Here is a 122,987-nt window from a genome sequence, read left to right as displayed (position 1 = left end):
AACATGTAGGTACTTGTTATGGTGAGAGTAGCCTTTTGCTCTTCATATCTAAAACGGTGGTGTAGTTGGATGCTTTCAATTTGAAGGGTGAAGCCCACTTGGATACCTGTTACTTTCATTTTTAGGTATGACATACAGTTATTAGTGCTATATAGTTACAGGCCAAATTATCCTTCAAACATCTGAGATGATCATTTGAGCCTTGTGGCTGAGATGAAAGATGATGCTCTGCAGTCTCACCAGCCTTTGGTTCACAACCTTGGTCTGCATGGTCTGCACAATATTCATGTCGTTAACATGTCTCAGAAGAGGCCCGAATAGGGAACAAGATTGGTAAAGTCATGAAACTCCACGTGCTAACAATTGGGCTGATGGCAATGATTTTGTGGCTTAAATTAGAAATCGGGCATACGTATATGGAATTTCTTCCATTATGTATTAATGATGATTTAAAGAGGATCAACGGTGACTTTCCTAAAAAGGTTTCCCTCAGGTGCCCTGCCAAGCACAGTCAACTTTACATGTGAAGATATAATTTAGCTACATTTTACTGCACAAACAATTACATACACTGTGTTTTCTCTGTGGATGTGTAAACATGCGTATCTTCCAGGAATGAGAAATACATGTTGCAGGATGACACCGGGAACCTGGAAAAAGGCATGTCAGATCCTGCTTTCAGTAGGAAGTTGCAGGGCTATATGTTTCTGTTAGCATATATGAGATGTACCACCCATTGGAAGGGTGCTATTTCATTCATTAACAGAAGGTGCGAACATGGAATGTAGTATTCTCTAAAGGGAATACCATCCTCTGAATTCATATTAGCTGAGGCTTAAATATATGGTTTTATATATGACATTAAAGTAAATATGCAGGGTGAGGCAAAAGTCTGTCTACCGTATATAATAAGTAGATTCCAGAAATGTCTCATACATAAACTTTACAGCCAAAGTGTGAAATGTGAAATGACCCCCCATGTCCTTTTAGACGTGCATCAACTTGTCTAATCTTGTTTTCAAAGACATCAGCCAATTCAGTCAGAGCGATGTTCCCAATGCAATTTGTGATGATTTGAGATCTTCTTTGTGGACTGAGAATAGATGTGTGTTTAAAAAGAGTATGAGAAATGTATTTTCTATTTAGGTCCAGGAATAATACTTGTCTACAGTAGGTAGTAAATACATCTAAGTAAATAGTATCAGTATTAATCACAGATATAATAAGCACATTCATATTATAAGTTTATAAGGCAGAAAGTGTAACTACTTTAAAAAAAGAAAAAAAAAGAGAAAAATGTTTCTGACAACCGTATGCTGATGAAATGAACTCATATGTTATACAGACTTATACTAGCAATGTCTAAACTTAGTGATATGCCGCAAAACAATTCAAACCTTTGATGGCAGCAACCATTCACTAATTAAATGAGCATTGATCTTTGGAAAATGCATTTGGGTTGCACTGATGTGGCAGCGCTTGTATACACAGCGATTTGGGGTTTTGCGGCCATGTTTGGCTTGCGTATTTCTCTGTATCTGTATGGATTATTGGCCCAATCTTTCTTGATTGCTGAGCAGATCCCAGCTGCTTGGCTATCACACACATACCACTCAGCAATAAGGAAAAAGAGAGGACATTTACACAGACCCTGACGGATTAATGTGTGTCTGACATCTACGAACGAACACGTCAAGAACATCTCCCATTTTAAAGGGACACGTGACAGTGATGTCACTCCACATGACAAAACACGAACCCACTTGCTTTTCTGTCTGTTCACTGATAAGAAGAAGCCGAAGATAAAAAGGGACATAGTTTGGCCTGAACCTTCTGTCTTCAATGATAACGTGCCTGTCACTGACTTACATTTTGTATTTCCTCATTTAGGTCACAGATTATAAATTACTGTTGCCATATTGCTTTATTTCACCTCCAGGAAAAGATGGATCTACTCTAAATTAAAGTATAATACACAACAGCCTTCATATTTAATTTCAAGCACATGATATTAACTTTTGTGTCTCAGATGGAAGATGTCATGTCTATAATCAGTTGTATAAAATTCTCAATAGTCCTGTAGATACACACTTATCTCAGATGAGAAACAAGATTATCAAACGTCTATTGTGGTATGGATTTTCATTTAATACAGCTGGTCTGTACGTTTAAATTATAAAAAATACTAAATCTCCTAGCTCAGCTATAAGGCCAGGATTACATAACTATTTATTATATAACTGATCCTTAAGAAATCCAACATGAAATGTGATGTTACAAGCAGACTGACAGTGTCTAAGTGGTTGGTAAATATTGTTTCTTCACTGTTCCTGTTTGACCCTTTCTGGAATGTTTAAATAAGAAAGCCTAAGATCTCTAGAGTGGTTTTACACTTTTATTTATTAAATATTCTAGACATTCATTTATTTGTGTGTATATAAATAAATAAATACATACATACATAAATATAATACATACAAATAAATAAACAACCAAATATATACTTCAGATTTATTTGACAAAAACCTTTTGACCGACCTGTTAATTGCAATGTACAAACCTGTACCCTATTTTATTAAGTAGTAACTAAAACTAACTTTACTAACTCATTTACTAAAAAGCTGCCTATCTGCTAATCAGAATGCGATTTGGTACAATTTGTACAGTTTGTAATTTGCGATTTGCAGAAGGTCACAGTTTGATTTGGTCGGGCCGTAGTCCTCGCAACTGCTCACTTAAATGTTTTACAAGAAGCAACAGAAAGCGGATTGGTTTGCATAAACTTTAGATTGCTTTAGCCATCTGTTTTCATGCATTCAATAACTTGTTATTTAATGAGACACATATAAGATACACAGTTTTAATACTTGTTGCTTAAGGCAGAGAGAGTGTGTAGAGTTTAGCGTTTTAAGAAGCAAGCCAAATCCAGGCAACCTTGGGTCCTTCCAAGTTACTCCCTGCAGAGGCCTGCAATTCCTTTGATTGGGGTTTCCCTGATAAACAGGCTGTAGTTGCATAAACACAACTGTTAACACTAGTTAAGGCAGCCAGCTTATTGAAGACTTTTACATGTGGGCTGCAGTATGGGATCTGGATTTGATCATATAAGTGAGGAAGCAGAAACAGGGAGGTGTTTGTGTAATGCAGGACAGGCTGCTGTTGTGCCTAGATTTTCTTCTCCGTGAGTTATTCTTTTAACTTCTATTTGGAAGACAAGACAACAACAGTTCATGTTTTTATGAACCCATTCATTAATGCTAAAGTCTTAAGTCTCAGTCTTTAGCTTGTATATTAAAACACTGAAAGTAACTGTTCAAGATGAACTGAAGAACACTTTATTAATCACGACAAACTCCAACGCTGCATAGTTATGAACCTTTAAAAAACAAACGCTAATTCAATAATTTGTAAAAGAGTGGTACATTAATCTACAATCATGTTTAATCTTGAACATTGTACATGATGCTCAACTCAGATGATGATGGATAGTTAACGTCCAGAAATGTAAATAAAGGTAAATGAAAACAAATCAATTAGATAATCACCCTGCGTAACCATTTTCTCTTTACCTGCAGGTATCACAGCCTCTCTCTGTTGTGTAGAATGATAAGAGTGTTTATTCATACTTGCATGAGCTTCTGGTACATCTTGCAATTCATGATTATGTTGTACTTACTGTGTGTGACTATACTGTGTATAGTCCTTATGCTCTTGGGCGTTTACTTGTTCATTGTGTCTCCAGGCATTTTCTGAAATGGCAAAAGTGGTCCGTGGATTCCTACAGTTTTAGAGTTAGTTAATCAGTTATACTGGATAAAAATGTTGTGTAATATACCATCAATTGTTTCATGCTGCACTGAAACTAAATTCTATAATTTGGAAAGCATTAAAAGTGTTTATTAATTCTCAGGTAATTGTACACCATTGCTGGAAGGTATATAGAGGTTGGCACTATTTGTTCTATGTAGAATGGCACTTGGAGGAACAAATGGAGGCAAATCCCCTATGTTTGAATTCTTTAGCCTGTATTCTTGGCGCTATTCCAGTCACATTCAATGGGACGCACAGGATAAAATATGACTGGATGACATATTATTATGTAAAAATTAAGAAAAATAAAATGTAATATAATAACAAAATTAGGAGGTATGAGATCTAGCCAAGTTAAGATTTCTGGATTTATAGTCCAATTTTAACCCAATAACCTTATCAGCATCTGCATCCTATAGAAACAGAATGAAGAAAATCTAATAAAAGGAAAATTGACTAATCCTGGCTGGTGGACCATGAGAGATAATTGCTTTAACTGCAGGCAAACATATGTGTGGTGTGTGTGTGTGTGTGTGTGTGTGTTTCAAAATGTGACCCACTTATTTTAACAAGGCTTAATGGAATTAAATATGCTACATTGCCCCCTAGTGTTATCACTGTGTATTTGCCAAGTTTCCCATAGTTTTTATTAAATCTTTTGTTGAGAGATGTGTGAATTTAAAACCAGTAAGAAGATCTTCAGCTTATGATTAGGCACTAGGGCACACTTGATTGTCTGTATGACTGATGAAACATTATAATTTGACTTCTCATATTGATTTTAGACATAAACAACATTGAATGGCCATAACTAGTCCTTACAATATTATTCTGCATTTTGTACATTGATCTCAGTCTTTACTCAGTACACTGCTCTCTAACTGTTGGAGTATTTACAATACATTAATTAATTTTAATATTTATTTTATTTACTTAGGACAGACTAAGACTAAGCATCTGTCTACATTAGCAGTTGACTAACGTTGAGTCTCTTAATAATACTGTAATACTAGCATAACAAAGTTAACATTATCATATATATATATAATAGTTATATTTTCCATAGAAATATAGAAATGAATGTATAAAAAACCTGTTCCTCTTCAACCAAATACTAAAACATAGACACAGTTATACTACAAAATCTTTGGTTAAAGTATTTTGATAGACTATATTAATGGTGAAAAGTTTGTGTTACTTGCCAGCAAATGTTTAACCTTGTTGAATTTTGGTCTAATTAACCAGTTAGCCAGCAGAGTTTTACCAGAGTGAATACACCAAGGATTTACTTTTTAATCAATTATTAAATTAGAAGTCTAGAACATAATGTAAAAGACCACTTCTAACAACAAAATAAACTACATTATCTTAATACTAGTACGTTTTTCATTGACAATTATATTTTCATTAAATACTGTTTATATGTGTTCAAGATTTATGTATTGCTTTATTTATTAGCAGACAATTATGTGTTCAGATATTGTCTTTATGTGCTATGGGGATTTACAACATACAGCGAGTTTCTATGTTGTGGAAGAGCAGTGAAAATGTGTCAGGCTCAGGAATGATGCCAACAGCAGTCAACGAAGCCAGTGCCAGTTTTAGGGGGGCTTCTGTTTTCCTGTAAAACGTTTGAGCCAATTTCACAACTTCTGCAAATCTGTATTTAAGATATGAAAGTGCATCGATAACCATACCCTAAAGTTTTCTCAAAATGGAATTGAAGAGCAACACTTATATACACAACTTTTGCATACCCTGTAATCTGCTACCTGCACCTCCAACTACTGTCATATATAAGGTAAAGATTCAGTTAATCTGTGCCTGGGCAAAAGATCAATTATTGTCTATTATAGCCTCACACCATTCAGAATGCAATAGCGTAAAGATGTTTTCTTGTTTTATATTTTCCATAGAAATTAATGTATAAAAAATCTGTTCCTCTTTAACCAAATACTAAAATGTAGACACAGCACTTCTAAATTAGAGAACATGTTGTATGTTCTTTTTCTTTTTCCTCACAACCTTTTTTTACATTCATTTCCGTCACTAAAAAGCCACAGTTTTCAAATGGACAGAAACTCTAATGGCTTAAAATAATACAACCAAGGCAACATTTGTCAAAACTATTTAATTATGTGAGATATAATTCATAAAAGAAATATTTGGGTTTGTATTCTGGACAGAATAATTGTATAATGGACTGTATATCAATACAAATAAATTCTTAGATAACATATTGTATCCACGTCAAAAGCTAGTTTATTAGTAAAATGGCATATATACATATAAAAGGTTAAAATGGTTTACATACACAAACACAAAACTAAGCATTCATTTAAATGCCCTGAAAAGGTCATGCTGAATGTAAAAGATATATATCCCAATCAAAACCTGTCATTCAACAGTGCATGTAAGTCAACAATCTATTAGAAGGAAATCCCACATTTTCACAGTGTTTTGCATTTGAATGATAGTTAAAGATACACTGTGCAATAACAGTAACATAAACATCAACAATTGTAAAGATAAGAATAACAAAAGCTAACACAATAAAAATTAACTTCTGCATAACTTCTCTCTGATGTCATGCAGACATAGTTAAAGACGCCCTGTATAATCACTCACACTGTGAGTGTGGAGTTAAAGCAACTGTTATTCTGTGAATAAAATTCTCTGTAGGATTTTAATTAACATTGATAAATGTTTAAATTCTGAGATAACTTTATAAATACATTTAACATTTATCACATTCCTTGTCTTGGTTATGAACATACAGCCATGCTATTTTATCTTATTTTACACAATCTTTTTCTCTTCTCATCAAATATATCTGGCAGTATATGCTGAATGCTACATGAGGAAGATCTGTAAAATAAAATTCTAATGCTGAAGGATGAATGATGTTGAAATTGTAAGACATTTATCATAAGCTGTTTGATTTATGGTGAATGATGAAAGAAAATAAGCTGCAGATGTTTTTTTCCATGTGTTATGCATTTGTTTGCAGACTGTAGTGATACAGATCAACTCTCTGAAATGAGTGCAACAAGTAAATTATAAATCATGTTTTATTTATGTTTTCATTCTGTGGACTAAAAGGTTGATGAGTAAAGCTTTCTTAACCCAAGCTTTTTCTAAATTGTGACCAATAGGGTATTATGACTGTCAAATGTAAATTGCAATTTAATTATGTGGTCATGTTGTTTTTTCTTTTCCACTGGAAAAAATACATTAATTGTTCTTAATAAAGCCAAGTATATGGTATACTTTTATTATTATGAATATTATTACTATTATTATTTCAATGACAAAACACAGCCATGAAAAGTACAAAACAGAATAAATAATGTACAACAGTTATAAAAAGGAAGTTACGGTCTCTGAAATAGCTTGGTATAAAGATTATTGACTTTAAAAATAATTTTAACTGCGAAGAAAATGTATGTATTTAAAAAAAAAACATTTACATATATAAACATAAATTTCCAATAATATAAAGAGCAACCTTCAGATATTATGTGATTTTGTTCTGATTAGCCCATTTCGTCTTTCATCATCATCAAAGGTATTTGCAACTTTTGCTAATAAAATTACATTTTCGAAGGATTTTAAATGAGACAGTAAGAAATAAGCCAGATGGAGTCATAAGCCAAAATATACTTGTACCAACCAACAAGTACTGTATCCTTAAATATATCACTGTTTTAAATCATTTTAAATGACGGCATGCATTACATTACTCACTCATATAAACTCTTTAGATCAATAAATGTTCAAAGCTTCCCCGGCAAGCTTATTTTTTTTTCTATATGGAAAATACAGATAAATAATACAGGCCACTTATTTTCCACTTGACATTCTGTCTGAAAAGACTGGCAGCAGGAAGATAAGTCTTGGGATCAGGACTAACACATGCCACTGCTGACAAGCATTATTTTAAGTAATCAGAAACTTAAAGTAGTGAAATGCTTTTATCCATTCTATATTAAGTGCAATACACTCATAGCATGTCATAAGCCAAAGTATTCTGCAATTATTTTGTCACTAGAATGTTTTGATAAATCTCAGATGATTTTTGCTTCATGTTTATATCAGTTAAAAGTTATATATATATATATATATATATATATATAAACATTCAGGTTAAGTAAATGGACTGAGGGTTCAATGATGTCTTTAATATATATTAAAATATGAGTATATAAGTATGTATACTTCCTCTACTCCTGTGTTATACCAATGAAAGATTGTATTTGGAAACCTTAAAACATCAAAACATACTTTCATAAACAAAAAGACAAATGACTTTATTTAGGCATCTCTTAAGAAAATAAATGTGACCGCATATGAAAAGAAAAAATATAAACAAGACGTACTGTTTTTGTTCAGCTGCGCAATTACCTGGGAAAGTGGGTTCTAAAAACTGCAGTGCTTGTTGAAAATACAAGCAATCTGACTTTCATTTCCCCCCCAAGAAAATAAAATGCTGACTTGGTTCATTAGCTTACTGAAAATAGTTACCTTATGTTTTCTCAGCTGCTGAAAGGGTTGACATAAAATAGCTGCATCAATCTAACAAGGAGCACCTTCATAGCAGAGAAAGCCCAGTTTGGTCACTAGTTTCTGAGCCCGTTCATTAGATATGACACAATACAATGAATACAGTATGGCAGGCTGAAGACCCATTTTAAGATTGTTCTTCAATTGGATAAAGAAAAGGGTGAGACACTTTCAGTTTTGATGTTAATTCAAAAAAGACAGGGGAAGATATTTTAAAATAAGGAACCCGGGTTTGTTTCTGTATTGAACCCTTGTCATTTAGAACCGAAAATGAAATCTAACTAGTGAGACGCATCAGTACTTTTATCTCTGTCTGCCAGCTGAACTGTAATTAACCGATCCACCAGTTGTTGTAGTAATGTAATGGATTTCAACATTGTCAATGAAAGCTTATCTATTGTGAAAGGGCACTCTCAAGAGAGCAGCTTGGAACCATTATATGAAAGGCATAAGATAAAAATAGGCAAAAATGGTCAGATGGCTATCAGCAGAATTGGTAGTTATTAGTTTTCATCAGTGGCTGGACATCCTCTCCCTGGTCACATGACTCTTCTTGGCATTTAGGGGCATCGCAGGTTTCCGCCTCTTCTTCCATTCCACTGTACCCCACGTTTTTATAAATCTGCCAACACAACACATGCAATGTTCACGCTGATGTTGTTTGTGTGCTTTAACCATGCTTAATACGCCCTAAGCCATGGACCCCCAGAGATTAATTTTCTCCTACATGCCATCCATAGGAGTTTTTTGTTTTACTCTCCTCTGTGCCTAAATGGTTTATTTATTTAAATGTTCATTTACTTTATTTTAGATCATGTAAACTGTTTTAAGGTCTATATTTCATTTAATTTATTGTATTATTTATGTATTATTTTATTTTGCTGTACATTTGTTGTATGTTTACCAGTCTGTAAAGTGCTCTGTGGCTACCCTGCGAAGGGCGATATACAAATAAAAATTGATTGATTGATTGATTGATAATAACACAATACTGTAGAAGCAATACGAAAATTCATGTCAACACAACAGGAAGAAGATACATTTAGACACAAGTAACGGAACAGATCACTGCCCTATTCAGTTATCGTATGTACCCTCTTGGAACACATCAGCTATTTCTATATCTGTAGCGAACACACCCTTCTTCTTGTAGAGAAGTTGTAGTGTATGAACTTCTGCTAAAGCAGTGCCCACTTTCACAAGGGTTCAAACTCAGGCTTGCATACATCCTCTTACCTGCTCTGTTTGCTCACCCAGTAGTCTCTGAATGAGTTGGCCTATTTTATCGAAAGTTGGCCGCTCGGTTGGTTCCAAATTCCAACACATCTTCATGATTGTGTACCTAAGAAAAAAAAAAGACATTTTTTTGAAATGAAAACAAGTACCCTGCTAATGTTTGTACCACTTCCATCAATACATTATTTGTTGTTTTTGAAAAATAAATAAAAACTCTGACCAGCCTACAAATAGTGCCGAGCTTTATATAGGGTATGACATTCCAATGGTAGATTCTCAGAAGTAGTTTATTAGAGCTAGCCAGTTCCGGGATCATGTGGCCAACATGCATAACTAACGGCTGGCCACTGTGTTTTAATATATAAAGGAGGAACCCACCAAGACTAAAGAGGCTGCAAATTTCTGGAACAATTACTCAGAGGGAAAATGAAAAGCTTAGAACTGCTCAGTGTATAAAAGGGTTGTTTCCCCCCATTTGGTTTAACGCTTCTTGTAACAGACTGATATATTCCACCCAGTGTGATTAATAATAAAGAATCCAAATAATTAATCCAAACGTGTAATGCAGCCAAACTCACTCATAATACAGCATAAGACTTACATTTCAGGGAGGGCATAATCTGGTCTGGACATCTGGTAGCCATCTTTGATCATTTTGTAGAATTTGGTGTCAACTAGCATGCTGGGGTACGGGCTCTTGCCTACAAAATACAATATTTTTCACAATTAAGATCATATATCTTACATTTTTCCAATAGTCTTAATCTACACAATAATTTCAAAAAGCAAGGAATGAAGAATTGGATGTTGTTATATCGTTTGTGTGTTTGTGTGTGTGTGGCTGTTGATGCATTGTGTTACACCAAACTTTGCTGATTTGGGTCTAGACAAATTAGAACTTTAACCTAAACTTAAACCCTTTTGCGTTGTGATTTTTAAGTAGAGGAAAGTGCTATCTGACAATACATTAAGACAGGATACAGGTTTGCAGTTTTGATTTGTGCTAGCCCGTGGTTGCTAGTAATTGCAGAGTGTGTGTATATATATATATATATATCTTAACAAATCCCATTTACCCAAGGAGAATATTTCCCATAGGAGAATGCCGTAGGACCAGACATCACTCTGCACAGTGTAGACACAGTCAAATATGCTCTCGGGGGCCATCCACTTCACTGGGAGGCGGGCCTGTCCAAATCATAACTTCGAATATCAACGCCTACACCACTGCATATGGTTGTCCTATATTTAAATCTGCCAGTTTGTTTTAAAATACAGTGACAAAGAGCTGAATTAATATGTGGCAGTACTTCTTTCACACTAGCATAGTCACTGAAATATTTATAATCAGAAAATGTTTAGAAGCAGGTCAGCAAGCCCTACTGTTGTTCAGAATATGTGAGTAAACAAAAATAATTACTGTACTGTAACTATTTCAGCTCCCAAAATTGTCACCCTAAGATAAAAACATGCTGAGGTCACATGTAATTATGCTCCTTAGTGTCCAATTAGATTTCATTAGACAATATTTAACAGTGCAACCACCAAGTTCTGTAAACATGCTACAAGGGCATCATGTGAGAGATTGAATGACAGGAGAAGTTAAAGTCTCAGGACAGCTGTGGCAATAGCCTGACTGCATAGTTCATGCCTGACATTCCCACTTATAAGTAAATATGTTGTTTTTCTTTCTGTGTACTGTTTACTTACATTTCCCTTCACTACATAGTTGGAGTCATTCATGATGTCTCTGGCCAGGCCAAAGTCACAGATCTTAGCCACACGCCCATCCGTCAACAGCACATTCCTCGCAGCGACATCCCTGTGAATGCACTGCAAAAGCACATAAAGAAAGAAGAAAAAAAGCATAGCAGCTTTAATATTATCCAGCTTTATCAAACTGCATATTACCTAACATTAAAAATATGTAACTTCTTTGAGTAACACACAATTAATCAGTTTGTTTAAGTCAGTCCAGCCCCTAGGTTATTAACTCTATTCACATTAATTTCCTTTTGAACTGTATTCATACGAGCAGTGACTGAAATACACAATGAAAAATAAAGGCCTGAGATTACATTTTTGGCAGCAAGGAAAGAAAGCCCTTGAGCAACTTGGTAGGAGAATTTAAGCAAGTCATCCATATCCAGTGGCCAGGTATCTCCTTCGGGTTCATCACAAGTGGAACCTGATATCAGGATAAAAAAAGACTGATTTAGTTTATTTCATTTTTTTTAAGTAAATAATAATCTATGCATAAAAATGTCCTATGTGGGAAATTTGCATGCCTGGTGTACAAATATTTAGTGTAGAGATGTCCTAGATGTCCTAAACTAACTCAATTATTTAGTCTATAGTGTTTTGGAAATGCATTTATTGGGAGGTTCAGAATGTTCCACTATATTCGATCAGTTCTCTGTGTAGCATACCTTGACAATATATATATACAGCTCAGGAAAAAATTAAGAGACCACTGCAATTTGTTTTTAAAATCATCATCTCTACATGTATGGCAGCCATTCCATTCCAGTGTCTGTTGAATTCCAACACAAGCACACCTCATTCTACTGAATGAGCTACTGATTAGGTGATCACCTGAACCAAATCTTAATTAACGAGGAAAAGTATAAAAACCACTGCTGTGGTCATCACTATCCTCTTGCAATAGGAGCAGCTAGATGGCAAAAACAGTGCTAGTAGTACCTCAAAAGTAATTGGAATCAAAAAATAACTATTGACCATGCCAAAAGAGTTGAAACAGAAAGTTTTGTGTGAGGAAAAGAAGGGTTCAATTCTCGCTTTACTGGCAGAGGAATACAGTGAGCTTCGGGTTGCTTCCATCCTTAAAATTTCAAAGATGGCAGTTCATAAGAACAAGCTCAAGCAGCAGACATTGGGGACAACAAAGCTACAGACCGGCAGAGGGAGAAAACAACTCTCCACTGACCAGGATGACCGCCAACTCATTCGAATGTCACTCAACAACCATAGGATGACATCATGTGACCTACAAAAAGAATGGCAAACGCCAGCTGGGGTGAAGTTCACGGCGAGGGTGGTTCAAAACAGGCTCCTAGGGGCAGGGCTGAAGTCGTGCAAAGCTAGAAAAAAGCCCTTCATCAATGAGAAGCAAAGAAGAGCCAGGTTGAGATTTGCAAAAGACCATCAGGATTAGACCGTAGAGGACTGGAGTAAGGTCATCTTCTCTGATGAGTCCAATTTTCAGCTTTGGTGGAGGATCGGTGATGATCTGGGGGTGCTTCAGCAAGGCTAAAATCGTGCAAATGTGTCTTTGTGAAGGACACATGAATCAAGCCACGTACAAGGTTGTCCTGGAAGAAAACTTGCTTCCTTCTGTTCTGACAATGTTCCCTAACTCTGAGGATTGGTTTTTCCAGCAGGACAATGCTCCATTTTCAATCAAGGTGTGGATGGAGGACCACCAGATAAAGACCCTGTCATGGCCAGCCCTATCTCCACACCTGAACCCCACTGAAAATCTCTGGAACGTGATCAAGAGGAAGATGGATGGTCACAAGCCATCAAACAAAGCTGAGCTGCTTGAATTTTTGCTCCAGGAGTGGCATAAAGCCACCCAACATCAATGTGACAGACTGGTGGAGAGCATGAACTCTGAACTCTTCCTAAGTTAAAACATTAGTATTTTGTTGTTTACAAAAGAATGTGAACTTATTTTCTTTGCATTATTCAAGGTTTGACAACACTGCATATTTTTTGTTAAATTGACCAATTGTCATTTTCTGCAAATAAATGCTCTAAATGACAATATTTTTATTTGGAATTTGGGAGAAATGTTCTCTGTAGTTTATAATATAATAATATATGTAGTTTATAATATATATAAATATGTGTGTGTGACTATTGAGCACATAATTGAGTTGTACAAATTGTACAAATACAATTGTTACCACTGTAGTGTATACTTCTGGTACTTTTTATTTTAGTTATACTTGCACAGATGTACCTTTGGGTGAATGTGTTGGTAGGGGTCCAGGTTTCATCTCCAAGTAACCATCGGAACAGGAGCTTGAAATGCCACTGTCACTGAATTCAGAGAAGACACATCAAACAAAAAGGTTCAAATTTGCAGATTCTGTTCTTGGATATAAAGAGTCTGATGGCAATCCTTCATGTCTTGCTGAAATTACTAACAGTAAAAAAATATCCACAATACTTTCATACTTCAGGTCAGCTAACTAAATAACAAATGTAGCCATGGCATCTACTATACAAATAAAAATATGTACCTTCTTATGTATTTCTTCTCAATACTCAAGTTCTTGTAGTCACCGGCCTCCTCTAGTATGTTGGGGACACTCACAGAAGTCAGAAAACATTCAGCCTTGTTTCTGAGGAAGTTCAGCAGGTCTCCATAGCTGCAGTACTCAGTGATAACAAGGACTGGGCCTGAACCAGAACACAGCATAACAGTGAAACAGTGTCCACTTACAGTCCCAAGAAAAGCGAGTGATGGAGATGTCAAATATCTCTGTCTTTCTATATATGGAGTATATATTGCAAAGGTGGCCACAGTTATTCTCCCTTCCCCATCTACTTCCTCCCTGTCCTGAAAGGTCCACCCAAAACCATGTGGAGAGAATGGCAGAAGGTCAACGCCCTACAGTGGCCCCAGAAGAGCTTCCACAAGATTGTTTCAACTGACAAATCTTGAAATTGGAACTAGTCCTCCACTCACCCCAGCATATGTATTGAATCTAGCATATTGATTATCGAGAATTGAAATCATAATTTGTGATTGGCAGGCCAGTCAGTTTAAATGGATGTTTTTAAAATCAATTTCAAGACATGGGCTGGTTGTCAAACTCTGAGTATGTTAAAAGATGCTGCATACAATAAGCATACCTGAAGTCACACTTACCTCCATGAGTACAGGCACCTAAAAGATTGACAATATTCTTGTGGTGTCCAAGGTGACTCAGGATCTTCAGTTCAGACATCAGGGCCTCCCTCTCGTCAGAATGGGCACTTGCTATAAAGGATATATCAACAGATTTAGTTTTCTCTCAAAATGGAGCAAAGCAACATTCAGTGCTGAAACATTTTAATTCCCTGATATGGGTCTACCGGGATAAATCTCTCCATGACTTCATGTTCCTATACACTGCTGAATTGTTTGTTGATTTTGTTGAACAGTATGCCCTTAAAATACTGACCACAGCAGACCAGGAATGAGACTAAACAACAAAATGAAACCACAGTGACGCAGGCAGAGAAAAGAAACGTACGTTTCAGCATTTTGACAGCCACACGAACAACATTGTCCTCATTGCCCAGACCGTAAGCTGTGGCTTCAACGACCTTCCCAAACGCACCAGCCCCAAGGATCTTCCCTGAAAGGATCCATACAGATAGGAGGAAAAAAGTTGCAATAAATAAATACATTGTTGTGAAAAAGACATGAAAGTGCAAGGGAAATTATTGAATGCTACAAAATGACTTATAAATGACTATACATTTTATCTATACATTTACTTGCTAAATCTACATGCTCAGATAAAAATGTAAATTCTAGTGTTGGCAATAATTTACACAATATGTAGATAGAATAGTAAATGTAGGACTTCATACCTAGACGCAGTTTGTCTCTGGGGAACTCCCATTTCTCATTGTATGGTAGCTGGGTTGGATCAATGAAGGTGTAGTTGTTCCCATCACATGTCTCAATGATCTTCCAACGGATTTCATACCTTGGTTTCTGAAATCAGAAAAGTGTTTTGTATAAAATGTGCAAGTCTTGGAGTTTATTGTAACATTATAATTGAATTACCGACTAGTAGAACTCAAGAATGACCTCTTCAGTAAAGTTTTAGACATCATAGCAAAGAAATAACTCCTTATAATTATATATACATCATCTTTTTGACAAGATTCACATAAAACAGATAATAAATATTTTCAAAACACATCATACCTGCTTGTACTTGTACAACAGGATCACCAGAAGCACCAGGAAAAGGCCAGCCACACACAATGATCCCACAAGAGTCTTTGTGAAGAAAGGTGTATCTGTAAAATAATACGCCATAGGTTTCTTTGAAGACACAACCACACAAATATAATTTGTTTCCTTGCTAGAAATTTGATCTGCTCCACAATCGTGCCTCTAGTACACTTGGGCTCCTTACCAGGGTATCCTACTACACATTAGTCTGAGTCACAGGAATATTTCCACTGACAAGTGCAGGCAAATAATGTGCCCTCTAACTAAATCATTTATGTTTTCTACAAGGATAGTATTTAAAAAGCACCCATGCACATTACAGCAAAGTGACATAACGTATGCATATAAAAATAAAAATAAAAATAAAAATTGTATACCAATTGATCTGAAGTTGGGTACCCACTGTACTGAGTGAAAAGCCTAATCCACACTTTGGTATGCAGAGACTCTTACGTAAAACATCGGTCTGCAGTGAAACCCGATCCTCCCCTGCGATGTTAAAAGCCACACACTCCACGGTCATCCTCTCAGAGAAGGGGCCCACGTTCACTGTGCTCAGCACTTCAACATCTCCATAGGGCTCTTGGTTTGAAACAGTTGTGTCTGCTTGGAGATGCTCCAAAGTAGCAGTGTCATTCTCTTTGCACCTATAAGTGACAATTTAGGTTAAGAAACATTGTATTACAGTATAGCGGTATAACTGAGCATCTCTCAAGGAGTAGCACTGCTTCTAGACTTACGTGGATTTCATTCCTAAGCACTGGTGCCACTGGATGTTGGGAGCTGGGTACCCAAATGCCCTGCAGCTCAGGTTGTTGGTGTTGTGCCACTTCACCTCAGCCGTCGGCTTCTCTGCCACAGGAAAGAGACAGACTAAGTTAAAAGGTGGAAGAATAATTCATATTTCCCAGTTACAGAGCATTTCTACCATCTATCATGAACATATACACCGATCAGCCATAACATTATGAGCACTGACAGGTGAAGTGAATAACACTGATAATCTCGTTATCATGGCACCTGTCAGTGGGTGGGATATATTAGGCAGCAAGTGAACATTTTGTCCTCAAAGTTGATGTGTTAGAAGTAGGAAAAATGGGCGACTTTGACAAGGGCCAAATTGTGATGGCTAGACGACTGGGTCAGAGCATCTCCAAAACTGCAGCTCTTGTGGGGTGTTCCCGGTCTGCAGTGGTCAGTACCTATCAAAAGTGGTCCAAGGAAGGAGGCTCATTGATGCACGTGGGGAGCGAAGGCTGGCCCGTGTGGTCCGATCCAACAGACGAGCTACTGTAGCTCAAATTGCTGAAAAAGTGAATGCTGGTTCTGATAGAAAGGAGTCAGAACACACAGTGCATCGCAGTTTGTTGCGTATGGGGCTGCGTAGCCGCAGACCAGTCAGGGTGCCCATGCTGATCCCTGTCCACTGCCGAAAGCACCTACAATGGGCACGTGAGCATCAGAACTGGACCACGGAGCAATGGACAAACAAACAAGTCTGATCCATGGAGGCCCCACCTCGCAACTTACAGGACTTAAAGGATCTGCTGCTAACGTCTTGGTGCCAGATACCACAGCACACCTTCAGAGGTCTAGTGGAGTCCATGCCTCGACGGGTCAGGGCTGTTTTGGGACCTACACAATATTAGGCAGGTGGTCATAATGTTATGGCTGATCGGTGTATATTGTGGTTGTTTTGTTTGCATGTTTAGGATCCCACATGGTTTTGATGGAGGGAGTTGGGGTTAGAGATGTATTCTGCTGCAAGGAAATACTGACTTACGGTGAAAGTGAATATGAAACGTAACAGAAGCATTTTCTTTTGTGTTCTTGGCAAAGAAGATGTACTGTCCTCTCTCTTCAGCTTTCATTCTCCTCAATAACAAAATGGCCTCGTATCTGCGGGGAAAAAATGCCACAAGCTCAGCGTTACAAACATTTGGGTTGAGGTGCTTTTTTGAACTATGGTAAAAGGACATATACTAGTTCCCAAAACAAGACACTAAGCTGCTACTTCTCCGAATAACGATTTCATCATAACCTTTGTTGACACCGAGCTACTGGTTAGTTGTTTTGACTAAAGATCAGCAGTTTCAGAAAGCACTGTCTTCCTTATTTCATGCAAAATCAGACAAGGACAACAAACAACCCGACATTGTCCTTAATAACATACATAATAACAATAACTTAAATAGAAACAATTCTATTTATAACAAAGACAAGCAAACAACTGGATGTGAAAACTAAAATAATGTATATTTGTACGACATCTGAAGTCTGAAGTGAAGTTTTGCTCCCAGGTAATTAGAAAACAGAAGTACTCTCACACACATCTCCAGTACCTGTTGTTGAATTTGTGAAACACTTGTTTGTGAGCAGAATTATTATGTGACCTGGGTGTGACCCATCCTTTCTGCAAAATGACAGGGTAGGCCTCAATTAAAACCTTCAGCTCCAAGTCTTGTCCTTCTTGAACTTCAAGGACAGTGTCCATTGGGGTTGACAACCTGAGGTAGGCTTTATCTGGAAGGTAATTGGAAATCACAAAACTTTAGATAATATGTCTAAGGTTCATTGCCTAAAGAAATTAACATTGACATTGGGACTAGCATGCGTTTTTGTAGCAGCTTACCTACAACTTGCAGGTATGTGGTTGAACTGTTTGTACCAGCTTCATTTGCTCCTACGCAAGTTATATTCCCTGTGTCTGACATGCTCACCGCAGGAATTTTCAAAATACTCCTTATAGCCAGTTTACTTCCCTCATAACCAATCTCTTCCGACGCTTGTAACCTCTGAGAATTTAACAGAACAAACAGAACCATTTGCTATTTTCAACTTTCAAAGATATTTGAAAGATACTGAAAATCATATGAAGCCATTTGGAGACAGTAACCTCGAGGTATAGGTTTTACTCACCTCCCTTGTAGAGTGCTTCCAGGTCACATTATAATTAAAATTTGGGTTGTTCGTAGTACAACTGATTTCAAGTGTCTCACCAACAATGCGCACATATTCGTCTGTGTCCAGGTACACATAAGGTGGAGAACGCAACTCTGGAAACAAGCACAACAAAAACCGATTGTCCTCTTCTATCTTTGCTCATGTGTAGCACAAAAAAATAACAGGGTTCCCCCCAAAAAACAAGGCAGGACAAAAAATGACTTACTTTGCACGACATTGATGCTGAAAGCTATAGAGAATTTGAATTCTCCATCCTTTTTGGCCCGGCAAACGTAGTCAGCATTAAAGCGGGGTTGCAGGTTTCGAATGGTTATTCCTCTCTTTGGATCAACAGTGTAGTTCATCCCACGAGGGACAGAGCTACCATTTTCCATTCTGAGTGAGAAGTCAGTGGCACTCGGATCGGTCAGCAGACAGGGCAAGGTAATATCCTCTCCTTCCTTCCGCAAGAAATGGTACCCATACTTTTCATCTAAGAATAGCTTTACTGGATCTGCAAGAAAGACATTTTCCACAAAATATATTTTTATTGATGTAAGTAAAGCAGCAAATGTGTTAAACATTTTCTGCTTATTGTAAAAAATAAAAATAAAACATTATTCCTAGTTTCACCTATATTTATTTTCCCATAACATTAAAAATGTTGAGATCTTAACAGCAAATCCATGGAGCTTCACTTACTATCTAAACAGGTTACTTGTTTTTGAAAAGTAAATACATTATGTTACCATCTAAAATTCAAGATGATGCCAACTTCCGCAGGGCAGGGATCGAAATTTCTTAGAGGGGCTTTGGAAAGAAATAGGTATTTGTCTGTGAAGCAATTAGCCAGCATCTTCATTGCCGTCATCTACAGAAACTTTTTACCTTTTTTTTTTTTTTGCAAAACAGAATTTGTTGATACAGCATATAGAAAACACTATACACACAACCTGTCTTAACAATTTAAAAATATACAAGAAATGAAACCATACCTTTGACATAAACATGTATTGAGGAAAACAGGTTTTGCTGGTCCTTATATATACATTTGTAGGTGCCTGTAAAATCCACTGTAGCTTTTGCCTTGAATACACTGGTGGTTCCACTAGTTTTTATAAGCTTCTTATGTTTTGCAAATGCTGCAATCCAGTTCACAGGTTTTTCACCAGAACAGTGAAGATGTAGGATTGCCCCAGAGTTAATGATAATTTCTGTCTGGTTTGGCTGAATTAATGGTGGTTCCAAACCTGCAAATTTGAAACAAAAAAACTTAAGGATGGCAAGTTATAGCCAATCAAATATGAATATCCGCATTCTGATGAAATTGTAAATAAATATATTTATTTTGGGGTTGTCAAGTGAGAAATTGACTTTGCATTAGTAAAATCCACACACACAAGACACAAGACAGGTTATGATCTGTGAAGGTTTCAAGGTATTTCTGAAAACAACAGGATCAAAACAAAAACATGTCAGATCAACGCTACTTAAGAATATTGTTTAAAATTGAAACAGGAATTTGTAATACAATGTGAATGTGGTAGATATTCACCACAGCTTCTGGTTGCATTCTTGGTTTATTATATCTGGAAATTGTACAGCTCATTTATATACATTATATTTAATGTTTGACATGGAAAAAAGTAATTACTGGTAAGCCTTCTCATACCAAAACAGGTAGTAAAAGTGTGAAAATGTTAATTAATGTAGATCAAATGTTTTTATAGATCATTTACATAGAACTTGAATAATGGACTACAGAACCTCAATAAAGACTCCAAAACGATATATATATATATATATATATATGTTTTTCCTACTTTTTTATTACTTGATTTTAAGCAAGTATATGCTTACATGAACAAAGTTACAAATGAGTCACATATCACATACTAAACAGAAATCATGCCTTAAGAGATTAAAATATCCAAACAAAATGTTAAAGAAATAATAATAACTGTTGTTAGGATTGACTATTTATCTGCCCACGTTTAATTTTGTAAGTAGCAAAAGAACGACAGCAATATAATTTTTCCATTCAGATTAACAAATGAGAAATTAATCTCAAATATCAAAGCAACGCTAAATACTGTGCACGCATTTCTGCACTGTGTGAAGAAGGGAACCTGGCGTGGTTTATTTAGCAGGAAGGGATTTCCTCCATCGTGCATTCTCACTAGACTCCAGATGAGAGGTGAGATTGTGCAGGATGGGAAAGAATCGAACAGTAAATTCTCTGAACTGTAATCCGATCTCCAACACCTGCTGCACTAGAGCCTGATGATTTTCTACCAAAAGACTCTGGTGCCTTGCTAGGTTCTCCAGGACTGCCACATTCTGCGCTTGTTGGTCCTTCATAGCTCGCAGGATCTTTATAATTTCACCTTGCCCACTGGTAACCTCCCTTTGCTCGTTAACCAGCTGAACCAGATCTCTTTCGATATTATCTGTACTGCAACAAACAGTTGGTACAATTGAAGTGGAAGATCCATTGGGTCGCTCTGAATCCTTTTCTTCATCTCCAAGCTTTGTAGCAGTGGTTGGAGATAGCTGATCCTCTGGTGTGTTGGATACATTCTCATTTGTATAGGCTCCATCAGCTAAAACAGTAGGCACATATAATTTTTTTAAAGATTGGGTTTGTTTATTATCTCACTCACGCACACTATTGTTCAACAGTGTGTTAAATGGATAGTACAGACCAAACACTGTTTAGTGAGAAAGCTCTGGAGACATCATATTGGGCTCAACACATTATATCAATACTGTATCTGCCACAAAGGTTTTTGAATGCTTATTCATCTGTTTGGTCTGTTTCTTTGTGGTTAACCAAATTTTCACTTGAAGTGAGAAGTTATTCCCACTTGGGACAGTCAATAAACAAGCTAGAACTTCTGCTTCTTTCCTCTGGAAATGAGAGGTGTTAGTGTGGTATGAATACAAGGTGTGGATCTGTAAAGAAAGGATAATTTGTTTAGTGCATGTTGTATAAGTATTGCATGTACACAATTAATTAATACATTTTCACATTTGATTGTTTACATCATCTATCGAAAATTCCACTGAGGTTTCAAGAGCTCTTTACATCTCTTGTCTACCTGCTGTTATAGCAGTAAACAGCCATATTTAAGTCACATATAAGGTATTTTTCAGACATATAAATTGTAAATTGTAAACATGTAAAGTGCCTGCTTTGTAAATAAAAACATGTTTGCAATCATTCCCATGTGTTCAACCGAAAAAACTATTTGACAGAAACAAAATAAATGATCAGAAACAAAAAACAATCTTTAAATATAATTTTCCAAATGCAAGCTGATATTGTTTGTTTGATTCATAGACATACCATTTCAAAAATATCTTCATATTACATAAATGAAAGCATCTGACAGTGTTTAACTATTCATACGTACCCATCCTGATGCTTGTTTCCAGGTGTAGGCCTAATTACTGTCTTAGTATTTCAACTTTCTCTCCAGAATCTTCCTATTTTGTTCTTTGGGTGCAGGGGTATGTACAGTGGGGACTCTGAATCTGCATGAAAGAAAACAAAGCTGAAATATCCACCATTTCATAAAACTGTATTGGGAAAAAGCTTAATTAAAACGACAACATGAAGTAGTAAACAGTAATCATACCTTAAACAAAAAGTTTAAAGGAATGTAAGGTTGACAACAACAACAACAATATTAATAATTATTAACTTACTCTGGATGGTAAAGATGGATTTTTTCTTCGTCAATTCCATTTTTCAGGTGTCATGTACATATACAGTGTGATGTGGAGCTGCCGAAGTCCATATCACCTTGTCTTCATGGTCACGGGGCTTGCAGGTCTTTTGTCTCTGTGTGCACTGAATTCCTTCATTGACAGTTTTATTTTTTATGATTTAAGATATCAATAAAGCATACTACTTTAAAGCTTTCCTAGATATGTCATAACCAGGTTCACAAAAAGTTATTGGACAATTCATAGTGAAACATAAATATCTGCAAGCGACATATTTATAAATTTGATTAAATACGAATGAATACAGCAGCTTTTTGCTTGGATTGGATTGACTCCAATGTGTTCAGGTGCTTTGTACAATGCTCTTAAACCCAAGGAAAACTTACCGGGGGAACAAACGAAACCTAAGCTGTTTTCTACAACTGGTCACTGAACCTTATTGGGTCACTAAGAAGTTTAATTTGCCATCCTTAGTTCTTCAGACCCTTTCTGGTCTTCATATTCTGTGCTTGGGAGAAAAGGGGAAATGAAAGCCTTCTAGCCAGTATGTTCTGGAAGAACAGAACAGGATCCTTGTATAGAAATGTAAAAACTGAATATCAGGAAACACATTGCACAGTCACAGCTAATTTCAGATCCAAGAAGGGGTTTTGTATTTCCCATTCCCCCTCTCACTTCTGCTTTATGTTCTTGTAGGGGGTTAAGAATAAGAATGGACTGAATTGCTCATGATGTCTAGACCTTGACTGTAACAGGGTATGCATTTGTTCCACGGGCCCAAATTAGTGCGATAATTCTAGTTTGTATCTGCGAACCAAGTAAAAGATAAGATTCATTTCAGGAAAATATGCTTGCATGTGTGGTTCAGATTGTCATTGTGCTGGAAAGTCAGTTAGGGACCAAGCTTGAGTTTCTTGACAGAAGGTGCGCCACTTTGTTGCTTAAAATGTCCTGGTATAATTTGAAATCCATTTGACGCTCTGAAGGGAATCTGGATTAAAGGACAACGATCCGACTCAAATGTTTTTGTTTTGTCTCATAACATAATATAGTTACCATTGCCTTATGTGTAGTTCACATGCATGTTAGTGATTTCAAGCCTCTTTGTTTATGCACAGAACAACTGTACATTTATGCTACTTCATACTTTCCGAGACTAAAGCCCAAGGAAATTTAGCTTCAAAGATTCAAATGACCATTTTGTTGAAAGCATTTTAACAGCAGTGACACTGATTATAAAAAACACAATTATGTATACAAATACAAATATGTCAATCAAACGAATATTGAAAAACAATAACCCACTCTGGATTTGTTTTTGACTCTGAACATTGAACACTGCGTAGATCATTTCAAATCTGTCTCTCCTATCACATGACCACAATGATCGCAGTCACTGTTAAACGACTCATCTGACTGGTCTCATGTACCCTCATTAAGAGGTTAGCAAGTCACATGAAGACACTTACACAAAATGGAAAAGATGTATCTATTATTTAAATTACTTTGTTAGGTTTAGCGTTGCAGTTGTCTCAAAGGCTAACATTTGGAAATGCAACGGTTGACTCTTCCAGACAAAGTAGAGAAATAACATAATTATGGAAGCATTGCAATACTTAGCATCTGCAATCAGTCCAGATTAAAAATGACAAACTGTAAGCTATGACTTCTGATTCCTGGTTTCACATATAATATTGATTTGAAGGTAAATTCAAGAATAATTATTGACGGATGAGAAGGAAGCTCTTCCAATTTAGCCTATTATGTTGTAGGAACATTTTGTAGCCAACATTGTGCTGATTAAAGCAGATGTGTGCAAATTTGGACTATTATAGTGTTTTTAAGGGCATTGTATTGCAGAAGTGAGATATGCACTGATGTGCAAAATTTATATTTTACATCCAGTAGACCAAACCAAACATGCCAAGTAAGACTGGCATTATAATTTAAGATAACCTTTTGGTAAATATTGCAATACTGATATCTGTCCCTTACAGCTGGATCAACAAGCTCCCAACAATCACTTATCTTCTAGTATATATGGTACTTAATGGGAGCACATTTGTGAATATCTTATCAAAAAGTAAACAATTAAAGTAAACTTTGTAGAGTTTCTTTCACAGATATTGACATTTCCACACAGGTGTACATGTGAGAACTGCATATCTGGTTGTAATTTTGTTTTTGTCTTGAATGTTTTTGAGAAGAACATTCTTCATGTTTTGTATTGTCAAACATCTCTTGTCTATGTGTGAAATCAACTGTGATAGACTCAATTTTGTACAACTCTATGATAGCATAGATCTAAATTTCAATGAAAACAAGGGATATATTGAAAAACTGAACTCATGATGTAGTAAAAGTACAAGCAGATAATTGTTGCCTTTAAGTCAAACTGAAATAGTATTTTGTGCTACAGGACACATTAAAACTTTGCATGCTTTACTACCATCTAGTTGATTTTGTTCCAGTGCTGCACTAGAAATTGAATAGAAAGTTCTCTTCAAAGAGCCAGGCCAGTTCAGTTACACATCAGTAAAAGTGTGTGGGTTTCGTAATTTGTAAGGATCGTAATTCTCTTGGGTAATTTTTCATTAGGAACATAATTCTGAACGGGTATAAATCCACTTTTTTTACATTTGTTCAAACTGTATAAAATGTTATACTTATTGTCTTGAATTATGTTAATCATTTTGAGGCCATTATTGTTGATACTCTCATTTATATAGAACAATCTAGCCAATTATTGCATTTTCTGAATAACTGTCCTTGAATTGAAGAACATGTTTAAACTTTTCTCTAATAAAACAGTTTTCACATTAACACTCCTCCAAACACTTTTAAACCTAAGCTACTGCACATGAAAGCCCATAAAACAACTCTAACTTGTATTGTACCTCTGACTCACACAACTTAAACCAATAAAGTCTTAGGGCCAAATGACTACCATTGGTTTATTTAGACTGTTACCTGGGAGAAACAGCCTGCAAACCACAGAACTGAAGCCTTTTTGTGTGTATTATGTAGCAAAACCTGAATTGTTACTCATATGTTACAATATTCAATACAGTGTTAATGGAAAATCACAAGCCACTGGGCATATTGCAATTACTAACCTCATAGAGTTTAAAATCGGCAATAGTTGAATTTAATTTGTTCAATTGTTTCTACTGGCTAGTAGTTGTTTTATCACATAAAGAAAACACTGACTCCTATCTGTCAAACTCAATATTGTACTACAAGTGTCTGTGACAGCAATCTTTACACACAAAGCACACACATACATTTTGTAATGAATTGTATTAACAATACAGATGTGGTTTAAACAGAATTTTGTTAATCACCTGGGATTAGGAATTAATGAAAAATTAAGGGACAATATATATTTTTTCTAGATAACAAATTAAACAATATAACTTTGTTAATGATCAGTTTTGGTGTTTCTGAGCTGGCAGTTTTTCTGCTGCAGTGTTAATCATATTTAAAAGATGAATGGGACAGATGAAGACATATTAGACATTCAATTGAAAAACAACTGGTGGATACGTCCTTTAGGCAGGTTTACAAAATCAGCATTAAAGGACTGATTGTCTGGCTGCTGATATGCAACAGGGTGTTCATTTACCCAAATAACTTTGAATAATGCCATACAAAAAAACTTCTGTCAATTGGAGATGGAATGTAATTTTATGTTTTTTTCTTTTCTTCTAATTTAATATTATATCATGGCAATCAAAAGAAACAAGATTTCCAGAAAACATACAACACACCCAGGTTAACACAAAATCACGTGTAAACCCCTTTTTTATATGTCACCCACTATTCTTAATTTGTTCCTAACCAACTTGCAACTTGTATCTTCCCAACAACAGTTTGGTAGCAGTAGCAAGGTAGCAAGACAAGATCATAGACAAAGATCACTCCAGAGCAGAAGGAGTATAAATCACCACAAGTGTTTGGATAGAGGGAGCTTACCAGTAATGTAAGAAGAGACGTTGCGGAATAGTCAGACACAGTGGAATAGAGTGATTGACCGGACAAAAAATGAACCACACTCATTAGATAAAGTCAAATTAACTCCAGACTTCCAAGCAATTCCTGAATATGAACGCTTGATTATGTTTTGCTTTCAGAATGAATGATTGATTTCCTTACCTTGGGCTGCACAAAGCAGGACCCCAAAGATCAGAACCAGACACAGCATCCTGTCCCCAAAGTTGAGCTCAAGTTGTAACAATCGGGCTCCTCAGTCTCACACACCTCTTCTCTTCAGGCGCATGAAGGAAACTAATGACTCAGTTTTCAGTTGTCAGCTTCTTGCCATCAGAACTTCTTCTTTCTTGTTTAGGCCACAAGGATGAAGAAATCAGCACAAAAATTTGGATTTCCTAAAAAAAGAGAGAGAGAGAGAGACAACAAGGAAAGTCTGTTTTACAAATGATCTAACAGCAACAAGCAGACAATGAAAATAAGAAGATGTGTAGTTTAAACATTGAGCATTGAAAGATAAGGTGGAAGGTCAAGTTACGCTTCGTTCACTTATATACATTTTAAGGTTATTGGGAAACAAAATGGTTGTACTCTGATGTGTCACTTAATGCTTTACATTAAATCATTACAGTACACATTTTAATAATTGTATTCTCTAGATTCTTTCATGTTTCTTCAGCATAGACCAAATCAAAACTCGGACCTACTCACAAAGTACAAACTTGTACCCTTGCATGTCGTAGTAAGAAAAATGTAAAGGTTTGTATTTTGCAATGCGTGGGTAGGTTGAAGTTTTGATTTGGTCTAGCGCTTAGTCTTGTTTCTTGTTCATCTTTCTCATCAGGGAAACAGACGGATCATTATATTTCTGTTTTTCTGAAGGGTGAATGAAGGTGACTCATTGGCATCTGGATTTTAAAATAGAGATAATATTTTTTTTAAAGAAAAGCATAAAGAATACATATGATAAGAAAAGAACTAAAGAAACTGTTTCTACAATGATTCACGCACACGTATATACGTCAGTTTATGCCTGTATTGTCTGTATTGTATGTTTTCAAAATTTAGAAAGAATATTTCATGCCAATTTTATATACATACAGTGAGGGAAAAAAGTATTTGATCCCCTGCTGATTTTGTACGTTTTCCCACTGACAAAGAAATGATCAGCCTATCATTTTAATGGTAGGTGTATTTTAACAGTGAGAGACAGAATAACAACAAAAAAATCCAGAAAAACGCATTTCAAAAAAGTTATACATTGATTTGCATGTTAATAAGGGAAATAAGTATTTGACCCCTTCGACTTAGTACTTGGTGGCAAAACCCTTGTTGGCAATCACAGAGGTCAGACGTTTCTTGGAGTTGGCCACCAGGTTTGCACACATCTCAGGAGGGATTTTGTCCCACTCCTCTTTGCAGATCCTCTCCAAGTCATTAAGGTTTCAAGGCTGACGTTTGGCAACTCGAACCTTCAGCTCCCTCCACAGATTTTCTATGGGATTAAGGTCTGGAGACTGGCTAGGCCACTCCAGGACCTTAATGTGCTTCTTCTTGAGCCACTCCTTTGTTGCCTTGGCTGTGTGTTTTGGGTCATTGTCATGCTGGAATACCCATCCACGACCCATTTTCAATGCCCTGGCTGCGGGAAGGAGGTTCTCACCCAAGATTTGACGGCACATGGCCCCGTCCATCGTCCCTTTGATGCGCTGCAGTTGTCCTGTCCCCTTAGCAGAAAAACACCCCCAAAGCATAATGATTCCACCTCCCATTCCAGCCTTGTGTAGGTCTACAATCTTGTCCCTGACATCCTTGGACAGCTCTTTGGTCTTGGCCATGGTGGAGAGTTTGGAATCTGATTGATTGATTGCTTCTGTGGACAGGTGTCTTTCATACAGGTAACGAGTTGAGATTAGGAGCTTAATAAGAGTTTGTTTGTAGAACATGCTCAACACTCTGAAGAGGCAAGAGAATTGATCGTTGGTCACTCTAGGTCAGGGATGGCGAACCTTTTTTGGCTGGAGTGCCCAAAAGTCTGGTTTGTATACTTTGCTAAGTGCCAATGGGTGCCAATGACATACAAGTACAAATATATATATATATATATATATATATATATATATATATATATATATATATAGTTGTAATTAAGTTATTAAGCAAACCGCTGTACAGAAAAATCTAAAAACCATGGAATGATAGAACAACCCCACCCCACCACCACCTTGAACCTCCCCCCATGTCCCTCTGTAGTCTGGAGAGCAAGTGCAGCTGCAGTCTACTAATGGGAGTCTGCTGCAGAGTATGAAGCTGAATGAAGAGAGGCACATATTCTTCCCAAAAATATTATAAATATGCAGGTTCCATTTTTGCTCACAGATTATTGTGAATTTACAAATACAGAAAAGCAATAGTAATAGCACTTCACTAGCTCGATGTCCCTTTTTATTTTGGACAATGAGGATCTTTAATCCTCATTCAAATGCAATCAATCAATCTCAATTGTATATAGTGGAACACCATGCCAAAGCATGTCACAGCATTAAAGAATAAAGAATAAGCGCATTATACAGTTAATACATCATTCACATGTTGCAGTATTGCTGCAGTGCACTCAAATGCATGAATCACGCATTAAGTTTGAGGATTATAATGCTGAAGTTATAATACTTAAAGTCTACCCCCAAAACAAGTCCCACAGACTGTCCCATTGCCGTGCTGTTACACACAAGAAGTAGTTAGTAACCCTTAATATTGTTCTGTGTTTTGTTTGCACTTACACTCAGTCATTACCAACGCACCTTCGTTTTCAACGTATATATACTTAATATCTACTGCTTTTACATTTTGCAAAGTAACTAAAACTGGTATATTAATAAACGTTGTGTGGCACTTATGTTTTAAGACAGAAGTAGTGCGGTGGTATCAATATACCGTGAGTATGAGTATTCTACAAAACCAAGCCATAATGTATTTATTTGTGATAATGTACAGCTTTCTTTTGCCAACTTCATGAAGTTTTTAAATTGCCGGAGTGTGAAATATGAATGTGTGGCCTTTTCTCCATGTGATAAGGGAGATAACGGTAAACAAAATGCTTTCGTCCACTGCTGACACAATGAATCACAACAGGACAGACTCACAGTTTCTGCCTCTTCCTGCTGCTCGCACAGCGCCGCCCCGCAGCACAAACAACATCAGCACTACCATCTGCTCCGGGAAGTGCACACGTCTCTGCGCAGCTCCAGCAATGCGAGCGCAGGATCCTGCAGTCCTGCGCAGAACAGCGAAAATCTGCGCACAAGAGCCCGACCTAAACCAGCAATATGCCCGCAATAACGTGAGCGCTGCCAATTACTTGGGGCGGTGCCGTCACTGCCAAATATACTGACTGGTTTTCTAAAGTGCCACTCAGTTTAGGCAATTCATGGGCGGGCTGGCAATAAACTAAAAAAAGAAAACAAAACATAAACGCATGCCCACCTTTACGGCTGTGCGTGCCACTCTGGGCACGGTGCCCAGGGTCGCATCCCTGCTCTGGGTCATTGCATATCTTGGCTTTATCCACTCCCGTGTCACTGGCTGTGTGTTGTGGTCTTTGTACTGCTGAAAGGTTCATCTCCATCACAGTCGTAGGTCATTTGCAGAATGGAGCAGGTTTTCCTCATGGATTTGCCTGTATTTCGCTCCATGCATTTTAGCTTCTACCTTAACAAGTTTCCCAGTCTCTGCTGCTGAAAAGCCTCCCCATATCATGATGCAGCTGCTGTAGGTCTCTAGCGCTTTTCCACCGACAAAGAGCCGGTGCTCGGCCTGGGAAGCAGCTGATGTTTTTGGGAACCGGCCCGCTTTTCCACCGGCTTCGGAACCGAACGCTGACGTCACTGGTGTGGGCGTTCCCAAGCGCGGAGTAGAAGAGAAACCCAGCAGTAATGATCAGCACCGAGGACTTTATACCCTATTATACATCACAATCAAACTCACTCAGCCTCACACACAGCAGTAATGATCAGCACCGAGGACTTTATACCCTATTATACATCACAATCAAACTCACTCAGCCTCACACACAGCAGTAATGATCAGCACCGAGGACTGCGACTTTATACCCTATTATACATCACAACCAAACTCAATAAAGCGTCACACACAGCAGTAATGATCAGCACCGAGGACTGCGACTTTATACCCTATTATACATCACAACCAAACTCAATAAAGCGTCACACACAGCAGTAATGATCAGCACCGAGGACTTTATACCCTATTATACATCCCAATCAAACTCAATAAAGCGTCACACACAGCAGTAATGATCAGCACCGAGGACTGCGACTTTATACCCTATTATACATCACAACCAAACTCACTCAGCGTCACACACAGCACAGATACACTGTAAAAACCAAACAAAAAACACGAAATCACATGTAGACAAGCAGAAACGAAAATACAACTATACGAATATGCCTTTTATTTGTATTGATTTTTATTGATGCATTAAGGGATTTACACCGATTCGCTAATTCAGACACTTTTACTGTATTGAATAAAATACATGCATTCGTCACCGCGCACACAGTTTATTATGAATATACTTTGTAACAGTGGATACATTTTCATTCATTTTGTGGCGTATTTTTACTTTTATTCTTGTTTAAACACAATGACTATAGGCTAGCCTATTGATTATGGATGCGGCTGTTTTGGGGGTATTCGCGGCGCAGTCGTGGCAGATCAATAACCTGTCGGAGATCTCAGGTGATGTTAATGGTTTGATGGGAAATTGTGCTGATTGATGAAGTCTGGGATGATGGTCCCACATCACTGTTGCATTGTCGCTGTTGTCAGACACGCAGCGATGCGCTTATGTGTTGAAAGTCGTCCTGGATAAGAGCGTCTGCTAACAAATACACAATAATAATAATAATAATAATAATAATAATAATAATAATAATAATAATAATAATAATCCATTGTCAGCACTGCTGGCGTGTGAGCGCAAAGCGCACTGTGTATTTGATCTTACTGTACAATATGTGTGTTTTGTGTAATTGGCCTCTGTGCTAAGAAAATGAATTTATTCATACATTATGAATCTTGCGCAAACCAACCCAGGACACGTGACTCGTAGGGGCGCTGGATTCGGAGTCGCACCGGAGCAGTTAATGACCAGGTCATTAACAAACAACATTTCTGTCCAATCTATATCGTCGCATTAACTCCCATCATCATAATATCGCTGTAACACGTCTTTCCTTCCACGGTCGTCTCTCATTGCTGCCATTTGCCAACTCCTAACTAGTTATTGACCTGTTGAGACATACTGTTACTGTAGTGTCTCTGACAGAGCGCTGTTGCTGCTGATTTCGCTCATTTGTAATAAACTCTCCTCGCTGCTCTCGTCTCTGCCGGCATTTTAAACATGGCGGCTGCGCTCGGCCAATCACTTTCTGTGGAGACGACTTAACCCCGCCCCCGGCCCTGACGTCACTGGGTCTTAGGTTCCAGACCAGCATGTTTTTGGTGCCAGAAAAAGCGGCTCCGCGGCACCGAGCCGGGTCTCATGGGGGGAAAAGAAAAAACTGGGTCCAAATTAGGCACCGGCTCCTTGTCGGTGGAAAAGCGCCACCAGAGTTGCCATTGTCCTCTTGGTGCTTCTCTGAGCAATGTCCTTCTTACCCAGCTGCTCAGTTCGGGATTCTGCAGATTCTGGGTGATGCCATATTCTTTCTACTCCTTATTGATCGACTTGACTCGACTTGACTGCTGCAATTCAGTGCCATCAAAATCTTTTTAACCCCCTCTCCTGATCTGTGCCTTTCCACAACATTATCCCAGAGTTGTTTTGAAAGCTCCTTGGTTTTCATGATAGTATCTTTGCTTTAATTGCACTACCCAACTGTGGGACAGAGACAGGTGTATTTAATCTGAAATCACGTCAACCACTTTTATTGCGCACATATCCACTCCATTCAATTGATGAGGGGTGAATTCTGAAGGCAATTGGTTGAACATGAGCTTACTTAAGAGTGTCATAGCAAATGAGATAAAAATATTTCTCTAATGAAGACTTTTCAGATGTATTTATATTCCTACAAATCCCATGGAAATGCATTATAATTTCAGGCTGTAATACAACAAAATATGAAGAAAATCATATATGAGAGAGTGATGATATAGATATGGAGATATATATATATATATATATATATATATATATATATATATATATATATATATATATATATATATAATTCTAAAGGATTACATTAGTTATGCGAAAGATAGTTTTCAAACACAAACCCAAAACATAGTGACCTCAAAGTACTTTAATGAGGGGAAAATGGGGCAGGTACATTTCTGTTGAATCCCAAGTTGTTTTTTAAGCCTAGTCAATACTGGGGTTAAATCCATTTTTAGGATTTACCTGTACATGAACACAATCCCAATCAAAAATGGTTAAAAGAACTGGCAGTTGCTGGAAGTGTACTCTATAATACTCTATATAGAGTGATGAACTGCATTTCTTCCCCTGTGTGTCTGTGTAAACAAGGTCACTGTCTGGCGGCCTTGCTGTGCTAACGCTACTGTGCCATAGTGCAACCCTGATACCCAGAGGAACAGAGTCTGATAAGAAGCAGTTTTCTCCAGCAATTTGGGCTTGATACATCCTACAAACCCGCTTATATTAAACATTACGTATGCTTTAATTTTCCCCGGTTTAACCATATATGGGTTTTCCTAACGAGTTGTCAGGCAGAAACCGAATGTGGGTCCTGTTATCTTTCTCTCCTGTCTGGTCTGCAGAAAAGTGCCTGTAGTTTCTAACTTCTCTAAAACTGTTCTTGAGATCGCCTCTTGAACCTCTTCCTTGCAGCTGCATGTATTAAAAAGCTTTGGTTAGAAACATATCTCTCTCTCCGGATTTCTTCGACTCTTCATAGAGCTATGCATTATTGTATATGTATAAGTAATGGACAAATTGGCATGTTTAATTACTTCAAAATCAGTTTTACAAGTGCTAGATGGCTAATATGCATGCATGTAGATGTAGTTGTATAGTAGAGTTCTTTATTATTAATTTGAAAAACAGGAGAGTTAGTTCAGTTTTAAGCAGACAAATAGTCACTTATTGCAATTACTTTAAAAAACAGATCTTGAGTTAACAGCACAATTTGTACAGCATTGGTCTGCAGTTTTAAGTGTTTTTACAAGAAAACATTTTGCCCTTTGATGCCATTAGTCACAGTTAAAGGAGGTTCACATCACTGAAGCAATGGTTATGGCTGGGTGTGATCTATGCCTTGAGTTTTTATAAATGTATTACATACTGGAAAAATGTGAAGTTTCAATTTTATAGAAGGTATAGAAATAAGACTTTAGAAATCAGTTTTCACATAAGCAGTAAAAAGTCTGCATATTTATTTGGTAACCATTACATTATTATTACTTTTTTTTGTATTTATATACAAATGTTCTAAAAATATTTAGTAACACATGTAATACGTTTTTTTTTTTGCCTTCATTTTTAGTGTCAAATAAAAGGAGAAATATTGATGAAACATCTTGATCAAATTCTTAGATCGTGACAAATCTGATATATGTACAGAATATGTGTACTGCATCGCAATATGCATATATAAAGATCCTAGTTTCCTTCCCTGTAAAATATCTCCTTAATAATAAATAAAGGCCTACCTTTAAGCAACCAACTCACATTCACAATGAGAGCAGCATCAAAGAGGCAGTGAGAAGATTCAAATGTCCACAGAATTTCTGAAGCACCTCTTTTCTCTTCACTTAGGATCTCTGTATGTCCCCAGGAAGAGCAAAACGTTAATGTTTCTCACTGGTCTGGTGTTTAAACATTTTAACAACACATGTTGCAAAACAACATTCAAGTGGAGCAAATACATTTACACAGTTCAACCTCCATGGTCTGTGAATGCGTATGACCGATTAAAGGGTAAAATGTGTTAAGCTTCTTGAATGAATTCATTGATGCTCCACTCAAAAAAGGGCCTGTTGGGAAACCTCATGATGGGCACGGTTTTTGAACATCTTTGTGTGTGTTGTTTGTGTGAAAATGCCTTGTATTCATTAGGAAGATGAGCAAGACGTTTGTACTTTATGGTGTTCTGAATCACCCCCCCCCCCCACTGAGATAGCAAGATAACACTGATTCAAAGTCGATAAAGGTTAGCATCAACAGCGATCATTTTCAAGAGAAAATAATATTTTAACTGTTTAAGCAATAACTAATTGAACAACAACAAAAGTAAATTCTTGCCTCATGTTAATTTACCTTTTATAATTCTGTAGCATATTGTAGCTGCTTCACTTGATGTTAATAATTTCTTTAAACCATCATGTCTTTCATGTCCACCACTTCTGCTGGTTAACACGAGCAGGTAGTGATACTTGGTGAACCACAAATATACCATAAACCAGATACAGTACACAGATGGAGAAATATGGGATAAAAAATTACACGTCTTTTTGCTATAAATGTCTGCCTACGAATCTAAAATGCTTCAGTTTCTCAGAAGCTCATCTCTTCATTCTCCGACTCAACCACAGAATAATTCTCTCATAAGAATGTGTCTTATATTTTTAAATTAAATGTATTCATCATAATATTAGGTATTGCATAATGAGTGCAGATTCAGCAGGAAAATAATTAATAATTACAGCATCTATAGATCTTAGAAGACAGTCAATGATTGATTGGCATATTATCCATCAAACCAATTATTTTGTGTTCTGTAAGATCCAAACTTATATGTTTATTATTAACCTACAATTATTTCTAAGAAATTACATATTAGAACCAAGATAAAATACAAGAACTGTATAATGCACGAAAGAGACATCCACATCAAACTGGTTTAGATCCAAGAACATGATCTACAGCATGAAATGTGTAAAACTGATTACATGGATCTGAGTCTAGTTTTAAGCTAACACTGTTTGCCTTGATTTTGTGTGGAATCAAAAGTTTTTCAGGGCAAATGCTCCCACATTGGCCTATTTTACAACATAGTGCATCCCTCACGGTTATAAAAGAAATGTAGCCTCATGTACAGAAGGAACGTATTATTCTTGTGAACAACATCTTGCAAAGAACCAAAAGAGAAAAGTATTCCTATGGTCAATTTGATATGACTGATCAAAGACAATTTAGTACTTTTGCGGTGTGTTTAAAATATAATGTATTTTGCATTGTTAAGTAAATCTCTAATCAGTAAAAACCTATTAATCTTGATTTTTATAGAAAATGAACAATTTACATGAGGATCCTAATCAATTTATAGAAAAATGTTTTCTTGTTGCTTTATTGGAGAGCTGCTGCACTAGATGGTAGATTTTGTTACATTTTTGGTATAATCAGAGTCAGCTAATGGTGGCAAACTCTTTGCCAGAGAAAACAGCCACCAGGGTAGTATGGGACATTGTACCATACATGTGGGAGGTCTTTGAATTTATGTCGAAGATGCCGATAGGTCCCTGTGTGGGATGCCATAGTGAAGCCATGCCCCTTCCCGTGTTCATCCATGCATTGCTCCCAGGTCACTTCTTCTTTTGCTTTCTAAACCTTCAAGGCTATCATACGGTTTCTAGGAATACTGAACCTAACTGTGCTGCATTTTAATTAACACATTCATTTATTTTACTTTTTGAAAACAGCATATATATGACATTTGAATGCAGCTAAATACAATGTTCAGTTACATTAACATAATATTGTATATAATTGTACTGTTGCAATCAGGGACGTGTATCAATATTATTTTGTGTGAAGGGAGAAGCTTGGCAGCAAAAGTAGAGGTATGACTATGTATAAGTGTTTCAAATGTAGACAAAGAGAAGAGGTACAACCATCCCTGCTGTCAGTGATGTTATTTCAGTTTTCAACTCCTATCCTGCAAAATGACGTCCACTGGAATTCAGGAAGGTGTAAACATGAAAGCAAAACTGAATGGTTGAGAGCCAGGCCTTTAAACTCACATAGTATACATACAGAAGAAGGCAGCCAATATGTATTTGTGTTCTGTATAAGTACACTCTATATTCTTCTGTTTGTTTTCAAAATATATAAAACTTAAATCTGATTTAAGGCAACGGTTCTCATTGAAAACAAATGACATCAGTGTTTATTTTTGACATTACTTGACCTTTGAGCTGTAGTCCCTTGAGGCGAGCGCTAGACTGCATAAACACTTCCTTTGTCCCCCGATTTGCATTTATTGACAGAGCCGACTGCCATGCATCAGTTTCCAGCACTCAAGAAAGAATGGAGAAATAAGACTTAAGTATTAATAACAACAAAGCATTTTTGGAGGCTATTCTGTATACTTAGATTAGATAAATGTGTTATATATATATATATATATATATATATATATATATATATATATATATTTTTTTTTTTTAATAAGGAGGGCAATAACCAAGGCTAAATGCATACTGCACCAAACTTTGTCTGTCAGTCTTGCAGTGTTACTTTGCAAATCAAAAAAGGCTTAAGCTGTTTCCGTATTGCAATTTTAATTTTAAGTCGGATTATCTTTGTCTATCTTCATCTTTCTTTCTTTTCATATGTTTGAGAAATAGATAATGCATCTACCACTGAGGGTGGCCCCTGAAGTGTGAACACCCAACAATGTCGGCCACCAGTTGCCACTTGTAACATCCACAGCCTGATTATTCCCTGTTTCGCCACCAGAGGTTACCAGAGCCCTAGATCCCATTCCAGGACCCCAATCAGTCAATCATCATCCCTGATTCATTTCCACCTGTCTCCTGTTCCCCATTTCATCATCCCTTGTATATATACTCCATTGCTCCATTCACTCAATGTGAAGTCTTGTTTGCCAAGGAACAGTCTTTCTTGTTCCCAGTGTTCCAGTGTTTGGACCCCAGCCTTCTCTTCGTTTTCATCTCCGGATCTTCCCAGTTTGCCTTGTTCACCAGATCGATCGACCCTTTGCCAGTGACCCCAGCTATACCTTTGCCTAGCCCTCTTGTTACTGTAAGCTGGATTCCAGTTTCAAGCTGTTTAGAGTCTTTGACCGCTATTGGATCCTACACTCCTCTATCCTCCCCGTTACGAGTCCTGACACCACTGATGCATACATTGCATATATACTTGAATCAGTTTCTGTGAATGAAAAACTCGTTAGAGTTTTGGACAACACTTGCAAACTCTTATGTTCTTTGAACGATATCTATTTGCTGGTTGTGAATGTGAAGAGGCTCATACTTACTGCACAATGACAATGAAAACATTTATACATCTGCCACAGTTCCTATCTGTTATCAAAATGAGATTAAAGTGATATCAAATAGGGAAAAAAAACAAACAGAGAATAATAATACTAATATATATTTTTATTTGTTATAAAGTATGCCCTGAACAGGAATATACAAACTTTTATAGCTCAGTACAATGCAAAATATAAGAATACACACACTAAACATACATCTTTGGTACCACAGCCTGTATGAACATGGTTTTTATATGGAGTATCTGGTTTTTTACATCAGTTTAAATGAAAAAACAAACAAACATTAAAAGTACCTGGAGAAGACAATCATTGTTTAAAAAAAGTGAAACATTTTAAGAAAATGGCTCAGATGGATTTTAGTCTAATTAATGATTTTGAAGTCATAAACAAGGACTTCAGAGCCTTTAATCTCACTTTAATCCCAGTTCTCACTTCCCACTTAAAAAAGCAGATAAGGTTAATTGTAAAATCAAGAAACAACACAGTGTAACAGAGACAAAAACACTCTCCTTTTTTAATGTATAGGTGTACTTCTTACATGAGTGCAAAAGAGAGATCAAAATTATCCCAGAAAAAATGAAAACATTTTAAGGAATATTGTTTTATTATGGACTTTCAAGAGATTTTGGTGGTTTGTGGTATGCGACTTTGGAGAAAAGGTTTGGAGAAGTTACATTTACAGACAGATATTCGTAATACACTGGTGTTCAGAGAGTAAACGGGGAAAGAAGGAGACGCCTCAGTTCCTCTTGAATTTTTAAAATAGTGTCCAATCAATTTGAGTTGCTGTTCTAGACTCTATGATTAATATTTTGAGTCACAGACCACATTTGTTTTGCGTAGTTAGTTGGTTCTGCATAAAGACATGTATTGTTCACATTTTCTCCAGCTATTTAAAAATATTTCCTGAAAAATATTCCTTGAGCCATTCCTGACAGAAGTGAAGTGTACATTGGCTGATCAATGTCCCAGTTAATCAAAGAAGAAAATAAAAATGTACCACCCCCCTTCCAAAAAATAAAATACAAAACAATCATAGTTAAGCAAATATATACCTATAATTCTCAGTTATACTGCTATTATTTGAAACTGTAAGCAGAGCCAGACATAACCTGATTCTAAATTCTCATCAATCTGTGGAAGACTTTCACAATTATGGGTTTATTAAATGGAATGTGTGCATATTGAATGCAGAGCTGAGAAATGATTACAACAACAATTAGTCATTAACATAACAACTGGTCATCAGTTTGTCGATACATTCCATAATAATTTAACATTTTACAGTCTAAAATATCAACAACTCAGTACAATCCTTGACGAAATGCACATGGTATAAAGGTTCCCTGAAAAACTGTGAAATTGAAAAGAAAATTAATTCTATATATGTCTCAAATATATGTTAGTTTAAACAGAAATAGCCTGTTGAGCCAATAGATCTCTATAAAGCCTTCTTCAATATATTTGGAAAAACAATTATGGCATTTATAATTTTGTTTGGAAATTGATTTCATAGCGATCATCTTGTGAGGGTCATGATGTACTGGTTACGGTTGAGTTGAGATGAGAAATCCGCAGCCTCTTTAAACAGCGAGTAAAAAAAAAACAATGCATGCAGATTATCACCTGTAGTCGTGTATTTTATATTATGTTGTACCTTGGAAGACGAGTTGAGAACAACAAAAAAGACTCAACAAAGGCTTAAACGTGGACACAATGTATAATGTAGAAGTTTGAAGTGATTTCAGATTAATCACTTTTTAAGTACCTATCTTAAATCCATTATAAAAACACACATACTCATTGCAAAATATTGTGTGTGTATGTATACACACAGACATCAAATATAGTTTAAACACTGATGAAGATTTGATCATGAAGTTTTTCTTTCCACAAGAATCCTCTGGCAAGAATTTTTAAAGTGCAAATTTGCTACAAAGAGTTTGTTTCTTTTTAGTAGTATTTCATATTTAGGTTTTTTCTTCATATTAGACTTCAGTGTGCATATTATGCAGTTGTTCAAATTCTGAATTCTAGAACCTTTATTTTTTGTTCTTTTCATGTAACTTGACAATAAAAAAAATGTCCCTTTTATAGAAAAAGGTAAATGTAAGTTTTAAAAGTTAATATAACATGTATATATGTAAAATCTATGCAATTGACTAATATTTAGCTTTATCTTATGCTAGTTATGTTACTATGTTTATGACCTAAAAATATGATAGTAATGTAAGATTGTTGGGTAGTGACACAGCAATGCAGTAGGATAATTGTTTGCAAAATACATATTCATTGATGAAACTATGTTAGTGTAAGCCCATTTATACTAGACAAAAACAATAATAATAAAAATAAAATCTGTCAATGCTACTACAAATAATGTGTTGTACCTCACAGTACCTTGGTGATGTTACTAGAAAGAGAAAATCATGTCCATGTCATTGCATATTGTCATTTTGACAGGGATTGCATAAAGCATCAGAAAATCTACAACAAATACAAATTAAAAACGTAATAAAAATATCTCATACCCTTAGGTTTGTAGTTTTTGTAATATATATTATGGTAGACATGTTTAATTATATAGATGCAATAAGCAGTTGGTTTGCAGTGCTAATGATCGGCTGAATAGTTACTGCTGGATAATCTAGTAAATGAATATTAACAATATGTATCTGATGAGTTTTTAGCCGTAGCTGTACGTAGTGGCCTGTCCTTATACACTTGAATTATTTTTATCTGAAATATTGTTGAACAGGTTAAGCAGGCAAAATAAAACTGCAAATACATTCATACTTCATCCATTTTTCCAAAAGCATATTTTTTTTCAAATATTTTCAAAGATGAAACATTAACAGGCAGAAAAATACAATGAAAATAAATGATATTTTCATATAAAATAGCATACATGGTCGGTTTTAGAGGTAAAAATGAGATCAGCTTCTGTAACTGTCTTTTGATGTTTGAAAAGTGCAATGTAGTAGGTGATGAGATCTGACACCAGGTATACCGCCTTGTATCTAACTGTTGGAAGTTATTTCACACTTATTTCTAAAAAAGTTTTCATGTTACAGGAAACTGTCTTCTACCTCGGGCTCTGTCTTTTCCTCTTCTTGGGATGAACTTGTGTTTGTTTTCTCGGGGTCTGTGACTGATGTCTCAGCAGAGACAGAAACTGCATCCATCTCTTTTGGGTCCTGAGAGCTATCCATGGAGAAAAAAGGATTACATTTTAACTTACAATGGAATCAGTGAAATCGGTACACATCTATTGCACATCCTCAGGCAAACAAAGACTACACTTTTTCCATCTTTCATGACAATGCTTGCACTTAGGCCTAGAATAATTCTGTGTGTCCTGCTGGGAGCCTTCTCTGAGACCATAGAAGTAGAAGATACTTATCTAATTCAAATGATTTTACTTGTGATCAAATCTTTATGAATTGAAACCAAATAAAAGTAAAATAATAAACCCATCTGCCTGATCACTAAAGCAGTGCTACATACACAAGAACAAAGATTAATTCATTAAATGAATAAGGAACCGTTTGGGCAACATTGGGCAAAATAGGATGTCCCCGTGAGTCACATTTTTTGCTGATAGTGGCATTTTTCTTGTGGTTGCTTCATCATCCCAAACTTATTTCAAAAGGTTTGCTTCCCCCCTAAAGAGAGCGAGGAAAAACTACAGACTGTAAATTCAACTATTTTTGATTAATGTATTACCTCGTGGTATTTCTGGCCTCAGTGTCTCCGTTTTCTTCCAAATCTTCCTCTGGTTTGGGGTCGGGAATGGGGATGATGTATTCATTATCGGAGGCTGGGGCTTCTTGTCCTACAGCATCCTGCCTCGCCTCCAGATCGGAGTGCAACAGAGAGACCGGACTCCCAGAGATTCGAGGTTTTGTGCGCACAACCGCAGGGTGGTCACTCTTGAAGAAGCTTTCATTCACCTGGATGTATTTCTGAATTGCAAATGATAACAAGTTAGAACAGACATTCAATAGGGAGAAAATAAATAAATACAACTTCAATTAGACAAAATACCTTTTTGTAGCTGTCAGTCAACATGTTCCCCAAGGTATGAACCAAATATGAGAACTCAGGTCTCGTCTCATATTTTTCATCCCAGCATTTTTGCATAACCTCATAGCTGTAAGAAAGTATAGCTGTTGTTTTTTTTCTGTTATTTTATTATGTTGTAAAAATAAATAAGAAAGAAGAATCAAAATGGGACAGAGAAATGGGATACGGTGAAAAGAAGAAAACATCCGCAGGGAGAGACTCACATTTCATCGGCTGCATGAGTAGGTTTTGACATTCTGTAGCCCCGCTTCAGGGCATTGTAGAAAAGATCATTCATGGGAAGATCAGGATATGGCGTTCCTCCTAGAAGTAGACAGAGCACAGATCAATACGGCTAACTCTAAGTTATGATTGTTAGAAAGTCTTCGCAATAGTTTTTGATATCTTTTGGAGAAGATCTAAACTTGAAAGGCACTTTATATTGTGATAAGCTTGAAGGTAGCTTTTATTTTCAGAAAAGCCTGAATATTGTTAAATAATTGTGAAAGAATCAGTGTATGGCTTCACTATACTACAAAATAAAGTGTTACCTCCAATTAGACAAAGTTTGAGACTAAATTAAATCTGGCCCTTACAAGAAAAGGGAAAGACAACAGAAACTGGAATAGTGAAATTGGCATTTGAGAGCTTACAAAACAAGCATTTTGGGGTGTATAGAATAACATAATGACACTGAGTGATCTTGAAATATACTGTACCTTAATAAAAAATAATCTGATAATGTAATGTAAAATAAATGCAATATAAATGCAACTAAATGCAAAATAGTAATTATCATAATAGAATTTGAAATGTAGTTTGTAATGATATTGTGTATTGCTTTTCGTTTATAGTGTATTTTTAATTTATATTTTGCAATGTGATATTCTATAATACAAGGTGTGTATTGCCAAACAAACAAACAAAAATCTATATGTTGAAGGGATCTAGAACATGTTAAAGCTGGGTTAATGCCTTCTGACATTATGTGTTAAAAGAGTTCTACAATAAGAAGTTCCTGTTTCGAGTTGCGTAGGAAACAAGGAAAAAGTATAAATCCATGTTTGAACTGTGGCACATACATGATAAGTATTGTGCTCTATGTCTTATATCAGCTGAAACATGCATTTAACAAATAATAATAATAATAATAATAATAATATTAAGACAGTCAAACTTGTATTTACTGTTTATTTACTGAAGAGAAGATCATAGCTGAGTCTCTATCAGTTAGACACTTCTGATTGGCTCTTCAATGACAATGAGGAAATACCCTGAATTGAAACCAGACAGCTCCCTGGAGACGGAAGCTTAGATGATACATTACATTTGGCACTGGGCAGCTTCCCTCTACAGTGACATGATGTGTTTAAAAATCAATAAATAACAAAATAATAATAATAAACACATTTTTATTTACCAAGTATAATTACACAAATTGTGTTATGAAGAGAGGGGTAAAATACTGAATTATACACCAGGCTGTATAATGTATCCATCAATATACAGATGAATTAATTACAAATAAGTCAAACAAATAAACTTTTGTTTCTTGTAAAGGAATGGACTGCTATTTGATTAAATTCCATTAGTCTTGTGATGTATAAAACCTCAAAATACCTAGCTCTAGTTTACTTCGCCTTTATTATTGTTATTTATTATATACAGAGAGTTTGAACAGAAAGTTTATTGAAAAGTTAGTGGGCTGCTCAATGTCTTTATGGGATGGACTTGAAACTGCCCAGAATCCCAAGCACAAAAATAGTGTATGATGCATGCTGATAAAAGGAAGTCTGTTTAACTTGAGACCAGAAGAAATTCAATATTTGCCAAAAGACAACAAATAACAATTACACTAAGAAAAAGCTTTGTTTTTTCTGTAGACAACATTAAGGACTAATACTATTGTGGTAATCATCTTAGCAAATGTCAAACTAAGAATAATAAAATGAAGATTAGATCATGAATTATATCTTTTTTTGACATTGTAATTTAAATATTAAAGGTGGTTTTGTACAACCTTGTGTAAAGCATTTTTAGGTGATTATTGTAATATATTTGATTATTGTATTTTGTGCAATAAGAACATGTCTTTAAGGACTAATCTATATATTTTACACAGTCTGCATTAACTAAGGAAAAAATAAATAAATAATGATATGTTTGTCCCTTACAAAGATTTACCACCTCAACATTTTTATAGTGCATACATGATGTGCACAAAACAAAAAGAGATAATATGGTTGACATTTTTATGACCCTTCAGCATCAGATCCTAAGTAATACGTTTATTATATTAGATTATAAGGAAGTGACAGATTTACTGACATTTGAAAAAGGAGATGTATACCCCCTAGAGGTAATGATGTAATGTTGTAGCCTTGCATTAGGTGTTAATTTGTTTTCGGTGTGTCTGCCTTTAAAATTGCAATCAACTGTCACCAAATGTTTAATGTGAAAAAAGACCATCGCTATACTACAATCTGCAATGGACAAGGAGGGAATGAATAATCACTGGCTACTGAATACCTAAAGTGCAACAACCAGTACTTGCCTAAAGTGAAGATCTCCCACAGCAATATACCATAAGACCAGACATCACTCAGGGTGGTGTAGAGGTTGTGAAAGATGCTCTCCGGTGCCATCCATTTCAAGGGCAGGAACGTCTACAGGGTTATAATGTCAACTGGTTAAGATGCCTAGGGGTTTCAATTCCCTTCCCATCTTGTTCAAGTGTCATGTGAAAAATATCCCAGAAAACTCAGGTTATGAAGAATTTATAAATAGACTGCACTCCTTCCTCTAAAGATTTTCCCATATTTGTAATAACTAGTTCAGTTTATTCTGTTAGCCTCAAGCTACTGATTGATATTTTTGTTCTCTTGTTTACTTCAGCCACAATAAATACAGTGATGTTGAAGCATGCACAAATTATGACTTTCTAAAAACCTCAGAGACATTACAAACTTTATTTTAACACTCCCATTAGGAATCTGGAATGATCTGCTGAATGGAGCAACTATTAAAATACAGCACAACAGTGGCCAAATGCCAGCCTTTAATCCAAATCAGAATTGCACTCAATTTAAATTTTGTCTTTGTTTCCTAACTTAAACAATTTCAAAGATACAGCCCACCTGAAGAAATCACAAAATGGATACTGTACAGTCACATTTAAATATTTAACACTAGCTTCTTTTCAAGGCTTAACCTCCCATTGATACAATCCATATATATCGCTGGAAGTATTTGATCTGTGTCTTGAACATTAACTTACGCTGCCTTTGGAGATGTAGTTGGAATCATGCATGATGTCTCTTGCCAGTCCAAAGTCACAGATCTTCACTAGTTTCCCTTCACAAATTAAGACATTTCTTGCTGCCAGGTCACGATGGACACACTGATTGAAATAATAAATAAATATGTTCAATCAGGCATTCAATAATTGGGAAAAACAATCAACATCTATATAAATGATCTACCCTGAGAACACTTAACAAAACAACTAAATTTGTTTATGAATTGTTGATACATTATTTAATTAAATTATACCATGTGCGGATGTTGTTATCTATGTACTGATTAATAAAGATGTATATACGTATAGATGTATTTCATTGTTGGACAGTTTAGAGAATATGTGATGAAACTGCTCAAGTTCGGCCGCTAACTCTCTTGTCTGGTATGACACCTACATTTTTGGATGCCAGAAACTCCATCCCCTTGGCCACCTGATAGCTGATCCCCACCAGGTCTGTGTAGCTCAGAAGGGGGGAGTCGTTGATCACCAGAGTGGTGTCTGTTCTCTCAGGACCTGAAGCCAGAAACAGAATTGGTAATCAGACACGGAAGCTGAATCACACGAACGCTGTTCTAAAGTCACGCATCTTTCTCCTGTAATCTTTGCACTTGCATGTCAAGTCAAGGAACAGACGTAGCTTCCCCTTTTGTTTTGTCATTCTACTCTAAATGTTGAAATCCGTTAAAGTCTGTAAAGAATGTGTCTGTGTATCTTTGCAGCCCTCCTGTCAAAGGTCAGCATCAAACCGTTTATATATAACACTGAAATTGTAGCAATATTATGTCTAGAAGTCGAAATAAATACATAGGAAGACAATTTGGGTAAAAAGCATAAACACCAGCACATCTCTGAAAGTTATTTATTTTTAATTCGATTTGCAATTGTGGTCATGTACTGATTAGGCTAAAGTCACTGTTTGCTTCTTCTTGTACTTCTTGCTGGAGGAGAACCTATAGAGTAAATACATATGCCGAACAATATCTGTTGTAAAACACACACAAAAAATAATCTTTGGCAATGTAATTTTGTTAAACACGGATATATGAAGGTGGCCACACTCCTGTAGTCCCATGGTCAATGTACCTTGTCCTTGGTAGTTGTCTTCCTGGTAAGGCGTTTCATATACGGATGGCTCAATATCTGCATACTTGATGTTATCAGTCAGTTCCAGCATGGGGACGTACTCCACCGTATCATCCTTGCTCATATCCATGTACCCCCCATCACTATCACAGGTCAGAGTCACGTAGCTGGGAAAAAGGTATAAAGGCAAAGCATCTTTCAATTCATAGTCCAATCAATACTGTTAATACATTCCGCTTCAAATTCAATAATATATTTATATGAGAATCCTGTGTGCATATATACCTTTTCCCTTCTCCTTCAGATGTATTACTTGACCACATCTCAGCATCTCTCCTGGTTTTGTCTGCATAGTACTGCAGGAAGGTGTGCTTATTTCTGTGGAGGTAGTCAACCAAGTCTCCATACCGACAATACTCTGTTATGAGATAGATAGGACCTGCACAAAACATTTTCAAAGTTATTAGTAGCAGATCAGAAACCTTTCAGGTGAATCCTAGGAAAACAATTGATTTAATTTATCAGAGTCAGCCAAAGATGTAATTATTTAGTGAGCAACAGAGATAAAATACATGTTTAAAGGACAGGGCTTCCTTTCAAAGGTTTACGTGCTCCAAACCTAAACTAATTTACATGTTTTAGATGTATAAATATACTCTACACCAGATGCAATCCTGAAATCCTACCTCGTTTTGTGCAGGCCCCCAGCAGATTGACAATGTTCAGATGAGGTCCCAAATGACTCATGATCTTCAGCTCTGACATCAGTGCTTGAGTCTCACTTCTCCTTGCTGTTGCTGTATTTTAGAAAGTTCAAATAACTTCAGCAATTTAGGAATACATCAGTGATATTAATGAATACTGCTACAATAAATACATTTTAGATTTCCACATACACTTCAGCATTTTCACAGCTACTTTTGTTGTGGATTGGGAATGGGCAAGACCATACGCTGTTGCCTCCACAACCCGACCAAATGCACCAGAACCCAGTGTCCGACCTGAAACACAAACATATTAAGAAGACAGATTTTATCATTTTTTTCATGATCAAATTACAAAATGATAAACTGCTGCAATACATATGTACAAACTGTACATTTAAATCTGCTTTAACTGAAGGAGATTAATGCAACAGTTCAGTGAAACTTTGTACACAACAGAAACAGAACATTTTGATTGCAGATGAGATGTTAAAATGACAGCTGACCCGGAAGTCCTGCCTTGCTGTTGACCTTTGAACTGGAAGTCCCACCTTCCCCCGGTTGTCCTTTGACCCTCCCCGCCCGCCATGTTTGTTGTAGGTTTTTGTATTTGTCAGGATGTTCTACTATCTTGGCATAAAGCACTGCCATCTTGACAACAAGCCCACCATGTTGGTTGTAGTTTTTAGAGGGTGAACTGTGCAGGTGTTTGTAGTTTAGTTAGGGGTGAATTTATTTTATGATCATAATTAGGATGAATTGGTGTTAGCAGAAGAACAATTAACAATTAACAAATAAAATAAAGAAAGACAATACAAAAATAAATGTTTTATGATCAAGATTAGGATGGTTTGGTGTTTGCAGAAGAAAAAATTATTAAATAAATTAAAAAAAACAAATCTTATATATACATTATTACCTGGGGTGGGATTCGAGCCCACACGGACTTCTATCTATTATTAGATCTTGATTACAAGCCTTAACCGCTCGGACACCCAGGTCAGCATTATGTCTTAACTTTATCTTATGAAATACTCACGATAATACATTTATTATACTTGTCAAGACACCGGTAGTTTTGAGTTCATACATTTAGAGTCGATGCTCTTGAGAAGTGCAGAAGCAAAGGGTGCTCATGTAAACAGAGAGCGTGTTTTACAATGGTTATCGGACAAAACTTACATTTTGAGTGAAACACCATTTTTGGTTATCATATCAATACAATGTATTCCTTATTTCTATGTTTTGTGAGTTTCATGGAGAAAAAGGTCTTTTCCAGTACTCTGTTGCGAGAATTGGGTATAACTCTGACTTGAACGTTTCCCCCAGAGTTCAGTGTGAATCCCAGGCTCGACTGCAGCTTCCCTTCTGTATCCCGTTCTGTGCGCGCATGCGTGCTGCGGCTCTGCGAAATCTCGCGTGGTTTGCAGTTACAATGTCGTGTCAAAGACGGATTTTGGCGGTTTTATCAAAGGGGTCATGTAGGTATAATCACAGTTACAATAGTATTATTTTTGACAAAGATGACAAAGCGTGGGGGAGGAATGAGAGAGTCTGCCGCTATGAGTAGTTGGAATGAGTTGGAGAAGGGTTGAGGGGAAAAACAGAAGGAGAGATACAGTTAATGAGTAGAAAAAACACGGAGGACATTATACAGCCCCTGTATTACTTCTTCCATTTAGTATTACTTTTTTTTTCCAACTGCATTCATAGCGAAAGCAACGTGTAGTAAGTAAGTAGTGGGTGCCAACGGAAACAGACTGAACCCGCATGCGTACGCTGTGTGTGAAGGCCGGGTCTGAACTGATGGATATGGAGGGACGTGAGTTGAACTGGGAGGCGAGTTCAGCAGTGACCGAGGAGGATGTCTATATGTAACGGTATGTGGGAATTGTAACTGAATAGATGAATACAGAATAAAAAAACAATAAATCATGTGCTGTAACTACCGGGCGAGTGTAATCGAGAGGATATGTCAATGCACATCGCCCATTGTTCCGCGCATGCGTGGGCTCGAATCCCCGACTCCGCTGGTGGATCGCTGTTTTTGCTCGAACATATTTTTTGTATTGACTTTATTGAATTGATGTTTACCTATATTAATTTTATAAGTTACGTCTGCTTCTGCTCCTTGCAAAGCAGGCTTTTTCGTCTAAAAACATGCTGTTTTTTTCCCGGCAGCCATTGTGGATCTGGTCTCCGCTACGTCCAACATCCGGTAATGAGTTATTAATCAAATAAAAGCATATACATGAATATGAGATAACACTATAGCAGAATAAAATACTTTGATTTGTGTTTTTTTATGCCATGACTATAATCTTGCGATTCATATTTTTGATCGAAGACTGTTGAGACGCAACCTGTGATATCGGAGGTCAGGGGTCAAGGGGCGGGGCCGAGGTGTTTCTGCAGGAGAGAGGCTGAGAACTGGCGACAGTGCCGCTGTCTGGAGGCAACAAAGATCGAGTAGGATCTCTGTCATACAGGACATTCATACTATTAATAATAGCAGACCGGAACATTAAGTTCATTTCGTACATTGTATTAAAATGTAAGTGTTTTGTGTCAGAGGTCTTGGGGAGTCCCTGAGCTGAATTGGGGTTGGGGGGCAAGAACAAGCAGGAACTAAAGAGCGCGGCAGTACAGCTGGCAGAGCATCACCAGGGAAGAAACCCAGCATCTGCTGATGTCTATGGGTTCCAGACTTCAGGCAGTCATTGACTGCAAAGGATTTGCCACCAAGTATTGAAACTCACAATTTAATTAATGATTTTGTCAGTTTGTCCAAATACTTGTGAGCCCCTAAAATTGGGGGCAACATGTATAAAAATTGGAGTAATTCCTATACTGTTCACCTAATTTAAATTAAAAATTGAAGATGAAAGTCTACACTTTGAGCACATCTTCATTGTTTCCTTTCAAATCCATTGTGGTGGAGTACAGAGCCAAAATGATGACAATTGTGTCACTGTCCAAATATTTATGGACCTAACTGTATATTTATATCATGAGATACAATTTATTCTTAAATATGATATATTATATATATAAGTCTGCATTTGAGCATTCACAATTTTAACAAGAATAATAAGTACAGGGCTGGTAACATTATACATAATTCTATACATTTCACTATCTCTAAGAAAAGAGTTGTACTTGTCTTTAGTGTCTATTAATAAATGCAACATAACGATATATATATATCAATCAATTTGACATGACATACACCTTATACTACTGCTTAATTAAATATTAAGACACCCATATTCTGACCGTTTTCTACGGCATGCAATTGATTGTATTAATACAAATTTGCTGATGCTGATATTTGCTGATATTAAAGTTTTTTATCTTTTCTATCTTGATGCACTTTTATCACAGTTTCAGTATCATGGGAAAAATATGACATATTATTCAAATGTAATTATTTATTTAGAGTGATGTTTTAAAATATTGAGGTCCAGGATATTTTATATCAATACTGCATTAAATTAAATCCATCAGTACAAAACTGAAATGTATTATTTCATAGCATTGAAATATGGCTCCTCTTCTTACCTAAAACAAGGGAGTCTCGAGGGACCTCCCAGGCAGCATCATAAGGCAGGTGCATGGGGTCAACATAGATGTACTCGTGCCCATCTGAGCTGACGGACTCGATCACCTTCCAGCGGATTTCATAGCGTGGTTTCTAAAGCATTGAGATCATTACAATGAATAACATGGACTGTGCAGGTGTGAACAATCCGAAAAAGTCATACACTGTCAATTTTATATTATTATGGGTTATTAGTGTGACTTGGTTAGTCTCTGTATTTTTGTTTAAAGGAAGAACCGCCAAAATATTAAGAGAATTTCTAAATGTGTATATATATAATGCATATGCATATATATAGACATATAGTTAATGTTTAAAAGTATCTGTCTATCTACCTATCTATATATACACACATCTATATGCCAGAAAAATAATTGGACTATACTGCAAGCCTGTTCTTACCTTAACCCAGAGCGATATCAAAATAATGATGCAAATCAGAAATGCGACCACAAGGGGCAGTACTGCTGCTAAAATTGTGACCTGGGATTTGAGCGCTGCAAGAAAATAAAACACGCATTCTCAACTAACAAGCATCAGAGCAACAAAGTTTTACAGCATCTGAAAAGCTAATACAGATCAGAATTAAAAGCTATTGTTTGGCTTCACAGTGAATCTTGGTTAGAATGAAAATAAGATAATAAGATGTTGAATTGTTTTTGTTTTATGTGTTTTTACTCTGGAGGCTATTCTCTGCTTATGTCAATCAAGACTTTTAAATAGCCTGTATTATAATTATTATTTGACAAAACCAACATCTTAATTTTCAACATAAACTACATTCCCCAACTATGATACAGTGGTGTCTGGGATTATTACAGACTGATTTGCTAAATGAGACTCCAGACTCCAGATTACATTTATTTGTCATAATGCAGAGTAGTGTCATGTACTTTGTTGGGTGAAGTGTAACAATTTTAGAGCTATGTAGTCACCATGAGTAGCTAGTTGTGAAACCAATCTGATGTCACGCGCTTGCCACCCAAAGTCATTCCTGGCCTGGCAGCGAACTGAAATGATCTTCTCCAGCTTCTGAAAGATGACCATGCTCCTGACGAGGTAAACTCCACGAGTCTCATTGTAGCTGTCGTTGGTCTGTATGCTGATATTATTTGGGTCCTTAGATAAAGGTCTCCACCCTGCAGTTTTATTGTAACATCTGAGAAAATTCAGGAAACAAAATAAACCAAAATTATTATTATTGTGGCACCTTTATTCATGACTTAACAATAACAAGTATTATTGTCATAAAGGCACCAATATAATAATAATATTAATCTACACTGGAGTTCTGGGAATTATTTAGTATGTAAAGCTGCTACTACCCTCTGGTGGTGAGAGCAATTAAAACAATGAAAACACATACTTATGTTTTGTCAGGTCTGTATGTATTATCCATGCATCTATTATCTATGTCTGTCTGAATACACAGTAGTTAGTGTTCAGCCCCCTTGGACTTGACCCCAACCCAGTTTTTACTTTGTGAAACTGTTGGCTTACTTGTTTGTATCATCACAGCTGTACCACTGAATTGTGGGGGGAGGCACACCGTCAGCCACGCACACCACTGCATGTCCTTTCTCTTTTAGCTGGTCGTCGGAGAGTTCCACTATCTGAGGGGGCACTGTAGCAATAAATACACACTCTCAGAGGTGCATCAGCCATTTTGTTTATACGGGTAACTAATGGAGAAACCACACCTATTCTTGCTAAATATATCTTTCAGAAGTTGTTTCATATGTGACAGAGTTTCGAGGTTGATCACCCAAGGGCAACCTATTTACTGTAAAAATAAACCAACCAACAAAAAACATGTTGGACCATTGCATACCTCATTTATGTCAAATAAATTGTCATCAAAGTATGATTAAACGTTGTCTTGTACAGTGATCATATGGGTTTCTCACCGTTGTATAGTACACTTTCTGGCTTACAGTGTTAAGAAACTGGTATTGATGCACTTTATTAGGCCAAATACGAAATATACTTCTGTATATATTATTTTGAAATATTACGTAAACATACATAGAGCTAGCAACAGGGATATGTGCTCAGAGGCACAGGGTCTGTTCTCTTTGGATACAATGCTACTGTTACATGCATCAGCTGAAATCTCACCATTCACATTAAATTCAAAGGACAATTCCTTGGCATCGTCTTCATTAGCAACTTGAATTGTGTAAAGGCCTTGTTGCTCCATTCTAATTCGTACCAAAGTCAAAGTACTGAGGTAGCTGAAAGACAGAAGATTATGTTGAATTAACATACACAGAGGAACATGTTTACACTCAATATGGTTGTTTTCAAAGCCTTCTGTTTTATTTGATTCTTTTCAATTTACAGCATGCTGTCCAGCATTAAGAAAATATGTAAACTAATAGCATGTTTCCTTTGTTAGAAGATATTTAAAGCAGTTGCTGACAAAAGTGTTCAGAAAATAGACCATTACCTTTCACTGTTTTAAGAGGAGATAGAAAGTAATTCACTGCTATGGTCTCAAATCGATTTAATACCTGATTTCGTCCGTCCTTGTCGTTTCAATAAACACCCCCTCTGGGTCCGCTGCGAGGGTGACATTGTCCTTCAGCCACCGTATCTGAGGTCTGGGGTAAGCTTCAATTTGCGCAGTCAGCTCAAAGGTTTCGTGGAGTTTACTAGACAAGGTGCTTTTGAAGGAAGAATTCAGCTTCACAAAACCCACCTCTGTGGAAAGCAATGTAGAGATGGATTTTACGACACTGCCAGTCTGTCAGAATGTGTACCCTTGGCTGTTTACATTCACAACATTTCTGCATGCCAAAAAGGTGTGCAAATATATACAAGGTTTTCCATTTAAGCCTGCTACCCATCTCCACTGAAATGTGGACTTCTCGTTTACATTGCTGGTGGTTAAAATCAACACAGATGCCAGATGTGCTTGGATGTACTAAAGTGAAGCCTTTGTACATTTTGGTGCTGAATTGTACTAGTACAACACATTTCTAGACCTAAATGCATAATTATTGTTGACAAGTGTTGATGTAATGTATTCTCCAGGATACATCTACTTTTTCATTAAAAGTAAAATATATAGTGGCTTTATTAACTGGGTGATTATATATACAGTGAGGGAAAAAAGTATTTGATCCCCTGCTGATTTTGTACGTTTGCCCACTGACAAAGAAATGATCAGTCTATAATTTTAATGGTAGGTGTATTTTAACATTGTGACACAGAATAACAACAAAAAAATCCAGAAAAATGCATTTCAAAAAAGTTATAAATTGATTTGCATGTTAATGAGGGAAATAAGTATTTGATCCCCTATTAATCAGCAAGATTTCTGGCTCCCAGGTGTCTTTTACACAGGTAATGAGCTGAGATTAGGAGGGCTCTCTTAAAGGGAGAGCTCCTAATCTCAGCTCGTTACCTGTATAAAAGACACCTGTCCACAGAAGCAATCAATCAATCAGATTCCAAACTCTACACCATGGCCAAGAACAAAGATCTGTCCAAGGATGTCAGGGACAAGATTGTAGACCTACACAAGGCTGGAATGGGCTACAAGACCATCGCCAAGCAGCTTGGTGAGAAGGTGACAACAGTTGGTGCGATTATTCGCAAATGGAAGAAACACAAAATAACTCAGTCTCCCTCGGTCTGGGGCTCCATGCAAGATCTCACCTCGTGGAGTTTCAATGATCATGAGAACGGTGAGGAATCAGCCCAGAACTACACGGGTGGATCTTGTTAATGATCTGTTAGGCAGCTGGGACCATAGTCACCAAGAAAACAATTGGCAACACACTACGCCGTGAAGGACTGAAATCCTGCAGTGCCCGCAAGGTCCCCCTGCTCAAGAAAGCACATGTACAGGCCCGTCTGAAGTTTGCCAATGAACATCTGAATGATTCAGAGGAGAATTGGATGAAAGTGTTGTGGTCAGATGAGACCAAAATCAAGCTCTTTGGCATCAACTCAACTCGCCGTGTTTGGAGGAGGAGGAATGACCCCAAGAACACCATCCCCACCGTCAAACATGGAGGTGGAAACATTATGCTTTGGGGGTGTTTTTCTGCTAAGGGGACAGGACAACTGCACTGCATCAAAGGGACGATGGACAGGGTCATGTACCATCAAATCTTGGGTGAGAACCTCCTTCCCTCAGCCAGGGCATTGAAAATGGGTCGTGGATGGGTATTCCAGCATGACAATGACCCAAAACACACAGCCAAGGCAACAAAGGAGTGGCTCAAGAAGAAGCACATTAAGGTCCTGGAGTGGCCTAGCCAGTCTCCAGACCTTAATCCCATAGAAAATCTGTGGAGGGAGCTGAAGGTTCGAGTTGCCAAACGTCAGCCTCGAAACCTTAATGACTTGGAGAGGATCTGCAAAGAGGAGTGGGGCAAAATCCCTCCTGAGATGTGTGCAAACCTGGTGGCCAACTACAAGAAACGTCTGACCTCTGTGATTGCTAACAAGGGTTTTGCCACCAAGTACTAAGTCGAAGGGGTCAAATACTTATTTCCCTCATTAACATGCAAATCAATTTATAACTTTTTTGAAATGCGTTTTTCTGGATTGTTTTGTTGTTATTCTGTCTCTCACTGTTAAAATACACCTACCATTAAAATTATAGACTGATCATTTCTTTGTCAGTGGGCAAACGTACAAAATCAGCAGGGGATCAAATACTTTTTTCCCTCACTGTATATATAATCACCCAGTTCAAGCATTTCTTTCAAATTTGCAAAACTATCTAGGCAGTAATATAATGTATTTAATTATTATTGTTGTTTTTGCCAAATACATTTTATTGCTACTTTTATTGATCCTGTGAGACATGGAATCGCAGAAAATTCAGAAAACAAAAACTGAATGTCGGCTGTATCTTTAATTCATATTTGTATCATTTGTCTGAACGTCATGTTAAAGTACACACTGGTTGAACTTCAGTTCCTGAAAAATGTAATTGTATTTTTGGAAAAACCTACCAACCACTGTAATTGTGATGTTATCTACAGCGTTGTTTTCCTCTATATGTTCAACGACACGGCAGACATACTGGCCTGCGTCTTCAAGGGTGACACTAGTAATGTTCAGGATGGATCGCATTTCCAACTTCTCTTCAGAACTGATATCTGTTATTGGTTCTAGTATTTTACCCACCTAGAGACAGGAAGTCAACAAAGCTTAATTGATAGCACTTTCTCTGACATTTGAATTTTTGAATCCCCTACCGACATTACATACATACATACATGAAACTAAAAAATCCTAACCAAATGTATCATAACATTTCTGAAAATCTATACTTGACTCAATAAAGCTGGGATCAAATCAAAACTTGGGTGGGTGGGTCAAAGTTTAGATTGAATCCAGCCCAGATTCATAACGTATACATACAGACGGGTGACAAATTAAAGGAAAAACCAACATAAAGTGTCTCAGTAAGGTGTTGGGCACCATGAGCCCCCAGAATAGCTTTCATGCTCTCGGCACAGATTCTACGAGTCTCTGAACTCTACTGGAGAGATGGAACCCATTAGTTCCTTCCATAGGTGTTCAATTGGATTGAGATCTTGTGACTGTGAAGGCCATAGCATATGATTCACATCATTTTCATACTCGTCATACCATTCAGTGAGCCCTCGTGCCCTGTGGATGGGGCATTGTCATCCTGGAAGAGACCACGCCCATCAGGATAGAAATGTGTCACCACAGGATAAAGGTGATCACTCAGAATAACTTTGTCATGATTTGCAGTGACCCTTCCCTCTAAGGGGACAAGTGGACCCAAACCATGCCAGGAAAATGCCCCCCCACAGCATAACAGAGCCTCCGGACCCCCTCACTGTAGGGGTCATGCAGTCAGGCATGTACTGTTCTCTTGGTGTTACCACACATGCACTCGCCCACTTGTTGATGATATGGTGAAGGATGACTTATCTGACCATAACACTTTTTTCCACATCTCTGTAGACCAGTGACGATGGTGCCCCAATAATGACCCCCTCTTTCAAAGTCACTTAGATCCTTTCATCTTGCCATCTTGTTACAAAATCAAGGTCAACTGGGCCTGCTGAGTTGTTCATTGATTAATTGAATCATGCAGTACACCTGTTTGGAGGCATCTGCATTCGTGATGGTCCTGCACTCATTTATTCAGGTTTTTCCTTTAATTTGTCCCTGGTCTGTATTTGTTAATTCAATATTTATAGATTTACTTTGGAAACTATGAAAATGCCTGGGTTAAATTGATTAAATTGCCTCTAACTCTAAACTGCAGTTATTAATTAGATGTTTAACATGACCATGTGTATTAATTAGATTTATATACCAAAAATAAATAGATTAGAATGATAAGTAAATAAAACGCAAAAGGAAACCTGATGTTGTACTTACATCTTTGCTTGGGTATTCCCATGTGAAATAAGCTAGCTCCACTCCATTGACTGTACAGTTCACAATGAGAGGGTCACCTTGTTTTAAGAACATCCTTGAGGCATTGACTTGGACAGTAAACTCTCCTGGTACTACTGCATATGAAAAAGACAAACAGCACAGTATAATACCTTCTTAAATGCCTGTTTGAAACATAACTTTGAACAGCAATCATATCCAAACTGCGAATAAAATATGCATCGTAGTAAATGTTTCTTTTTACAATTTATCCCTGTATGAGAACCTTATTATTTAAAGAGGCCGAAAAAGCATATACAAGAAAACAACATATTTTCTCCTTTTTATTTTATTATTGTTGATAAGTGTTGATGTAATGTTTTCTCCAGGATACTTCTACTTTTTCATTAAAAGTAAAATATATAGTGGCTTTATTAGCAAAATAAACTCAATTATAATGATAAAAAACAGGGTTTACCTTGAAGGTTATAAACATAAAATGAGTGTGATTCCCTTTCCTCGCCATTCAGAGTTCCCTTGCAAAGGTATGTCGCATCCTGCAAATCCCCTCTAAAGCCTTCCTGTGGACTGTATTTTCCACTGACAGGAATGTCAGTTGACTTCTCATATAAGGTGACATTAATCTGAGGGTTGGTAACCAAACATGGAATTACACCTTCCTTCCGTGTCTTCATCACTAATGTTTCACTCTGGAGAAACCACACATCTGGATCTGGGGAGAAGAACAGACTTGCAATTCAGGTGAATTACACAAGTTTAATTGAATCTCGAAATTAGTAATAAACCTATTTTAGGTTACTATTGAGCAGAAAGTATGAAAATAATAATACAAAATGCATCCCTTCTGTATATCAAAGGTGTATATATAGAATTAAGAACTGTAATGCCATTATTCAATATATTACTATACTGACCTTCATATGTGATCACTGTTCACACTATAAATGTTTCTAGCAGATGTATGCAATGAACCTTGTTATATATACATGAGCCACCATGAATGGTGATGTCACTTCCCTAGATTTGGCAGAGAGGGGTCTTTTGGGGTAGAGGGTTTGTCATTTGTTTGAGCCTATCCGATTGGGTGCTTGGAGATGTACGTCAAATCCAATTTGTGTCTGGCTTTTCCTCAAACAAAGAACTTGTCAAGAATGAAAACATAATCATAATGGTATCTAACCTGGAACAAAAATGTAGATACTTTTCTCTATGTTTTCTATGCCTTCTTCAAAGCATGTGTATGATCCCGTGTGTCTCCACGACATGTTTCTCAGAATGAGGGTACTGGAAGAATTGTCATTGTGCACTTGAACATCCTTTATATCTTCGTAATCCCATACAGGACTCAACCCAGAACACGTGAGGGAGGTGCTGGAGTTTGGCTGCAGTACGATCTCTGAGTTGTTGGGGGAAATGTGAAGTCCGAAGCTTCCTGGACACAGCTGTAGGAGTGCTTACAAAGCAAATTCACAGTCTGTTACAACACATCTCCCACAAAGGTAGACGAGTGATGACAAATACATACATGCATGCAATTTCTAATGTTGATTGATAACTGTGTATATATATATATATATATATATATATATATATATATATATATATATATATATATATATATATACATACATTTAACAAAATGAAGGCACTTTAATGTTTCCAGCAGGGTCATCCAAATAATGCATCACATTGGTACCACCCAGCAGGGGGCACTATAATCATGTGTTCCAGTAGGGTTAACACCATGGAATTGCAGAGCTATCTACTATATTGTCCACATTTTACACATTGTGTTTTACGGGTTTTTTTTTTTGGTTGAAAGATTGGGATTTGACCAATACTCTTTTCACCAAAATAAAAATTAAATGAAAAAACTTAGTGGGAATATTTAAATCTTCACATATTTATTCATTTTTTTCCAATAAAATGTGTGTTTTCATTTCTAGTTTTACCTGCAAGGACAGCTGCCACCACAGGGAGGTTAATGTCAATGCCCCAGCTATTCTTCATTGTAAAACTTGAATTCTGAAACCAACAATAACAACAAAAAAAGATTGTGAAGTACTGATCGAACATACTTGAAAATTTACACACAAAGTATTTGATAAGCTTTTCGAAAAGGTTGTGTTGGCTTGGAGATGCATTCAAGAAATACACTTTCAATGAAGGGTACATTGTGAGAGTTGAGCCTTTTTTTACACAAGACAAATCAAACTATCTTCTAAGTTCTTCTGAAGTGAATCATTCCTAAGGGGCACAAGAATGTGCAGCAGTCCTGTCTATTGTAAATGGCTCCCTTTTAACCTTTCACAGCGCCACCACAAAGACCGGCGTATTGTGAGTTCCAGCTGTTTTACTATGTAGGAGACAGGAAGTTGCAGGGATGGGTCTGGAGGCCTATGGAGAGAAGTGTGCAAACTTGGCAAAAACAGTTTGACACACAACATGGAGCTCCTTTATCTCCTGCTCAAAGCAGCCGAAACTTGCAGTTTTTTTTTTTTTTTTTTTAAGCTAATGTGTTCACTGGAAGACTTTACAGAAGACAGTGTTTGGCACTTTTGCTACATTTATTTTAATCAGGTGTTCTAATTAATTAATTAGTTAATTAGGTGTATAAAATGGTCTCTTTTAAAATGGAAATGAATAATTCTAGGGTGGATTATGGACAAAACTGTTTGAAAAAGCAAGTGATATACAGTCAGGGAAAAAAGTATTTGATCCCCTGTTGATTTTGTACATTTGCCCACTGACAAACAAATGATCAGTCTATAATTTTAATGGTAGGTGTATTTTAACAGTGAGACACAGAATAACAACAACAAAAATCCAGAAAAACGCATTTCAAAAAAGTTATAAATTGATTTGCATGTTAATGAGGGAAATAAGTATTTGATCCCCTATCAATCAGCAAGATTTCTGGCTCCCAGGTGTCTTTTATACAGGTAACGAGCTGAGATTAGGAGGGCTCTCTTAAAGGGAGTGCTCCTAATCTCAGCTCATTACCTGTATAAAAGACACCTGTCCACAGAAGCCATCAATCAATCAGATTCCAAACTCTCCAGCATGGCCAAGACCAAAGAGCTGTCCAAGGATGTCAGGGACAAGATTGTAGACCTACACAAGGCTGGAATGGGCTACAAGACCATCGCCAAGCAGCTTGGTGAGAAGGTGACAACAGTTGGTGCGATTATTCGCAAATGGAAGAAACACAAAATAACTGTCAGTCTCCCTCGGTCTGGGGCTCCATGCAAGATCTCACCGCGTGGAGTTTCAATGATCATGGTCAATGGTGAGGAATCAGCCCTGAACTACACGGGAGGATCTTGTTAATGATCTCAAGGCAGCTGGGACCATAGTCACGAAGAAAACAATTGGTAACACACTACGCCGTGAAGGACTGAAATCCTGCAGCGCCCGCAAGGTCCCCCTGCTCAAGAAAGCACATGTACAGGCCCGTCTGAAGTTTGCCAATGAACATCTGAATGATTCAGAGGAGAACTGGGTGAAAGTGTTGTGGTGAGATGAGACCAAAATCGAGCTCTTTGGCATTAACTCAACTCGCCGTGTTTGGAGGAGGAGGAATGACCCCAAGAACACCATCCCCACCGTCAAACATGGAGGTGGAAACATTATGCTTTGGGAGTGTTTTTCTGCTAAGGGGACAGGACAACTGCACCGCATCAAAGGGACGATGGACAAGGCCATGTACCGTCAAATCTTGAGTGAGAACCTCCTTCCCTCAGCCAGGGCATTGAAAATGGGTCGTGGATGGGTATTCCAGCATGACAATGACCTAAAACACACAGCCAAGGAAACAAAGGAGTGGCTCAAGAAGAAGCACATTAAGGTCCTGGAGTGGCCTAGCCAGTCTCCAGACCTTAATCCCATAGAAAATCTGTGGAGGGAGCTGAAGGTTCGAGTTGCCAAACGTCAGCCTCGAAACCTTAATGACTTGGAGAGGATCTGCAAAGAGGAGTGGGACAAAATCCCTCCTGAGATGTGTGCGAACCTGGTGGCCAACTACAAGAAACGTCTGACCTCTGTGATTGCCAACAAGGGTTTTGCCACCAAGTACTAAGTCGAAGGGGTCAAATACTTATTTCCCTCATTAACATGCAAATCAATTTATAACTTTTTTGAACTGCGTTTTTCTGGATTGTTTTGCTGTTATTCTGTCTCTCACTGTTAAAATACACCTACCATTAAAATTATAGACTGATCATTTCTTTGTCAGTGGGCAAACGTACAAAATCAGCAGGGGATCAAATACTTTTTTCCCTCACTGTAGATAGACTATGCTCGTTTTAACTTATTTTATTATAAAGTAGGCCTTCAGTTAGGATCTGTTATACAGTTTTGTATAATAATAAGTACATATGCAAGTTAGACGGTAAGTAAATAAATATATAAATGAAACCAAAACCGAAAAATTGAAAGAATCTTCATTGAAGGTTTTTCTGTTATTTTCCTATCATATATCACTATGGATACAGCAATAAAGAAAGAAAAACACTTTTTTTATATATAAACACAGTAAATAACACCCCAGAGCCATCTCATTAATGTACTTCAGAGAGCTTGTGAACTCATCATTGACTTAGAAGTCTGTTTTCTGTTTGACAAGTCTAGTGGCATTTGTGCCAACAGGGGGGGAATTCTGCAAAAGTGCTTTGGCTGGTGGTATTGGCACTGAACTAAGCAATTAAAAGTAAAAATAACACAGGGATTTGATAGACATTTACATTAACGCAACAAGAAAACTTGACCCACCATTGTCTAAATCAATTCAATCTGAATGCTAACCTCAAACGCACACATCAATCTGCTCTCCAGATGGTCTAAGGAACATTATTTTTCAATTTAAACTTAATTCACATTTTCTTAATTAAGAATCAAACATGTATTGGGAACCTGTATAACAAAAATCTGTATGATGTATTTATAACTTTCATATTTGTTTTCTAGATGTTTCTTCTTAGTTTGAATGCATTTATGTTGAGAATACTATATTATGTATATGAAGACCTAATATTTTAAACCTGTAGTTTCAGTGTAAGCTGAAAGCATGTTTTATGTCATGTCACTATCTTTATCATCAGTGATCATATTGCACCATATTGTTTGGCTGTCTGTTTAGTATTTTTGTAACTGTAAGGTTACTTTCAGGTCAAACTCACAATTGTAATATCTTTCTCCACACTTAAAGAGACAATAACATTAAAGACACAATCTCCATTGTTCATAGTTTATTGCGGTCTTGTTCATGAAAGCCCTTAAGGCAGTCTGAGCGCCTACAGGACGTATACGTTTCTAGAAATGGCTTAAAGTTCTCTCATCTGGCAGTTGCTGATGCATGCTGAGTAACATGATGCTTGAACTGTACTGAGGTTATGTCAAACCCTGCCGAATGTTTCTTGAAGCTTTATGATCACCATTAATATACTTACATTGCCTATACATGCTACAAGGTTACAATCTCATGACACTGTTGCCTTACAAGGGCATCCTCCCACAGTCATATACAAACAGATTGGCCTTGGGGACACTATCCTAGGGGTCTCTCTGGTTGAAGGCAACATTGTTTGGCTTCTGTGGGTATAGGGACTTTGACAGGAAATGTGTCCGTGAATAAGCGCTGCATCATGTAATATGCGACCAGATGGGAATCTCCAGAAGGGGGTGGCTGGGGTCTGGAAGTGATTAAAGACAAACTGGAGGACTGGAATCAGTGAGAGGGTGGGAAAAGAGGAGAGCGGAAGCAGGCAACTGTGGGAGGAGAGTATTCCTCAGAGACGATAAAGCAATGGAAAATCACGTTAATCAACATGGTGGGGGTGGAGGGCTCACACTTGTATAGATCATTGAAGCCGTCTTTGTGTATAAAATGTCAAAGGTGTAGGTCACAAGAAGGAAGAAGCTAATTGTTGGGGTGCTGTTCAAGCTTTAGCAACTGAATATTGTTTTTTTTGTGGTTGTGGGTACAAAGGCAAGATACACTTTGAAATACGTAAGGAATGCTTGTAAGTGCTGTCCTTGATAAAGGCTCCATGTCTATATGGACACAAGACAAAATACAAAATCAACACCGAAAGCATGGATTGTTGAACAAATTGGATCCTTCAATGTAACCTCTTCGAACTAGGTCACTGTAACCTCGAAATAGGTCACTTGCAAAATGTAAAGATGTATGCCCTGCCAAAGACTGCCAAACTAGTCCCCAGATAATGAACTCCCACTCCTGCAGATGGACTGTTCCTTCTACAACAAATAACAAATATATAAACCTATCTGATAGCATTCCCCATTAAAATGATTCATGTAAGGATATTCTCTTTACACACCACCCACTCACTGTGGTTCAGCTTCCCACAATTAATATAAACAGCATGTGGGAACGGTGCTGGAAAAAAGGGGAAGAACATTGTCTTTTTGGCCAAATATTTATGCCGTACCCCTTGCAAATATATTATTTAACTTTCATACATTTTATGGTTTTTGTGGGTGAGTACTGCATCTACAAATTATAGATAGAAAATATATAAGACACACTAAAATGTCAATTATTAATTATTTTTTGTGCATTTTGTGTAATTCTCATAAATGATTACAGTGGTCAGTTTTCAAAGAATTTACTAATTTTGTTCATGAGAGTCGTGTCCAGGGGCATCATGGAAACCATAGTTTATAGTCCTGAGCAACATAGTCTCATAGTCCTGAGCAACATACGCCGGATCCGTCCCTACCTCACCGACTACTCGACTCAGCTGCTCGTCCAGTCACTGGTCCTCTCCCGCCTGGACTACTGCAACTCCCTCCTGGCCGGCCTGCCTGCATCCACTACCCGCCACTCCAGCTCTTCCAGAACTCTGCGGCTCGTCTGGTATTCTCTCTGCCCCGATTCGCACACGCTACTCCACTGCTCCGGTCCCTCCACTGGCTCCCGATACCGGCACGCATTCAGTTCAAGACACTGACCCTCACCTACCGCTGTCTTGACCACACTGCACCAAGCTACCTTCAGACACTTGTCTCTCCATACATCCCCTCCAGACCACTGCGCTCCTCCAGTGCCAGAAGACTAACTCTACCTCCTCTCCACTCTCCTTCCTCCAGAGCCGCTCCTTCTCATCCCTGGACTCTAAATGGTGGAACGACCTGCCCACTGAAGTCAAAACAGCAGAGTCCTTGACCTCATTCCAGCGCTTACTCAAGACACATCTTTTCCAACAGTACTTGTAATATTAGTCCTTTTATCCCTGCTAGATAGCACTTCACAGTTTTATTATGCTCCTTGTGCTTTTGTTTTCCTCCTTGCTCCCTTTACCGTAGCCCTTGACTATGACCCTACATCTTGTCAGTACTTAGCTTTCACCTTCCAGGATGTAGGACCTCACTTACTGTACTTGTGTAAATTGTAAATTGGAATTTGTAAATTGTATTTTGTATTACTATGTTTTAGTTAAATTGAATTTGTAATGATTGATGCCTTGTACTTAACTGTATTTTTGCACTTTGTTTTGCACTTATGCCAAGAAATAAAAAAATATATAATAATAATAGTTTACCATAACAGAAATCATAATTTATGTGCTGGAAACCTGCCATCAATCTGCGACTGTTCATCGTATGTGTGCTAATGGTTTGGGTGTGGCAGAAAAGAAGAACAAAAGATATTTTAGGATCGCGACACGACCAAATTATAATGTCGAAAAAACCCAAGAACAATCTGGTACATTAAAGCGTAATAATGAAAATAAAAAACTGAAGACGAGAAACAAGCTCAAGAGAAAGATATTGTAATACTATTTGGTTAGTTGTGCGTTATTCCCTCATCAGTTCAATTACAGGTAAGCAGATAAAAGGTCTAGATTTGATTTCAGTTGTGGCATTTGCATTTGGAATCAGTTGCTGTTACCCTCAATATGAAGTCCAAAGAGCTGCCACTGCGAGTGAAGCAAGCCATCATTAAGCTGAGAAATCAAAACAAACCAATCCGAGAGATCGCAAAAACATTATGTGTGGCCAAATCAACTATTTGGTACATTCTTGAAAACAAAGAACACACTGGTGAGCTCAGGAACACCAGAAGGCCTGGAAGACCATGGAAAACAACTGTGGTGGATGACAGAAGAATTATTTCCCTGGTGAAGAAAAAACCCTTCACAACAGTTGGCCAGATCAAGAACACCCTCCAGGAGGTAGGCGTATCTGTGTCAAAGTCAACAATCAAGAGAAGACTTCACCAGAGTAAATCCAGAGGGTTTACCACAAGATGTAAACCATTGGTAAGCCCCAAAAACAGGAAGACCAGATTAGAGTTTTCTAAAGAACCCTGTACAGTTCTGGAAGAAAGATCAACTTGTACCAGCATGATGGGAAGAGGAGAGTATGGAGAAGGGAAGGAACTGCTCATGATCCGAAGCATACCACCTCATCTGTGAAGCATGTTATGGCATGGGCATGTATGGTTACTCAGGGAACTGGCTCCCTTGTATTTATTGATGATGTGACTGCTGACAAAAGCAGCAGGATGAATTCTGAAGTGTTCAGGGCTATATTATCTGATCAGATTCAGCAAAATGCTTCAAAACTCATTGGACGGCGCTTCACAGTGCAGATGGACAATGACCCGAAGCATACTGCGAAAGCAACCCAATACTTTTTTAAGGCGAAGAAGTGGAATGTTCTGCAGTGGCCAAGTCAATCACCTGACCTGAATTCAATTGAGCAGCATTTCACCTGCTGAAGGTAAAACTGAAGGCAAAACGCCCCAAGAACAAGCAGGAACTAAAGACAGCTGCAGTGCAGGCCTGGCAGAGCATCACCAGGGAAGAAACCCAGCATCTGGAGATGTCTATGGGTTCCAGACTTTAGGCAGTCATTGACTGCAAAGGATTTGCAACCATGTATTGAAACTCACAATTTAATTCATGATTATGTCAGTTTGTCTAAATACTTTTGAGCCCCTAAAACTGGGGGGACCACATATAAAAATGGGTGAAATTCCTATACCATTCACTGATGGTTTCCTTTTAAATCCATTCTGGTGGTGTACAGAGCCAAAATGATGACAATTGTGTCACTGAGCAAATATATATGGACCTAACTGTAAATCTATGTTATAACACAGCTACTAGTTCTGCAGCAACAATGATCAAGTTAGCGAATTAGCTAATAAGTTAAAATCAGCTAATGGAATTTGGCAATTGTAGTTTGGTCTAGATAGAGTTATTAAAACCTTCAAAGTGAGTAATAAATATCAGTCAGGAACGTTGTTGACTGACAGACTTCAGACTACACATGAAGTGGTTGCTGCTGACTGTGATTAAGTCTGGAGCAAAAATGTGTAAACCACTAAATGTATGTCATTGTAAAAAATTGGATTGGAGAAATGCAGGTGTACTTGATTATTTCACAAAATAATTAATTTAGGCTAATGAACAGGTAGATTATTACTGTAATGTGAGAACTACAAGTAGCCGGTGCGGTTGGAGCTCCCCACTTGGAATTCCATCCGCGCCGCACAAGCCACGCCACAGCAGCTCCATCCAGTATTAATCCCACTACGGCAAAAGATTTGGGCAGGGGCTCTGCACTGACTACATAGGCACACCCATTGCTATATTTTACATTATCATAGTGAACCTGTAGGATGTCCAGCATGTTTAATGAGTCCAGAAGTAGTCTACTGCTGAAGATCCTGTAAAGGAATACATTTGCCTAATTCGATCATTTATTGTACTTGTTGGTACACTTTATTTGTTATTGTTTACTTTTTCTGCAATATCTAAAATATTTAAAAATACAGCAAAGAAAGAAGAAGTGTTCAAGAATGTACAAGTATTGCTTTAAGAGAAAGTGGAAGACCGAAAAAAATGTGTGTTGGGTATTTAATAGGAGAGGTTAGAGTCTTCATGCCAAGCAGAAGGGAATTAAATTGAAAAGAGGCCTGTCAGGGGAAAATCTTTGCCAGAGGTTTAGACTAAGTGAAAGAAAGAGACTGAGCTAGACTAGGAAACTTGATGAAGAATCATGGGTTCAAGCCAATGAAATGGTCAACATTGTATAATTTCTTGTTGTTTTTTAAAGAGAAAAATAAAGAAATAGTGGAGAGGGCCAAATGAAACAGCCCTTCCTTGTAATTCAAGCTGACACCTCTTACAAACTGTAAAAGCACCATATGAACTCGAACATACAAATTGACAATAACAAAACTAAACGGACCATTTATTGGATTTTGGTGAAATACGGTGGGCAGGTTTTAAATTAGAGTTTGAAATTTGATCAATTTGAACTACAGTTAGACCAAGTAATGAGTGCAAAAATGTCCATGGAGACTGAAGTCCCTTTGAAATCAAAATAAATCATCTGGAAATTAGGCTTGAGTGGGAAACTTTTCACTTAAGCAATTGGTTAACAGAATTACAGTGTTTGAGAAATGTGGGAACTCTTTTTCCTCTTGTCACTGTAACATAAAATGTTGGCAATTGGCAGATTGTCAGAAAGTCTCCGGAGGAAGGATAATAAATGTAATTCAATCTGGTTTATTCCTTTGGAGACTAAACAAAAATACATCCAGTGGCTCTTTGGTCAGAATTTAGACACAAACAACCTAGAGCACAGTGGCCCCAAGCAGTGATAAGCTAAAATTACATGCATGCGTCAGAAGTCTTTAATAATTCTTTGTAATCCACCCAGTGATTCATCAGGTGCTGTATTCAAATAATCTATAAATGGTCAGATAAAATGCCTAACTGGTAATTAGTAAATCCACCACAGTCTGTCTATATGACAAAGCTATTTTGTGGTGTGCTGGGTAAGAATTACTGCCTGAACTTCACCATAGTGCTGCCTTATATTCAGGGAATGAATGCTGGTTTGCCTGGGGTCTCAGTTGTGAAGCTTAGATCTTCATATTCAGATGTCATGAAAAATGTCTGTGTTGTCATTCCCATCCCATCTGATATTATCATAGTTTACAGCCATTCCGGTACACTGTGATCAGGCACCAATTGTACAGCTTGATAAGCCTTTATGATTTAAATGGTTTCCTCTCTTTCAAGGCTGACGAGAGTCTTATTAACTACATCTATAAGCTATAACTTGCTTTTCTACTTCTCAGAAGTTTGTACACCAAAATGTATCAAACATGCTGAGATACATTTTATGCTCAGAATCAGCAAGAAATTGTAAATGTCTCTGTATATTTGTAATAGGGCACAGCAATAGGAAAGGTAAATATTGGTTTATTCTGAATATCCAACCTCTTGAGCCTGCCTGGGGAGGAAGTTGCCTTTGAAGCCTAACTGAACCTCCCTATCTTCCCTTTCCCCGAGGCTATCCTACTCAGCCAACGCATTTTAATATCAAACGCGGCCGAATCACAATGATAAAATCTCTTTGAGCATTAACAGTTTTCGTGGAAGCTTTGGAAATGCAGCTGTTTAAATCTGGCAGTAAGGTCACTGTGACGTGAAAAGCCATTTTCCCATCAGATTTGGCACTGACTGTTTTTTTTTTTTTATGTATCCGATGAGATGCTATCAATTTAAAAAAACAAAACAAATAAAAAGCAAAGGAACAGCAATGCAACCCCTCCATGAACCCAGCCAGGGAGCAGTAATTTCCTGTATTGGATGCACAGAGCCCATGTGTGGGAGTGAAAGAATGACACACAAGATATTACCCATAGAACACAAAATAACAAGCTTCTCTGTGCCTGAAGAACATAATGTATACTTGCTTATATTTATTTTTATCTAAGTGATTCAAACAATCTGATTCATTGTTAAATGTACACCAATTCATCCGGTCTTCTTCACAGATATGTTGTGGGAACCGGCTCACCCTTGAGTTGTATTTATATTTGAATGTTTATATTAAGACGCAACTGGACAGAATGTCAACTCAAAGAAAAAAAAAGATACTGTGATATGAACCGGGGGGTTTAATAAAATTAAACATCTGCTTGGACAGCTTATCCCTTTTACACGATCACTATTCACAGCTAGTGTGCAGTAGCCCTGAGCCATTCACAAATAATGAAAGAATTTGTCTTGGATCTGTCTTTAAGATCGGGATTTTGGAGTAGTCTGTGGGAACAGTGAACAGATGCCTTAGAGTAAAAATAAACAGTTTTTTTTTATATCTTTCCGGAACGATGGATTTATTTCCCCAAGAGACCCTCACTGGTCAGTCCCTATTGCATTCCTACTAGAGGCAAGACTTCAGTCCATTACAAATGTCATTTGTATTCACAATGCCTGCACAGCTGTTCAGAATACTTTTATTTTACAAAGTCTTGAATTTGACTGACTTCAGTAATAGGCTAAAGCAGATTATAATAATCATAATAATTACAGATTAAATTAAATATTAAATTGAGTGATGACACTCAATTTACAGAATTCCTATGGTTCTAATAATCAACCTGAATGGATCCTTGATTTTTCTCACATATGGTTGTAACATTTTAAAATCATGTAAATGAAAACAAATTACAAAATACATTTTCAAAAATGTTTTATTTTCCAGGGTGAACCCTGTGCCAAATAAAAGTACTGTGGCCAAACTGTGGAGTTTTATTTGACTGACAACCCAAAGAATACAAAACAATTACTTTAGAATTCCCAAAGAGACTAGCAAATTTCAGATTGCAATCCTCCCAATGACAGCAAGTATACATCCTTCAAACTGAGCACCACCATTCTGGTATCAACCGCTGATTAGATTAGGGGTCTAGATCTTATAAAGGGTTCTGCCTGGACTACATCAAGAATAACTGGGTGGTATAAACCAGTGCTATAGTGGAGACTGAAGTAGTGGGTATACTGTAATATACAGTTGCTGGCCACAAGGGTGGAGTTTGCTGGGTCATTTTTCCAAAAAAATGACCATTTGCCTTTTGTACCTTGTGAACATTTTTTAAATCAGTTTGTATTTTGGGAAATAAACCTTTTGTATTATAAACAGCATTTTAAGTTAACTGAAACCACTTTTTCCAAGCTTAACAGCAGAAAACCTGTAAATTAAAAGCCATAAATTCCTGTTTAAATTATATTTAGTGTCAACTCTGCGTTAACCGGTAACAGGGTTGACTTACATAACAAAGTTTGGCCTTTATTTCCCATGTGGTAAAGCACATGGCTGCACATGGTGCGCTTCTGGTGAAGGCTTTTTTGGAGTTTATTCAACTAATTATACATTTATGGATATATATTTGCTTTCTTCTTACCTTTGCATAACATACTTAACATTTATAAAGTATCTTATGAACCCAAACAATTTAGCTTAAAAAAAAAAAAAAGACACCTACCTGAAGTTGTCTTCCTCCTTTAATATTATGTCACATGCTGAAGATCATCAAATTAATTATTCTGCAGAGGGGTTTATCTCAGGTAACAGGTTTGACAGTGGATTCAGGGACAGTACTAAATAGTTACATTTATATTAATATGCATTTATTCTACAGATTTATAGTTGAAAAACAATACACTAAGTTGTATTTTGTAATAAATACATTAGGTTTTAGTGAGTTATACTCTTAAAGGACTTAGTAAAAAGATGAATAGGAACATTGCAGAATACTGATTTGTCCTTTCATTTTCAATTTTTTTACTTTAAATTATATGTTTTTACAAGTTATTCTGAATAGGAATTACTTAAACCTTTATGATAAATTAATTATTTTGAAAATAATCAGTTATCGTATCCAAAATATGGCACAGGGACACAAAGGGCACCCTATTGGAAGAATGGCCCTGTAGGTGATTCATTGACCGAGTGGCAGACGAACAGCAGACTTATTATTAGTTATAGGAAGGTATACACAAAGTCTTTGTGGGTATACCCAAGTTGTGTGGGCCTGCGTATGCCCTGGACTACACCACTGATATAACCTGTCCTCCAGTTCAATTTCAATTCTAAATCACTGTGCCACAAAAAGTAATTAGTCAGGACTCCAAGATTGCTACATGTGTACAGGGATGAACCCACCTCAGTGCGTATAATATCTATTGTATAAGTACTGGTTTAAAACAATGCTTCAGTGTATAACTACAACTGAGATGACAGCAAGTTAGTGGATTTAAGCCTTGCATCAGACAAGTGTGACAAACATGTTATTCTTATTGCCCTAATTCCAGCATTGATGTGGTTCGCTTACTGGAACATGCAGTTTCATTAGTTACATGTTTGCATGTGGTAAATGTTTACTGTTACTTGGATGCAGTTCAGTACTGTTGATGTAGGAAATGTCTCGAACTTGTATAGGAAGTTGTGGGTTATGGTTGGTTCATATTTAAATAAGGCTGCCATACAGGGAGAAAGCAGAAAGAAAACACAGATGTGGGCCATGTATAACATCCCATTGTTTATCAATTTAGCTACCTATGTGCACTACAATCTGTTCATTTTAAATGTAAATATATTAAAATAAAATTATTGCTTTTGTTTTAATCAAACCTGGCAGTTAGTCCTTTAATAGTAGTGTATATAATAATGTGTTGTTAGGTAGCTTGTATTCCATTCACAATACATATTCATAAAAACTTTCCTTTTCTTATCACAACAAAAAATATTTTTTTTCTCACTTCTTAATAAAATTAAACCCTCATATTACTCCTGAAGTCACAGCAGGACATAGACTTTCTTTATGCATTACTGTGTAAAGGCTTAAATCAGCTGTCTTAGAAGGAAATTGTCATTAAAATCTTATTGGAACTCTCTGACAGCTTTGGCAATGTTAAAGCAGGTACCGTGGCAGAGACACACGCTGCCCTTTAAACTATTCCCATCTGGCAGAAAATGCCTTTCCCTTTAAATTCTGCAGGGAATAACATCCTCAGCCCTGGACAGCAGACTCCCACAAAATGCGACAGCTGAATTCAATTATAGCCATGCGCTCTAAATTCCTCTTCTTTTCCATATCACCGTCCAAGTCTAGAGCCTAAAAAAATATGTTTTTCTTTTATTGGATTCGTTACAAATAAAATGAATTTGGGATTGGTCAATGGAACTTCAATCAAAGCATATAAATAAAAACACAATAGGGTACAGGTTTGTGATTAGTGAGAAGTCAATGTTTTAATTTGGTATAAGCCTAACTATATTTGCCAATTAGGGTATTGTATCTTCATTCACAGCAAAACCCTAAAACAGACATATTAGGGACAGATAAGAATCGAAGACTGAGGAAACACAGATCCCTGGTGGAAACAGAACAGGACTGTTGAGTCACAAAATCAACATATTTTTACAGAGCGCCTGCAGTGGATAATTTCCTATTTGCAATCCGTTATCAATTGAGGAAACTTTACCACAACAGCTCTCAATACACATAGTTAACTTGAAAAGTCAATATCAAAATGGACAGGCCCTCTTTAACCTGCCACTTTCAAGAGACAGATAAACTGTCTGACTTCTTCAGAGTCCCTGATTGCTCTGTGAAAAAGGGAAAACTTTTTTTTATATATATATATATATATATATATATATATATATATATATATATATATATATATATATATATATATATATAGATATATAAAACATTTCATTTTCAGACAAATTTATTGTTTGACTGATAATAAAAAAAAATACTAGAGTTCATAACAGATACAATATTTAAGGTTACTTCTAGTCTTGGGCAACAATATTCTTCTCATACAAAAATACTGAAATAATGCAAGAGGTTTCATGGGTTTGAAAGTCTGCCTGAGCAAGCAAAACAAATAAATCTCACCCTCATATTGAAACTCCTCCAACTCTCTTGTAGACAACACACTAGTACCTGCTTCATAGACCCTTATATAACATTTAAATTAAAGGTTCTCTGTGTTGCCTAAGGCCATTGGCAGCCTCATTATTATTTAAATTGATGTATCACATTGATGTAGGGTGACCAAAAAACTATTAAAAACACAGCTATGAAGAATTACAATTCACAGGGGCAGAAACTTTGAATTACTTTGAATATAAGTTGTCGATGTCAACTGCTGAAATGCACTGCGAGTGATAACCATTGACCTAAACTTCATTCTAACCAATACAAATGAACTCTGTCAGCCTCAGAAGTTATTAGTAGTTCACAGCTGAAAGATCTAACTTCAACATCTGTTTTAACTAAAGCGTAAGAAAAACAAGGAATGCCTACTTTATTATTATTATTGTTATATTGCACAGTTTCCCATGACCTTTCGGAGAAAAAAAAATGCAAACAAAACAATGTAAATGGTATACCCATCACACAAAGATTACAACTTACAGTATACAAACTGTGGTGACTACATAATCTGCCAAATTAATTCTGCGATTTCCCTCATGCCCTCTGCAGCAAGGCAGTGGTTCTTATCAAAGTCTTATCTTGTAATTGTTTTGAAGGCATTCCACAATTTTATGCCAAAAATCTGACAATTACAATTCTTAAGTCCTCAAACCCATTTGCAAAGGGGAGTGTCAAGGTAATCTAGAAATGTTTCTTTACAGCCTGCCTGCCTTCCTACATAATACATTGCACCCAAACCTTAGCATATGTTAGGTTTCGGTAACTCTATCTACATGGATTTTATGTTTGATTGTTTGTTTACCATTGTGTTACCGAATCTATTCACAGTCCATATGCAAAGCCAGTACAAGCATGAAGACACAGAGTTCCCAGATTCCACAGCCAGAGGAACAACTTGTCAAACATGGTCTAATTGTGTGAAAGTAAACAGAAAGTAAACTTCCACAGCCTGAAGAGAAAACAGACCAGTGCATATAGCAGCTTTAAAGTCAAGCACTAATGTAGCATGAGAAAGAACTCGAAGAAGCACAGCAGGTTTGTAACATTAATAGTACATTTCTAAACTCTAAATACTTATATTAATCTATTAGTCAACCATTTTTTATATACAGGTCTACATGCATGATATACATACATTTGTTGATACGAGATATATTTGTTTCCTGATCCTATATTATGCTTGTATTTCAAATATGCCATTTATAGAAATGATAAGACCATTCCCCTTGTGCTGTTTTTATAAGGATCTAAAACATATTCAATTGCATATATTCATATAAGTACCAAATCTAATAATGCATGCATGTACACTTGTTTGAGATCATGTGGAAATATGAACTAAACAAGATGATATATCTGTATAACATTCCAAACACTACTAGATGCCAAAAACATTGAACAAAATCAATTTCTGAGCTCATGATAATATTCCAGAATTTAAATCCTGCCAACACAAGAAGTGCTAGCTGTCAGAAAAAAGTGACACAACCCACCAAGTCTTTACACAATTATGCCTGAGCGACAAACTCATTTCTTGAGCTCTTGACATTCCCTTGCACTGACAATAAGGCATTCAAGCACTTTAAGAGAACTTAAATAAAACACAAATGTCCCCCACACAGAGAAACAGACTTACCTTCAATGTCTACTTTGTCAACAGTCCCTTTTTTGAGGGGCTAAAACATTGTCCAAGGGTGCTTTCTGTCCAGGTCTTGAACTGCTTTCCAGCTGCCTTGTGTGAGTAACAGTTTCCAATTAGCTCTCTTTGTAGAACTCTGGTAGATGCCTCAAATCTGCAGGGATGATTGTTGTAATCTGTTTAGCCCCTTGAGCCCATGAAAGAGGAGCCGGGACTTTGTTTATTTATTCAAATGAAAGGACAGGGGCAGCCAGAGATAAAGCAGTAAAAGCTTCTTATTTCTAAAAAGATAAAGAGAATCCTGCTGCAGCAGCTTTCCAAGTTCAAAACATTAGACCAAATGATCAATGAAGATATATGTATACTTCTGCTTTTTAGTAGTAGTATACATATGTCACTACTACTTTCTATGAGTCATATTGTCAGAGATGTCAGTCAGTCAGCAGTGAAAGTCCCTTTTAAGATATAATTCCCTCTTTGTTAAATCAGTTCTCTTTCTCGCAAAGTCGTGGAAACAAGCACCAAATAAAAAACAAAATGTTCTGAGAGAATGCTTTGGTAAGCTTCAATGCCTCAAGTCCCAGAAAAAACAGCCTTCGAAAATGATTGAAATCTCTCCTCAGAAGTCAGTGAAAACGAACAGTCTCTGCATTTCCAAGGAACAGAAGAGGAAAAACAAAAAAACCTTAAAAACAAGAGCTTGATTCCTCTGTTTAAAACAGGAAAAAGTTAGGCTTTAATTCAAAAGGACTGCGAAAGGGTACGTTCCTCTCCCGCTCTCAGCACGAGAGTGGCTGGGTCTGTTTTCAATCTTGGCTTTTTTCCTTATTTTTTTTTTTCCCAGGATATGAGTGGATGGCTAGAAAATTCATAACCCACGCCAGCAGCTGACTAAGGGCTTTCTTTTTATTAAAGAGGATTTTTTTGGGGGAGGGGGAGTGAAGGGGGGCTAAATTGGACTGTGCAAACTCACTCCTGTAATTGTTATAGCGGATTGAAACGCCTTGTGGAACTAATTAGAAAGCTGCTGTGAACAAAGTTATTAGATTGAAGAGGACAGTGCAGTGTGTGTTTGAGGGCCAGCTGGGGTGGCCATCCTTTCCAGCTCTTTACATTGTAATTTTGAAGGCTGTTATATAGGTTGATTAAATTACAACTCTGTTCTGTCTTTTCATTTAACATTCTGTTAATATGATATTTACATGCACAAAGATTAGATAGATAGATAGATAGATAGATAGATAGATAGATAGATAGATAGATAGAATCTGATAAAGTTTGTTGGCTTTTATTCTCAAAGATGGAAATTGACAGCTGTATTTTTTTTCTGACAGCTTGGTATTTCAAATCTCTTTCCAAAGAGATGGGATTTCAGACAAGCTGTGGACAAATTGGGGAATTCAGACAAACTGGAAATTAAGGCAGACCTTTTTACACTCAGAATAAATTCATTAGAGAGTTTGAACCTTTGAGATCTAGCTAGGCAGAAATAGTACTTTTTTATGTTGCTTTTAATTATATTTAATGATAAATAAACCAACAACAACAGTAACAATAGCTTAACTAAATTAAAGTAATTGTCTCAGAGAAGAGTTTAAAACAGATACTTTACTGGTGAAGGCTTGATTGCTGCAATGAATAAACAGTTCTAAAAAGTATTTTTCTTTCCATGCCCAACTTAATGAGCATGCATTTCAGTTGATTGTCAGTGTTTCCTTTTATGTTTCATAAGTATTATTTAAACGTGGTAATGCAAGTCTGGAGTTATATCTCTCAAGTTGTATAACTTCTCGGGATGCTGCCCAAACAGATGACTTAAACTCATATTTTTTTTTAGATTAGATTAATAAAATGTGGTTCACCGCAAGAGGAAATTAGGCAGACCAAAGTTGTCTGTGGCTTTGATTTTGGTCCAGATGTCTGTCTAGTTTTTAAAGCTATTTTTGAACATAGTTATAGCCTGGATGACCAAGGTCAATTACATCTTCTTATCATCAGGTGTGTCTATTCAAAAATAAATGCAAATTAGCCACCACAACCCCAGTGCAATGCTCAGACATGGCTGATCGACGCATTCCCACAGTCATTTCAACCCACTGAAGTGTCTAATCATGTCAAGGGCAACTCTTCCATTCAAACTGGGAACACTATTTAACAGTAGAAAATATATTTCTAAACACGAACATGAAACTTAGTGAGACAAGATGGATTAAGCACAAAACCTCTGTGGAAGATAGGAATTGCAAAAACCTATTGGTAATGATCTCCTATACTTATGGACAAAACAAACATCAATTTAATAATACAGATTATATTACATGAATAAAATGTCTCCTGAAAATGGTTAAAAAAGCTATTACTGAAACCAAAACTAGGATCAACAGATCAAATATTCTATATTTATTTTTCTAATTCAACACCTTGAATTTAATTGCTGTATGACCGAATGTTACAGTTACATTTTTTGTGTGAAGTGAAGAATGAAAACCTTAGATTCTGTGAAATAAAACCAAATCACATTAAGTCTTTTTATTTCCAGATTCGACCAAATATGTAAAAAATTAAAAAATTAAAATCAAAGAAGACACTTTTTTTGGTTTAATAATATACTGTACAGAACACACACACATATAATTCATTCATTCATTTAAAAATCCCGTATCCTGTGGTCAATGATTTATTTATTTATTTATTTATTTATTTATGACAAAAGAACATTGTGTTCTGAAGAAAAAATGCAGGCATTTGTACCATGAGCAAGACTTATCTTAGAAGAAAAATAAACATTTAACTTCCTTTGGGAGATATTAACTATAGTTTTTCTTTCACAGCTAAATTAAACTATGTTGAGAAATCTAATAAAATGATATTCCGCAATTTTTTCTTGGAGTTAATCATGAGAGGAAATGTGAAACATTGTGAGACTGCGACATGAATAAAGAGCCAAAATCATATGTGCGTTCATTGCGAAGTTAAATATTTTTATTCAATATGGTGGTTATCTTGAAAACCAGTATAAATTGCACTTGAGAGTCAGATTAATTAACAGAAAACTATTGCTATTAGTTTCCTATAAGGTATCATAGTTTATGTAAATTATAAATAAAGCACTGAGAAATGAGTGGGACATATATCAGTTGATGCCATATATCATTACTATCACAGCTAAACAAGAATCACATTTGCAGTTTTCCTTCTTATGCAATTCAAATTTATGTTAAATAACATAAAAAAATAGCAATTCTAAGATAGATATCCTGAATTTATACTTTGTAGTTTTCTCCAATCATTCACCATCCCCTAACCTTTCTGTGTTCTATTTAAACTGTAACTGATTTCCCTATAATAACCAGTTTAATTCTGCACTTTCATAATGTGGAAATCTTTTTAAATGTATCAGTCTTGAATGGATATATTTTTTTAACAGTCAATCCGGCAACAGATAACAGCCTAACTATTACTTTTATGAATCCTGTTGTTTAAGAACAACAATTAATACATTTTAGAATTTCTCAGCATCCCTTCCTCTTAGTCACTGGTGACCAGCTGCATATGTGTCAACATGTGGTTGTACTTAAGCTCATGTTCTTACGGAAATGGGACAACATTCTGAGCACGCAGCTAAGAACAGTCAGACAGAGGCTCTTTCAAAGCGAAACACCCTCTGAGTAACTTAGCGTCTCTCTTAGCTGGTTACCATGGCGAACACCCACATATCTGGATAGAATGAAATGTGAGCTCACCTGTTTGCTGCACAGTATTTAATATTGCTCAGATGGCAGGTTAATAATTAATGAAATATGTAATTATTTATGTATTATATAATTTGAAGAACTCACAATTTGAAGAAAACTGGACTTAAGATCAACATGGGCTGATGGTGATGGTGGTATATATATATATATATATATATATATATATATATATATATATGAAAAAATTCTGTAAAGTAAGAATGCTTTCAAAAATAGACATGTTAATAATTATATTTATCAATTAACTAAATGCAAAGTGAGTGAACAGAAGAAAAATCTATATCAAATCCATATTTGGTGTGACAACCCTTTGCCTTCAAAACAGGAACTCAGCAGGTAGGTTGGCCTAAACATCTTGGGGAACTAACCACAGTTCTTCTGTGGATTTAGGCACCTCAGTTGCTTCTCTCTCTTCATGGAATCCCACACAGACTGGATGATGTTGAGATCAGGGCTCTGTGGGGGCCATACCATCACTTCCAGGACTCCTTGTTCTTCTTTACGCTGAAGATAGTTCTTAATGACTTTCGCTGTATGTTTGGGGTCGTTGTCATGCTGCAGAATAAATTTGGGGCCAAGCAGATGCCTCCCTGATGGTATTGCATGATGGATAAGTATTTGCCTGTACTTCTCAGCATTGAGGAGACCATTCATTCTGACCAAATCCCCAACTCCATTTGCAGAAATGCAGCCCCAAACTTGTAAGGAACCTCCACCCTGCTTCACTGTTGCCTGCAGACTCTCATTCATGTACTGCTCTCCAGCCCTTCGGTGAACAAATTGCCTTCTGCTACAGCCAAATATTTCACATTTTGACTCATCAGTCCACAGCACCTGCTGCCATTTTTGTTCACCCCAGTTCCTGTGTTTTCATGCATAGTTGAGTCGCTTGGCCTTGTTGCCACATCGGAGGTATGGCTTTTTGGCCACAAGTCTTCCATGAAGGCCACTTCTGACCAGACTTCTCCGGACAGTAGATGGTTGTACCAGGGTCCCACTGTTTTCTGCCAATTCTGAGCTGATGGCACTGCTGGATATCTTCTGATTGCGAAGGGAAGTAAGCATGATGTGTCTTTCATCTGCTGCAGTAAGTTTCCTTGGACAACCACTGCGTCTACGGTGCTCAACGTTGCCCGTTTCTTTGTGCTTCTTCAAAAGAGCTTGGACGGCACATCTGGAAACCCCTGTCTGTCTTGAAATGTCTGCCTGGGAGAGACCTTGCTGATGCAGTATAACTGCCTTGTGTCTTGTTGCTGTACTCAGTCTTGCCATGGTGTCTGACTTTTGAGAGTAAACTGTCTTCAGCAGCCTCACCTTGTTAGCTGAGTTTGGCTGTTCCTCAGCCAGTTTTATTCCTCCTACACAGCTGTTTCTGTTTCAGTTAATGATTGTGTTTCAACCTACATATTGAATTGATGATCATTAGCACTTGTTTGGTATAATTGTTTAATCATACACCTGACTATATGCCTACAAAATCCCTGACTTTGTGCAAGTGTACCTAGAAGAACTGATGCTGTTTTGAAGGCAAAGGGTGATCACACCAAATATGGATTTGATGTCGATTTTTCTTCTGTTCATGCACTTTGCATTTAGTTAATTGATAAATATAATCTATTAACATGTTTATTTTTGAAAGCATTCTTACTTTACAGCATTTTTTCACACCTGCCTAAAACTTTTGCACAGTACTGTATATACATATATGATTACAATTGTTTTAAGCTGAAGTCCAGAGCAGATCAATTCAAGCTGATGTTTAAAACTTTCTGCCTTCTCGTCACTGGCTGAACAAAAAAAGACTCATTAAAACTGCAGAGTGAAATCGACTGAGTTTTTGTCTTAACAAATTCATCTTGAATTATATAACAAACAGCAGATAGAACACATTTAAAAGAATGTTAACATTTACAGTATTTATTTCTAATAATAATATTCATAGGAATTCAATCTAAAAGGACAATCCACATCCATTTTTACAACACAGTCCCTGGCAACATAATGATATATTTGAAGGATGTGGTCATATTCGTTGGAGAGGAAGATACATTTTACAAGGCACACATTAAGAATTGAGAGATCCTCCATTTATTGTACATGTGCCAGGCCAAAGCTACCACAAGCTATAAGTAAAAAAAAAAGAAAAACATTGTTTGATTTATATAGTGATTTCAATTGTTTTATTTTATTTTTAGTATGACTCGTGTGTGTATTTTGGTTTTATTTTGCTAAGAGACTGTAACCTTGCATGCAGATTAATCACATAGAATGCATTTGGCTAGAAATCCAAATAGAACAAGTCATTGTGTAATGCAAGCATTGGGCAATATTGTGGGAGAGAAATTGCATTCTTCAGTTGTTGTTTGGTGGTGATTCAGAGGCACATTAGAGAACACATTCAATTCATACATTAATACATTAGTATAGAGAGGTTAAACTATGCAATAATGAATGACATGCATGAGCATACCAATGAAGGGTTTTCTTTAGTTTTTGTCCTTTCTCAAAAATGCATGCTGAGATTAATTCTGATATCAAGCACTAATCACTCGTTGTGCATGCCAGAATTTGAGAGAAGGAAGTGGAGAAAGATTAAAGACTGCAATCCCAGGGAAGTGATCAAACCAAAAGTGTCAGATTCTATCAATTCTGTAAACTGGATACAAGAAGAGATTTTATAAGACGAGGTCAGCCATAACATTATGACCACTGACAGGTGAAGTGAATAACACTGATAATCTCGTCAATAGGTGGGATATATTAGGCAGCAAGTGAACATTTTGTCCTCAAAGTTGATGTGGGCAAGCGTAAGGATCTGAGCGACTTTGACAAGGGCCAAATTGTGATGGCTAGACGACTGGGTCAGAGCATCTCCAAAACTGCAGCTCTTGTGGGGTGTTCCCGGTCTGCAGTGGTCAGTACCTATCAAAAGTGGTCCAAGGAAGGAAAAGCGGTGAACCGGCAACAGGGTCATGGGCAGCCAAGGCTCATTGATGCACGTGGGGAGTGAAGGCTGGCCCGTGTGGTCCGATCCAACAGACGAGCTACTGTAGCTCAAGTTGCTGAAAAAGTGAATGCTGGTTCTGATAGAAAGGTGTCAGAACACACAGTGCATCGTAGTTTGTTGCATATGGGGCTGCGTAGCCGCAGACCAGTCAGGGTGCCCATACTGACCCCTGTCCACTGCCAAAAGCGCCTACAATGGGCACGTGAGCATCAGAACTGGACCACGGAGCAATGGAAGAAGGTGGCCTGGTCTGATGAATCACCAGTTCAAGGTGTTGACTTGGCCTCCAAATTCCCCAGATCTCAATTCAATCGAGCATCTGTGGGATGTGCTGGACAAACAAGTCAGGTCCATGGAGGCCCCACCTCGCAGCTTACAGGACTTAAAGGATCTGCTGCTAACGTCTTGGTGCCAGATCCCACAGCACACCTTCAGAGGTCTAGTGGAGTCCATGCTTCGACGGGTCAGGGCTGTTGTGGTGGCAAAAGGGGGACCTATACAATATTAGGCAGGTGGTCATAATGTTATGGCTGATTGGTGTATATTGCACCAGAATGCTGGTCCTTCAAACATCCCCCCAAAATGATTTTAAACTTAGAAACATTTCCATTGAAATCATGATGAATTATACATTAAATTAACACACCAGCAGCAGACATGTTATCAACTCTCCTTTTCATTCCTGTAACATGACTATCATATCAATACATCGGTTCTGGAAGCTTTTTGAGAAAAAAAAATGACTTTGAGGGATGCAGCAGTAAAATGTTTGCACTACATATTAAAAAGGCTTCTCCACCTCATGCTATTTCTGCGTAAATAATGTTTCCCAGCTACTCTTGTATGTTCCTTTGTGTTAATTAGATAGAGCCTTTTAGAGCACCATTTTTTCATCAGCTGACTGCTTCTCAAATGGTGTTGTGTTTACCAGATGTTCAAGCTTACAGTAAGTGGAACAGGAACAAACCATAAGTCATTAGACTGTCTATCGACCTCACTTACTCACAATGTTTTATGGGGGGCAGTGGCCTAACAAAGTGAGATAAATATTTTAACGCTCATTTTATAATAAGACAAACACATTACCATGGGATTTTCCATTACTGGCCCCCAAAACAATGACTGGTCACCTTAGTTAATTCTGTGGATTTTTCACTTATTTAAATGATTTCACGTTTTGTACACATTTTAGCCTCTTGATCCATATCACAATCACCTTATTACCAATGCATATATTTTTGATGTATGTTTATATCGATTAACACATTTTTACACCAGAGTATAGTGGGATTGTTTTAGAAATGAATGTCATATTAATTTTAAAAGTCTTTATCAAGCTAGGTACACTTATATAGGATCACAATAAAGAACAGAGTAACTGTCTACATAGTAATAAATGCCACACTTTCCCACCAGGGGGCACTGGGTTACTGTCACTTGATTTCAGGTTGGGATTGGTACAGGTAACTGAAATCGTGGATATTATTGTATTACCTATTAAAACTAATCTAACCATCTCTCACAAACTAAATATAAATACACAACAATAGCAACAGCAACAACGGTTATCCTTACTTAGATGAGGCTTCAGTCTCAAAAGGTTTATTTAAGATTAAATCCTGGATAAATATGTAAAGTTTGCAAACATATGTACTTACTTTATGTATGTATGTATGTATGTATTTATTTGTTTATGTATGTGTTTCTTTATTTTATTTATGTATTAATTAATTTATTTTTTAAATAGCATTTTGAGACTTGGCACTAATCTGTTCATGTCATACTGTTATACAGTGTACGCCATACAGTTATAGCTGATAGATGGAAAGCAACTGAAGCCACCAATCATACAAATGCACAATATACTTGTACACTAGGCAAAGATATGAACTTTACCTTCAGATGAGTGTATCCACCTGCTGTCAATCAATGTATTTGCATATTAATAGATAGATAGATTCACCTGATGCTCAGCTCCCCTGGTACAGTTGCATCTTTTACAATACTCTTGCCTCCATGCTGTCAAGCACTATCCAGGAAGTAGCACCTTGTAGTGAAGTGAAGCCTAACACAGACCTGGAGATCTTTGAACTGCATTTCCTATATATGTGTTACAAAACTGACAATGTGTATATATGTATGTATGTATGTATGTATGTATGTATGTATGTATGTATGTATGTATGTATGTATGTATGTATGTATGTATGTATGTATGTATATATGCATGTGTATTTTCAGTTTAAAAAATAAATTTCTAGCTGATAGCATTGGTTCCAATGAGCAATGCCTATAAACACAATCTTGCTTTCTTGCTATATATCTGCATATGTCCTTACTTTACCCCTCCTTAGGAGCCAGACCTGGATCTGGAGACTGGGGAAGCTACCCTATCATCAATAGGACATTCCTCAGGGGGTGCCAATTATCAGAATATCTTTATTGGCCTATTGTGCCTGACTGTAAGGCTGTACCCCCATGTTCTCACAACAAAGGCAGGACTCTGAAAGGGCTGGAGGAAGACACAATCACAGGGACTTCCTTCACTGCTGAGGTGGGTGTTCACGCAGACGTGTGAAAGCCCTCCATGTCGGCCCTGAAGGTCACAGGCAGGTAATGGAAGTGTGGGGGAAGTGTGGGAGATTCCACTATTCTAATATCCTCTCACTCATATCGCGGTCGTTTGACTAGACTGTAACACTTCACTGCTCTTACGTACTTTCATTTTGAATCAAAATGTGCACTTCCATACATTCCATACATTTAACAGACAAACCAACAAACTACATTTGGAAAGACATGCTTTGATATAACTTTATAAGTAACTATAGACACTTTCCATTAAAAAAAAAACATTGTTCAAGGGATGTAATATAAATATTGGTTTTGATCTCAGTGAGAATAGAGGAGTTTGGACAAAAATTATTAAAGTCAGAATGCTGGGTGTGAACAGAAGAAGGTTTTTATTCTTAATTTAAAACCATTTCCATTTTTATCTTCATCACAGGTAAATTATATATATATATATATATATATATATATATATATATATATATATATATATATATATATACATACACACACATGTTTTGTACATATTTATTTTATTAAGGTATGTTTCTATAACGTCTTATTTATATAATCTTTCTGTATAATTTGAATGTATTAATTTATTTTATTAAATATTTTAATTTAAATTATTATTATATATTTAGTTTGAAATACTCAAGCAAGTTTCACCAAAGTATTCACAATTCTTCAGACTTTTTAATACATTGCCCCAAAAGCCTGAACAAAGCTAGATATATGTGTAGGTTATGCTTTATAGGCACTATATAATCAACACATTTGCAATATATTGTCAAATGAAGTTTAAAAATCATAAAGACAATTTGTTTACACTTCATTAAGATTTTGACTATTTGGAAGATTTTGTGTTGTTGATGTTTGTTAGTTTTCAATAAGTAAAAAATAAATTTTCGCTCTTGTGCATACTCAACCACAGAAGTGTGTGAATGTCTCCTGTCTTTGTTTCTAATTCTAAGATGATAAAATAACAGAATAAACCTTCTTCTTCTTCTTAGTAATAATAATATTATTAATGATAGTATAGGAAATAATAGGAATACTCTAAATACAAAATGTGATGAGTTGTATGCATTTGTTCAACACGTGTTTACCATTGGATAATAATAGTAATATAATAATAATAATAATAATAATAATAATAATAATAATAATAATAATAATAATAATAGATACAATTGTATGTGAGTGTTAACATTGATTATAGTTTATGTGCCGTATAAACTTACTTTGAAATCTGGTATTTAGTAATTTTCTAAAGTAGTTAATTGTATTTTTAAATAGTTGCTAAATCGGAATTGAAATCCATTGAAATGCATTGCCCGTCATACATTATAAATCGAATTAACCTTACCTTTTTATAGTCTATGTGGATTGTATTATTGTAGTTTATTGCCGGTGTGATAAAGATTGTTTTTGTGCACACCTTATTGTATTATGTATTATTATTATTATTATTATTATTATTATTATTATTATTATTATTATTATTATTATTATTATTAAAAGCTGCAGACAGTCGAAACACACACACACACACACACACACACACATACATACATACATATATACATATATAAATACATTCATATGAACCTTAATTTACGATGATTGTACATCTTCCTGTATACATTGTAAAGATTTTTTTTTTTTTCAATTTGATTAATATAATCGCAGTCATATTGAAAGAAAATAAGAAATAACCCCCCCAAAACAAATGCTTTGTGAAATATATATATATTTGAAAAACTAGTTCACAGCTTGTCTTTTCTTTGACATGTATTTTCTGAAATATTTATTAAACATACATCTAATAGGTCATAAATGATGAACAGTAAAATGTTCCTCATAACTGCTTTTAACAGGAAAAATATAAAGGTTATGCACGTTGTAGTTAGGGAGCAGACAACACAACATATGACAATGAATGTATCTGCGAATATATACATTTGAACGTTTAATTAATAATAATAATAACAATAATAATAATAATAATAATAATAATAATAATAATTATTATTATTATTATTATTATTATTATTATTATTATTATTATTATTATTATTATTATTATTATATATCCAGTTGCAGAGTGCAACATGCAATACTAATAAATGTACACTGGTATAAATAATAGGAAGGAAATCGCATGTTATGGAAACCGAATAATTTCAATATTCATCGTGCGAAAAGGACAGTAAGTCTTGTATAATTTTACTGTTTTGGAAAGTGTATTTTCCCTTTGTTTTCCTGCCACTCCTTTCTATATAAAACTCGAAATACAGAGAGAAGTGTGAGGAGGTGGGCAGAGATGAAACTGCGTCTCTATCTCCTAAGGGATCTGTTTGAAATGCCCATTCAAGGTATCCTTCAATACAGAATTGGAGACATCCCGTCTCTCTGACCTTTTGAGAGGTCGTGCTTACAATTATACATATTATAATGTATTTAATTATTTAATGAAACACAGTAACCACCTATTGTTATATTATTATTATTATTATTATTATTATTATTATTATTATATTATTATATATTACACCTATAACTAAGCAATATATTAAAGATGGCACCAGCAGTATTAGGTAGTAGAGGCTAGTACATTGTGTAATAATGTAATGTATCTTTTATGATGCCTTGAAACTGCATATAGGAACTGGTGGTTGATCTTAAAAGTTTTCCCTTGCATTGCATTATGATATATGTAAGATTCCCGGATACATGTTTGCTGCGAATCCCTTTTCCCGTGGACGGTGCCAAACAATACAAGACAATAGTCTGACAGGTTCAGCATCTACAACATCAGCATATACTTTGATTTAAGTACACCTGTGCGATTTGTAACATTTGTATTCAAGCCATTGGCCTGCTTTGATGCCGGCACTTGGTCGTCTTTGAAATGCAGGCCCGTCTTTCAATGCAAATGGCTCAGATGAGAGAGAAATGAGGGAGGGAGATGAGGACCATAAAAGTTGACGTCAGGCTGGGTGTCTTTAAACGGGCAGGGGACGCTGGCAAACAAGAAGTTAAAGTACACAGGTAGATCATACAGGAAGGAGAGGAGGTTTGGTTAAAGAAAAACCAGGGCCAACTTGGAAGACGGGGAGTTGTTTTTTGGTCCCACATTATGCGCAAACCTCCCTGGGAAAGATGTACGTGAGCTATCTTTTGGATAAGGACACCAGCATGTACGCCAATTCTGGGAGACACCCCAGTCTCAATTTAAACCCCCAGAATTACGTGCCGGCCCCCCCTCAGTACTCGGATTTTGGCTACCACCACGTCCCAGGAATAAACAACGACCCTCACCATGGCCAGACCACGGGCACCTGGAGCCCCGCGTACGCACCTGCCAGGGAAGACTGGCCCACCTATGGACCCGGGACAGGGCCCTCCACCTCCAACCCGGGACAGCTTAGCTTCAGTCCCCCCGACTTTAACCCCGTTCAGCCACCGGGCTCGGGGCTCTTGCCTCCCCCTATGACTTCAGCCGGCCAGCTCTCTCCCACGTCGCAAAGGAGGAACCCCTATGAGTGGATGAGACGCAGTGCGCCGCCAACAGCTTTAGGTAATTTTTGTAATTCTTGTTTTTTCTTCTGATGGGTGTATTGGGAGAAAGTCTAGCTTTCATTATTTCCTACCAAGGAGCAAAAACTAACAAGAACTAACTAACAAAAACTTCCTAAGCATGTGTGTTCCAATGTTTTTTTGTACCACAAAATTATATGTAGCCTATTATACATGCATCGTATTTGGTTTATTGTATTATATTCTTGAATTTAATATAATTTATTATATTTTCAAATTATAATTGTATTGTTATTTTATTGAATGTTATTGTACATATAATGAGAAACTATGATTATGATTATTATTATTATTATTATTATTATTATTATTATTATTATTATTATTATTATTATTATTATTAATAATAATAATAATAATAATCGCCTTCTAATCTCCAATAACACTTTTTATTCTATTAAGGCAATATTATACTTGCTACTTACACGAAACATTGAAATATTAAACCAAAGATGCAATGGATCAAGTATCCAATTAGTTTATGTAGGGACAATTAACTTAAATAATTTTGCAATAGTAATTGTACAATCTTAGAACTGTTAAATGAATGTATAATAATAGCACATGCAATAGATAGGGTGAAAGGGTACCCTGTGTAATAGCAATGAGCTGGACACAAGTCAGATATGCACCTGTTGGCCTTGACTGGAGAACAGATTTGAGTTTATCTCAGGAAATCTTTTTGGGGGGGTTGAAATAGACAAATACATTTAAATCATATACGTTAGACCAAAGACGGTCATTCAGGACTTTTTCAGACGTTTTCCTGTACTGTCATTGAATGAGAGTTCCTGATATTGGTCACCCTTAGCACTTTATATGAATAACTTTGTCTAGGAGCGTTTATTAATCAGTCAATTGTAGACCTATCTATCAAGGTATACATTTAACGAATCTGCATCCAAAGTTTTTGTTGTTGTTCCATTTCAACCTGTTTTTTTAATGGATATTAACTTATATAAAATGATTATTAATACGTCTAACCAGACCACAATAATTAGTTAATCATGCTTATTAGCAGCTGTTAGTAGTGGCCGTTAGCAGTAATATAATCAGTAGCTTCCGAATACGTGTATTATAATTGATTGATTGATTGATTGATTGATTGAACAGGATTCCATTATTGCTACGGGAGAATCGCGGCGACGCAACAGTTGATCACCTTTTAGTTCAATCATTTTAAAGCTTGTAACTATTGCAGCCAACTTGTGAATCTCGACATGTTCAATCTTAAATAAACCATGACATTAACCACCCCCCACCCATCAATTTTATGGGTACTATACAGCCTATGTAATGGATTTACAAGGTGGACAGGTGAAATCATTTTATAGCTTAAATGGCGCTTTCATTTACTTCTACCAGTTATAGAAATACCACATAAGCATGTGGAAGGAGTTTTTTTTTTTAAAATTATTACAGCCTACTTGAAGAGATAATAATAATAATAAGAATAATAATAATAATAATAAGAATAATAATAATAATATTATTATTATTATTATTATTATTATTATTATTATTATTATTATTATTATTATTATTTATTATTATTATTATAATTATTATTATTAACAATAGGGTTCCAGCTTGGCCCCCTAATAATAATACTAATGTATCCTTCTAAAGTGTTATCGATATCACACATGAATATACAGCTAATCGTCTTTAAATGGCAGGGCTTTTATTATTATTATTATTATTATTATTATTATTATTATTATTATTATTATTATTATTATTATTATTATGTGTACTACTAGTAGTAGCAGAAACGGAGATGTCTTTTCCACATGAGAAGTGAACATTATGTTTTGGCAGTTCAAAGACGCAATGCATGCCAAAGAGACTCGATTCAATGAAGTGGAAGTTGTCACTCTCCCTTACACCCCCACCCTGGGTAAAAAAAAGAAAGAAATCTACAAGTTTGAAGATATTGTAATGCAAATGCACAGACCTTTGTGTGGTTAGTGGTGACTCTGGGGGCTCCAGTGGGGTCAATTGTCTCTTTTGTTGTATTTCTTTGTTCCTCGCATGTCACAAGGCGGAGATCGCTGCCACATCCCCGGCTTTGATGTCGACCTGCAGTCTGCAAGCTTTAAGGATTTCTTTCTCTTTTAGTGATGTATTTATTTATTTATGTTTTTATTTATTACAGTTATATATAGCTGACAAACGTATTTCTATGATTTGTCAATTAATTTATTAATGTGTTTATACATGCAACATTTACTTTGCTTTTAATGGGATCCGATTAGGGATAATATATTTGAACAAATAAAGTTTACAAACCGTCTTAATTTGGTTTAGATAATTGATTTACATTAATTTGGTTAACGTTTACGTTAACGAAAATTATGATCCATAGACAAGCAATGGAGCGATTTGTCGCTTATGCAAAAATAATGAATGTAGCAATGGATACCTTTAGAAAAGTACCTTGAAATAGTTTGATTTACGGCCATATCATTTAGTCTCATTTCATTCATTGGAATTTTCCGATTTGGGGTTAAATATCGTAGCCCATACTATAACAATATCAAAGTCATTCATTCATAATTTAATATATAATAATAGAACTATGCAAGAAACATGCACGTATAATTTATCGACAGAATAATGGCACTTAAGGTACCTTAATTAGGCACTCCAGACCCAATAATATAATAAAACCATAAACTATTACAGTTGCAGACTAATATATTATAAAGCTGAGCATAATTACTTACAGTATGGGTTTAATGCTCTCATATTCCATACATATACTCTGCACAGTCTATATTATGGGTTTATGAATTGAAATAAGTTAATTGCACTGTGTGATTTTCATGAGCAGAGACTATTTAATGTATGTGTATGTGGCCTCTATACCCACTTAATTTGAGGGCACACATTTTGGCCTGTTGGATTTGCAGCACCCCCCAATCTGAACCAAGGGACTGTACATAAAATATGTAAATCAGAACTGTCGTTATATATGGTGAGGTAGCTTGAATAAGAGAGGAAGAGAGTGAAAGTGGTTCACTTTGAGCAATGAGAGATACTGATATATAGGAGGTTATACATGTCTTTTAAATCAATCAATCAATCAATCATGATTATTGTTATTATAATTAATAACACTATTATTAATAATAATGAATACAATACAATACACAAATGCAACAGGAGAATACAGGAAGACATACACAAATATAATTCAGATTTAAGTGTAAGACTGAAGAAATATGATTAGATAGTTAGATAAAGTTCTCTCTCAGACTTCAGTCAAAGTTTCCAAAGGATTGCAATAATAAGACTATTATGATCATTAGACAATGTACATTGTTACTTATGGGTTACCTAAGGGACAAAAGCTGTGTGGTTAGTCTTTTGTTAACCAATTATAATCTTCTTGGAATTTCAATTTATGGGGCAACATTTTAGCCTCTTATGTAATTTTGTATCAAACAGAAATGTGCAGTGCGCTTTATCCTTCAAGATGGTAGACTCACTAATAATAATTTTGTATTTTGAAATCAGTGATGAATTTCAAAATGTTCTGTCAATTGCAAAGTCTGTCTGAGTTCAAACAAATTACATATATAATGCTCTCCTCCAGCTCTCGCCCTTTTCTTTAATCATTTAGTATTTAACACTATGTTTGAAAATCTTATAATTTTATATGTGTTATAATGTTACAAAGTGTTCATAGTCGCTAATGCACCTCTGGTTTTCACTGAGTGGGGGTTAATGACTAGGAAGAAGGTCATGGACATTTATTACAATGTTTGATAATGGTGTTGTATAAACTTTGAGGGATGTAAATATATTAAGATCAGTAATATATCTTAATTACCCTGTTAACAGGTCCCTCAAGGGAGACTGATTTTAGCCCAAATTTCCAGACCAAGTGTGAGCGGTTATCTCGTTGTCCCAGACAGAGGATTTTACGGTCTGCGTTACAGATTAACTTCGAGAAGAGCTGCACCACTTTATCGTATTGACTGCGACCCATTCTTTCTTATGAACTTCCCATTAGCAGCTACCACAAAACAATTTATCTGTGTTTCTTATGACATTGCAGATAGAAAACTGGGTTATAACTCATTCGGTGTTGAATTTCTGTCGTCCTTACGTTTTTAATGTTACATATTCTCTGAAAAATGAAGACTTTTAAACAGGAACATTTATCTTTCATGCCTTCCTCATTTAAAGACATCTACGTAATCTGTATATAAGTACATGTGATGGAAAGGCTTTTATAGAAATAATTATGACACAAAATAAATACAAAAAAGTAGAAGGGATTGCCAACAGAGAAAAGAGGGATGGCTGGACATTGTAATGTGTACATTTGAACAGAACAATTGTTATAATCAGTAATAATTGTAATATAATGCTAATATATTATGTATGGCTCTGATTTCCATACATAACAGCTTCAGATTTTAATTGTTAGATGTTTCTATATCCCTTACATTCTTCTGACTGTATCCAACTTGTTCTCGACAATCTCCAAATAATCCTAACTAATAACTACTGAAAAATGCTTAAACCAGTAAAATGTTTATACTTGTAAAGTTTACACATTGTGATTCACACTTTTACACTTCTACAGTTTTACCTAAGTATGAGTAGTTTGCTTTCCTTAAAAAATGAACACAGGCTGCATACATATAATATAGATGGCCATTAATTGTAACTGTGTTCTCCAGAGGTGAAGCCATTAAATTAAGTGTTTCATATCTAAGTTCACTAAACTTAATTGTGTGACTGAGAGGCAAATTTGTTTTATAAAAGGAAATTATTATTGTAATGAAATGATCTATTTCTTACTTTTTTATATCAAATTAATATGTATAATTACTACTACTGCTACTACTACTACTACTACTACTACTACTACTACTACTACTACTACTACTACTACTACTAATAATAATAATAATAGTAATATATCCCAATACATTCATAGAGTCAGAAATGATTGAAAATGAAGGAAAATGAAATTAAATTCACACTTTTTATTTATTTATTCATTTATTTAGATGAAATATAGTCAAATTTAACAATCCCCCTGACAACCAAAATAAACAAATAAATACATAAACAAGTATAATAAGGCCAAAACCAGTCACAGGGACATGAGCAAGTTTTTTCACCTGCTTCCAACTTTCACTGTGAATGTGTGGTAAAGTCAGATAAACTGTCAGTGTTTCACACGGCAACTTCTTCAGATGACTGTTGCTCTTATCTCTGTGTACGCTGGATTTGCTTTGATCAATACAATATCTTAATGCTTCATCAGGACCAAGCTGGATCAATAGCCTTATGACTTAATTATGCCAGCCGGTAGATGTGTGGGCAAGGTTACTTGTATAAACACTAAGATTTGATAAGAACTACCATCAAAATAGCAATTTGCTGCATTAATTATGAAACACATGATTAATAGAATTAATCACAGCTGCAAACGGCGCCAGTGGTTGCATGAACCTAATGGTCTGGATTTCCTCCTAAAGCAACATGCGCTGCACACCTTTCAGAAAACGCTGTTAGTCCTAAATCTGCTTTAATTTTTAACTTGGTAGACAGCTTACCCGTAAATTAGCGCCAAAGTTGATTTATATCAGGAGTTAGTACATGCTAGTCTACACTGACATTTTCAACATTTCTATCTGTTTAAAGATTACATCTAGAGAAGAGGAGTGCCACCATTTCGCATTTGTATTAGTTTTAATATGAGATATTATGACAGATAGATAGAGAGATATATAGATATCACTCACATAAATAAAAAAACAACTGTTATGTCAATTTCTGACCATTGAAACACCTGTGGTCTGGATTATTGCAGGAGGAAAAACCAGAACAAAAGACAAATACCGTGTGGTTTATACAGACCACCAGAGACTGGAACTGGAGAAGGAATTCCACTACAGCCGGTACATCACCATCAGACGCAAAGCAGAACTTGCAGGATCTCTTGGGCTTTCAGAACGACAGGTCAGACTGCGTCTCTAACACTGAGGGTCAATACCTCCTACATTGTATACACTTGTAATCAAAGCACAAGGAAATCATAACAGTCCTTCCAAATGTGTGGATTTCTTCCCAAAATTCCTGAAGGTCACAAAAAGTGCCATTTACTTGGAAAACTTATAATTGACATCCCCTTTGCATTTTGATGTTAAATATCTTTAGTGTATCAGAGGTAATTAATTATATATTAGCAGCACATGTTTTCAAGCAACTAAAAATGGAACCAATGAGAAATTTAATCGTATATTAAAGTGATTATATTATAGTGATACCACACATAATCAAAAGGGACTTAAACATGTTTTATTATTAACATCCATCTGCTTACTTTTCCTGTTTGTTTTGTAGGTAAAAATCTGGTTTCAGAACAGACGTGCCAAAGAAAGGAAGGTGAATAAGAAGAAAATGCAGCAGTCTCAGCAGGCATCTACCACCACCCCAACCCCCCCCGGGGTGGGCTCTGCAGGCAACGTGGCGATGGTGAGCAGCAGTAGTGGCCTGGTCTCCCCATCCATACCAATGACTATTAAAGAGGAATTCTTGTCCTAACCAACAGCAATAATGGCACAAAACCAACCGATAGAAACATCCACAGCTGAAATCAGCCAGTCCCCAGGATTCAACCTGGCGCACCATCAACCACGTTCTGAAAAGGAAATTGCTTGTCCTGCTCGCTGCGCTTTTGTACAAAAATATATATAAAAAATGGAAAGGGGAAAAAAAAGAGAATATATAAATATATATATATATGGCTGTATCTATATACTCCTAAATGTGACCTATTTTAACCACTGTTGATAATGCCACCGCTTTGCTTCCAGATGAACTGTAAATGCAGATTTTGATTTGATGCTCTTTTTGTTTTTAAGTGTATATGTTTTAAATAATTTGTATTCAAAGATTTGTGTTATCTTGCTGAAAGATGGTATTGCTTGTGAAAAGGCCAGGCAGGGCAGTGGATAGAATATTAAAAACACCATGGAAATAAAGTAAAAGACATTTCCTTTCTGCTCCATTCTCAGAGGTGTCTGTTTGCCAGCATTATAATGGTCAGATATTCATACAATTTGTTTAGCCTGACAAACAATTTCATGTTTTTATTGTTCGTTTTTTTAGTAATTCATTAGGACTTCATAAGTCAACCACAAAACATGTTCCTTATTTTTCTCTGTTCAGGCATATTCAGGGTAAACATATTATACTGAACTCATAAACCAGAAGTGAAAGTATCAAACAAAATAAATTGCCTTGATAAAACTCAAAGCAACAAAGAACAAAGAATGATACAAAAGAAAATCAACCACACAAAGATACAGCACAAAGTAAAATACATTTTATTTGCAGAACAAATTATGTACATGTATAAAGTCAATTACTAAACCCAGCTGTAGAAGTTGATATTCTAGCATATTATTTTTTGTTTAGAGATTAACAAGTTTGTATTACTGCTGTGCAAAGGGTTTTAGTTTGAGATATCATGCAGGTCGTGCATAGTAGGTATAACATCTATTTGACATCATAGCACTATAAAAACTATATTGAGTGTAATTATAGTAAGTTAAATGGTTTGCAATTACTTGCATATTTGAAACACAGAGTTTCAAACAGTGTCCAGTGGTGTTTTTAAGACTCACTGAAAGAGTTTCACGACAGGCTCCTAAACTGCCACTAAGCCAAAATAAGTCATTATGTATACATCTTAATGAAGGATTTCGGATGCAATAAACTGAAAAATAAAATAAAAAATGTTTATGGTAGACAAGCAGTTCAGTGTTACTGTGAACACAATAACTCGTTTATTGGGTTTTCAAAGACAGCAATAATGAGGAAAAGTCAATATCGCCATGCATAGCATTTCAGTAACCAAATTTCTCTGAAGAGTATTAAATGATGGATAAATCAGTTGTATTGCATTGTTAAATGATTTATACAGCATTTATGTAATGGGTTTATAGCTTCCGAATTCCAATATTAATATGCCAGTGTTTTTGAAAATCGCCTAGCTTCCCTTCTTCATCAGACCATAAGTATAAATGTGAAAGAAAGCTATTGTATCAGTTCCATGAAATGTTTTTAAATGTCGTTACTCATGGTCTGTGAAGTTTAAAGTGCAACAGCTGAAAGAGTAGTAGAAGGTTTCTTAAAACAGAGAAGAACTGTTAGCAAATGCAATCCTAGATACAATTTGAGATATGCATTGCTGTTTTAATTCTCCCTATCAACAATAACCCCCAAGTTGACAAACTAAAACCAAGTACAGAAGGTTTCTATTGCATGGACAAATATATTTGCTAATCTAGTTTAACAAATTGAGGGAGTGGTGATCAAAGGGCAAGGTGAGAGCTGAACAAACAGAAGGTCCAATCTGTTGACCAGTGCCGTTTACACCAGCCTTACCCTGTCTGTGGGAGAGAACATGAATTGGCGGGAAAAGAGAGATTCTTCTTCTGCTTTACAAAATGTAACAATAACTAAGACACATAAGAAACATAATGTGTAAAAAGAAATGTTCTAGGAGGTAATTATGGCCACAGCATTTTTAGATTAACTCAGGCAACAGAGGTTGCAGGATGATATTACTACTTATTAACTATTTGGATTGATGCCACATGTAAGTTTCCAGAACACACCATATGCTTATGTATATATTGTTCTTTTATAAACAATGAACTCAAACACATGTTTAACAATAAAATAATCTAAATAAATTGCCAAGAAAATGTTTTGTAATATAAATATTGTATACATATAAATAGTGTGTTTCTTCTGATTTGGTTTCAGAAGTTTAATCTCATTAATTTGCTAACTAACAAATTGTTAACTAACAAATCTCTAACATATAGACTCATTAATAGAAGCTGCTCATAAAACAGCAACACACACAAGCATTTATTGCACCAGAAACTAAAAGCAGAAGGAGATTTCCTGAAACTCTCATTTGCACAAGGTCAAGTCCCACTCTTTTCTTCGCTGGAACCATTGCTTCTTGAAGGATGAATTTTCAGTCATGGACAGTTGCTATATATCTTACTGTAGTTAGGCTAGCATAGGAGGATATCGTTATACATTTATGTAGGAAAATGGATCTGAATCTTACTTAAAAATAATAAAATACAAAGTACAAAATACAAAAGAGTTATCTTGGCCAACTAGACTGCCCAACTCCGAAAACCAAAAAGTCACCACTCCTCTCTCGGTTAAGGTAATTTAATTTCAGTAAAAATCAAAAGCAGACAGCCTTTATAGGTATCAATGATGCTGACCTCAGAGTGCACAGATTCTCTCTATATTTGAACTTCATTTTGGAAGGCACTTACACTTTACCCGGCGTGTTGGCACATTGACGTACTGTTGTATTTATCTGCAGAATAGGCCTCCCTCTCCCCTTAGTTTCCTGCTCCTATCTCACCGCGAACTTGCACTTTGGTACACAGTGTAATAAAATGATCTCCCAGCAGTGTTCGAGATGCGTGCGGTTGCTATGTGGCAGGAATTGACACATACGACACAGAAAAGGGGAAAGAAAACTCCCTGCCCGCCGAATCCCAGAATCGTCTGTTTACACAGAGAACGCTGCAGGGCAAAAGTCAGGGGCAGTCATGGGCGTGGGCAGAGGAGGACAGGTGCACTCATTCGGTGCCCTGCTGCCCAGGACGGTACTGGAAGAAAATGACGATAATGTATCCAGAAACATTTCAATATCTGGTATACTGGTCTTGCACATATATGTGGGAAACTAGTGTTTCAAAGCAAGATTTTATACAGTCCCCACTGTCTCTCAGTAATCCCTCCACTCTGCAAAAGACCGATCCTCAGACTTGGGGGGCTTGTGCATTCCACTGCATTTGGCAAAAGAAAATGTGCGCCCCGTTACACACATGTGTTGCTTTGTTTTATATTTTAGGCTTTTAATGCGAAGGAAGCAATATCATTTATTGGGGAAATGATGCAAAAATCTCCCGCATGGTAACTGAAACATGTTCCCCCTCATAAAGTGCCAGTAATCCCAGTGCTTTACTTTGACTGCTATGTTTTGTGAAGCAATTATGTTTAAAACTCACAGGTTTGTGTTCATCATTGGGGCCTGCTTACAGATGCTTTTGTTGTTTCATTTTAAAAGTTCTTGTAATTGATATAGATAAATATTCTGGTGCCTTCAGTTTTTGTAACTTCACAAATAAATACATGAATGGGTGAATAAACAAACAAACAAATAAATACATAAATAATTAATATTTTTTCATTCATTGCTTTGAGAAAATTTAGAAGACTCTAAAATGGTGCTTCATGTTACCTTCTGCCAGGGAGCACATTTTGAAATTTGTGATTTGAAAACAGAATATTGCATTCTGAAGATTTTACTTGATATTGTCAAAGCCAATACTACAATTAATTGGTGAAAAAACAACTGAAACAAAATAAACATACAACTTTCCCCAATGACAATAAAACCAATTAGCTTTCAGCTTTTATTATAACTTGAACAGTCTCGACTTTATGAGGCAGTTTTACCATAAACTTCTACAATTACAATAAACTTACTGGTCACTAATAACCTCTATAATGGCGAGATTTATTCTAAAATAAACAGAGAAGCAGTAAAACAATAGTAATCATAATGGTGTCAATTAAGTAATTGTCTATAAATGTCAGATAGGCTTAAGTACCAATATACTGATGGTAGTTAAAAGGGATTACTGGTATTCCCTTTGGTTTGCTAAATCTGAAAAGTCTAACAGTAGTCAGAATGATTTATTACATTTTGTAATAAACTGTAATAGACTTTACAAACTATATATAGATTATAAAGTATTCTCCAGTGCCATATATACATACATTATTTTTCAGTTATCTCCAATTATCTTTTTAATAAGTAACATTCTAATTCTTTCTTTATGTATGTGTGTATGTGTGTGTGTGTGTATGTGTGTATGTGTGTATGTGTGTGTGTGTGTGTGTGTGTGTGAACCTGGCAAACCTTTCTGGCAAATGTATTTTTAATATTAGTCTGTCCGTTATGTAAAGTGTGTAAAGAAGAAATTAACAGAAGGGTGATAATATATTGTATCTACAGCTCTGGAAACAAATAAGAGACCACTGCAAAATTATCAGTTTCTCTGCTTTTACTATTTACAGGTATGTGTTTGGGTAAAATGAACATTTTTGGTTTTATTCTATAAACTACTGACAACATTTCTCCCAAATTCCAAATTAAAATATGAATGGAATGGAATGGCTGCCATACATGTAGAGATGCTGATTTAAGAAGAATTTGCAGTGGTCTCTTAATTTTTTCCAGAGCTGTATATCATATATTCAGATTTTCAGACCAGTAAGGTTAACATGTAACACCTTCTTGTCAACACTAAAAAGGTTATCATGTGCATGTTCTGTAAAATACACACACACACTAACTGCTCAATTAAGAAAATATAAAATATATATTATCTTCCCAAAAAGTATTTTAAGATAAAGTTAAATGTTTGTTTAAATATAAATAAGGTGACTTAATTCTTCTACCCTATGGAAACCTGCCAGACAGTTCTGGGCATCTATTTTATTGATGGCAGATAATTAATCAAGAACTAGGTTTGGAATTTGTGATTGTCAGATGATTTATAGTTCTGATTTAACCCATATTATACAAATGGCAGCATGTTGGCAGCATGTTGGCAACTTCTGTGTGTGCCAACCATATGAGTGAAGGTTTCTAAGGAAGATACAAATACAAGAAATATATACATTTCAAAAATGACATTTATCCCAATCCTGACCTTATATGGAATATAATTTTATTTTAATAGCCATTTGAAGAATATAAAATGCTTTACCTCCTGTTACAGCTAGGGGGAGCTGAAAACCACTGTATTGTCACACTGACGCACTGCTGTCCGCAGATGACACAGGTATAAAAGCAAAGCCCACCAATATAATTTCAAAGATTTACTTTCATGTTATATTGAACATGATTAACCTTTGCTTTGTGGATGAACACACTATTTCAAAAGCAGACTAATAAATGTCTGAGAAGGTTTATGCTCAGCACCTTAAGACATGACACTCTAACCTTGTTTTAATGTATGTTCATATCATGAGCTGGCAAAATATAAATGTATGTGGGATTAAGGTTATGGCATATTTTCTGTATTATTGTCTATCATTTGTATGGTTTCTCCTGGAGAATTGTGTAATTAGTTGTTCAAATAAGCATATCCAGTACAAACAGAACATCTTTCTCTATTCAAGCTCATTTAACAACTTTATTTAAATGCTGACACTTAATTTGATTCCAAACTACTGGCAAAAATATAGGACTTAGAACAAACTGGAGAAAAGCACATTTTTGACATGCTGGTGGGGTACTGCTACTATCAAAGACAGAAGAGCATGGATTATACACGATTTACAGCCCCAATGCTTGAAGTCAAATCTTTATTTATTTATTTATTTATTTATTTAATATTGCTCATAAGGTATCAACTGCCTGTTGATGTAAGGTGTACAGTTCCAATTGATATAAATAACTTGTTTACACAGGTTAATACAGGATAATATTTAGGCATCCTGTCTTGTCTCTTTTACTCATAATTGCCACAATTCCATTAAAATAAGAAAAGCTTAGCATCTCAGCATCTCAGACCCTTTTCATTTCAGCTGGGAAGTATATCAGGTGGTAATTTCCAGGGAACAAACACATTATATTGGCTACTGAATGGAGGCAGCTCCTTTTCATTAAGTGTTGCTCTCTCTCTCTCTCTCTCTCACACACACACACACACTCGCTCTCTCATTCTCTGTCTCTCCTCTGTCTCTCTCTCTTTCAATCTCCTGCCTTTTCTTCTGTGCTGAAGTGTAGTGTGGACGAGGTGTGAAGACATTTAGACTGAAAGTGTAGCATAGCAACAGGACTCAGACATGAAGCGGCTGCAGGCGAACCATCTACTCGAGGTAAACAGCTGCATATTATTAATATTTAATTATTTGTTTGTTTGTTTATTTAAATGCTCATTTGCTAAACAGACGATCAACTCAATCTGCTGCTGACAAAGGATGAATCATTGCCTCAGTCTGTCTTGTCTGCATCATCTTTTGTTGTCATTCATTTACCACAGTCAATAACACATTTTATGTCATTCCATCACTCCCCATCGATTTGAGGTTTTTCTCTTTTTTAATGCTGATATCTGGTATTTATTATTAGAACAAACTGTAGTACCTGCATATATTTGTATTTATTTATTTATTTATTTATTTATTTATTTATTATTTTTTTGGGTTAAATCTATCATAACAAGAATTCATGTTGTCTTTTTCAATTCCAAATATTTTGTATTTGTATTCATTATATAGGAACAATCGAGTAATTTTTATAATATCATGTCCATGATATATTGATTATACTATGCATATATTAACAATAAGTTCCTTAGAATTCTCGATTTGGCCTTTTGAGTTTTCTTAAACTCCCTTGGCTCAGATAAAGCAGCACAATGGACTTTTCAGACCAGTAGCATCATTGGACATTATATAATGGCTCACAAAAGTGCTAACAAAATAAGTTAACTTCTCAAGTGTCTATTAATCCTGACTATCCTCAGAGATTGCTCAAGGCTCTCACCAGAAAAGCCTGTTTATATTTACTCCAAAATAAAACAAAATGAGCAGACTCGAATCAATAGGTCATCAGTAGGGATACATTAATGTATTTCTATAACTAAAATTGTTCATATTTTATAAGCATTTAGAATTACTTTTGGTAGTTAAGGGGTCCTCCAGGAATGAGAAAGCATCTCCCCAACTAGAAGACTTTGTATGGAGCGTCAGTGTTTTAGAGCAATCACACATGTCTTAAGCACCGGTTCACACATGTTGTGTTGCATCACCGCTCCCACAGAGCTCCTGGTTGCCATGGTGAGGAGGCAGTGGATGTGTGTGTGCGGGAGATGGGGGTTAAATTATATTATTATATTATATTATATTATTATATTGAAAGAGAGTGAGAGAAAGAAAACAATGATTCAGTCATTATGGATGGCTTCCCTTATATATTATATGTATTATATTCTGTGTTACTTACGGGAATAAGTGTTCATTCTGGGCATTACAGTAACAGGAAAAGAGAAATGAAAAGCATTTATTCATTTGAAGGATAATGAATCAATAGTAAAAGAAAATCGGCACATTTCCTTGAATTATTAATAATTTTCTTTAATATCTTATCATCACATGTAGTTTTGTGTCACTGTTAGCCCTCGTCACAGAACACCAATACAGCCTATAATGACAAGGTTAACAGCCTCATAAATGCATTTCCTCCTGCTGGTATCTATTCTTTCACTACACTTCGGACATGTCAATGGCTCTGTGCCCTGAGTTGAGGCTGTTCTCCGACACAATGCCGGTGAAGTTCCCATGACTGGATGGTAAAGTGAATAAGCTTCATGCGTAGATGGAGTGACTGCAATCAATGGCTTCCAGCATCCCACCATGCATCACTTCAGCAACCAGGGTGGCCAAGACACCTATGTTGGGGAGCACTGCTTCGAACCGATTGATGTTTGATCACTGTCCTTTTGATTTACTCTTGTTGCACTGGAATCCTCCACAAATCCCATTAAAATGTATTACTTTAAAAATGATAGTTTGAATTAAATAAAGGTCAGGAATATTGTCCTCTTTTTATTAACTAGTACTTAGTAGGAATTGCTCTGAAGCAGGTATTTGTGAATTTGTGGTAGAAAGCTAGTTTGATAGGCCATGTTTATTTTCATGCTCCTCATATTGAACTGCTTTAAAACAAAATGAAAGGAGCAGACGTACAGTATGTGGTGGAAGTTACTGAAAGCTGCGGAGGCTAGTAACTAAAGACTTATGCTTCATGTAAACTAATGTAAACTTATGGAGGTTCAGGTTCTTGCCACTTTCATTTTGCTTAACCCTATAATTTGTGTCTACAGAATGTATAACAGAATTGTTTCAGTTGTTTCATAAAGCACAAGCAATCATAAATATTTTCTGCCGCTGTGAAATTTATGGTCGTTGATAATCAGTCCTGTACTGTTTACAACAGCCCGGTGTGGACTGGAATTGAGGAAAGGTGTTATTCTATTTAGCAAATACAAAAAAAAAACGGCTGACCAAATCTTAACAAAGTTATTGACAAACAGCCTGTGTCACAAGCATAAGACATACTCTGTGTCAACTGCTGTGATAAGCTGGGTGCACAGATTTAACAGTTATTTAAAATTAGTCTGTACATTAAGGGCAAATATGCCCCCCAAAAATAAATAAATACTGAATCCATTAGAGAAATTGAGAAAATGTATTTGAATTCTAAAAAGCTTTGAATTAAAGAGCAATTGCTGTAATATACCTGTAAGCTTATCCCTAACCCTGGCCCTAACCTTGTTATACATGTGCTTAACTGTATGATACCGTATGAACATAAGGTATTCATGTGTTATTCCTGTGGTATTCATACATCAATTAATTAAGCATTGGTGCACATTATTGTAATGTATGACTAAAATTCAGAGCCATTAATGGTTGTTGTCTAATATATATACTACAATTTGTTAAGTGGAGGCCTTCAGCACTCAGAGGGCAGTGCCTGGATGTCCCACTGTTATTCCTTTTCCATTCATTGAGAATTTCTCAGAATTTGCAGCCGTTATTTCAAAGTGTTATCAGTGGTGATTTGTATTTTATTTCATTTTACGGACAACAGCCCAGCACTCCTGACTTGTTGATAAGCCCCACTGAGGGGGGCGACGGTGTAACCTCAGAACTGGAGTTCCCTGTAGACCGGGGCAACTGGACTGGGAAGATGGATTTCCTCCTGTCCTGCATTGGATACTGTGTGGGGCTGGGCAATGTCTGGAGATTCCCATACCGAACGTACTCGAACGGCGGAGGTGAGAGATAATTATTATCTCTCATGAGATGATGATTATTATCGTCTAAATTAGTTTTGACTGCTTCTGTAGTTCTCTACTGTAAAAGGATTCATCCCACACAAGTTAATGGAAGAGTCATTCATTTTGCATTTGCATTACTGCCTCTAACCTTTCACTTTTCTCCACTTCTCCCTTTATTTATGAAACGTCTGTCAGTTAATTAAGCACTTTAACAGCTTTAAGTAGAGGCTTTGACCTTGTCTCTGGATTTACTTTTGAAAGTGATGATTTCATGTGGTCCTCAGCACAGCATAAAATATATATCAGGATCAAAGGCCTGTGGGATTTTCAAGAGCTTTACATGGCAATCATGAACTTCCTCCATAGGGACATATACTCAAAACATGCTCAATTCAAGGTTGTCCCACTGTAAAAAATCAGATACAGTATGTAATAATGAAAAATGATTATTTATTTTGATATAAATACAGTATATATAAAATAACATTCATGCATATCATATCAACAGTTACAACAGGTGCCAAATGTAAAACAGCGCACATTTTTTACATATTATTTATTAGATTTAACTTGTGTGCTTATCCAGATTTAATAAATATTGAAGCCTTTTTTCCACATTTATAAATATTTCAAATTTTAAAATAGATACTCAAATAAATGCTTAAATTTAGATTTAACATTTAGATTTAGATTTAACATTTTTACATTTGACTGAGATTGAAGTTAAATATTTATTTCAAAGTTAAATGCTTAGTTTGCAATGCCCATATTTAGGATTTAGCTAAATATTTTGTCAAACGATAAATAATTATTTTTCAAAAAGGAGATTTAAAATATATTTATTTCAAAACTTGAAATATTTTTAAATGTGGGGAAAAAATACTTAATTATTTATTAAATCTGGAAAAAACACAAGATTTAACTTATATCTGTGAAAAAAACGTGAAAAAAGTGGGTGGTGCTTTACATTTGGCGCCCCATAATTAAGTGCATTCATATTTCAGAAATCTTTATAAATGCAACCTTTCCTATACAACTGGCGTGGCTGACACTCAGCATCTCCTCTCCACATCAGAAATCCAGAGAAGATCACACTCTTCTCACGTGGAGATACACGTCTGGGCTCAGAGCACACACACAACTTTTGTCTTCACCTCATTCTAGGTGCCTTTTTAATCCCCTACTTCCTGATGCTGGGGATCTGTGGGATTCCCATCTTCTTCATGGAGCTCTCGCTGGGCCAGTTCTCCAGCCTGGGGCCCCTGGCTGTCTGGAAGATTAGCCCATTGTTCAAAGGTGATCCAAATGAAGACCGAAGACTTTGAGAATAAGTTGATGATGATGCTGAGGATGACTATTATTATTATTATTATTATTATTATTATTATTATTATTATTATTATTATTATGCTCTTAAAAATCTTATAAAGTTACCATTTTATAGTGAGTTCCTCTGATCCATTGCAACTCTGCTAGGGATGTATAGATTATAGAAGATATGAAATAGGGATATGTTTGAGATAGAAAGGGATAGAAAAGGATGACATGTTACTCCAGTATTTAAAAAACAATTTCTCCTTTGTGTTTGTGTCCCTCTGCATGTCCACAGGTGCTGGTGTTGGGATGATTGTCATCGTTTCGTTGGTGGCCATTTACTACAACATGATCATCTCCTATGTGCTCTTCTACCTGTTTGCCTCCCTGACCAGTGACTTGCCGTGGCAGCACTGTGGGAACTGGTGGAACACAGACCGCTGCCTGGACCATAGGCTCGTCAGAGGACACAACGGCTCGGCGGGACAGTCTGGCCTCTCTCGCAATATGACCGGCACCGTCAGTCCCAGTGAGGAGTACTGGAGGTATGGCTATTGTAGATTAAGAATCCCAGTTCCCATAAAACAAGGTGGCATTTTTTTTTCCTGCCCTGGAATTGATGTCTATGTCAGTGAAGAGGTTAGTTTAGTTCCAATATAAGTAGGTTGGGGTTTGTACATAATGCAAGGTTAGACTAACCTTCTTCATCCAAATTAATGTCTAATTTCACAATTTGTGTCAAAGCGAAATAAGCATTTACAGTACAATAACAATACAATACAATGACATACAATAGCACAATAAACCAATTCAGTGGTAACCCAAAAGCACTAAAAACAACAGTGTTTGCAGAAAAAGGCAAAACTGCAGATTTACAAGTGCAAGTAGGAAACCCACAGATATATAAATATGAGTTTCTTTGAAGTAGCATTCACTTGTCCATTGGAACTGTGAAGACCTGACTCAAGATGCATGGTTTTAGATGATTTTATCCATGGTGACTTCCATGTTTTATTAACTTAACATACAATTTAGTTCACATGCACATTACAAAGGGTTACAATACAACAAAAAATATACATTCAGCCATACACAACAGAATGCTATTAAGTCAAACAATACATTAAACATCAGAGACAGACTTGAGAGACATAAACAACATGAGATGACTCCCATGTCTCTAATCACCACCATTTTACTAGGTATACAGAATTAACTATTCATATTGTCCATTTCAAGTTCCAATCCCAGTGACAGACCCCACTGAACACACTGAAGCTCAACACAACACCGAATCAATCCCAGGTGTGTTACCTTTTTCAAACGGATGCCTTTCTTCTCAGCCGCTATGTCCTACATATCCAGGGAAGTTCAGGAATCGGCAATCCAGGGCAAATTCGGTGGAACCTGTGTCTCTGCCTCCTTCTGTCCTGGATCATTGTCTATCTTTGTATCTTGAAAGGAGTAAAGTCCTCAGGGAAGGTAAGGGAGTAAACAGTCTATGATAATGAGATTGCAAGCAAAGAGTTCATAATTAGTTTAATAATCAGTGTATCAGCACTTTAATTAGACTAACTGGGTCTTAGTCTGCGCTTTGTAATACCACATATATTTATATTTTTACCATTTTAAAATAAAAAATACATGTAAAAATAATAGTCTGCAGTGAATATAGTTTTTAAAATCAATTTCTGTTCAAGTTTTTAAAACTATATAATTGTGTACTCTTGGAACAAGAATGATGTGTGCAGATCTCTTTACAGTCTTATTATTATTATTATTATTATTATTATTATTATTATTATTATTATTATTTTTATTTCTTGGCAGATGCCCTTATCCATAAGTACAGTCTTAGTATGGATTCATGATATACATACATGGAGCTGCCATCTGGCTAATGTCTTGGTTTTAGTTAATTAAAGGGCTAATCATATCTCAAACATGGAAAAGATCTGTATCAGAGAGTGAGAGCTATTAAAACCTGGAGACAGACAAGAATCCAACCTGTTTAAAACATGTCCTCAAACAATAAACAGACACCGCTGACTGTCCTTCATTTGTGTTCAGGTTGTCTATTTTACTGCCACTTTCCCTTACATCATCCTTGTCATGCTTCTGATCCGAGGAGTGACTTTGAAAGGAGCTTGGATAGGGATCAAGTTTTACCTGACCCCTCAGTTCGACCACCTCCTCACTTCAAAGGTGATACGAGTGTCCACTGCTTTATTTTAGGGGAGAGTTCCTCGTGACGATTTCAGATCTACACTGATTTTTCATGTTTCACTACAAAAGATAAACACTCTGGAAATAGCATTTCAGTGTTGCTGGTGAATGTTATGCATGTAGTTTATTATTTATTTATTTGTTCTTAGCAGACACCCTTAGCCACAATCTATACACATTTATAGCCACATTTTAAGAGCATTACAAAAGTGCAGAGATACAATTTATAGAAAATACAGTTTTCCAAGTGCAATGAGGAGACAGGAGAAGCTGCAGTAAAACAACAGGAGCATAGGGAAACAGAGTGAAATAAAGTGCATGATAGCAAGAGTGCTGAACAGCTGAGGAGAACAGGCTTCTGTAGTACAGGTAAAGTAAGAACAGGTGCGTCTTGAGTAATCTCAGGAAGGTGGTCAGGGACTGTGCGGCCTTGACCTCAGTGGGAAGGTCGTTGCACCACTTTGGGACGAGGGTAGAAAAGGGGCAGGGTTTGGAGGAAGTGGAGATTTGGAGGGAGGGGCTTATCATCTTCCAGAGCTATATCTTTTATATTTACTTTACTTGTCAACTAAGTTACTAATCTTTCATAGAAAAATATATTATATAGTCACGTTCATTATTGAAACCATGCACTGAATGTGTTTCTCTGCAGGTGTGGATTGAGGCAGCCCTTCAGATTTTCTACTCCCTCGGTGTAGGTTTTGGTGGTTTGCTGACCTTCGCTTCCTACAACACCTTCCACCAAAACATTTACAGGTTAGTTTGACTTTACCCCAGAGACCTGAAATTCAGGAGCGGATTGAACTCATCCCTGATAAGTTAGGAGTCAGAAGGTCTCCAATTTGAACTTGCAAACAGTTCCGGCAACGATAGCTTTCATGTTATAATCTCTGCAAGGGTTCTGCCCAGCTGACAGCTTCAATTTATTTGCCTGGGCGATTATTTCACCACATCAGCAGAAGGAGCAACAAAGGTTCAAGAGAAGTGAATCTGAAAGCTTGTGTGAAAGACAAGATTTTATAGCGTGTTTAATTACCTCATACCTTGGGGATGAGATGCTGTAAAACTAGTTAATTATTTTTCATCAGCAAGTGAAACTAAATAATTCCCCCTTAAAATCCCAACTCCAACAGTGCACGATCTCTATTATCAGTCTGCATATGAGAAAAATGCAGTCTCTGCTTTCTACAGAGGACCAGCAATGTGAAAGTTTAAAATAAAAAAGTAATACATATACATACAGTAGTGTACCAGACATTAGTGACTATCAGTCAGTCATTCATTAAAGTCTCATTATTCTCAAGTTACAATATTCTACCATGATTTAAATGTTTTTACTATTTTTAACCAAGTTTTTACCACATTTACCATGCTTTTACCATGCTTTTACCATCATTTTACAATGCTATTTTATCATTACACAATACCATGTTTTTCAGTGGCAGTGTGTGATGTTGCAGCAGTAGTATAATAACACCTTCTGCACACACAATGTTTGACAAACACACGCACATACCAGTGGTTTAGTGCTAAGGTAATAAGCTATATGGGCCAAATATGGTAGAGAAGGTTGGGAAACGCTGCTATTATTGAACCCCGAGGAAAGTGGAAAACTGCATTATTGTTCTTCATCTTCTTCACAGGGGCAACATAATAACAATCTAATACCGTTTGGACATCTTCTCTAAATCTCCCCTGTTTATTTAATCTTAGGGACACATTCATAGTGACTTTGGGAAATGCCTTCACAAGTATCCTGGCAGGCTTTGCCATCTTCTCAGTGTTGGGGTACATGTCTCAGGAGCTAGGTGTGCCTGTGGACCAAGTGGCTCAAGCAGGTAATTCCAGTACAGACATATGTTTTCATATCAGATACTTGTTCCAGAGTACAAAACGCCACAGTACACAGTACCACACCTGATACGTAACAAGAATGGTTATTCATTAGATATGTTTTCCTCAGTTTTGCCACAATCCTAGGGCTAAAGAGATTACAATTCAGATGCATTATGAAGATGCAGTCAGACCTTGCCCATGTAGAAAACTCACTGTAAAAGACTATAAGCTTATTTAAGTTATATGCATATAAGGTTATATGCTTTCTGTTATTTGGCAGGGATGCTTCAGTGGGTCTGTGGTTGCTTTGTCGTGTCTACAGTACCACCCCGTATATAGGATTTTCCTGTGTCACTTCTTGCGTCTGTGTCTCCGCAGCCGACACTCTTTCATGTCGAGATCAAAGGGTTTTATTTTCCTAATGGCAAGGCAGGCTTCATCTGCTTTGTTTCTCATGGGCAATGTGCTCCACCCTCATGCCTTAGGACCTGCAGCCCCTCAAAGCTAAACAGGAAGCTCTGTGTGAATCCTGTGAATGGCAGCAATTTGAATTGAAGACCTTTTAAGAAATAAATGAAGGACCGTTTGTATATTTATTTATAAATAAATATATAAATATATATATACACACCTTTTTATATATATTGTGCTTTCAGAATCATTATTAGTAATAACATATGTATTTGATATAAATTGATTTATATCTTACAAAGTGCCAATGAGATGTCTGTGTTTTGGGCAGGTCCGGGACTAGCCTTTGTTGTCTACCCGCAGGCCATGACAATGCTTCCACTTTCTCCATTCTGGTCCTTCCTTTTCTTCTTCATGCTATTGACTCTAGGTCTGGACAGCCAGGTAGGCATGTTATCTAAAATATTTTTGGGAATTAAAATTAAAATAAGAAGTGCAAGTCTCTGACCTACATCAAAGACGCAGTTAAGAGATATCTTGAGCATTGTACTTGTAATGGATAGACAGCAATCCAAACAATCTAATATTATTGTCTCTACTTTCAGTGAGGAATACTAAAATATTTTGTGACAGAATAATTAAGGAAAATCTGATTTATTCATTTGTACATGTTGTGTATGTAATTACGTAAGGGTTTAATTTTTGACATTGTTGACAGTATGTTCAGAAGTCATACCCTTTCCTTGTCTACATGTTACTTTATTTCAAAGGGCTGACAGGACCCATCAGAGTTATACTGGTGAAACATGACTAGGTAAGCCAAGACAAAAATCGGTCTCTCTCCATTCTTTCCTGTCTGCAGTTTGCTTTTATGGAAACAATTGTGACTGCTATCACAGACGAGTTTCCCTTCTACTTAAGACCAAAGAAAGCCTTATTCTCAGCTTGTGTTTCTATAGCAATGTTCCTGATGGGCTTGATTCTCACCACAGAAGTAAGTTTAAGATTTTAATTTGTTTATTTTTTCTTTCTTTCTGTCTTTCTTTCTTTCACTCCTTTTTATTCCAATCCTGAGAGTGTCTATATTCTATATTTAAAATTAAAATATTTTTTTCTGAACATTAATCTAGAAGCTGTTGTACATGGATAACAACTCACAAGAGACTTGACTTGCTCACTTATTGAATGTTTTTATACTGTAAAGGTCTCTCAGAAGGTAGTACTCAATTATCAGCGTCTAGCTTTTGAAGCCTGCAGCTGACCTGACTGTAATTGGTAATGAGAAGCCCTGGGGTCAAGAGGGAATTCATTAACATTTCATCCCCAAGCCGAGACTGAATGTTACCGGAGTCAAACTGCTGTTGCCTAAATGCCGGCAACCTCTGGTCAAGTATAGCTGATGCACTGGTGTTGTTATAATGATAGAATAGTTGTACATTATCAATTCTGTTTTTATTCTTATTGGGGGACAAACAAGCAAAGAAAAATACTATTTAGGTGTTGGAAAAGTACTTTTCAATAATATTTTCCACTTTTGCTTCTTCTTGCTCTTTGTGACTTTTTGTTTTTAATTCCAGGCTTAAATAGTTTAGAAATACAGACTGTAAAACAAGTTGAACACTCATTGATTTTCAATTACCCTTTTATCCCATACAGGGTCACAGTGAGCCAGAGTCAAACCCACAGGGCACAAGGCAGGGCACACCCTGGATAGGATGCCAGTCCATCGCAAGGCAAAACACACACACACAGGGGGGATTAGAGTAGACAGTCAACACTAAGCAGCATGTCTTTGGAAACCGGAGCATGGAAAACCCAGGTGGACACGGGAAGAACATGCAAACTCCACACAGGCTGACACCCAAGGCCAGAACTGAACCAGGGAGCCGTGAGGCATCAGTGCTAACCAGTGCATCACCATGTCACCCAACGTGAACATGAACTAATGAAATCATATTGATTATCCTTTGCAAAGGGAAATCTCTTCCAAAAGTGGAGTTTTACTTTTGATTAGTCCTTCCCATAGGAATGTATTTGTTGATAATAATCATATCTTTTGAAATGTTAATTTCCTTTCCAGGGAGGAATGTACTGGTTGGTGTTATTTGATGACTACAGCGCAGGGTCTGGACTAATGGTTGTGGTGATAACTTCATGCTTTGTCATTTCACGTGTCTACAGTAAGAAATGCGACATCTATATCAGCAAGGAATAATGCAATTTTCTTAAAATATATTAAATATAACAATTGTATTAATAATAGTCTACATAAGTGAAATCACTCTCATATAAAGGGGGTATTACACAGTTCACATATATTACACTTTTAAAATAGTGTAAAACAGATATTATTGATAAAGGTTTTAATATATGTGGCTGTCAAGTCATGTTTTGTGGACAGTTTATTGATCTGATAATAAAAGAGATAGTAAAATAGAAAGTTAACATTTATTTGTAACTTTTTATTTTGTTTATCAGGGTCAATAGACTCATCAGCTGATAAGGTATACAGATTTGTATAGCTTCATAGGTAGATAGGTAGTAGTTATAGGTAGTAATTCTGCTTATTTCCTATTTATTAATCAGTGTGGTTCAAAACGTACATTTAAAACCAAAATACCTTTTTCATAATTTATTATTATTATTATTATTATTATTATTATTATTATTATTATTATTATTATTATTATTATTATTATTAATAATAATTTCCTTCCAGGTGTAAAAAGATTTTCTCAGGACATTAAGATGATGCTCGGCTTTGAACCAGGGTTTTATTTTAAGACCTGCTGGAATTACCTTTCTCCACTCTCTATGGTGGTAAGACCATTCGTATCTAAAGATAAAGAAGGTGCACAAATGACCAGGGAAAATAAACGGAAGTGCTGAATCAAACAGCAAGCACATTATTAGCACAACATAAAACATTTCTTTAAAGTTTTGATTCCCTTCCAAAAATATGACCTGCTACAAACAAAATATATTCTCATTTTACATGTGTTATAAGTAACACTGAGATTTATTCTGCATTTATATTTTTGGTGAACACAGGCGTTCAGATAGATAGATTCAATAACATAGATGTGTGTGTTTGTGTGTTTGTGTTCTCCTGGGTTTGCAGGCCTTGCTCATATACAGCATTGTGAAGTATGAACCGTCTGAGTATGGCACCTACAAATTCCCTCGGTGGGCCGAGGTCCTGGGCATCCTTATGGGTCTGCTGCCCTGTCTGATGGTGCCAGCCGGGATGCTGTTTGCTCTTTTCCGGGAAGAAGGAACATTGACAGAGGTAAACTTGGCTGAGGTGCAAAATGAACTGAAAACCATTATAAGAAACCTGAAACAAGCAAAATACTGGATTAAATCAAATGTCAGGAAGTATATTAAATATTGTCATTTAAATGAAAACTGGTAAAAGCTCCAGGTATAGATTTGATCACTCTTCGGTAAAGTTTATTGGTAAAAATGATAAAATTATAAAAAATATAATTAAAAATGTCATACTGAATTGCTTCAGCCAAAATTGAAAACACAAGACTTCTAGTGAGTCATTATTTACCATGTTTATAAACCTTTATTCAGCTTCATTAAATAAAAAATTTCCCCCTTTCATTCTTCCACATAAACTCCTTTGCCTTTGCTATAGCTTGGCTGTTGATGTGGTTACCATTTGAACACACAAGATGAGAGTTACCCCTTACAGAGGGATTATCACTGATTTTATGGATTTATTACCAATTTATTGTTTTGGAAAGGAGAGCGTTAGTTTTATTTGTGTAAGAATACACTCTGAGACTTGTCAGTGCTTGAAGTTACCCTGTTAGTGACTTTAGATTTTAATTATACAAGTATTTCCACTATACCATAACTCACTTACACTCACTAAAAATAAATGGAAACAGGCTGTGTTCTCCTCATTTTGATCCTATTGCAAATAAGAAGGAAATACAATGCTAGGGGCAGATGCAGTTCTGATTCATTCATATCAGCAAGGTGTCAGCAAAAACAATTTAATGAACTGAAACAAAAGAGAGATCGGATTTTACTAATTTATTGGTTTGGAAAAAAATGTGAAATCTGGGGACTCTGGTAAAAGGTCAGCCCAAATAATACCCCCTCCATTACATTTGCATTTCTGTATAAAACATATTTCATAACATCTTAATATGATGCATTCTGTTCTCTTATCTGTATCAAAGGAAATCTTTAAGGAAAGTCATACAATAAATATTTCATGTTTAGCATGCTTGTACAGAACATATACTGGGTTAGAAGCAATTAACATTGAGTTATTGCCCATTTATGACCCACTATTCAACAGTTGCATGAGTATAATATGCTCTTGTAAATAATGTATAAATAACACCTGCTGTTCCTGGATGCAGGACCCCCTGAATAAATCCCTTTACAAGGCTTATAATCAGCCATCCCCTTAGAAAATTTAAAAATCTTTAAAGTTGACCTCAAGCTAATTGCCTTTGCCAGACAGTAATGGGTCAACAAATACTAGTGATTATTAAATGGCTGTGAATGTATCACTTGCTGATTAAAGCGAAAAACCTTTCAACCAAGTATTTTAACCTTTCTTATCTTTAAAAAATTACTTCAATTATTTGTCAAGTGTATGTAGCTACTCCTTTTACTTACAATTAAATTCAATATTGACGGGCGTACAGGCTGTAAAAATCTAATGACAAGACGGTGTATATTTTACGGAAACACCCACATGAAAAATATGTTTAATATTGACACTAAAAAAACTGAAGCAATACCAACTGCAAAACGTTTTTTTTCCTTTTAGTAAATGCACCCTAAGGGAAACTTACTGGGAAATATAACCCTAATCCTCGGCCAAGTCAAATCCTAAGCCGAATCGAAGTAGCGAAGTAATTCTCTTTAAAGATCACACATTCGGTTAAAGATACAAAGCATACTTAGCATCACATGCTAATTAAGGTTAAAATGTTTACTGTTAATGTAACATGTTATTGAGTTATTTTTTAAAGACTGAATTTAGTATGAACTCATGGAAGTCCCATCACCAGAAATTCAATTCTTAACAGAGATTTAGGCAAGCCATCCGGCCATCCTTAGACTGGGGACCGGCCCTAGAGGAAAATCAGACGGGCATCTATGTGAACAAGCTCCAAGGATGCCAATCTCCAAGACCCTTGATGGTCCACATGAGAAAGTACGGGGGAATCACAAGCTACGAGAACACGGCAATGGAAGTGGACAGAGAGATTGACATGGAGGAGGAATCCATCATGTAAATGTTTACTGTCTTCACATCCATTTCACCTTAGACTGCACGTTTATAATGTCTATGATTTAAAGAAAGATCATGTGTGGACTTAAACCCTGACCAGAATTAAAGTTGACCTGTTTAGCAACAAAGTATATTACAGTTGTGTATGTGGCATTTCTGTTTGATTTATCCTTCTGTATAATACATACATTCCAACAAGTATTGTGTTTTCTGATTGGAGAATGAGCCAACATTGTGATTAGGTCTTGGCCTAAATTTGAGTAAAATGGTTTAGTCATTGTTACCATTTATAAATTCAAAATAAATGTTATTAACTTGTTGCTAGATTATCATTTAAAATAATGCATATTTTATCATGATTTTATGCATTTGTGTGTTTGCACAATTTATAATTTTACTGTTGAAACTTGAAATGTTCAATATATTTTTTTAACAATTTGCAAATATGATTTATATTCAAAGTATGGTTGTAATACAGATTTTTTATAAGTTATGGATTGTTGATAAAGTGAAACCTTTATTTATTTATTATTTTGTTTGTTTTCTTATTTTTCATTCATTCATTTAAATGTATGTCTTCTTTGATTTATTTATTCGGTTAAATAAACCTTGCACTTTTCCCAGCAATTGTTCACAATTACTTTTTGTTATTAAAAAAAAAAAAAAAAAACTAGAGGTGTCAATGTCAACCTGTACTATAAGCATGACAGTTTTTATTTTGTGTGTGATAACAGAATATGAAATTATATTTTCTTTTGATCATTTAATTTTCTCATTGTTTGCTAATATAATAAACCAACATTATTATTGTTAACAACATTAAGTATTGTCAGATACAAAATCAGTAATATGCATGTTGGTACAAGATCATTAAATGTTTATATTGCCAAGAAAATGCAACACAACAAAAATTTTATTCAATGGAAAAAACATACACAACAACAATATTGTAGAGATCAATAACATATCTGTCTAAAATAAAATATGTTAAATATGTTAAAACAGCCCAGTTTGCAAGAGGAAATCTACCACAGTAACTAGAAACCTATTGAGTTAGAGGTGTGAAATATAATGATGGCATAGAGTCTTTGTTTCCCAGAAATATATTTATTTATATTTTATAAACCTAGAGAAATGTTAGAAATTTCATTTTTTTCAAGGCTAACATTAATTCATAAGACATCTAACTTCTAATGTAACTCTGGTTATGCTGTTCATTCCCCAGAGATGTGAAGAGGAATGCACGGAAATGTTACACTGTGATGTTTTGTCGCATAGTAACGTTAAAACACAAATAGCATGTGTTTTTCCTGAATGTTTTCCTGGTTGTACACAGTTTTAATGTCAAAGGGCAATATATAAATTATTGAAAAATATAATTCCATTCCCAGCGCTCCACTGGGAATGGAATTCTATTTTTCAATAATTTATATATTGCCCTTTGACATTAAAACTGTGTACAACCAAGAAAATATCCAGTCTAAGTTCAGATTTTGTCTGCTTTCCTATCTTTACAACAAGGTCATTGAACTGCGATGGTCCTTGATCCGAGCATGAATTCTTTAAATTCATAAGCAATTTAGTTTTGTCCAGAAATACTTTGCTTTGTTTTTATCATCAGAACTATAGTTACATGATGACACATGGTTAATGTTATGACAGAAATGTTCTCTTCATACGAAATGTATCATGCGATTCCATGACAAATTGAAAGACATAACTCAGAAGCGAACACATCTATTGTAAGGTGATAGGAAATGTCTAAAATGATAAAAACCTTGATGTGTATCAGTGAAGTCCTGTGCTTAACTAAATTAACTACATGCTTAACTACATGTAAACATATAGAACCAGTTGCTTTCATGACCCATTCTTCCTTAGAATGAACATTAGAGCTTGAGAAAATAAGAACGTGGAAGAAAGAAAACCAGAAATGAAATCTATGCCACAGTTTTGGTTTGTGTTGCATGAATATCTTCCCATGAGAAAGAAAGAGATTTTTTTTTCTTTTTTAAAACTCTCTTTAAAATATCTCTGGATTCCTGTCACCTGCCTGTTGAATCATTAACCGGAGCCAGGTTGTAAAGGTATAGTTTATGGAAAGTTTAAATATGATGGGCTATAAAGATTACATTTTATTGCCCTATGCCCCTTTGCTTGGTCTTACCTTGACACAATTTGCATGTGATACTAAGTATGCTTTGTATCTCTGACCTTTGCCTGACTCCCTTTGTCTGCAGACAAAGTTGGTTTAAAGCTGTAAGACCCCAGGATATTTATAAGAGTGATGTTTCAGATTCAACTTAATGGCTATTTTGTAGGCCCAAACATCATTTTCTTTATTTTGTTAACGTTACATATGTTAAAACGACAATATGCATTTTAGAATTGCTTAATTCAGTCGATAGGATGTTGTTTTCCACTGATGTGCATCTAAATTCTGTAATAAACGTGTCATGAAAGATGTCTATAATGATCTGTGAATCCCATGGCTGTCAAAGTAATGCCCGCTAAGTAGTGAGGCTTATAGACAATGTTAGGGGAAGCTTATATCACTTTATGTGATTGACGTGTCAGTGACAGTTTACTGGTATCAGTGTCAGGAAGAGGAAGTTTAATAGTTCAGTACTCCTTTATACCTTTTAAAACTACAGTTGTGAGATTTTACAATCAAATGTTATTTTTCTTTTGGTCACATTAAATCATATATATATCAGCAGCAGCTTTTATTGATTTTATTTAGCTTTTTCGAACCACTTGTTTCATTATATGACCCATTATATATACACGTATGTCAAACTAAAACGTGAGTATTTTTCATCAGTATTGGTTTATATTAGATTATACTGCCACCTAGTGGGTAGCATTATATTTGTTACATACATAATACCCGTATCACTGATACGATACAAATGCAAAACAATGGGTCAAAGTTTATATGAACTCAACATTGGCTTTACTGATGAGGATGATTACTAGCATGTTTAGGAATGTGAATGTTGATTTAGGCTATTAATCATTTAGATGGTTTTGTTGTTTTAGCTGTTGTTTGTTTAATTTAGGATTTTCTTAATGATTTAACATACGTAACCTGGGATTTAATGAAACACACTTTATTTGAATATTATCTTAAGTTTCTCATTAGTGTTTCCTGGATGAATTACTTGATTTAAAAATACATGCAGAAGAAATGCAATCTGTTAAAACCAGGCTGAGTTATACATCTGTAAGGTAGATCACCCACAATACAACCATTTGCTTTCTTACTTCCATTACATTTTGAAGTGCATTATTTATTATCTTCCGCAGAGAGTTGAAGACTGAATTTCTGGGACATAGATATTGTATTAGTTTTTAAATATTGTTGGTGGGAGCATGTCTATATGTATTATGCTTATCTTACCAACTATATAAGAGCGTCTGCTAAATGACACATAATATATATATACAATTTGCCCCAGATAATTGTAAAATATTCTTTGTATTAATTGTCCTCTTGTCTCATTGGGTCAGTTGCAATTAACTGAAAGCAGAGCACTAACTGGAGATAATCCCGTGGTACTAAACTAGTACACAAGTTAAAAACCAATTGCAACAGATTTAGTGGCTGAAGGTCGTCCCCAGCTGCGGACTGAAAAAAGTCTCCACTGCAACGAACCCCAAAATCACTGCTGCTGCCCTCTAGAGGAGACTAAGTACAGGACTAATTTAGTCCGACTCCAGTTACGGACTAACTATGGATTGTACCTAAATGGAACAAAATGTGAAAAATCACTAAATGTATTGGCAGCTTTGGTAACAGAACAATTCATCCCCCACTTTTTTTCACATATAAAATACATTTAAGTTTCTGTTTTTGACATTGAAAACATATTTGTAATGAGTTATAAACATCTGCAAATGCTCACTTCGCAGAAGTATAAAAGACTCCAACTTTGCTCCACCTCTTTTTTCGTTGCAATGGGAACTAAGTTAGTATGTAGCTGGGGATGATCCCGAGATAGTACTCAGTGCGCAACTTAGTACAGAGCTCCGTACTAACTCTGCAGGTTTGTTGCAATTGACTCTTTATGTTTATTGAGGTCTATTCGGAAGACAAAAACTATATAAATGACTATAGTAAACATATAATTCTTTCCCTTCCCTACTATAAACATAAAAACAAATGTAATTTATTCAAAATTGGATTATAATGAGTACAATAAATAAATAATGACATTCATAAATAAACCTTCCTTGTAGTCTCAAATCTCATCTCAATATACAAATAAATAAATAAATAATTGCAACTATGTATTTAAGTTGAGGGTGATATGTAAATGTTAAATGCTTGTTAAAAATTATAGCCCCTAATCAAGTAGACTCTTTCCACCTATCAAAGGTATTTTAGTATTGTGGCTTTTATGCACTAAGGCTTAGGCTATGCAGATTAGGCTATGCAGACACTTCATGCACAATGGGCAAACCACAATATTGTTTAAACCTAACTATAGCCATGCTAAACAGAGTTGTCTAATCTTCTAGTTGTATGCCCCATAATCTTACAGAAATCTGCAAAGCAACTCTTTTTATATTCTCAGTTTATTGTATTTTACTCAACAGGAAAGTTTTCTTTGAACATGAACTTCAACATTTTGTTTTGTTTAATCCTTCCTACTTTTTTGTATGGTAAGATACTGCTTATTTGATTTTGATTTTGATTTTAGTTTTTACAATAAAACAGTAGCTAATCATCTGGGAAACATTGTTGTGAAATACTGCAGAATATGCATTTATGCTTTGCTATAAACACTGTATTGTTTGGTATGCAATTGTATTTAACATACTCTGCCTTTTGAAACAGGGAGTGAAGAAGGTATAGAAGTTGAGTTTGGAAACTCGATTTTTCTACACCCAAACAGAGATGACCTTATGAAAATTAAAGACATGACAGTATCGAAAGATAATGAAAGAATGGCTAAGTATAAATATCCTGAAATTATGAATACTGTTGGCAATGGATCTCGATTCCATTCATACAAAAACAAGACTTTGAGATTTGATAGAGTAATGGAACAGGATGCGGGAAATTACAAAATGGAGTTTTATGATCAAGATGGCAAATTTATTGGAAAACAAATGTTTTGTGTATTTGTTACTGGTAAGTCAGCATCGAGGAAATAGACAATTTCTCTTGTGTGGTATAAGCATCCAATAGCATAGGTACTTAACTGAAGGTTACAGATAGATGCTCTTGTATGTAGATATTATGTTTAATGCGGACTATCTTGGACAAGATATTGCTATGGTTTTGTATTCTTACTTTTATACCAATTATTGATATTTGCTACAGGATGAGTGTCATGTAATGTAAATTATAGTGAAAAGCAATAGATTCTGATCTCTATTGTCATTCGTTTGAATTTCACACACATGCATGTAAGTATGTATGTATATATGTTTGATTTCTGGTAACATAAACAATGTTCCTCTTTTTTATATATTGCTCTTAATTGTAAATCCCTACTTGAACTACCTTTTGTGTTTGTGTCACTGTTGATTGCTTGTCTTATTTATCAATTAAGGTATCATTACATTTTGTTGTAGTTCCACGAATGTATGGCGTTCTGGGCAGCTCGGTGTTCCTTTTCATGAAAAAGAGCGAGCTCACACACAGTCCTGATGTTGTTTGGAAGAAGAATGGATCTGTGGTGGCTACCAGCTCTCATGGAGAATTGAGTAGCAGAGCCATGATCTTTCCTGATGGGACTCTCAGGCTCGACAGGACAGAGGAAAAGGATGCAGGAAAATATACTGTAGAACAGAGAGATGGAATTGGCTTTATTGAGGGGTATGATTTAGTCTTACTGGGTGAGTTAGTGGTGTTTTATTTGACAAAAGTAAAAATAATAATTATTAACTAACTTTGAATAAAATATATTTATACTTATCAATAAACATACACAGTGTTATTATTGGTATCAGAACTGTATATTAATATACAGTGGGTTAAGCACTACAGAACAAACAGTGCCAAAGGTTTTGGACAGAAGTACATTGTATTACATAATTAAAAGATTATTTATATTTTATAATAAAATAAAAAACAATATAAATAATGTTAATAGTTAAATAAAAAACAACAACCTATAAACTGTTGAACATTCCATATTGAATAATACATTTGTTATTTGTGAAAATTAACATTCTTGAATATATATATAATTTTCTCCTTCTCACAGAAGAAAGCAGTCTTGACAGTGTGGATGGGACAGTTGGGAGTTCAGTGCTTCTCCATCTGGGGAAAGTTAACCTCTCCTTTTCTTCCAACATTACATGGAAGAACGGGAGAGACCTTGTGGCCGAGCTTAAAGACAACCATTCAATTTTCCAAAAAACTGGATTTCGTATTTTCCCAAATGGGTCTCTGTTGCTGGAAAACATGCAAAAGCTTGATGCAGGAAGTTATTCTTGGGAAGTATCTTACAGGGAGGGAACCAACGTACGCCATGGAATTGTACAACTATTTGCTATCAGTAAGTTGTCTTACCAGTAAGTGCTTACTTGTGTATACCTTATGACATTCTATACAATTTTACAGTTCGTCGATCCAGTCATAAGATTTGTCATTATGGGGAGAGCCTGAGAATAGTCTAAAGGTCTCAAGCAAAAGGTTATTGACCTCCACAAGCCTGGTCACAAACATAATTCCATCATACATATTTTAAGGCTAGTGGGTCCCATTGCACCCTACAGATGTATTTCTTTCCCCCTCCACTTGTATGATCAGAAAAGTGGCTTGAGTCTGGCAAGCCAAATTACAATTTAGAGATATCTTCACTGGGATGACATTTTGTGGTCTAATCAAAGGGTCACATTTTAGTGGGGGGAAAAAAGTATTTGATCCCCTGCTGATTTTGTACGTTTGCCCACTGACAAAGAAATGATCAGTCTATAATTTTAATGGTAGGTGTATTTTAACAGTGAGAGACAGAATAACAACAAAAAAATCCAGACAAAAAGATAACAAAAAAGTTATAAATTGATTTGCATGTTAATGAGGGAAATAAGTATTTGACCCCTTCGACTTAGTACTTGGTGGCAGAACCCTTGTTGGCAATCACAGAGGTCAGACGTTTCTTGTAGTTGGCCACCAGGTTTGCACACATCTCAGGAGGGATTTTGTCCCACTCCTCTTTGCAGATCCTCTCCAAGTCATTAAGGTTGCGAGGCTGACGTTTGGCAACTCGAACCTTCAGCTCCCTCCACAGATTTTCTATGGGATTAAGGTCTGGAGACTGGCTAGGCCACTCCAGGACCTTAATGTGCTTCTTCTTGAGCCACTCCTTTGTTGCCTTGGCTGTGTGTTTTGGGTCATTGTCATGCTGGAATACCCATCCACGACCCATTTTCAATGCCGTGGCTGAGGGAAGGAGGTTCTCACCCAAGATTTGACGGTACATGGCCCCGTCCATCGTCCCTTTGATGCGGTGCAGTTGTCCTGTCCCCTTAGCAGAAAAACACCCCCAAAGCGTAATGTTTCCACCTCCATGTTTGACGGTGGGGATGGTGTTCTTGGGGTCATTCCTCCTCCTCCAAACACGGCGAGTTGAGTTGATGCCAAAGAGCTCGATTTTGGTCTCATCTGACCACAACACTTTCACCCAGTTCTCCTCTGAATCATTCAGATGTTCATTGGCAAACTTCAGACGGGCCTGTACATGTGCTTTCTTGAGCAGGGGGATCTTGCGGGCACTGCAGGATTTCAGTCCTTCATGGCGTAGTGTGTTGCCAATTGTTTCTTGGTGACTATGGTCCCAGGTGCCTTGAGATCATTAACAAGATCCTCCCGTGTAGTTCTGGGCTGATTCCTCACCGTTCTCATGATCATTGAAACTCCACGAGGTGAGATCTTGCATGGAGCCCCAGACCGAGGGAGACTGACAGTTATTTTGTGTTTCTTCCATTTGCGAATAATCGCACCAACTGTTGTCACCTTCTCACCAAGCTGCTTGGCGATGGTCTTGTAGCCCATTCCAGCCTTGTGTAGGTCTACAATCATGTCCCTGACATCCTTGGACAGCTCTTTGGTCTTGGCCATGCTGGAGAGTTTGGAATCTGATTGATTGATTGCTTCTGTGGACAGGTGTCTTTTATACAGGTAACGAGCTGAGATTAGGAGCAGTCCCTTTAAGAGAGCCCTCCTAATCTCAGCTCGTTACCTGTATAAAAGACACCTGGGAGCCAGAAATCTTGCTGATTGATAGGGGATCAAATACTTATTTCCCTCATTAACATGCAAATCAATTTATAACTTTTTTGAAATGCGTTTTTCTGGATTTTTTTGCTGTTATTCTGTCTCTCACTGTTAAAATACACCTACCATTAAAATTATAGACTGATCATTTCTTTGTCAGTGGGCAAACGTACAAAATCAGCAGGGGATCAAATACTTTTTTCCCTCACTGTATTCCTCATGAATTAATGCATGAATGCTAAAGGATTAATACATTAATACGTCACACACATCAGCTATACCAGAGTTGGGGTTCAGGTTAAGGTTGGGGTCAGGTTTGCGACTCAGCATCAGAACTCAGCTTGAAAAATCAGCTTTTGTATGCAGTTTGTCAGGGGTATGAATACAATTTGAAGTAACTGCATGGATGTACAGCTGGTTTGTATTTCAAAATAATATGTACATAACATGAGTAGTTTTACATTCCTAAAAAGTTCACTTGAAACCTGTAATGCTTTGTCTTGTGTTACGGACTCTTGGTGAATATATTTTCTTACAGACTATGAAAAACGCCCAGCAGTTTTCGGAGCTGCTGGCAGTTCTGTATTACTGTCATGTCAGAATGGCAACAGTGAAAAGATATATGATATTACATGGAGGAAGGAGGTCGTTCCTGTTGCACAGCTAAGGAGTTACAGCCCTCACTACTATG

General features: G+C 36.3%; 4 protein-coding genes across 4 annotated transcripts; 2 read left to right on the top strand and 2 right to left on the bottom strand.

Moving 5' to 3' along the window:
• Positions 1-7,068: 7,068 nt before the first annotated feature.
• csf1rb (colony stimulating factor 1 receptor, b) lies at positions 7,069-34,051 on the bottom strand. Its single transcript, XM_066716787.1, has 22 exons — positions 33,959-34,051; positions 26,423-26,655; positions 19,531-19,785; positions 18,762-19,049; positions 18,512-18,648; positions 18,225-18,387; positions 17,935-18,115; positions 17,376-17,491; positions 16,333-16,444; positions 16,046-16,239; positions 15,563-15,657; positions 15,220-15,346; positions 14,877-14,981; positions 14,510-14,620; positions 13,878-14,037; positions 13,595-13,674; positions 11,688-11,797; positions 11,320-11,442; positions 10,686-10,797; positions 10,211-10,310; positions 9,610-9,715; positions 7,069-8,995 (listed from the first exon to the last, which is right to left on the bottom strand). Exons 2-22 carry the CDS (start codon positions 26,469-26,471, stop codon positions 8,858-8,860), a joined length of 2,862 nt encoding a protein of 953 aa, XP_066572884.1. The 5' UTR covers positions 26,472-26,655; positions 33,959-34,051; the 3' UTR covers positions 7,069-8,857.
• A 3,585-nt stretch (positions 34,052-37,636) lies between these two features.
• pdgfrb (platelet-derived growth factor receptor, beta polypeptide) lies at positions 37,637-74,899 on the bottom strand. Its single transcript, XM_066716786.1, has 23 exons — positions 74,125-74,899; positions 58,657-58,729; positions 57,885-58,157; positions 57,162-57,416; positions 56,687-56,820; positions 55,276-55,450; positions 52,816-53,005; positions 52,421-52,536; positions 51,803-51,926; positions 51,238-51,461; positions 50,705-50,799; positions 50,263-50,395; positions 46,894-46,998; positions 46,684-46,794; positions 46,283-46,436; positions 45,998-46,164; positions 45,309-45,427; positions 44,891-45,013; positions 44,168-44,279; positions 41,838-41,937; positions 41,596-41,701; positions 41,275-41,513; positions 37,637-40,752 (listed from the first exon to the last, which is right to left on the bottom strand). The coding sequence occupies exons 2-23, from the start codon at positions 58,712-58,714 to the stop codon at positions 40,617-40,619; spliced, it is 3,249 nt and encodes a 1,082-aa protein (XP_066572883.1). The 5' UTR covers positions 58,715-58,729; positions 74,125-74,899; the 3' UTR covers positions 37,637-40,616.
• An 11,609-nt stretch (positions 74,900-86,508) lies between these two features.
• Positions 86,509-94,097, top strand: cdx1b (caudal type homeobox 1 b). Its single transcript, XM_066716785.1, has 3 exons — positions 86,509-87,043; positions 92,903-93,051; positions 93,436-94,097. Exons 1-3 carry the CDS (start codon positions 86,626-86,628, stop codon positions 93,634-93,636), a joined length of 768 nt encoding a protein of 255 aa, XP_066572882.1. The 5' UTR covers positions 86,509-86,625; the 3' UTR covers positions 93,637-94,097.
• Positions 94,098-100,002: 5,905 nt separating this feature from the next.
• LOC136762729 (sodium-dependent proline transporter) lies at positions 100,003-114,495 on the top strand. Its single transcript, XM_066716289.1, has 14 exons — positions 100,003-100,035; positions 102,815-103,001; positions 104,169-104,300; positions 104,614-104,863; positions 105,662-105,800; positions 106,389-106,523; positions 107,197-107,300; positions 108,258-108,382; positions 109,123-109,235; positions 109,654-109,785; positions 110,872-110,971; positions 111,511-111,611; positions 111,913-112,080; positions 113,855-114,495. Exons 1-14 carry the CDS (start codon positions 100,003-100,005, stop codon positions 114,062-114,064), a joined length of 1,929 nt encoding a protein of 642 aa, XP_066572386.1. The 3' UTR covers positions 114,065-114,495.
• Positions 114,496-122,987: the final 8,492 nt, after the last annotated feature.

This window comes from Amia ocellicauda, chromosome 11, assembly GCF_036373705.1.
Source record: "Amia ocellicauda isolate fAmiCal2 chromosome 11, fAmiCal2.hap1, whole genome shotgun sequence".
NCBI classification, from domain to species: domain Eukaryota; kingdom Metazoa; phylum Chordata; class Actinopteri; order Amiiformes; family Amiidae; genus Amia; species Amia ocellicauda.
The sequence above is the reverse complement of the archived record's forward strand: the minus strand, read 5'-3'. Positions and strand labels throughout refer to the sequence as shown.

Bases quoted from the DNA above. Each gene is read 5' to 3' on its own strand.
- csf1rb (XM_066716787.1), bottom strand. From the start codon at position 26,471: ATGCTGTGTCTGGTTCTGATCTTTGGGGTCCTGCTTTGTGCAGCCCAA. The intron at 19,050-19,530 runs GTATGGTTTCAT...TCTTTCTTGCAG, and splicing joins AATACATGTTTATGTCAAAG to ATCCAGTAAAGCTATTCTTA. The intron at 14,621-14,876 runs GTACGTTTCTTT...TATCCTTTATAG, and splicing joins GGCTGTCAAAATGCTGAAAC to CAAGTGCCCATTCTGACGAG.
- pdgfrb (XM_066716786.1), bottom strand. From the start codon at position 58,714: ATGAAGAATAGCTGGGGCATTGACATTAACCTCCCTGTGGTGGCAGCT. The intron at 55,451-56,686 runs GTAAGTACAACA...TCCTGTCTCTAG, and splicing joins GGGAATACCCAAGCAAAGAT to GTGGGTAAAATACTAGAACC. The intron at 41,702-41,837 runs GTGAGTCTCTCC...ACTTTCTTACAG, and splicing joins ACTCATGCAGCCGATGAAAT to CTATGAGGTTATGCAAAAAT.
- cdx1b (XM_066716785.1), top strand. From the start codon at position 86,626: ATGTACGTGAGCTATCTTTTGGATAAGGACACCAGCATGTACGCCAAT. The intron at 87,044-92,902 runs GTAATTTTTGTA...GGATTATTGCAG, and splicing joins TGCGCCGCCAACAGCTTTAG to GAGGAAAAACCAGAACAAAA. The intron at 93,052-93,435 runs GTCAGACTGCGT...TTTGTTTTGTAG, and splicing joins TTGGGCTTTCAGAACGACAG to GTAAAAATCTGGTTTCAGAA.
- LOC136762729 (XM_066716289.1), top strand. From the start codon at position 100,003: ATGAAGCGGCTGCAGGCGAACCATCTACTCGAG. The intron at 105,801-106,388 runs GTAAGGGAGTAA...ATTTGTGTTCAG, and splicing joins GAGTAAAGTCCTCAGGGAAG to GTTGTCTATTTTACTGCCAC. The intron at 106,524-107,196 runs GTGATACGAGTG...GTTTCTCTGCAG, and splicing joins ACCACCTCCTCACTTCAAAG to GTGTGGATTGAGGCAGCCCT.